The following is a 114,416-nucleotide window of genomic DNA, read 5'->3' on the forward strand; positions in this document are numbered from 1 at the left end:
GAGACGTTTCCCATGTTGTAAGTGAAATAATCTGCTAATTGAACAAGTACATTTTCATCCATAGTAAGGAATTATTAAGGAATAACAATCGGAAAAGTTACCTGAAAGTTAGTTTTGACTTATTTAAATTGTACTACAATGTTTTCACTAGACAATAGACCAAAAATTGTGTTTTTGCAGTGTATATAGACAGCATAAAAACTAATAAAATGAGTAAAATGTCAAAGTTCAAATGAGACAACAGGGGAGGCTAGAAGTCATACCCTTTTTTTTCCCCTTCTTTATACTTAATACGAGCACCTGAACTGAAGAAATAAGAACAATTTATTAAAAATAAACCATGTGGAACTGCAAAAATCTGGATTTTTCTGGTAAAAGAACAAAGATTGTTTCTGCTCTGTGTGGCTGACGACACACAGCAGAAACAACCTGCTACGTTTATTCATAAAGGCTATGTTAGATTACATCACATGTAACTTTATGATGAAATAAGGTGATATTATTTGAACCCGACCCTTGAAAAATGCTAATTCTGCTTAGGAATTAGCATTTTCTTGGTGCGACGTTGTTTCTCAGGATTTCTTTGTTATTTTCCAGACAGATTCAGGCTGCAGATTGGATTATTTCTCCTAATCAAACTGAACTGGAAAGTAAAATGGATAAAATAGTATTCTACAGGTGCAGAAAAAAGAACCGATTGTATAAAGAATCACATTTCCTAGATCTGGGAATTCTGAGTCGATTCAAATCACTCAAAAATTGATTTTAAAATAAGTTTATAATGTATTACGTGTAAACTTGTCCACTTTATGTATTTTAAATACTTCTTTGATAGGTTCTTATTTAAGAAAATGCTAGGCAGCCAAGCTCACCTAAGAATGGTGATTTAAATTGCAAACTTTGCGTGGAACCTTAAAGAATTGTTTTAAATGTTCTTTTTGTTTGCATTTTTTTCCTCTAATCATGTAATTTAATCTCTAGGCCATTTGAATCATTTCTGAATCTAACCGTGACCAAAAGTCAAATTTTGAATCAAATTGCTAGATGCTGAAAGATTTGCATCTCTAATTATGAGTTCAAAACTGGTAAGGGTGTTGAGTGTAAAATTGTTAAACACTGTCAAGGAACAGCTCCTGATTTTATCGAGAATCATGAAGAAGATACAGCAGAAATTCCTACAAGCTCTGAATATTCACTAAAAAACCCCATACCGTCTCATGACCAGGTGTGTGCGAGTCTCTGGATGCCATTAGGAAATGAAATGAGCTCCTATTCTTTCTTAAATTTTGCCTTTGAATAATCTTTAAATCAGTCTCTTTCAATTAATTCAACGCAGGAGGAAACCTGAGCTGGAAAATGACTCCGCTCCTTGTGAAACCCTGAAACAAAAGCAGTCTTCCTGCTGAGCTGAGATGATTATCAGGCTGACACACTTTGGGCCACCTGCCAGCACTGCACTGTAAAAAATTATACAAGAGCCCAAGGAAGCATTCAGGCACGTCTCCCTCCATACATGTGCATCCCTGCGCATTTAAGCTGCCCGGGTTTGTCATCCTAACACCCCCCACCCCTGACTGGCATTTTCAAGTGGTTGCAGATGAAACATGGCCCCCCTCCTACAATGCTAATGAATAGGCCTCTGATTGCAGGATTACAGCGTCGGCTGTCTAATGAGCAGATACGCTACAGAGCCCCTCGTCTCCACGTATTCACATTTTCTCCTTGAAACTGATGAGCTCTTCCCCGCACAACAGTCAACAAAACCTCTGTGGAAGATTGCAGCATGAGCCATCTTCATCATCAGCCTCCTCCTCCTTCTCATGCAAGTTTATTTCAGATGCTCTGGGTATATTCTAATTTTTCAGCTTTTTTTGTCTTGAATATATTATTTAACTGAACTGAAGATGCCTTGCAAAGCGTCTGAAGGGATGATGAGGGTGATAATGACTCAATTTAAACGATTAAATAATAGAAGCGGGAAGATAAAATGTCAATGAAGACTGAAAGCTTTAAAAGAACAAAAGGAACAATAAGGCAGATCATGGACTGTGACTTTTCTTATGAGGCAAAACCATAAAATATATAATTCTGCAAAACTTTTGTGCTGTTTTTCTGAACTTAAAATCCAGAGTTGAAACATAAAGACACACATTATATGTTGTTGACTGACATTCAAATCTCCATTTACTTGGTTTGCTAATCACATAAATCATAATATTTTTTGCTAGCCTGGTAAAAATCAGCCCCTTGTTCTACGCTTTTCTTCGTACAGAGAGAGTCGGCTATTGAGAAACAATTTCTTGTTGTAAGCGTCAGCTTTGTTGGAAGTTTTAAATTTTACACGACGCTAAAGCTAGTTAGCTAACGCTAGCGTTTGTCCATGACGTATGTAATGCGTCAATTCGACGCTATGAAGCTTAACGGCGAACAGAGAAGTGTTGAACCGAATGAGGCGGCTATTATATCGATATTTAGAAGCATGGCCAACAGTTATTACTGGATGGTTTTGTTCACTTCATCCGCTGCCATCGCTAAAACTACAAACTGACTACAATAATAAAATGGCGCAGAAAATCGACTTCATCGTTCGCTGATTGGCCCGAGGGAGGAAACCCCAGATGGGGCTATGGCTGTGAAGCCAGGCTAGTTTTTAGCATGGGTTTTTAGTATTACTGTCCAAAGTTTCACCTTGGTTTTTAGCACAGGCGGTTTATTGTTCATATCTTTGACTGTGTTGTTAAAACGCTAAATAACATCGAGCAGAAGGCCATTTAGGATTCAGTCAAGTGCTGAACTTAAAATATTCATGTATTGTTGAGTTGTAATGCTGTAGTAGATGACACCATGTTTGGTGACAATGAACTGGGATCACTGCAAATACACAAAATATTCCCAAATATGTTTGGTTTAGTTTCTAGTGCAAACATCTTTGCACAGTTGAAGTAAGACAAAATTAACTTGCAAGTAACTTTTCAGTGAGACATATTTAAACAATTATTGACTTGTTTTAAGTCAATAATTTCTCAATATCAATGAAAATAGTCTCACTGGCAGATTATTTAACTTAAAATAAAACATTGTTCCCATTTTTTCATGTAAAATAATGTCTGGCAGAACAAATACAAGTAAAAAACATAACTTATATCTCACGTAATTATCTGAAGAGAAAAAAGAAAACATTTTGCTGTAGCTATTATACCAAAAGTTGCTAACATTATCAGTTCTTCTTTACTATTTACCTTTAATCTTTATTACTTATTTTTTCTTATATTAAACTCTCATGATTAAACAATAGTAGATCAACCACTGAAAATGTAATCTGCAAAATACACACTGTTTAAATATAAATGTAAAAGGAGAGACACTAAACAAGCCATTCGCAAATAATAGCAGAGTAAATAAAATACTTTAAGACACTTGGGTTGTTGTTTGGCTTCTGCTTTGTGGAATATGTTCATTTTATTCTATTAAGCTTCCAAACTAAGAGTAAGAGCATCATGATGTGATGAAATTTGTCACCCAAACTTGCAAAACAGTGTATAAATCAACATTTTAGCACAAGTTTACATAAGCTAAATCTACTTTTTGGCTTTGTGTGTGTTTTTAAGTAGATATTACCCAGACATAGTATTTAACTTTATCCTAAGGCTCTGTGCAACCAAATTCAGTATCATGTTTCCAAGCAAAGCCACGACAAACCCAAATGAATGTATTTGCTCCTGAAATATGCACCAGTGTATGGTGTACTTTAGAAAATTTGGAGAAATAAACATAAATGACCTGTTTCATGGCTAAACAATTACTCTTACAGTAGCACTGAAAATAAAAGTTGACAAAAAGCGAAGAAAAAAGCTTTCATCCAGGCTCACAGCCAGCTGTGCACTATGTGAAAATAAACACTGGAGTCCGCTGCAGTTTCCCAGGATGCGTGTTTCTGAAAGGACAGCATTGGATTTGAAACGCTACAGCACTTCTGTTTGGTTTATAAGGAGCTGTGGTAAAATCTAAATCACTCTCCTAAACCAGGCTGGAGATACAGTAAACCTGAAAACCAAGATTCCTGGGAATTACTGAAACGTTTTGCAGAAATACGTATATGTTACTGTTGGGCTCTTTTTGTTAATTAAGTCACTTTCTGAAACACCAAATTGGAATTAAACAAAAAAACTCGCAAAGTTTATCTAAAACATGCAACTGAATTATGAGAGAAGTGTCCTGACTTCAGCACGTAAAGATTTAACAATATTGTCTTTTGCACAAAAATATGAGTTTTTTGATAACAGACATGATTTACTTTTCATCCAAGGAATAAATGAGAATGAAAAGATTAAAAATGGTTGCATATTTTTATAGTTGTTGTTTTTTCAAGATTTTTTCAATTACATCAAATTGAATGAGAACTTCAAGATAATATTGTATCTTATTAAATGTAAAGTATTTTTCATGCTAATTACTAATTTATTACATAGGAAAAAGAATTGACAAAAACCAAAGCAAAGGTTGAAATTTGAAAGTTGAAACCATATTTTTTACATATATTTATAAAGTAGATGTGTATTACGTTTTCCAACCACAAGAGGGCGGTGTTTCTAAGATTTGCGGCTAAAAAGTTGTACCAACAGTTTCGTTTTCATAGTCTAATGATGATTCATCAAAGATTAAAGGACCAGATGATGACCTGCTAACTTTGCTTAAACTCCTTATAATTACCTTCAGCTGGAATATTTGATGAACTCTTCACGTTTATTGACACTCCGGCTAAAAATGCGTACTTTTGGAACATCTCAGCAATAATGCTGTTAATTACAATCAATACTACAATTGTTTACAAAAATGCAAACAGCATTATATATATAATTTGTGCCTTATTTATTTATGTTGAACAAACTGTCTCGGAAGTTTTACTTTGAAATCAATGGGATGTAAATATGGCGAAGGCCACACGGTGGCGCAGTGGTTAACCATACCGGTTGCAGCAAGAAGGTCCTGTCACCCAATGACAGCTGGAAATCCTGCAAGTATAAGTGAGTATATATGGACAAACATCAATTTTCTTATAAACTCTTTAAAACGAGACAAAGTAAAATATTATTAAAAAATATAATATTTATTGTGACATGGTTTAAAACAAAAAGGAAGAAATCTGTGAAGTTAGCCGTTTAAGAGGGTGTTTTGATCATTTCTTTGAGGTTTATTTATTTTCGTTTTGCCATATTCTTAGTTTCTAATTATAGCCATTGAGGTGTTTCTGCATATGTCCATTCCTTAGCATTAAGTTTAATCGTTTAATCTTATGTTCTGATTTAGCATTTGTGTTTTGATCTCTTAGCATTCCTCCCTTCTCTTTCATTCAGCTCCACTGTAATTGTTTTCCTGTTTGCTCTCTGATGCAGCTGTTCCTCGTTTCTCCAATTATCTGGTTGCCTTGTCATTTCCACATCTCTCCCAGTATATAAGCTCAGATTGTTCTTTGCTACATTCTTTAACATGTTTTCCATGCATTTTTTAATTGTTGTCAAGTTTTTGTTTCCATAAAAACACTGTTTTGCCGAAAACATGACAAAGAACTGCAGAAAAAAGAGGCATTTGTGCTACACAGTAAGTCTAGTCACACTTTCTACAGATAAACAGGCCCAGCTCTGCTCTAGACTCTAGAAATTAAACATTTTATATAACTGTATGTGCTTAAATATTATTTTATCAATCAAAAGAGCAGTTTTACCTGTATTCTGCCAAAGTAGATCAAGGTAAAAATATGTTTAATATTATTTAATTTCAAGAAGTTCTTCTCATTAACTGTTGTTCATATTTTAACAGTTTGTTTTTGGGAAGTTTTATTAATATATTCTATCCTTTAAAGACATTCTTGATCTTGATGTGGTCCAAATTGAAAATGAGTTTGACATCCCTGATTTGGAAACAAAACAGCAACATCTCCGAGAAACTTTTACCAAACAGGAAGTTTCACATATTAGACGTAAAAACACACAAAAAAAATCCCCAAAAGACACCATGATTGCTCTCGGAGCGTTCTGTCTCCTAGGACATGATCGGGTTTCAGGTGGAGAACAAAAACTTCTGAATAATTTTTAAAGTCGTCTTTAGTCGCCATCTTTCCGTTTAACCTCTTTTAAAACACATTCCACTTTCAGCTATGGAGGATTTTGTTCCAATCCGTCTCTCGCTGAAATATTTGTTGTGAAAATGTTGACACAAACTCTCCCACCGGGTCGTAACGTGAAACTGCTGCTGTTTGTGCCCTGCTGCTGGAGCCAAATCGTGTTTCTCTGGTTCTTCTTTTGTTCTCTGGGTATCAGGCAGAGTTTCAGTTTGAGCTCAAATCCTTCCAGGTTGATTCATTTGTAACTGTTATTAAGTAATGAATAATTAAATGTCTGTGACATTACAGATAAAAATCTGCATCCACTCATCATTTGCATGAATGTCATGTTATTTCAGCCATTTTTTTCCCCAGGATATAATAATTATACAGTATGCAACTTCAATCATTTTTAAAAGCAAGAAATAAATGCACAAGTTTTAATTTATGGTGAATTTTTCTCTACTTCACTCTTAAATGTCTGTAGATCTGTCTCAATCATAGGTTTCGCAACCTGCCAAATTCTGGCTATATGTTTAATATTTAACCTTTTTTTTCTATGAAAAACAGCAGATCTCACATTATTCCGACTTTATTCTCATAATATTATGAATTTATATTGGTAATACTACAACTTCTTGTAATATGACTTTGTTTTTGCACTCGTTTATTTTTGTTATATTATGACTTGTTATTTTTTTTTTTTTTACTTTATTCTCATACAAATTTATTTTGGCAATATTATGACTGTTGTTTTATCTTGTAATTTTTTTGGTGTTATTCTTTTTAGTATGACCATGATACTCCATTATACTTTTGCAACAAGATCTAAAATAATCATTCAGATTTACACTCTAAGTGGGGTAACATCTATTTATTTAATTTATAAACAAATAAATGGCAGTAGAATCTTTCTGATGTTTTTACAGAAATTTCTAGGGAAAAAAAGAATATAAAGTTCAAAACCGATTCTGTTTAAAAACTTGAATTGCATAGAAAATACTTGTTCAAAGACTTTGTACAACCAATAATTGATTAATTAATGTTGTAAAAGTTGAACAAAACATTAGAAACCAGCAGATTAATGTAAAGATAAGAATTTAAATGAAATAATCTATGAGTGAAAACTTTCCACCTAAAATTTAATCCTCATTTCCAGAGTTTTCAGAGAAGTACGTCGAGTTATTTGGCTTATAAAACCCAGCAGAGTTTTTTATTTTGGCTCATTTCTTGCTGTCCTCAATCTGCTCCACCTCACTGGACTCGTCGACCACTTTTCCGTTGATCATCGTCTGCGTGACGACTTTTACGATCTTCCTGGTCCGAACCTCGGGGTCTTCTGCAACAGATGAACAAATATCTGATACCAGCTGGACCGGTGCCGACACAGTGAGAAAATACAGCCTGGTGAGTTTTTATTGAGGTGAAGCTGGACTGAAATCTAATGACTGGATGATCTGGGTCAACGCGACTCCAACAGGGAGAGATTTCTTTTCTTTTCTTTTCTTTTGTGTGGATCAAGTTAACAGAAAAAAAATCCATAAAGGATCAAATGCTTTTCTTATCTTGCTGGAATTTCCGAAGATAATGTGAAAAAGATACAGATTAGATCAAAAAAAAAAAAAGTTTGCGAAATATAATAGTCTAAACTTACTTTTAAGAGGCGGAGGCATTTCTTTTACCCTGTAATAAAAAGTTATAGCATTAATGAAACAAACACAAACTTCAAAAATACCACAAAGTCCACTTTAAGTCATGTTTGTCACTGGTTTCTCAATGATGTTTTATGACTTTATTTTTATGTTTTATGATGTAAAACACTTTGAAATGCCTTGTTGCTGAAATATACTGGACAAGTAAACATTTTTTTGTCTCTACGATTTAGGATATTAATATTAATCTATGAGAAGCTCCTTTTTCATTTATCTTCAGATCTGTGCTTGATAAATAAAAAAAGTAATTAGTTTAATCTTGGAGGTTTTTTCACAACCACTGTGCAAAAGCAGAATATTTTCACAAATAAAGAACCATTCTAATCTATTATATTCTATTAATTTACTTATTCTATTTTATTGTGGAGAAGCTGCATTCAATTTCTATGCACCACAAATCTATAACAATCTTCTAGAAAACTGCAAAAATGCTGAAACAGAGTTCCTTTAAATCAAGGCTAAAAACCCACCTTTGATTTATAACTAGATCATGGATTAATATATTTGACATATATTTGCTTAATGTGACTTTTCACAAAATCTAATTATTGCTTGTTTAATAATTGGTTACTGTATGATGTTTTATGGTGTAAAGCATTAGTAAAGGATTGTTGCTACTGTAAACTTTCATTATTTCTTAGTTAAATTAAAATGCAATCATTTATAGTAACTTTATAGGACTAAGACAGCATTTTAAATTTGGCTAAATTTGAGCTTAAAGTTGCTTTAAAGGTTAATTTAAAGGATTACTCCCAGCAATCAAAGGTCTGTTGTTTTAAACAAACTGACATGCAGTTGAATGTAAAGAGTTTTAAAGAACATTTTAGTAGGAATGTCTTGATGAGGCCATTTTAAACAATCTGTATAATAATCCTAAATGTAGTTCCTAACATCAGTTGTTTTTTCTGTGAGGACATGTTTTCTCCAACAATCTCAAAGTTTCCACTCTTTACAATGATGCTTACAGTAAAAAAGAGACAGTATTGGATGCTGCAGTTTCTGTCACGTGACCTGATTTGACAAGTTTATAAACCAAGAGAATACATTTTTATTTTAGTTTTTTCCCACTCGCATTAAAATATCCTACTAAACAACTTTTGTTCATGGATGGACACTTTCAAAAATAATTTTTTTTAATTAATATGTCATCAAAAATTGGCTGTTTTATTTTGTTGATTCTTATACTTTCACAGAAGAGAAGCATCAAGCTTTTATATAAATAAAATGTTTATTTTATTCTTATAAAACATAAAACGACACAAACATAATGATTTCTGTCGTAATTCTATGCAGAAAAACGAATCAATTTTTAAAGTTTTAAAAACATTCCTTCTTAATAATTTTGCCCAAAGTTATGAAGAGCTCTGGTCAGTATCTGGGACAGAAAAATCCTAATCTAAGCGATTACTTTTTATTAGATTTTTTTTCCCAGTTCCCCTCCCGTATTTACATTTCCTCTCCTTCCAGCAGCCGCCTGTAGGTGGCGATCTCCATCTCCAGGTTTTGCTTGATGCGCAGAAGCTGCTCGTAGTCGGTTTTGTTGCGCTGCATGTCCAAACGCAGCTGGGACAGCTCGTCCTCCAGCTGCGTCAGGGTAGCCTGCAGGCGGTCCATCTCCATGGAGTATTTGTGTCCGGTCTCTCCCAGGTTTCCCTCCAACACGCTGACCTGGTGACACAAAATATTATTAAGGGAGTGAAGTTTATCAAAAATGGTTTATTTATTCTTCAAATTATTATTATTTTTTTCCGTCAAAGTTATTTTCTCCTGATTTTTGTAGCTATATCGCGTCACTCGACGGTCGGTGGTTACCATAGCAACCAGTAACGGGTTTCGTCTCAGCATTTTTATGGATGTTAAGTTTGTCAGAATCTGCTTATTTATTCTTCAAATAAATTTTGTTTAGTTAAAAAGTTAAAATTTTATCCTAATTTTCATAGCTATATAAGTTATGCTGCTCTTGGCCATTGCTGGTTACCATAGCAACCACTAACCGTCAGCTCCTCTCCTCTTGTTGTTTGTAACGTGGTATGTGTTGGGATCAGCTCTATGTATTCTTTACAAGTAATACTTAAGATATAACTATATTAATACAGGGTCTTATGTGTAATTTTGCCATGTTTTGTTTAAGTTTTTAACTGTTATAACTAGTGTGCATTTTAGTTGTGTTTAATTTACGATTGTTAACTATTGTCAACTGTTCACTGGGAACCATTGCTAAGTAGTTTGTTGCATTTTTATTTAAGGGCAGAAGCTGCTGGACTGACATTAACTACCAACTCGATTTGTTTTTTTGTTTTTGATGCAAATTAATTTTTCAGTTACCAGTTGTGTCATTTTCTTTGATTGATATATTTGTGATTTTATTTCCAATGCTAAAAATATACATTCATTACTATTTATATGAGATAAGCTATGTGCAGAGCCAACCCAAGGCATATGAGAGTTAAGTAACTGCTATAGGCCCCCCACACCACCAGGGGTCTCCCAGGAGCACCATAAATACCATTAAATAATACAAACTAAAAGTTAATACACATGGAAAAATAACTATAAAAATAATATAGAAATTACATCATGCTGATGGCTGCTACCTCTGAAATATAAGATGTCAAACTTATTTACTGTAAATTAAGTGTTTATCAGCTCATGTTACTTTCCATCAGTTGAAATAATATGGCACACTTAAATGCCACTGAATCTTTATATACTGCAAATGAAGCGGGCTGCTCATGTAGCAACATGAAAAGTGAGACAAAAGGTCAGAATAAAAGGTTGAAACTTTGGAATCATCATAAACCAAATTATTGACAATGAGGTCGCCCCTTTCACCCTTCCATTCAGTCACCCTTCTTAGCCCGACACGTGAGGGTCTGTCACCATGATGGTGTCAACCTACTGCCGTCATGCTGCGCAAACATTAAAGAGCTTTATGTGCCTCTCCAGCAGATGTCAATGTCCTGACATGCTGATTGATCACAGTAGTTTAGTGAATCCGCTCCACACTTTGTGTATCTATACATTAATAGCACTTTATACACAACGAACAAGCAGCTGTTTTCCACTGAGTGTCCCGACACGTCTGCACCTCCAAAGACGAGGTGAGGATGAGGAGAAGCAGGTGGGCTAATGAGAGATAATCTTTTTAAAATATTTTATTTAAAAAAAAAACACTATTATTGTGATGAGTACTTTGTTTTTGCAATAAGAAGTATTGCACTCCTTCATAATAAATTGGCAAATACACCCTGATCTATTTTGTGCAATAAAAAAATTAATTTGTTCATTAATTATAAATGGTGTGTCAAAGAGACATGTACATTTTAACAAACACAGATCCACATTCTTCTGGACTAGAGTCTTTTTTGTGTAACTACACAGTATTTATGTTGAAATTTTTCCCTTAATGTACAGTATTTTTAGTCTTTATTCTGTTATATATATATATATATATATATATATATATATATATATATATATATATATATATATATATATATATATATATATATATATATATATATATATATATATATATATATATATATATATTCTGTATTTGTGTGACTATTTGCTTAAATTGCATGTAACTTTGACATTGTTGCACAAAATATTCTCCAATAGTGTATATTTCAGTTCTATTCTTTTGGAAAAAATTGTATATATTTACCTTTAAAGAGCCTCAGTGAAAAAGTGTTTACACATTCTTAACTCTTTGGTGCAGAAACTGGCTGAAAAATCAATATATTAACTTTGTGTTTTTGATGTAAATTTGTGCTAAATTCCACCAACTTGATTACTTTCGTCTTATAAGGATAAATACGGTGAACCTGAGTCTGTTGTGAAGTCAAATCATTGTTCCTGCAACGAACAAGGAAACGTTACAACTTCTCATCATATAAGCGTTTCATATCAGTCTATCGATCGTTTTTTTAAATTAATTTTTTGTTTTAAATATCTGAAATACTGCCAAACTGGTGACATGACTTTTATCCACAGTATTCATTCCATTACTTTTTGTGGCTTTGTAGCAAAACCTTAAATGTACTCAACAGATTGTTGCTACGTAACCAAATAGAATGTGTTGTTGCTAGGTAACTAAAGAGTGAGTGGGTTAGTTGATTGACCAATCTTTAATATTCTATTGAATATTAAATATTCTATCAGCCGTATTATCTATTGATATTGACTACATGTTTAACGTGATGTATATTTTTATTGATTTATTGTCCAGTCCTAGGTGACACATAGTCACACCACTCATAAACTCTGGATTACCTGTTTGCGTAGATTGTCCAGCTCCACCTCCAGAGCTTGCAGGAAGCGCCTTCTCTCGCTGAGCTCTCCCTGGGCGCAGCGGAGCGCCTCGTTGCTTTCTTTCACCTCACACTGAACGGCCTCCAACTGTGGAAACGCATCAGTAAAACAGGTCATTGCTTACAGAACAATCGCAGAAGAAACGAGCTCGATTTTCACCAACCTTCTTGAGGTACCAGGCTTCAGCATCCTCCTTGTTCTTGCGCGCGATGCCCTCATACTGGACCCTCAGCTCAGCCATGATGGCCCCCAGGTCGGGCCCCTGAGCTGCCTCCACCTCCACGCTCACCTGCTCCGTGGCCAGGCGGGCCTTCAGGGTGCTCATCTCCTGCAATATGTGGAGTTGGTATTAATGTTGCGTTCTAGCTACCTGGGAAATGGGAACTCGGAGCTGGGTTTGACGCCAGACTCATGTTAAAGCTGAAGTATGTAACTTTTATAAAAAATATGATTTTACATATTTATTAAAACTGTCATCATGTTGTGTTAATGTTATGAGATAGATAATCTGCGAAAAGATGAATCTCCTCCCTGAGTTACTATTGCCGCCTGAAGAAATGCACCAAAAACAACCAATCAGAGCCAGGAGGAAAGTCTTACCCTGTCAATCAACCTCGTGAATGTGCTGCTAAATGTGCTAATGGTGGAGAAACAACTTCCTGTTACAGGAAGTTGTTTCTTGTAACAACTTACTGTTATAGGAAGTTGTTTCTGACATATAAAATAACTTCATATGTCAGGATATGCCGGCGTTTATGCCATCATTGGTAGTTATGCTAATTAGAATTAGCATTTACAACAGGTTGTGCTCATGGGAAATGCTTTATCGTAGCAGTGAGTGGGGGTTGAGTGGGAGTGGCGTGCACTCCAGCATGATTGGCAGTGCTAAGACCCTCCTCCTCGTGCTGATTAGTTGTTTCTACTTGGCACTGGGAGCACTGCCCCTCTAACAGCGTTCTAGTTAAGTTGGAATTTCAACTTAGCGATGCCAATGAACATCGCCTGCTACCTCTGACAAACTATCCAAAAACAGAACTTTTAATTTGTTCAGTTTAGAGTTGCAGGTGCTACATATAACATTGATTTAAGACGTACTTTTACATATCTGGCTATGTTTCCACTACATCTTACTACTGTTGATGTGAGGAGCGGCCATATTGAAACGCAACCTAATAATTGTAAACTGGGGTAATCGGAGTTGCTCCCAGTTTCCCAGTGGGAAATTCGATTGAGAAGTCAGAATTTCCCAGTTCTGACAACAACTGCAACGCGGCATAGTTCTTCAGCGCTGTTTTCCAACTGCACATATAGACTTTGAATGTATTTATGAATACATGGCAAAGATTTAAACAATGGAGCCTTGATTTCACACAAAGACAGATAATAACCGAGACTTGAAGCTGCACACTCTCTCAGCTGAAGAATCGGTTATGTTTATCAGATTTCCTGTACATCTTTAGAATATAAACATCAAATTATGAGAAAAGGAAGAAGAAAAATAAGAAAAACTCAAATACTATTAGAGTTGTGTCTGAACAATGATGACAAAGTGTTTATCTAGGCAATTTGCAACAGAATGGCTGTGAAGACAAACAAATGGGTGATATATGTAGTTTGGAAGATATTTATCTGTCTTCTTTTTGTAGATCTGGAGTGTTCATGTATTAAATTGAGCCCAAAATGATTCAAACTTGTTTTTGTATTTTTTTAAAGGACATTTTCTCTGTTTTTATTCATGTTTCGTCAATTACTTTCCATTTGAAGGTATTTTGTTCGAGAATAAGCTGGATAAAATTCACAGAAATCTGGTTTTAGTACATTTGAATGTGTTGTTGCTGTGGTTTCTCAGTTTTGTTTTTTCTTTCTGCAGGTGTACAGACTCCTGGTGTTCAGTTGTGTTCTCTTTATGCTTCTTTCCACTCCTTTCACCTTCTTCCCCATGGTTCCCCACCTTTCTTTTACCTGTGTCCATTACTTTTGACATAAACCTAAAGCAAAATTTCTAATAAAAAAAAAGTTTCATTCACACATCTAATGCAACAATGGCAAAAGCCATAATGCTCCATGTGGAAAAGTAAATCTGTTGGGCCTCAGAAACACTTCTGCCAGACATGTAAAAAAAAAAGAAGAAAACCTTGTTTAAATTAGTGTTTTTGATGGGTCATACACCTGTTCCCAATCTCTGTCCCTGCTTTTCTTTGTCAGCCAATAAAAAGAAGAGGAAAAAAAAGGCGGAGACCTAACCTGTGTTGGACTCCTTTAAAAGAGAATCAAAGTGATCAAAAATTAACATCAGTTCAGATCCCAAAGAAAAACAATAAAGTAATGTTAGGCAGGATTCTTCCCATCAATGTGGATACTTTAAAGTGGATGATAATTGTTTTTTTATCTTTGTGGTGCACTGTGTAAGCTGTAAAACAAAACTTAATTAAGTCTGAGGTGACATCCTGGTCACCACGCCTGTCTATCTAAACACTAGTTTGATGATGAAGGGAGTGTCTGTGTTCATACTGTGTGATTATTATGTCCCAGTTTCATACCAGCTTGAGATCAGAGGTGCAAAAACATTTTGTCCAGCTCAGGAGGTCAAATGTGTCTCATTTAGTTTTTATCCCAAAAATATCAGAGTCAAATTTCAATGGTAATGGTAACCGAGTTTCCATTAGCCATAAAATAAAATAGCGCCACTTGGAATTAAAAAAATCAATTTTTTAATTCCAAAATAAATTTTTGGAATTAAAAAAATAAAACGGAAACATGCCAATTTCGAAAAGGCTACGTTTTTCGATCATCCATCCATCCATCCATCCATTTTCTTACACCCTTGTCCCTCAGTGGGGTGGGGAGGGTTGCTGGTGCCGATCTCCAGCTAGCGTACCGGGCGAGAGGCAGGGTACACCCTGGACAGGTCGCCAGTCTGTCGCAGGGCAACACAGAGACACACAGGACAAACAACCATGCACACACACACACACACACACACACACACACACACACACACACACACACACACACACACACACACACACACACACACACACACACACACACCTAGGGGCAATTTGGAAAGGCCAATTAACCTGATAGTCATGTTTTTGGACTGTGGGAGGAAACCGGAGTTCCCGGAGAAAACCCACGCATGCACCCACGCATTTCGATCAACCGTTTTTGCGCAACATTTTGATACGACTTGTATTTTGCAAAAACTGCTATTGAAACACCTTCTTGCGTCACAAAAGTCACGCGATCAACCGCCGGATATTTTTACCGGTGAAAGCCACGAAGAAGAAGACGACAGGAAGTAGTAAGAGGACGAAGGTTTGTTTATGTTTTTACGGACAATGTACAGCTGGAGCCACCAGAGCTGTCACAGCGTCACAGATTATGAGAAGTCGTGTATTTTAACGTGTTAAATCCATAGCTCTTCCGTAAAAATCACAGATTACAATTTCCCCTAAGCACTGCTTGCCGTTGACATCTGATGGTTGATGGATGAGAGCTAGCGTCATGATGTTTACATCTGTCGCCGCCATGTTTTCCATTTGATTTCTTATTTAATGAAAACACTGGACCTGCAAAATACATACAAATACTTGCACGTTTGTAATGGAAACGCAGCTAGTGAAACATTGTTTAAAATCACTGCTTGTGAACAACTTTGCTGTCTGTTTTTCTGTGGGAAAATCACTCTGCTCTGCTCAGACCACCGATTCTTTCTCACCTCGTCGTGATTCTTCTTGAGGTAGTACATCTCCTCCTTCAGGCTGTCCAGGTCTCCTCTCAGAGTGGCGATGATCTGGTCATGGTCTGACTTTGCTCTCTTTAGAGCCTGACAGTCCCTCTCCACGGACTGGCACAGGGAGGCCTCTGCTTCCCATCTGCAGAAAAAAGAAAGAGATAGGAAATAAATATTTGCAGAAAAAAATAAAATGTCATGGGAACTTAGAGGAATTGGGCTGAAATGACCAGAAGCTAGGACTGGACAATAAATCAATAACAATATATGAATGGATAGATAATATATCAAAAGAATATTCAATATAATGTTTGCTAAACTCCAATCCAGAACCGCATAGTATTCTGGGAGATGTACACAGAGGAAAGACTTTAGCCACTCAACATTTCACAGACAGCTAAGCAAAGTTGGTGGTATCAACTAACTCGCTCTCTCTTTGGTTACCTAGCAACAGCCTTTTGAGTAACTTGTGGTTGCCTTGCAATGGCCTGTTGAGTAACTGACCCAGCAGCGGCTTAATATTTCACCACCATGTCTCAAAATTGCTTAAAAATAAACAACAGCGGCATGTAGTGAAAACTGAATAAAACGGGAAGGGTTATGCCATCAGCTTGGTGGTATTTTATATATTTAAAACAAAAAGCTATTCGATAATTAGTGATATCGACTGATATGAAATGCTTATATCGTGATACGTTTTTCATGCTAACAGAAGCCATGTAATAAGCATGAAACCAAGCAGCATACCGTCGGTACATCATGAAAACCAAGTGTGTGCTTTTCGACTCTACACTCTGTCAGCTCCAGTCTCTTCAGAGATGGATGGGATCTCTCTGACCTGCATAATCTATCACTACCAGCTCCAACTGGACTGGACTGGTGACTGGTGTTTCTTGGTTGTTCAGTACCTGAGCTCCGTGAGAAGGGAACTCTTATTTCACAGTCTGACAGGTCATTTATTCTCATGCTTTGTTGTCTGGCACTCCTATGTGAACACTCACAGGAAGGCAGAAGAGAAAAAATAACCTCTGCATGACACTCACTTCACCCTGAAATCATCAGCTGCCAGCTTGGCGTTGTCAATCTCCAGCATGATGCGGGCGTTCTCCAGCGTCCTTTTTCTCATCTGTAGAGGAAAACGTGTGATTGAGAAAGGCGCATGCAAAAACACAAAATATTACAAAGTATTGGTGGTCTAGTTTCCAGTGCAAATATCTTAGTGCACTTAAGCATGTTGAGCAGCTAGTACATGTGATTGATTGACAGCATTAAGACCCTCCTCTTAGCTCTGATTGGTTGTTTTTGATCGGGAGCAGAGCATTTTTTTCTTACGGCAATAGAAGCTCAAGGAGGAGGTCAATATTTACACAGATTATCTGTCTCATACAGTCACAACATGGTGACAGTTTTAACAAATATGTGAAAACATTTTGACTAAAAGATTCTCCAACTTTAAAACAATCTCTTGTCTTGCAGGAAGGTTACTTGTAAATTAGTTTTACAAGATATTCGCACTAGAAACTAGACCAAAAGTACTTGGTAATATTTTGTGTTTTTGCAGTAACCATGGACAGTATTTTGAGGAGTCACTAACCTCCTGCCCGATGGCATGTGCCTGAGCCATCATGCCCTCAATGTCGTGGCCTTTTGGCGTTCTCTCCATCATGAGGTGCTTGATCTTTGCCTCCAGCTCGGCATTGGACCGCTCCAGTGACCGTACCTTGTCCAGGTAGTTGGCCAGCCTGTCATTCAGGCCCTGCATGGTCTCCTTATCGCTGGCCCCAAGGCCGTTTAGGGACAGGCTGGAGCCCAGCATGTTGAGGCCGTTTCCCATGGACACGGAGCGGGACAGGGACAGCATGCTGACGTTGGACAGAGAGGAGACGGGGGGCTTGGAGCGCAGGCTGCGCCCGCTGTCTCTCACCGTGATGCTGGAGAAGGAGGGTTGATGCACTGCGAGGCTGCGCACTGACAGGGTGGAGGCCATTGTGGTTTCTAAAGAACGTTTAGATAAGAGTGAGCTTTTCCCTTAAAACAGGGGTGTTGTGGCAAAATGTGTTGATAAAACTCTTTAGCAAACTTAAAATATTAATTAATACCTGTTTGTATTTGATGAACATCATTTCACAATAATGTAATTTTGCAATATGCAGATAAAAACAGCTTTGATTTGATGGAGTAAATAATATTTAAGGACAAAACTGTTATCTCGGAAGTTATATTCATGTAAGGGCCACAGAAAAAGTTATTGAGGGCACATATTATGCAAATTAACATTTTGCACATTTTTTTATGCTTCCCTTTGGATTTCTACCACTTCTACAAACGGCCCAAGCACTTAAAAATACAAACCACTCAGACTTTCTGTTATTAATGTCTGGAAAATGAGTCCTTTCAAAAACCTCCTGATTGTTAAGTCACGTTTCAATGGCGCTGCGCCGTTAGCAACCCCAGAGAAGTCCAGCCCATCGCCTAGCAACCCCAGTAAAGCCCAGCCCATTGCTTGAAACATAACTGACTTTTTCATATGATCACCTTCTTAAAATATTGGGCCAAGTCATGTTTTGCCTAAAGTGATTTAACAAAGATAAATAACTAAAATAAGCTTCAAAAAGTTGATTTAGACAGCAAAAAAAAAAAAACACTTTTGGCAAAAAAAAAAAAGATGTAGGCCATTATTTTAGCAAACTAATGCTTTACATGTCTCCTCTTTTAAAAATAGAAAGAGAAAAAGCTATTGGAGAGTGATTCTTTCTTCAGAAAAGTTTCCAGTTTTTGTGTTGCTGTTTGAAGGAGAAACAGTACTTACATGTGCTTCAGAGCGTCAGTGAGTCTTTCCTTGCTCTGCTCGACCGGCTTGCTGCTTCTCGGAGGTGAAAGGGACTCTGTTGCTGCAGCAGCTAAACACAGGTGAGTTCTGTGACCGTATTTAGAGAGGAGGCGCCGCCGGGGAATCCAGCCCCTCTGCAAACAAGAAAAGGGATGCAACATGACACTGAGCAGAATACCTGAAGGCAGGCATTAGTTCAGCAAACATGACCTTTAAAGCTTAATTTAAGGAAGGAAAGGTGTATGGTTACCTTTAAACACACCTTAAAGATGGTTAAAACTGTTATTTTGCAGGAAAATAGTTTTACTAAGTATTTTTGGTTCAGTTCCTAGTGCAACTATCTTAGTAAACTTGAAATAGACAAAACTGACTTACAACTTTTCAGCAAGATATGAAAATTTTAATTAAGTCAATAAATTGCTTAAGAATGAAAAAGTGTCAGTTCCACTAGCAGATTATTTCACTTATATTTTTGAAAAAGGGATCTAATAACTAAACAGTATTTTATGTTATAGTTTCTGCTGTCGCACTTGATTTTCCCCTTTGCAGGACAATAAAGGTTGTTTCTATTCTGTTGAGTTCTATGAAAATTTGTCTTGTTATAGGTGAAATAATCTGGGACTTGTACGTTTTTATCAGTATTAAGGGCATGCTTCCTATGTCCTTCTGAAAAGGTATTTGTATTTTGACCAAAAAAACACTTGGTAAGATTTTGTGCTTTAATAGTGAGATAAATTCAGTAAAGCAACAGTATCCTTGTTCGTTTTGGCAGCACACAAACTAGTTTTCAGGGCAATATTTGGTCTCACATCTCCAAACAATGACAAGGTCTTCCTCAGAGCCCAGTGTGGTTTGCACGCACCAGACCCAGGTGTGCTGAGGGAGGATACAATGGCTGCTGGTGAGATGTGAGAAGCTGAAGAGCAACTCAGATGACTGGAGGGGAGAACAATGCAAGGATGGAGTGAAAAGAAAGTAAAAACCCCTGAGAAATGTACAGAGAAATGCAGGGCGGAGGCAGACCTGGCTGAACTGGAAACCTCTCAAACGTAATGCAGGTCAGCTATCTCTGCACCTTCACAATACGTAATCTCCTTTTTTCTGTATGTACTATAAACATGTATCACTTTTAATTGCCCTGAGGATTATTCTCCAGGATATATCAGATCACTTCATGATACTGACTGTTAGATTTAACTCCACCAAGCTCCACCCAACACAACTCTATTGTGAACGAACAGATTCTTTCTTTGTCCAGCACTCAAACGTGCTTTTGTCCTGGTTCTGATGTGATGATGAGACACATTTGTCACTTCAGGGAGAGGAGGAAGTTAGAAAATCACCAAAGCCCAATGTTAATTGGGGGTACACTGAAAAAAAAAAAAAAAATCTAACCAAATAGTTTTGGTCTAGTTTTTCATGCAAACATCTTAGTATACTAGAAACAAGACTAAACTAATTCACAAGTAACTTTAGCAAGAAATAAATCTTGCTGTGAAGTAATCTGCCAGTGGAATAAGACAGTTGGAATGTTTTGTTTCGCTGGCAAATTATTTCACCTATAACTAGAACTTAGTCATCAATATTAATCAATTATTGAGTAAAAACAAGCTGCTATTTATTGCTGAAAAGTTACTTGTACCTTAGTTTTGTCTTATTTTAAGTTTACTAAGATGTTTGCACAAGAAACTAGATCAAAAATACTTAGTAAGATTTTGTGTTTTTGCAGTGAAATATCTGTCTAAATATCTCAAATGGTATTTATATAAAAAGGGTTGCAGTACACAGCAAAATACAAACTATTACTATGTATTATTGTCAAGTTCCTAGTGCAGATATCATAGTACAGTTCAAATAAGACAAAACTAACATGTAGGTAACTTTTCAGCAAGAAATAGGAGCTTAAGTCAATCACTGGTTAATGTGGATGAAAAAGTTGTAGTTATAGGTTAAATAATTTGCCAGTGGAACAAAACATTTCAACTTATATTATGGGAAAACTATCTTAGTCTACTGGTAGAATATTTTATAGCAAGATGTATTTCTTGCTGAAAAGTTAAAGATGAAACTAACTTACAAGCAAATTTTCAACAAGATATACGAGTTTGATTTATGCCAATAATTCCTATATATTGACATACAAGTGTTAGTTTTATTGGCAGATTATTTCACTCATAACCCTAGATAAATGTCTTGTCATAAGTGAAATAATAATAATAAGAAAACCACTCAGTGTAGGGTGGAAGATCTGCAATCAGGATGTCTTCTTGAATCATGTTTGTATTTTGACTTTAGGATTAAGAAGAACTAGTAAAGTAAAAAAAAATAACAACATTAAAAGTTGGGTTAGGCTATAAGAACTGAAAATGTTTCCTTTTTGCGTGTTGAAACTTTACAGATGAATTTAAGATTACCTTCAATAGATTGTGTTCTTTCATTCAAACTAATTTTACTTAAAAATAAGTTACTTTTAAGACATTAATACATGCAGTGAGATTCTTGCCATATTTCATTATATTGTGTTTTGTGGATCTTCTATGAGAAAAGTAATGATGACGGAAAATGGTTGGACTCGCCCCTGCACTCAGTAGAGCATCGCTTTGGTGTGAATTCATCTGCAGGTCGTCACGTCAGTGTGAAAACACATTTACTCAGAGGATCAGGTCTCAAATCATGCACAAACCCCCGGCTTGTTAAACACAGCATTTTTCTCACCTTCATGAAAGACATGTAAAAACTAATCATAGATGAAGCCGTCCAATTAGGTCATAAGCAAAATTTTACAACTTTAGAGCGTTGAGCTTGAATGTTTGGTGAAAGGAAGAAAAACGCTTCACATTCACACATGAATTTAAATTAATTAGAAAGAAGTAACTCAAAACTTCTTAGATGTGAGACATGTTTTTATTCATTTGTGGTCTAATAGGCTCAATGTGCTGCTTTTTCTTGATTTTGTAGTAAATAGTGACATCTAGTGATATTAAATGAAATAGGTTTCTCCTGTCAAAGCTGAATCAAGTCAAATCTTTGGGTATGCTTTTCAAAATTAAAGTTGGATTAGTTTTTTTTTAGATACAAGATATGTCATTTATATATTTTTAGTAAATCCTTAGACTTTCTGATTATTTTCAATGTTTTGTTTTACAATTTTAAATGTAGATTGTGTAACAATATATTTTTTACAAAAAGCAACAATCATTCCAGCTGTACTGATTTTTCAGTTTTAAGGTGAGTTTGTCTTTAAGGTGAGTTTAGTATTGAAACATAACATAGGTGCACTATACGGAGCCCTCCAGGGGACATGAGGATTTTTTTTTTCTTTTGCGTTACCTCGCAATACTTTCGCAAAAGTTTTGCGAGGGGAAGCAAAAGAAAAAAAGATTCCCCATGTCCCCTGGAGGGCTCCGTAGTTGTGCCTTTCTATACTAAAGAAAAATATATAAAACGTCAGATATTTCACAACGAGATATTAACATTCATGGAAACACCTTACATAACATTGTAGTAAAGCAGAAAGTACGGCGGCCACCATAAGAAAGGCTTACAGTATCAATTATGCCGCATGAACTGATCAGTAGATTATTGCGAGCGAACGCAAATCTTTTGCGAGGGAACGCATAAGTATTGCGAGGAAACGCAAAAGAAGAAAATTCCCCATGTCCCCTGGTGGGCTCCGTAGCACTAGAGGGGACGCAGTAATGCCAGAATTAATAAATAATAAAGACTTTGTGGTATTCTCATTTAGTGACTCATTTAGTGACGTAATTACATCACTAATTAATTATGTCACTAAATGTGACGTAATTAATTAGTGATGTAATTAAGTTTGTGTCCAAACTTTTGGTCTGTTCTCTATCTATCATATATATATATATATATATATATATATATATATATATATATATATATATATATATATATATATATATATATATATATATATATACCTCCAACGAATAAGGCAAGTCCTGAGAAGCCAGCTCAATGGCAAGAACAAGATCCGTGCAATAAACAGCTATGCCTTACCAGTAATCAGATACCCTGCCGGAATAATTAGCTGGCCAATGGAAGAGATGAAGGCCACGGATGTTAAGACTAGGAAGCTACTAACCATGCATGGAGGGTTCCACCCCAAATCCAGCACCCTGAGACTGTACACGAGCCGTAAGGAAGGAGGCAGAGGACTAGTGAGTGTGAGAGCCACTGTCCAGGATGAAACATCCAAGATCCATAAATACATCAAGGACAAAGCGTCAACAGACGATGTGCTCAGCGAATGTCTCAGGCAATGGGGAACAGAAGACAAGGTGCTGGAAGTACCATCATGGGAGGACAAGCCCCTACATGGGATGTACCACCGACAAATAACTGAAGTGGCTGATGTCAGGAAAACCTACCAATGGCTGGAGAAAGCTGGACTCAAGGACAGCACAGAGGCTCTCATCCTGGCCGCCCAGGAACAGGCCCTAAACACCAGAGCAATAGAGGCTCAGATCTACCACACCAGAGAAGACCCAAGGTGTAGGTTGTGCAAGGAGGCCCCTGAGACAGTCCAGCACATAATAGCAGGGTGCAAGATGCTGGCAGGGAAAGCGTACATGGAACGACATAACCAAGTGGCGGGCATAGTGTACAGGAACATCTGTGCAGAATATGGACTGGAAGCCCCGAGATCAAAGTGGGGAACACCCCCAAAAGTGGTGGAGAATGACCGAGCTAAGATCCTGTGGGACTTCCAGATCCAGACAGACAAGATGGTAATGGCGAACCAACCGGACATTGTGGTGGTGGATAAAGAACAGAGGAAAGCCGTTGTGGTGGATGTAGCAATACCAAGTGACTACAACATCAGGAAAAAGGAACATGAGAAATTGGAGAAATACCAGGGCCTCAGGGAGGAACTGGAAAAGACCTGGAAGGTGAAGACCACAGTGGTGCCTGTGGTCATCGGGGCCCTCGGGGCAGTCACCCCCAAACTGGAGCAGTGGCTTAAACAGATCCCAGGAACAACATCAGACATCTCAGTCCAGAAATGTGCAGTTCTAGGCACAGCCAAGATACTGCGCAGAACCCTCAAGCTCCCAGGCCTCTGGTAGAGGACCCGAGCTCAGAGGATGAAACAGACCACCCGCGGAGGGTGAGAAGGGAATTTTTTTTTTTTTTTTTTATATATACTGAGACTGTACACGAGCCGTAAGGAAGGAGGCAGAGGACTAGTGAGTGTGAGAGCCACTGTCCAGGATGAAACATCCAAGATCCATAAATACATCAAGGACAAAGCCTCAACGGACGATGTGCTCAGCGAATGTCTCAGGCAATGGGGAACAGAAGACAAGGTGCTGGAAGTACCATCATGGGAGGACAAGCCCCTACATGGGATGTACCACCGACAAATAACTGAAGTGGCTGATGTCAGGAAAACCTACCAATGGCTGGAGAAAGCTGGACTCAAGGACAGCACAGAGGCTCTCATCCTGGCCGCCCAGGAACAGGCCCTAAACACCAGAGCAATAGAGGCTCAGATCTACCACACCAGACAAGACCCAAGGTGTAGGTTGTGCAAGGAGGCCCCTGAGACAGTCCAGCACATAATAGCAGGGTGCAAGATGCTGGCAGGGAAATCGTACATGGAACGACATAACCAAGTGGCAGGCATAGTGTACAGGAACATCTGTGCAGAATATGGACTGGAAGCCCCGAGATCAAAGTGGGGAACACCCCCAAAAGTGGTGGAGAATGACCGAGCTAAGATCCTGTGGGACTTCCAGATCCAGACAGACAAGATGGTAATGGCGAACCAACCGGACATTGTGGTGGTGGATAAAGAACAGAGGAAAGCCGTTGTGGTGGATGTAGCAATACCAAGTGATTACAACATCAGGGAAAAGGAGCATGAGAAATTGGAGAAGTACCAGGGCCTCAGGGAGGAACTGGAAAAGACCTGGAAGGTGAAGACCACAGTGGTGCCTGTGGTCATCGGGGCCCTCGGGGCAGTCACCCCCAAACTGGAGCAGTGGCTACAACAGATCCCAGGAACAACATCAGACATCTCAGTCCAGAAATGTGCAGTTCTAGGCACAGCCAAGATACTGCGCAGAACCCTCAAGCTCCCAGGCCTCTGGTAGAGGACCCGAGCTCAGAGGATGAAACAGACCACCCGAGGAGGGTGAGAAGGGAATTTTTTATATATATATATATATATATATATATATATATATATATATATATATATATGTGTGTGTATCAATCTGTCTCTCTCTCTATAAATATATATAAATCTACATATAGATATCTTTAGATATCAACATATCGATATCAATATCTCTCTCTATTTAGGTATTTATCTATCTCTATATATATCTATCTATCTGTCTCTCTCTATAAATATAGAGTACAGACCAAAAGTTTGGACACACCTTTTCATTCAAAGAGTTTTCTTCATTTTCATGACTATGAAAATTGTAGATTCACACTGAAGGCATCAAAACTATAAATTAACACATGAGGAATTATATACTTAACAAAAATGTGTGAAGCAACTGGAAATATGTCTTATATTCTAGGTTCTTCAAAGTAGCCACCTTTTGCTTTGATTACGGCTTTGCATACTCTTGGCATTCTCTTGATGAGCTTCAAGAGGTAGTCATCTTAAATGGTATTCCAACAGTCTTGAAGGAGTTCTCAGAGATGCTTAGAACCTGTTGGCCCTTTTGCCTCTGCGGTTCAGCTCACCCCAAACCACTTCGATTGGGTGCAGGTCCGGTGACTGTGGAGGCCAGGTCATCCGGCGCAGCACCCCATCACTCTCCTTCTTGGTCAAATAGCCCTTACACAGCCTGGAGGGAGGTGTGTTTGGGGTCATTGTCCTGTTGAAAAATAAATGATGGTCCAATTAAACTTAAACCGGATGGAATCGCATGCCGCTGCAAGATGCTGTGGTAGCCATGCTGGTTCAGTATGCCTTCAATTTTGAATAAATCCCGACAGTGTCACCAGTAAAGCACCCCACACCATCACACCTCCTCCTCCATGCTTCATGGTGGGAACCAGGCATGTAGAGTCCATCCGTTCACCTTTTCTGCGTCGCACAAAGACACTGTGGTTGGAACCAAAGATCAAAAATTTGGACTCATCAGACCAAAACACAGATTTCCACTGGTCTAATTTCCATTCCTTGTGTTCTTTAGCCCAAACAAGCCTCTTCTGCTTGTTGCCTGTCCTTAGCAGTGGTTTCCTAGCAGCTATTCTACCATAAAGGTCTGATTCACACAGTCTCCTCTTAACAGTTGTTGCAGAGATTTGTCTGCTGCTAGAACTCTGTGTGGCATTGACCTGATCTCTAATCTGAGCTGCTGTTAACCTGCGATTTCTGAGGCTGGTGACTCAGATGAACTTATCTTCCGCAGCAGAGGTGACTCTTGGTCTTCCTTTCCTGGGGCTGTCCTCATGTGAGCCAGTTTCTTTGTAGCGCTTGATGGTTTTTGCGACTGCACTTGGTGACACTTTCAAAGTTTTCCCAATTTTTTGGACTGACTGACCTTCATTTCTTAAAGTAATCATGGCCACTCATTTTTCTTTACTTAGCTGCTTTTGTCTTGCCATAATACAAATTCTAACCCTATTCAGTAGGACTATCAGCTGTGTGTCCACCTGACTTCTGCACAATACAACTGATGGTCCCAACCCCATTTATAAGGCAAGAAATCCCACTTATTAACCTGACAGGACACACCTGTGAAGTGAAAACCATTTCAAGTGACTACCTCTTGAAACTTGAACAGAGTGTGTGCAAAGCAGTAATCACAGCAAAAGGTTGCTACTTTGAAGAAACTAGAATATAAGGCATATTTTCAGTTGTTTTACACTTTTTTGTTTAGAATATATTTCCACATGTGTTATTTCATAGTTTTGATGCCTTCCACGTGAACCTACAATGTCAATAGTCATGAAAATAAAGGAAGCTTATTGAATGAGTAGGTGTGTCCAAACTTTTGGTCGGTTCTCTATCTATCTATCTATCTATCTATCTATCTATCTGTCTATCTGTCTGTCTGTCTGTCTGTCTGTCTGTCTGTCTGTCTGTCTGTCTGTAGTACAGACCAAGAATTAAAATTAGAATTAAAGTCAGAATTTTGACTTTATTCTCAGAATTCTGACTTTAATCTCAGAATTCTGAGATTAAAGTCAGAATTCTGAGATTAAAGTCAGAACCGTTTAATTTTTTTTTCTAGTGGCTCTAATCCTCTTCCATAAACATATCCTTTTTTTACAAGTTATTTTAAAATCTTACGTTACTTTATTTTTGTTCTATCTGATATACAATTTTTTTTTCGAAGCCCCCAGACCAGTGGTTCTTAACCTTTTTTGAGGTACCGAACCCAACAAATTCATATGTGCATTCACTGAACCCTTCTGTAGTGATAAAATTATTTTTTTCCAAATTCAAGACATATGGGAAGATTACTAAGTCTTCTTAAAAGGTAGAGTCTCTGAGAACAGTTCTTCAAAATATAGACAGTGTTTTCAGCAACGTTGAGCTGACTGTCCAGGAACAACCCTTTGGTCGCATTTACATTTTGCCACAGTCTCAACAGGTTGGCCATCGAGAAAAACTGGAACCACTTTAAGGTCTTGTGTAGGTCAATTAATTATCTCTACATTCTTAAGAGAATGAAAAATTAATAATAAGACTTAGCGGTATTCTGATTTAGTAATGTAATTATATTAATTGTGTTACCACCCCCACGCCACTAGAGTCAGTAGCAAGCCCGAAAAGATGCAACTATAGAGCAGATTTAGAAGCACACCGAAAGCTACAGAATTTGGTAAAAACTGTGAGCTTTGCTGAAGTAATTAAAGACACAAGTTCAAATCCATGCTGACAGTGGAACTCCTTCAATCAGTGCTCCTCTGCAGCACTAAAACGTGATCCTCTGCAGCAAGTGATGGCAAGAACCACTGCCCTAGACCCTAGTAATTACGGCACTTTTACTTTAGATATTAAGAGCGCATCACTCCATCAAACCTCAATAGACGATCTTTGTCACTACTGGCACGACGACACCGTTTCCGCCCCAAATGAAAACACCGATAACCTACCCAATTAAGACATGTAGGTTTGATGCTGTGTAACAAATTATTATTATTATAAAAGTTTATTTCTATTATTTTTTTTACGTATTTCTATTATTATAAGTTTAAAATTAAGGAGTAGAAAATAACTTTTCAGCTAGCTATTGCTAGCTTAAAAACTAGCTAGCTAAATAGGCTAAAATATATTAGCATTTAACAGTTTAATTTTAATTATTGGGCATACTTAAATAGAGTGAAAACACAATCAAATATATAGCTGTAAGGTGGGAGAAATTGAGTTTTTGTCCTTTTAAAATAGATTTATTTTTTTACATTTTAAAGGTGTAATAAAAACGCCTCAAATGAACTCTTCTCCGCTGTCCGATTTAAAGCTCTTGACTATGTGTTTGAGGTGAGTCTTTACCTTTAAGGTGAGTTTATGTCTTTGTGGTGAGGTTTGGCGTCTGCTTTAACTTGACAGTATCTCAAAATTAAACCTTAGTGTTTTTTTAATCTTCTTTTTTAGGCTAGCACCACTCTGAAGATTTCCATGAACTTACTGTCGCTGCCAGCGCCCTATCTACCTGGTACCAGTGACCTTTACCCCCACAGTGGCAGGTTACCTGATGACACCTATAGGAAGCCATGGATCCGAGGTAAACAAAACACAAAGATACATTTAAACAGCTATCAATTCATTTATGTGGAGCTGCAGATATTGGGAATAAATTGTGAACGTTAGCTGGAGCAACGTTAGCTGGCACCAGCAACCCTCCCGACCCCATTAGGGACAAGGGTGTAAAGAAAATGGATGGATGAGTGTGTGTATATATATATATATATATATATATATATATATATATATATATATATATATATATATATAATTCCCTTCTCACCCTCCGTGGGTGGTCTATTTCATCCACTGAGCTTGGGGCTTGAGGGTCCTCCAGTATCTTGGCTGTGCCTAGTACTGCACATTTCAGGACTGAGATTTCTGATGTTGTTCCTGGGATCTGTTTTAGCCACTGCTCCAGTTTGGGGGTGACTGCCCCGAGGGCCCCGATGACCACAGGCGCCACTGTGGTCTTCACCTTCTAGGCCAGGGGTCACCAACTCCAGTCCTCAAGGGCTACCATCCTGCAACTTTTAGATTCACCTCTGCTCTAAAATGTGTGAATTTCTTCACCAGCATTCATTCCTCTCTGCATTAGGCTGGAAATGAGCAGTTTATTTGATCCAGGTGTGTTTGAGCAGAGACACATCTAAAAGTTGCAGGACGGTAGCCCTCGAGGACTGGAGTTGGTGACCCCTTTTCCAGTTCCTCTCTGAGGCCCTGGTATTTCTCCAGTTTCTCGTGCTTCTTTATCCTGATGTTGTAATCACTTGGTATTGCTACACTTGGCAATATACCAAGTATATATATATATATATATATATATATATATATATATATATTTTTTTATTTTTTTTTTTAATAATTGTCCAAAATACTGCAGTTTATCATAATCCAAGTGTTAAGACTTTGGGGAATAATGTAGCAATAATATGTAAACAGTTGATTTTCTTTATATTTTGCTTTATTTGGTTGCAGTTTATCAGGCTTTTAAAAAAATGCATTAGTTTATCTACCCTGTAGAAGCACCAAATGCAATCTTTAAGCAACCCATTATTACCAGTTTTCTAGTGTTTTCTTTTTGCTTGTTTCAAATTTTAGACCAAACAAACACTTTCCTGGCACAAAATACATATTTTATTGGGTGGGACTCTCACAAAGTTACATATAAAAGGTAAATAACTGATAAGTTGTAAATCCGTAAGTGAGAGGCCAAAATGCAACAAAAATGTTGTGTTTTATTGCCCTGGCATTGCCACATAAACAGGACCTTGGATGGGAAATTTCTCCTTCAACCTATTCCTGTTAAAACTATGTTTCAGGACTTGTTTATTGCATCGAAAAATCCCTGTAAAACTTTTTAGATAATCAATTTTTGGTTCCACAAGAGATGTTTTTTTTATTAGATTTTTTGGTCATATCTGTAGAAGTCCTAAAGGGGGCGCTGTTGATGCGTCATAAATTTCAGGATGAGTTCAAATATTCAAGTAGTTTGATCTATTGCCAGTATTTACCTTTTTTACGTTCTTCGATGTGCAAACTTTGCATATTTTTTAAACTTGTTTTAAGCATGTTTTTTGTAATATTATATGCACTAAGAAAATGTTTTCTTTGGGTTTATAATCAGAACATGGACTCAAATGGAAACAAAAGAAATAATTGCTCGGTGCAAAGCCAGATCTTGAATCTCTGCTGGAAAGAAATAAACGTAAAAGCAAATTTTATAAATACTAGTAAATTTACAGAGCTATGTTTCTCCATTTGTCCATCTTTGCATTTTTTAATAACCCTAACTGTGATTGAAAGATAAATTACACAGATTACTGTATTTATTCAGCTACTCCCTGCTTTTATTTACAGGAAAGGTGATTTCTTCCTGCAAACTCTTTGTCGGTGGCTCAGTTCTTGATGACCTTGGACAGAAAAATCAACCTGTTAATTCATTGGAAAGGTCTCACAGCACTAAAATGCAACAAATTAAACTTTTTAAATGTATTTTGTAAACATCTGTGTAAAAATTTCAGATTTATTGTGGAAAAGGATGTGGAGATAGTTCCCAGCTCTAATCCCGACTCCTTTGATGAGGATCAGTTTGTTTTCCTCCTAAATAAGCAGATTGATTCATGTCAGGAAACGTTTTCTAAATGCAGACCTGACCAGACGAGTCCAGACACTAAGAGCAAAGGTAACTCATTACATTTGTGCTTCCCTCAAATACCTTTTAAGACGAGGAATGTTCTGTCCTGGATTTACTTCGTAGAAGTGAGTAAACCTGCTTACATCTATAGATCTCTTTCTCTCTGAGGACTTCATTGCTCCAGATCTGCTGGCAGAGTTAAAAAGACATTTACCGTCTTTGAAAGCCAAAATGTCCAGGCTGAAGACACTTCCTGTGTCCGACCCGCTGCTGAACTCAACAGGAATCAGCATCTCTGAGGACGGCATGTTCAGGTGCTCTTCTGATCCAGAATTATTTCTGCTGCCTCCAGAGCTTCTTGTTACTAGGATTACGTTTCATCCCAGCTGCTTCAGACGATGCGAGTCCTACCAGAAACCTGCAGACGCCAACGCCATCAGTGATGTCACACGTGGAGATTTTCAGGATCAGTTTCTTAAACTTCCTCTCTTGCGGAAAGAGGTACAGGACTCTGCATTTAGTGTGTAAACATGTTAATACATGGCCTACTTATTGTTGTTTTATTGCATAACATAGTAATAAAAACATTTTATAAGTGTCAGATTGTTTGGTTATGTATATATTTTATTATCTTCTCTGCAGTCTCTGCTGTTACCGCCTGTAGTCGACAGTTTCCGGCTTAAAACACAAAACTTCACGGCTTTTTCTGGTGTCGGTGGTTGTGTGAACATTTCTCCAGAACCAGTAGACGAGGAATGTTCTGTCCTGGATTTACTTCGTAGAAGTGAGTAACAGATATTTTCCAGGGTGCTTAAAATCCTTGAATTTTATTAAGATGTTTTTAAAGGTTTGTAAAGTGCTTGGTATTCAAAACACTCAGTTTGGGAATAAAGCTCAATCTAATGTTTGATTAAAAGCCTAAATGTGGGAAATGTTATTTACAGTTGAAATTATATATTTTCATACATTACACTTTTTTTTCCCCACAGTGTGAAGTTAAATCAGATTAAACGTTTCTTGTTTTATGTTAGTTAGAATTACCAAAATTCTTTCTATTTGACAAAAGCCAGAAAACTTTGAGATTTTTCTATGCAACTCTCTTTATTATGTTTAAGCATTTGACTTGAACAGGAAGGCTGATGTGTTTGGATTGTTTCAATGCAATTAATATTTATTATTAATTTTTTCTTTATTTCTTATCTGTGAATTTGAAATACAGATTGTTTTTTATTTTATAAGTGAAACAACGTTGTTGAAATTTAGGATTCTTTTTGTTGAATTAGTGTTTTGTTCTCAGACCCATCAGGTCTTTAGAGTGAGTGAGAGAGAGACGTTTCAAAATATATAATTTTATTATATATTATTATACTCTATATAGAGAATACTACAGCAAGACATTATTAATTACAGTAAAAAATAACATAATTGTAAATTTAAGCTGTCCTTTTTTTAGTTAATTTGTATTGTTTTTATATCTAAAGTGCTGGAAACGTTTGAAAACTTACCTTAAAAATGCCTGAAAAATGTTTGCATTTTACTGTGTAAAAGTGTATGAAGCCTAATTTTTACATTAAGTGAAAATATAAAGCAGGAATTTAATTATAATTTTCTCTTTTTTCCTGTAGCTTCTCTTTCAAAGGCTCCAGTGGAAATTTCTCAGTTTGATTTTCAACAAAAACAAATAAAAGAAAAGACACAGAGTGGAAAACTAATTGAATCGGGACGCTTAGGTAAATGCACACAAAACATCTCTGCGGTCTGGAGTCCAAGCTGCGATTTGGCCCAAACGTTTTGTTTTTTTAAGGGAGCGCTGCATCTCCAGCTGGAACAGAGCTGGACTTTATTCTGAGCCCGATTCCTAAGAAGAACCGAACCCACATCCGTCTGTCCACATCTCATCTCCAGGAAGAAAAACTTTCCCCTTTCACACCCACGTGAGAAAATATTTCAGCTTCATGTTCAAACTTTAGGTTCTCCAAAAGAAAAGAAAATTTTATTATCAGCATTTCATACAAGACAATAATATTCATAATAAAAACGACCGACTACGTGATCAAAACCAGAAATCTCAAACCAGCGTCAGATCAACTCAAATTTCAGCCGACTTTTTATTACAGAAACAAACACTTGACTCTGTAGCATTCTTTATGTTAATGCATTTAAAAAAAAATAACAATCTTGATTGTTTTTCAGATCTTTGCTCTCAACAAGAACCAAAAGTGAGATGAAGAAAACGGTCTGGAGCTCAGAGAAGCATCTGATCTCTGTTGTTCGCTTCCTGTTGTCAGGTAAAAACTTTATCAGATGTTAGAAACTTTCACTGCAAAACAAGGACAGATAACTTTAATGCTACATTTTTTATTTTAAAACGCTACAAAAAACACAATACAGCAAAAAGTGTTTTCATTATAAGATATACTATATCTGGATGATTTTATTTGTTTTTTATAGCCCTTTGGAGAAATTTAAAATTTTTCTTGCCATATTAATTTCACTGCAAAAATTTCACTTGTTAAAATAAGTTATAAAAAAGTAGAAAACATAATATTTTTCCTAAAATATTTTTGCAGCCATCTGCAAATGGAGCTAATACTTTTTAACAATATTCAAGAATTATTATGATTATTTAAATTAATTCACCAACATAACATTACAGACTACCAAACAAAGGTATTGATCTACAAAAGAGCAAAAAATCAATTATATTGCAGTACAGACGTTATAACCGCTTCTGAACTGCAGGAACCTTTATTGGACTAAAATTGTTGCTGATATTCTTTCAAATAATCAATTTAGCACAGATTGTAGCAACTCTAAACTTTCAAAACATCATATTTATTTAAAATTCTCACACTTACTAATTTACATTTGATTAATTTAACTTTGTTAGAATCCATTTACGTGTTTTTTTTTTTGTTTATCCTGTTTTAGTCAAGTAATGATTTGGTTTTATTCACCTGTCATCACAAAATATTTTATTGTGTCCTGATATTTAAAACCATTGTTTATTATTATCTGTCAAAATGTTGGACTTTTATTGTACAATAAAAGTGAGTGCAGTACTCTTTGTGCACCACAAGGGGTCGGTATTTTCCTGAGGAAAAGGTTTATGTACTTTGTTTATTTTACTTTGTTAATCTGTAGTGAGTAGATATTTCTTAGTCTAATATTAGTTATTTAATAATAAATTATTGATTACAGTAATGATTGGCTTTCATCAATATTTCTCCTTTAGTTTAAGTTTTGATTAACCTTGTTTTGATTTTAAGTAAATTATAATCCAGGGAAATAACAATAAATCTCAACTTTCTTCTTTCTATATGTAAGAGATTTATTTTATTTATTTTTATAGATTAAATTACTGATTAATTCATCAATATCATCCATATTAAATATATCTTCTCAATCCCCAAATGATTTCTCAAATCTTCATTTTCTCACAGAGCCTGCTTTACATGAACCAGCCTCAGGGTTTCATCCTCTGCATGAAGCGTTGGGAGTTATTAAACTAGAAAAGCAACATTTCAACTGTGCTGTTGACAAACTGGAACTACGTCTGGAGACAGGAAAACCAGAGATAATTCTGGGTAAAAACCTCGAGTTGATTGAAATGATGACGACTGAAGTTCCTACAAACGGACAGAACGAGAAGGAAGACTTCAACAGAACGACACCTGAACATGAGGAGGGTGAGGATCTGTATAAAGATATTTTATGACAGTCCCTTACAGTATTTTTGTTCTATAAATAAATATTTGATTTATTTTATAATATGTAAATATAAGCCAATAAGCAGAAATATACATTATTTTTGCATGTTTTTGTACTCCCATTTGGGTCTAAGCAACTTCTGTAAACAATCCAAACGCTTAAAAATTCTTCCGCAATAAATTACATTTCTTTTGGTGTCTGGAAAATGAGCCATTTCATAAACCTTTCAAATGTAACAAATCAGCAGAGCCCAGCTGTGGTTACCTAGCAACCCAAGCAGAGCTCCAGCACATTTGGTCAGCTGTTTTTACGACTTCATGCTGTATAATGGCTGCTGGAAAAGAGAAGTAATTTGTTGTTGACTTATCCTCTGGAAACCATGTGCTGCATTCTTGTTGGTTGTACAGAAGGCTCTACTTTTGCTTTTCAAAGATGTATGTTTGTATAATTCTGCATCTGTTTACAGCCATTTTCATTTGCAAGTGTAAACGTTGAGGGAGTGGCCAGCATCAGATTATTAGGATTTACAGGGACAAGAAGATAAAATCTCTTTATCTAACAATGATTTTGTGCAAAAAATATGATGATGTTTTGTACAGCCCATAGATCTGTCCCAACCTTTCTATCTGTTTTAACTATGATCAATACAAATATATAAACATACATGCACTTTTTTGCAGCCATTCTGTTACTTCAAAGAAATGTCATTACTTTGCGCATCGGTTGCATCTCTTTTAGGGGTGGGCATTTATAATATCGCATATAATAAGCGATATTTATCTTATCGCTTATTATTACATATATATATATATATATATATATATATATATATATATATATATATATATATATATATATATATGCAAACAACAAGTACAGGGAAAAAAAACAAAGCTAACCTGTTCAAGGGGAAGCATAATAGGTAATATTAATATTTAATATTTTGTGTTTTTTTTGTTTTTAGTTGAATTTCTCCGTGTGGATTCTCCAAACAACGCCGATCTCCTAAAAAAAAGTCCTGTTGGTTCATTCCGGTTCTTGTCCTCGAAACACATTGTCGGTCCAAACAGTCGGGAACGAAGCACCACCAGCACCGGTCCAGAGAAGACACGTTCAGAACCCACTGCCGGTTCTCCTGCACTCGTCAACATCAGCAGTGGCGTAGCTGATTGGTTTAGTAGCTCCGGCGGTTCTGGGTGCTCTCCGCCCTTCAGATTAAACATCGGAGATAATCAGAAGAGTTTGATCTTCACGAAACATCGGCCCGAGAAGAACCTGGACCCTCTGTCCGACTTCATGATGCTGAGGTCACAGCAGCTGGTTGCACCTGGTGCAGCTACAAGCATCTCTGCAGGTACAGCCACACAGTCATCAGCTCCTTTTCTCTAAAAAAAACCTGTGGTTTACGGCTTATTTAACATTTTCCTCCTCAACAGTTAATGGAGCAGAGCTTTTCTTACTTTAGATATTAATAATGTTTTAATAAAAACAAAAAGGCTGAAAAGCTTCTGTAAACACTGACAATAATCTAAAATTGTAGCCGACTCTGTAAGGAGAAAGTCGCCACTAAAACTTCAGCGTAGTGACAGATATTAGAAATGTGTTTCTAATGTTTCCACATTCAACAACAATTCAAAGTCTTAGGTTTTACCAAACACTTTAAAACAATTAAATTAGTAAATTTTTTCTCTTGTGTTGCCTTGGTTAATTTTAAATAAAAAGGTTTGATTTTCTGTCAGTTATCAAATGATCCGATTTGAATTAGATTGATGCGTTGATGCTTTATGAACCTTCGACAGAAAGTAATTTAAAAAAATTCAAATTCAGAAATACTTTAGTGATCCCAAAGGGAAACTAAATGTAATTATAACTCATATTAAATAAAATCTTTAGAGTTAGTGATGGTTGTTGGCAGGAAAGATCTCCTATAGTGGTGATAAAAAGTTTACGTGGGCGCTAGTTGGTTTAGATTTTAGTACTTCAATAATTTATTTGAACTTTTCTTTTTCAGGATGATACGATTTGACAAACAGTTTCAGTAAAGATGCATCGATATAAATCTGCACCAATTTCCTTAATTTTGTGAGATCGGCCAATACTCACATGTGGAGCTGATCTCATCTACTTCGACAAAGGTCTAAAATTCAACCACTGTCCTTTTTTGCTAAAAAAACAATTGGTGCACAAAATACTAAATATGAAAAGAAGAGTGGTCAGATGTGCAGTAAGAATTACACCAGCAGCTTGTTGGTGACTACAGAAGCGCAGTTTACTAAAGTATTATTATTCATATTTTAGCCTGTATGTGTAATTATGATCACGTGTGGATTAGAGAAAATCCATCCATATTTGTGCCATAAGTTCTTCTTTCTAAAGTTAATTGAAGAACAGAATCTCAGTTTCTTTTTATGTTAAGTTTCTCTCTGTGATTTCTTTCCATCGTGTTCGTAGAACCAGAAGAAGAAGAGGCGAACCATCAGATGCCAGAGCAGCATCACCATCAACCAGAAGAGAAGAAGACGACTGACAGGAAGCCAGCGTACGTGAGCCTCGCTGTGATGGGAGACGCAGTCAGAGAGCAGAACCCAGCGGCTGTGGGGGCAGGTCGGATCGACGGTCGGATCGACGGTCGGATCGACGGTCGGATCGACGGTCGTCCTGTCGGCGACTCAGACCTCAAACTTCACAGCCGAGACATTCAGGTTCAGCCAACAGGTGAACGTTTGGATCAAATGCTTCCTGTCAGAGAAATGATTAATGAGATTAAAAGTGATGAATCGATTATTCAGATGATTGTCAATTAATTTAGTAATCGATTAATTGTTAAATGGAGAATAGAGACTGAAAAACGGCCATTTGCTTAAAGAACAAAATACTCAGAGCAGTAATTAATCCAAAATGTATACATTTTAACATAAAAGATCTTTGTAAATATGTTGACCTAAAAAATAATCACACGATCAGCCGGTATTGATAAGCCGAGCAGAAAGCACAAAATATTTTTCTTACATGCAGATTCATCCTTTGCTATAAATGATAAAGTGTAAACCAAATAAATGCTTTTTTGTTGCATTTTAGGCAATAAGACATATTTCTTTAAAAAAATTAATTTGTTTCTCAGCATTTTTTAAAAAGAATTTCTGATAAATACAAAAGTGGCAGAATGTGACAATATTTTAGTCCATTAATCGTCAGAATGACGATAATTGTTAGTATTTTTACTAATGAATCCACTGCTGTCTGTTGAACAGTGTTTGTAGAAAATGTCTGAAATGTTCCTAAAAGTCGCTGCTGCCCTGCAGAGAGTCAGCGGCGATCTTTCTGTGAGCTGCTGGCCGTCGCTCTGCCTTGTCTGAGTTCAGCCAGGCAGCTGGGGCTCCACTTCCCATCGTGGGGAGACTTCAGCTGCTTGTCCCCAGACCAGACGCACTTCCTGCTCAAACAGCAGGACCGGGCCCTCAGCAGGACCCCGGCAGGGAGCGCCGAGCTGCTCAGAGGTACGACCGCTCTTCACTTATCTGACATTTTATTATGTTTTTTAAATTAGATATTCACTCTTGTGTCCTTATTGCTGCAGATCAGGAGCAGCTTTTTAACCTGGCTGCTCTCATCCATGTGTTGGTGACGTTCAAAGAGCTGCTGCTGAAGTGTGACCTGAGCATCGCTGTGGGTCAGTGTGAACTGAAATCTCCTGTCTGAAATGATTAGTTGGATTTATCCTGATTAATTGATTATTGAAATAATCGTCACTTAATTTACATCACAGCAGAGTCGTTTCAGGTTCAGCCAAAAGGTGAACATTTCAAATTTAAAAATACTTTATTGATCCCAAAGGAAAATTAAATGTTGTTGTAACTCATTACTTCAAATTCTTCAGTTATTGTAGATGGTGATTTCCTATAGCAGTCTGTGTTACAGTCAATCTGAAGAAGCCTCTGACTGAAGATACTACGTTTTCAGTTTATTTATTGATCATACTTTACCTTTTCTAAAGATTTAGACAAAATGTTTCCTGAGATGTAAGCTAATATTAATAAATGTATTAGTTTTCTAGACCAAGTATTTGTGATTTATTTAAATAATCAACTAATTTAGTTAAGACTGAAAAAGGTCATTTACTGAAAGCACAACACACTCAAAGCAGTAATTATTCCAAAACTGTACTATATATATATATATATATATATATATATATATATATATATATATATATATATATATATATATATATATATATATATAAGAACAGAGGAAAGCCGTTGTGGTGGATGTAGCAATACCAAGTGACTACAACATCAGAAAAAAGGAGCATGAGAAACTGGAGAAGTACCAGGGCCTCAGGGAGGAACTGGAAAAGACCTGGAAGGTGAAGACCACAGTGGTGCCTGTGGTCATCGGGGCCCTCGGGGCAGTCACCCCCAAACTGGAGCAGTGGCTCAAACAGATCCCAGGAACAACATCAGACATCTCAGTCCAGAAATGTGCAGTTCTAGGCACAGCCAAGATACTGCGCAGAACCCTCAAGCTCCCAGGCCTCTGGTAGAGGACCCGAGCTCAGAGGATGAAACAGACCACCCGCGGAGGGTGAGAAGGGAATTTTTTTTTTTTTTCACATGGTAGAAATAAACCTATATGTCCTTTCCAAAACTCCTTAAGAGAAAGTTTTAGCTTCACCTGGCTCAGATTCTGTGAAAAAAAAAAAAAATTAAGCAGCTTTTGCTACATAAACATGTTGACGTTAGAAGTATTTCGTTTTAGCTGCAAATGAAAACCCTAAAGGAATAAATGTTATTGTATTTAAAAGAAGATTAGATTATCAGCTTTTTGCATGTTTTAATCTAATTCTAATATTGCATAAAATGACGTAAGTGGTTAAATAAAATAAATCTGCTGAATTTTTTTATTCTTTTAATTGGTTAATAAATTAACCATCAGAATAATTATTTACTAAAATAATCATTAGTTGCAGTCCTAGTTCTTGAATTAAGTTAATCACAGGTAAAAGTATTGAAAACCTATTAAAATGTTGTGGAAACCAGGCATACGCGCGCACACACCCACACGCACACAGAGGGTTAAATAATGAAATATGTTATGACAAAACCAAACCCTACCAAGTTTTGTAATAAAGTGAAGGAAGTGAAACAGTCATCTGATATTTTGTGACTCTTCAGAGTACCTGACCAAAGCAGCTCAGACGTGTGAGGATCACCGCCTGATGCAGCTGAGGAAGAGGCTGCAGATCATCCTCTTCCTCAGTCGCAGGAAGGAAGAACCCGACTTCAAACTGCTGGAGCTGCAGCAGCTTCTGGCTGAATGGCTGCAAACGAGAAAAGGAAGCAACTCTACAGAGAAAGTCAGTTTTCTCAAAAGATTTTGTTGCATGCAACTTGCATATTTAAATAGTTGCTAAAGTATTTGTAACCTTTTAACTTTTGGTTACATTGTAGTCTCAGAAATTCATGTATTTTAATAGGATTCAATTTAATACATCAAAGCAAAAGTAGTTCATAATGTTAAAGTGTGTTTTATTTTTTTTAAACCATGCATTTGTCATTGGCCCTGTCTACTCTGATGCCAGTTGGAGACATAATTTTGAGAGTCAAAGTCATAATTTTGAATTTTGAAGTCATAATTTTGAGATACAGAGTGAAATTTTTTACTTTAAGAGTCATAATTTTGAGATAGAAAGTAGTCATTTCAAATTACAAAGTCATGACTTTAAAATGAATAATTATTAGATCGGGGCTTCCACTGGTGCTTTGAAAAGCAGCATGAAGTTGAAATTGGGACTTTGACTCTCATAATTGAGTCTTTTATTTTATACTCAGGACTTCCTGTTTTGTTTTAATTTTTTTCCTTCATGGCGTAAATTAGCTCCCATTATTTGCAAATAAGTTTTATATTATCTAGTAGTACATTTAGTGTAACAGTAATTTTATTGTACTCTATAAATCTGTGCAGAAGAAAAAGGAAATAAAAGTAATTTTGTTTTTCATTTCACAAATATAAACTACTGTTTGTTGGTTTATCACATAAAATCTAAACAGAATAATTTTTGGTTTGTAGCTAAAATGTGACAAAATGTGTGGGGTTTAAATACTTCTGCAAGGCAGAGTAATAAATCAGTTTCTGTGTTTCTTTAGATTCTCGTTATTCTCTCTGTGGAATCTCATGAAACCAGTTCAAAGGTCATCAGCAGCTTGAGCAAAGTAACCGGTGAGCAGGTTTCAGATTTAATTAGCAGAAATTTTAATTTCCTGTTGCTGTATTTACAGAAAATAAATGAACCTGGAATCATTTTCAGACGTTTGTGTCGTTTTGCTGCAGGAGCTGCAGTGAGTTCAGTTTGTCCCGATGAGGAGAAGAAGAAACTAAACGGCGCCTCTGTGGTCAGCAGGTCCTGAAAGCATTAAATTCAATCAATGTTTTCATCCAAACTGAGAATAATTATAAAATGCATGCTCTATTAAGTTAAATTACTATTTAACTTAATAAATAGTAATATGTTTATATCTATTTAAACATAGATATCTCAAGTTTAAATAGATAAGCTTGAGATATCTATGTTTAAATAGATATAAACATACATGATGTATGTTTATACCTCATAATAAACAAACTCTTTATTATGAAAAAGAGTTTGTCATTATTTTTTACATTCCAGCAAAACTGTAGACTTCGTCCTTCATTTACCTTTTTTTGATATTGAAACAAACAACAAGCAGGCTGGATGGGAACCTATCGGCTAGCAATTAATCAATTTAATCTATTAATCAATTAATTGAATTTTTGGTCATTTTTTCCCCAGTGCGCTCCTTGGATTTCCATAGTGATGTCATCAGAACAGCTGCCATTTTGTTTTATTTAGGTTTATTCTGTGAATATTTTGAGTATATTCTTATAGTTAAACAGAAATAAATAAAAAAAAAGATTAAAATCGGATTTGGTATGAGATTTTATTTTTAAACCGTATCGCCTGGCCCTTCTCTTGGTTTATTATTTTACTTTAAAATAAAGGCAGAAAATAGGCCTGGCTCCTGTAAGTAGCTTTACTTTGTTTCTTTCTTCCTGTCCTGTTTTCCCAGAGTGTGCTGCAGCGACTGTGTTTTGGTGTTTGAGCAGAATATCGGACCCGACTTTCCCTGGAGCTGCTTCTCAGTTCTGGTGGAGTTCGACCATCCGGGTCCGTCCCGCTGGTCCCAGATTTGCAGCGATCGAAGCATCAGCCGCCTCTCCTTCACCACCAGCCTGTCCGACTCCGGTTTGATTCCTGCTCGCATCCAGATCCCTCCCCCCATGTCTCTGCTGGAGGGCAAAAAGCTGCTGGCAGACGATGGCTAGCATTGGTTTTAGCTGATAAGTTGTCAACATAATGCGCTAAATCTTAAACGTACCCGTTACGTTTGTTGTTGTTTGTAAAAAAAAATGGACACCGTGCTTTGCTACTCTATGACAACTAGATAAAGTCAGGAAAAAGTTTTAGTGAAGAAAAAATAGCGAGGGCAAGAAGTAGTTGACTCAGACAACCGTAACATGTAGATGTGCTGTGGAAAAATGTGTTTCAGTTCAGCTACCTACATCTCCAGGTTTCATTTAGCTAACTGGACTGTTCTACCGCAGCAGCATGTAAAAATAGTCCATTTCCCCTCCAGCATTGTGCGCATATGGAACAATAACATGCAGGGGATCTAAATGGTTGTGTTAATTTATTTTTCTAAATGTCTGTTTCTTTCCTTAAAGACGCAGAGAAAATCTGTTGGCGTCTGGAGGAAAACGTCCCGTTTGTGTTGCTGGTGACCGAGGGGCTTCTGAATTATCCTCTGCTGCTGCAGACTCTTGAGTCAAGGTGAGACTTTCAAACATCCATTACGTCTTGGCACTTATCGTATCGGTTATCATTTATCGTGATAAATTTCTTGTCATGAGAATTTTGATTTATCGATGTCACAATAAATTTCAATTATTGGTGTTTAAAAAAACAAAAACTGTCAGGATTGTTATTTTTGTAATTTTCTCCACTGTTCATCTCTGAGTGCATCAATAAAATATGAAAATATGATTAAATGAAGTATGGAGTTTACTGGGGCTATGACTAAACATATAGTTATCTATTATCACAATTGCACCCAGCACCAACATCCCCTAGGCTTCAAAATAAAAGCTCAGATTCTTTTCACAATAGGTCCTATTTACGATTTTAATCAATTTACAACAGAAAATATTGTAAAAAAAAAACAACAAAAAAAAAAGTTTATTCTAGTCATCCTGTCTGTGAGGTGTTTCAGGGCCATGCAATGACCATTTTTGTTTCATTACAAAAATATAGTCATAATATTAGCAAAGAAATGCAATTTTACCAGAAAAATATCTTAAAATGTTGGCTTTAAACTTTATCTTGGAGCTTTGGGGTTCTGAGTGTCTGTCTGTGTTGCAGCTTCGGTGTAACTGTGATGGAGAGGAGCCACAGTCCGACTTTGCAGAAACTCGGAGGAATCCATAACTACGCCTTGATCACCATAGACGAAAGCACGGCTATCGTCATTCAGGTATCCGGACACATCAGACTTCTGGCGTTTCCAGTCTCTATGCAGGATCTGATCCTCCTCAACATTAAATACTAATTCGGATAAATATTTGATTGTTTGCAAACCATCTTCAGTCTGAACGGTTGTCTTTTATTCAACTTTTATGTTACTGGTGTTAGATGTGTCATAATTCTGGACGTAAACAATGGCTGAAAATTATAATTATGAACTAATGACAGAAGTCTGTGTCACTGAAGAGCAACGCATCAGTCAGACCAACTCCAGACTCTTTCCTCACCTCCAAACAGTGATAAGTGGAAGTGGAGGAGAAGTCTGTATGAAATAAACATATAAAGCTAAACATATAAAGCTTCCTGTTTTAAAGGAAGGGAATGTAGTGACTTTTGTTGTTGTGTCTGTCACTGACACAGACAGTTTTCCACCTTAAGTGACATCATTGTTGATGACTGACTGATCTAATCTCTGCTGTTTGGTGTGTTTGCGTGTGTAGGAGCAGGATGAACTGGGTCAAGACCGAGCCAGTGAGAGGCTGGTGATGAGGCTGAGCGCTCTCTCTCTGCAGTACAGCTGCTGCTGGCTCATCCTGCACTGCCCTGGCAGCCGAGGCGGAGGGTCAGAGTTCACTAAAACTTCATTACGCTGATCAACCCACTGACTAACAAGTCCTTCCTTCCTATTAGCAGACCTTCTTGTAGCTTGGTAAACTCAATTTGATCAATAACTGGGTTTTTTGGTAGATTTTCATACTTCGGCTGGTTTTTCACTCATCATTGCTTCACTTTCTGACAATCTCAGAGAAATATTTTTGTCATTTAAGTCATTAAACTCTAAACTTTAAATTAATTATTCATAAAAAGGCTCCTAAACTCGAAGGATTAACTAATATGGAGACGATGTGTTAGGGCTGAACAATAAATCAGTAACAATAGGTAATATGTTTGATACAATATTCAGCAGTCAACTAACTCGCTGTTTCTCTGGTTACCTAGCAACGCATTCTCTGGTTACCTAGCAACAGCCTTTTGAGTAATTTGTGCAGTGGCAGTTTGAGTTCCTCCTCTGTGCCTCATAACTGCTTAAAATAAAACAACGGTGTGGGTGTGGAGTGAAAACTGTGGATAAAACAGGAATTTGGCAGCATTTCAGATATTTGAGACAAAAAAACTAATCAATAATTATCAATATCGACTGATATGAACCTCATCCACATCATCCTGCTCTACAGCTCATTATCTAAACTTGTTTAATAATAAATTAAAAAATAAGGGGTAAACCTCTAAATAAATGAGGAGTATTTTAAAACCAACTAAGTTTTACTTTAAAGTTTGTGTGTAATTGCAGGTTTTCAAGAGAAACCTTCAACAACTTGGTGTTGGTTTATTCGTCTCTGGTTTTGTTCGGCATGAAGTCCGAGGAGCTGGATGTGAAGGTAGAAACAAACGTTTTTTAGGTTTTCTGCCTGGAGTGGTTCACAACAATAAAAAAAACTAAAATATGTTAAAGTTTTAATGAACAGTCATATTTAATAAACTAGGATCTGTGTTTTAGGTTCTTTAAGCAGGTATTTTGCAGCAAAAACAACATTTTACCAACTGGTTTTGGTCTAGTTTCTATTTTAAATGTCTTAGTAGACTTAAAATCAGACAAAACTAACTTACAAGTAATTTTTCAAGAAGAAATATTTAAGCCATAACTTGTGAGAAAAAAATGTCTTTCCCATAAAATGTTTTATTCTAATATTATTTCATTTATAACTATTACATATTTATCAATATTAAGCAATAATTGACTTAAAACAAGCTCCTATATTTTGCTGAAAAGTTACTTGTTAGTTTTGTCTTATTTCAAGTTTACCAAGATATTTGCACTAGAAACTCTTCCAAAAATACATAGTTTTAATTAAGCTACATTTCTATTTTAATAAGGTTTATTTTGGTCTGATTGGATGTAGTATTTTAATCTAAACTATGTGTTTTTATCAACTGTGAATAAAAAATCATCATAATTAACAACTTAACCTAAATTGTGGGTTTCAGTTACTGAAATAAATGAATCTTTCAGTAATATTCTAACTTACTGAGTATGACTTTATGTCTTAGTGACCCATCCATCCATCCATCCATTTTCTTTACACCCTTGTCCCTTAATGGGGTCAGGAGGGGTGCTGGTGCCCATCTCCAGCTAACGTTCCGGGTGAGAGGCGGGGTCTGCCAGTCCAACTGGACAGGTTGCCATGCAGAAAGACCGGGGCCGGGAATTGAACCCAGAACCTTCTTGCTGCAAGGCAACAGCTCTACCAACTGCGCCACTGTGCAGCCCCTTAGTGACTCACAATTATATTAATAACAAGCAAATTGTTCAGGTATAGAAAGTGTTATTATTGTGTGCAGTATTTAATGAAATATGACTATCAGTTAGTTCTCTCCACTGGTTTTCAGGTGCTGATTGTGTCAGAAGTGTTGGAAATGGCCGAGTTTATCAATCAGATCTGCTTCAGCTCCCTGATGTCCAAATATGGAGATCCTGTGAGCTACCTGGACAGAGACTGGCTGACGGTCAGCCCCTCTCAGGTGACACTAAAGTTTTATGTTTAAATGTGTCTCTGCTCCTCTCCTGTAGTAATTAAGGACATAAATTATTTAATTTTGGTTTTATCTTGACAAATGCTTTAAATATTTCTATGATGTTTAATTGGAATTGTTTCCCACGACAAAGTATTAGAGACAGAAAAATAAATAAAATAGTGATAAAAAAGTTGTACAACAGTAAGTCGAAATAATGCAAGAAAAGTCATAATATTACCAGAATAAAGTCAAAATAACACAAGAATTTTTTTTATAACAAAGTAATTTGATGAGTATAAGGCCATAATAGTCTGAGATTAAAATGGAATAATATGAGAAAAACATTCATATTACCAATATACAATCATAATAATGAGAATAAAGTTGTACAAAAAACAGAGTCAGAATTTTATGAGAATAAAGTCGTAATAATACTAGAACAAAAATCATATCAGAATACGGTCATAAAAATACAAAAATAAAGTTGTACAACAAAAAGTCATAACTTCATGAAAATAAAGTCAAAAATAATGCAAGAATAAACTCAGAATATTACCAGAATAAAGTTATAATATTAATAGAATGAAGTAGTAATTTTATAAAATCTAATTGTAATAGCTTAATAAATTAAAATGAGGAATAACATCTTGGCATCGGTTTCATAAACACATCAGCATCAAATTATTTTATTTCTCATCATGTCAGATCTAGATCAACATATCGAAGCTGTACTCTCATTAAAACAACTTTTTTTCTAGTAATTTAAAACTTTCTTCTGGTATACATGTGTCTTTATGCTGATAATAGTATTACTTTAATCATTTCCAACAAAGAAAATCTCAGTCTGGCTCTAACACTCCATCGTAGTTTCCTATAAAGTTCACTCACCAAAAAGCTTTAAACGTTTTTGAATTTTCACATTTCAGCTTTATAAGTGTCTTTGGACAATTGAAGTCAAATGTTCAAGGATTCAAACTTGAGAGAAAAATGAGTTTTATTCTAATAAATAATTTAATTTTCCTACTGCGTGATAATAGTTGTTCAACAAACGGTCTGTAAGTTTAGTTAAATGTAAAGATGTTGCGTGTCGTTTCATTCAGGAGGAGGCGTGTCTGTCCCAGTTCCCGTCTGTCAGTCCTCTGGTCGCTCAGCTCATGCTGAGCAGAGCTCCCTCCCTGCAGTGGCTCCTGGGGGCCGACTTGCCGCAGCTCTCACAGTTACTTCCTGAAGTCCCACAGAAAGTCCTTAAGGTGATGCCGCCACTATTAAAGGGGTAGTAACATGCAAAACCGACTTAGGAACCTTTCCCTTACAAATTCCCCACTCAGCTCCTTCAGACTAGTCAGCAGCAATTAGCAAACACCTAACTAGTGGAACTGCACATCAGCCGAGCTCATTGTAGGAGCTACTTCTCAGAGCAACGACAGTCAAAACGTTAAAGGGTTAAATAAAGGAGACATATTGTGATTCAGAAAGACTAAAGGTTTCTTAAAGAGACAGAGACACAATTTCAAGGCGTTAGTTTACAAAGTCAAACTTCTTAAGTCATATTTGATATGAACAAGTGAAGGTAACAATTACTTGATTGTGCGGTAAATTGGTGCTATGCTGCACAAAACAAAGATTAGTGGAACAAAAAAAAAGTACTCTCCTTATAAGAGGCGAATCCATCACAGTGAATCAGAAATGTGTCTTTAAGCAGAGATTCACAAACGTTTCCATGCTACCACAACCAGCAGTAGCTTCTGACTGAGAGGCTCCATTTGGAAACCCAAACAATGCTACAAAATGTTAAAAATACTTTAAAATACTGTTGTGAGTTTATAATTCAGTGAACAGCTTGGCACCAAAATACATCAAAGATCTGCTGTTGTTGTATCAACCTTCCAGACCCCTCAGGTCTTCTGGTTCTGGTTCTGGTCTGCATCCCCAGAACCAAATGAGGAGAAGCAGCATTCAGCTTCTATGCACCCCAAATCTGGAACAAACTTCCAGAAAAATGTAGAACAGCAGAAACACTGACTTCCTTTAAATCTCGACTAAAAACCCACCTGTTCTTTGAAACGTAATCAATTATGAATTTAACGATGGCACTTGACTTAATGTAATGTTTTGGTTGTTGATTCTATGATGCATGACTTTGTTTTTATTACGTAAAGCACTTTGAAATGCTTCCCTGCTGAAATGTGCTATCCAAATGAAATGTGACTGACTGACTGACTGATTGATTGATTGATTGATTGATTGATTGATTGATTGATTGATTGATTGATTGATTGACTGTCTAATAATTTTTACATCTGTGTAGCATGAATGCTGCCTCATATCTTCTGATTTTAATTCTCCATGATGTCGTTTTCTCTTTGGAAGCTTTTCGATTTTGCGGTTGCTATGCTAGCTTCAGAAAGATGAGCATAGCATTTAACATTTCAAGAAATTATTTTAACATATTTTGCAATAATGATTGAAAAACAGATTAGATGTTATAATAAAAAAGGCACAGATTTAAATCACTGCATGAGTGATTAATTTCACCTCGCTTCTTCCTGTTTGTAGCTGTTCAGTGACATCACTTCCTTGTACTTGAGCAACTCAGAGCCAGCAACCCCTCAGATTAATAAGACAAACCAACAACCCTTCAGAACCGCTCAGACCTTCGGCGCCGAGTCCGAGTTCATGAACCTTTTGCATCCAGAGCCTAACACCAGCTTCCTATGTGGAGCTACTAACCCAGCGGACCTGTTCCCCAACCAGAACCCAGATTCTTCAAACTTCAGACTGGACCTGAATGGTTCCTTTGGGAGTCCCATTAAGGACTGGACCGGTGCAGATCCCTGGAAGGAGGAGGAGATGCTTTCTGTGTGGAGAGGCAGAGCTGGAGCGGCAGGGAGAGTCGTGGAACGGGCCGGTGATCTGTGGGCGCCAAGAGATTCCCCAGACATTTCGTACCTTCAGACAGCAAACAGCCCGGTTCTACTGGACTCTCGGTTCAGTTCCAGTCACACTTCCTGCAGTGACCTCCAGCATCCCCAGAGCGCTCACTTCATGTTCAGTCAGAGCCCTCCTACGGCGGCCATCTTGGATCAAAGCCATCACAGTTTGACCAGCAGCAGTTCTTCTTTTGGACCCAAGTTCTGGAGCGGTGAGGAGAGGAAGAGGAGCGGAGGCGCAGCTGGTCTGGTTGGATCAGGTCAGAGCAGCTCACTTCTTGCCTTTCCTAGAAACAAGCAAAACTTTGTTGATATTTCGATAATTAATTGATTTCTTAATTGCATCGTTTCCATTAAATAAGAAACATTTAAATAAGTTTGGGCTAGAGTTGGGCAATTATTGCGTAGTTTATCATTTATCGCGATAAATTTCTTACCATAAGAGTTTTGATTTATCGCTGCTACGATAAATTTCAATTAATGATGTTTAAATTCGCATGAAACTGTCCCTGTCTTTGGGATTGTTAATTTTACTATTTTTTCCACGGTTTTTTCATTATGAGTATCAATAAATGTTAAAATACGATTACAGTGATCCCTTGTTTTTCACATAGGTTCCGAAAATAACCCGCGATAAGTGAAATCCGCGAAGTAGTTACCTTTACTTTTTACAATATTTATACAGTACAATTAAATACTCTACATTGAAACCAAAGAACAAAACATGTGTTCAGGTCAGCGGATGTGCGTGTGCATCAATCGGGCCTTAATGTGATCCGGAGTCGTGTCATTAAAGCATCTCCTCCAACCTGCCCCGCGAGATTCACAGCTGTACCTACGGCAGAGCGATGGATCTCGTCAAGCGAGTCTCCGGTCGGGTTTTGCGCTGATTCTGGCCAGTTTTTTCCAGCAGGCATTCAAAGTTTTGGTTTTCATCTCCTGAATGGCCAATCTGTATTACTTATATTTAAATACCGTAACGTTATTGGCACACAGGTAGAGAAGGAGCTCGGAGGCTGTTTAGCCAATCAGGACGCAGAACACAATGCACTGTGACAAAAACTGCACAAAAAAATCCGCGAAGAAGCGAGACCGCGAAAGGTGAAGCGTGTTATAGCGAAGGATCACAGTACTGTGAGCAGCTTAGTGGTACAAACCACACTTTTATGTGACTGGTGTCCAAAAGAATATTACCATTTTTTCTGATTGATGTCACCAAAAATCACCTAAAAGTAAATGTAATGAATAATTTTTATTGACACTTTTATCATCTTCACAATGGTACTATAAAATATTGCAATAAAACTTTGAGTTCACGCGATAAGACATTAACAAACATGCAGCGCCACCATCCTCCCACTACTTTCTGTCGTCCTCGTCTTTGTGGTTTGCACCATTGGTTGTTGATCATGTGACTCGTGTAATTTGGGAAACATGTTTCCACTGCAGTTTTGCCAAAAACACAAATTTCAATACAAAAAAATATAAAAGAAAACACCACCAAATCTTTTTTTTTTTAAATTGACATGTCTCCATTAAGCAAATTGATTTGAAGATGTCAATTTGTGCTGTCATATGGTCAATGTAAACGCATTGATGTTTTTCTAAAAATGTATTTTTTTCTTATCTGAGTGGTTTTGTTTTGCAGTGCTGACGCCGCTGAAGAGGGGAAGGCTGAGCTATGAGAGAGTTCCTGGCAGAAAGGACGGACAGACGAGGCTTAAACTGTTTTAATCTTTTAAAAATAAGATTTTCATTTTATCGTAGATGTAAATGTTTCCAACATTCTTGTTCCATATTTAAGAGTTTTACCAGTTCCACTTCAAAAGGTAATAATATGAATTAAAATGTAATGAAATTGAGTAAATTCAGTAGCTGTGATGAGAACATGTCACTCATATGATTGTAATTTAATGATTTTCACAGAAAAGATTTAATAAAATGAGGTCACCTTGGTTTTCTGTAACTCGTTAATCTGGGAGAAATTATGAATGGATTAAATCACATTCTTTACTTCCTATTGGGAACAGATGGGTAGTAACTAATTTACTGAGATTTACTTCTAGTATTTGTACTAGTTAAAGTTTTATATTGAAAGAAACAGATTTGGAAAAAAAATGCCTGATTGTTATTTTATAATTGTATTATTTATATACCATTTACTGACATAAGGAGGTTCAATTAATAAATATTAAATATTAAATGTAGGATTAACTGTGATGAATCAATTGCTGAAATAATCGGCAACCAATTTGGTAATTGATTAATAGTTAACTCGAGTATACAGATTCTAAAATAGGCCATTTGCTGAAAATAAAAAACATTCAAAGCACATAAAAATAAATATATTTTCATTTAAGGTTTAAAAAACAAACTGTAAATAATTTCTGCCAGACCTCCTCCACCTGGTTCAGTCTGTTAAAAAATAAATCGCCTATTATGTAGTTTTTGTTGTCTAATTATTAGTTGGCTTATAGTCAACTGATCGGCTCTACGTTGTATTGATGAGTGAAGCAGAAAGTGCTGAGCTTTTAAAATGTTAGGAGGATTTCTTTGGCTCATTTTACAAATGATCAAGTTTCACTAAAGGAATGCTGTTACTGCATTGTGTGCATTAAAATGTTTTCTTTTGGAAAAAAGTTATCAGCACTTTAAATGAATTTTTAAGATTGTATAAAAAAGGCTCAAATGAAAAATCGGCAGAATTTTCCCATTTTTAATGCGACTATTGAATTGATTACTGAAACAGTGGTTAGCTGCAGCCTTAATTAAATGGTTAAAGTAAAAGTTGCAGTTGGTTGTTCATTTTTTGAGCGCACTCAGTGGCAGAGGAAGCAGTGATTTATGGGTGGAGGGCTGGGATTGAGGGTCTTTCCCATCTCCACTGATAAAGTCTCTCATTTTAGCAGCTCCATTGGTGGGGATTCTTTTTTATATATAATTTAGTGAAGCAATCCCCTTATCGTGGTCTCTCAGCGTGTGAAGAGAGTGCTTATCTGCACGAGCCAGCAGACTGAAGCCAGTTCCCCCAGGAATGATCCCCAGACAAAGAGCCCTGGGGACTCCCGGCCTCCGGCCAGCCACCGCCGAGCCGCCATCAATAACCCGCCGCCGTCTTTTCTGCGCCTCGGCCCGGCCTTCCGAGCGGCGGCCGGACAAAGAGAGAGGAATGGCTCGTTTTATTACTTGCTCAGGAACAAAAGCAGCTGGTCGGGTGGTCAACGGAGTCTCTCTTTGAGGGTGAGGTAAACAGCGGCCTAATGGTGCGGTAATGGTTCCTGAACATATTTGAGCGCTGGAGTGAATGGGCCAGCAGAGATAATGTGGGAATTAACAGGCTGTTTAAACCCGACCGGGTCCGACTCTGGATTCAGCTGGAAAGGTCACACCGCCGTTATCTCTCATCACAGACGGCAATTAAACCGTCACCTGTGTGTTTTCAAGTCTTCGAGGAATACGACCTCCGGGTCGGATTACAGATCAGAACCAAACGAAAGTCAAAGAAACCTATAAATATGAAGGTACTGGTACTCTGCCCTGCTCTCTTATATAGAAGAGCAGGGCAGAGTACCCAAAAATTATAATCAACTAGTATTCAAACGTATTTTTACTCAAGTAAAAGTACAAAAGTATTTGTTAAAAAGTCTACTCAAATCCTGAGTAACTGATCAAATTAGAAATCATTTAAAATTTAAAAGTTACATTCTTAGATGGAATAAAACAAAAAGTGGAAATTTTAGTATTTTAAGGACCAAAATGACAATAATTCATAAAATTGTGAAAAAAATAAAATCAGGCACATTTTTCCAAATCCGTTTCTTTTTATTTAAAAAAAACGTAATAAAATCTGCCGGTGTGTGTTTTTGTCTGGTGAATTTTTGATTAAAACATGTTTGTTTTTCATTCAGTGTGTAGAAAATCCAGAAATTTTTACTCAAGTAAGAGAAGCAATACTTCATAATAATTACTCAAAAGTAAAAAGTACAGTCTAGTAAAAATACTCCTAAAAGTAAACTTTTTCCATAGTTACTCGGGTAAATCTAACTAAGTAAATGTAACTATTTACTAACTTTGATTATAAAAGGCTAATAAATAGTTCAAATACGTTAATTCATCTAAAAGTAGGCTACTTTATAAATTACTAATAACTTTTTATTATACATTAATTAAGGGTGAAAAGGAGACTATGGCTGCGTTCAGACTGCAGGTCTGAATGTTCAATTCTCTTTTTTTGTCGTGGTCGTTCAAACTTCTAAATATAAGCGACTTGAACATGGTCTCCAGCGTGAACAACCTAAAAGTGTCTCGCAATGCGCAGTAGAAGGCGCAATAACGTCACACATAAAGAGGGCTATAAACAAGTAGAAGAAGAAGTGCTCAGTGTTCGGCAAGTTAACATGGATGCTAACGGTGGAGCATAGCTTACGATTTTGAAGTTGTTGTCCGACCGGAGCCAGCACTTTAACAACTTAATCCTCATTCTAGTCCGCTATGGTTGTTGTTTTTCTTTTCCCGCTGTGAGTATCAAGACGCAGAATCGTGACGTTTGTCAAGTGTCAATGACGTTCAGGTCGGATGAATGCGACCTGAACGTTAAGTCACATTTGAATCGGATACGTTTCGGATATCCAAGCAGCCTGAGTCGCATTAAAGGGTCCGATCTGTGTTGTTCAGACTGTCATGACCTGTATTAATATGACCTTAACACCAGTCTCTGGTTACCTAGCAACAACCTGTTGAGTAGCAGCAGCAGTTTAAGGTTTTGCCACTGTGCCTCATAACTTCTGAAAGGTAAAAAATAAAAAAATAGCGTGGAGTGAAAACTTCGGATAAAGCAGTAAAGTTCACGCCAACAGTTTGGCAGTATTTCAGATATTTAAAACAAAAATCAATAATTATCGACTGATATGAAGCACTTATATTGTGATGAGTTTTTCAGCTTCACCACCATGTTGTGTTGCTCTGTCACATAAAAAAATCCTGACACACATTGGAGATTGTGGATGAAACCTGACAAAATGTGAAAAAGATTAAGCCAGTGTCGCAGGGTTTCGTGGTGCAAACTGTTACAAATGACAATGTAAATAACCAAGATGGCGTGCCTTTAAAGGGTTTTGGTTGGGGCATTGCATCACCAAACTGAACCACCTGACTCCACTCTGCAGACCTGAGTGGAGGCGGACGGCGGCCTGCAGGTGCAGCCTCTCGGACGTGCAGCAGCACCCATGAATGGGCGATTCAGAGCAAACGGCCCCCATCGGGGGCCGTTCTCCAGGCCCTCGGCTAATCCCGCTGCCTAATCGGATTATGTAAATTCCTACTCCACACACACGGTTTTCTGGAAGGCTGCGTCTTTGAAACAACACTTGAAGGGTGTAAAAAGAAACAGTGACAATTGGTTAAACTGGACTTGTTATTTTATCTGAACGGGGGTTGAAGGAAAAAAAAAAAGAAGTGCGGAGTGGCGGCTGAGATGGGAGTCAGACTCTGGCCTCCATGTTTCCTCTAATTTATGTGTGGCCCCTTGGAATCGCTCAACAAGATTACCGGAGTCATAACAAAACACATATTGTTCGACTGTCAATCTGCATGTGGTGTTTTTACCTTTTGTGGGCCAATCAGGCTGAGTTTAAAGGCAGAGCTGCAGGTTTTCCTCCTGGTGGGCCGTCCACGCCTAATGTCAGAGGAGCAGAAAGGAATCAGTGTCCAGAACAGTAAGAGAACGATCCGAACGTCTCAGTTTCCCCTCAATAGGAGTTTATGACCTTCAGTGGGATCATTCAGGGATTAAATGACACAAACAATCACCTTAAAGGTGGCCTACTTTCAGTCATTTTAAAAGTTGAACACAAAAACCTGATAAAATCATTTAGAAACCATCTAAAGTCACGACCTCCGTGGAGCAACATCAATAATTCACATCAATTTATTCACAATAACAATAAAGGAGGTGGAGGTGGGGACTGAGCAGTGACCACAATGAAGCTCCACCACGACACACGTCACACAATGGGGCCGCCCGGCTATAAAAGGTGGGACGGAGGCAGGCGCGCCGCGTCTCACCCGGCTCCTCTTCCTCCCTCTCGCTCCACCGGATCCAGTGAGGATGAGGAGGCTCTGCTGAAGGACTGCCAGACGCCGATGACCTGCGGACGAAAGCTCTGCCTTCTGAGATTTCTGCACATTTCTACACAAACAGGTCAGGAATTTAATATTTTTAATGTTTGCTTTGGTTATAGATGTCATTTGTAAGAAGTAGTGGGAGGAAATTGTATTTTTCTTTTTTTTTTGAAAATTCGCCATTTTCTGCAAGAAAACCTGCTGAAAATGAAAAATTAAACATTTCTCACTAAATGATCATGAATAAATAAAAAAACTTAGGCTATAAAAGCTTACACACAGATCAGGGCTGAACACTGAGCAAAGATGCTATTTTCAAAGATAAAAATATAAAATATGCATCTTTTTAAATTGTGTTAATAATTATAGCTAAGATTGAATTTAAAATCTGTCTATATTATTAGATTAACTTGGTTACTTATGTCAGTGTCTTGTAAAGTGCATTTTTTCAGACCTATACACTTACATAATTTCAATTAAACATTTATAATGAGCTGAATTTAAATTACATTGAAAGTGTTTATATAAATTTAGAGGAAATTTCATATAAAGGCGCTTTATATAAAAACTGGACTCATATTTTAAAAACTCCTTCAGATTAAAAATCTATTTTAACAAGCGAGTTGTGACAGCAGAACAGATACCAGAAGTCACTTAAACACCGTCACTCATCAACAACAAGACTGTCTTTAAAATTAAAAACTCAGGTCGTAAATCAGCTATAAAGCAGCACACACTGTTTCTACAACATTTCCTAAAATGGCTTTAGAAGAATAAAATAATCCTTCAACTGAAGTTCGTTCTTAAGATGATTCAATGCTGCAAAATCTAATTTTTACCAACAGAAACCAAACGTATAAACAGAAAACAGTCACATTCCAGTCTGATACTAAATGTAACTAAAGACACTGCAAAGCTGCAAAAACAAAAAATCTTTTTAATCTAGTTTCTACAAATATCAAAGTAACTATTCAGCAAGTTACAGTGGCTTGTTTTAAGTAAGTTATTACTTAATATTGATTTAAAAAATTACTAGTTTTACTGTTTGATTATTTCACTCATAATACATTTTCCCCTGCTATAAGTGAAATAAGTGGAACTTTTTATTATTATTAAGGAGTCATTTATTTAAAACAAGCTCATATATCTTACTGAAAAGTCGTCAGTTAATTTTGTCTTATTTCAAGTTAGTCAAGATATTTGTTCTAAAAACTAGACCAAATACAGCTCTGGAAAAAATTAAGAGACCATTAAAATGATCAGTTTCTCTGGTTTTACGTTTTTTAGGTTTATGTTTGAGTAAAATGAACTTTGTTCTTTTATTCTTTGAACTACTGACGTCTCAACATTTTTTTATTTGCAGAAAATGAGAAATGTTCAAAATAAAAAAAGGTGCAGCGCTTTCAGATCTCAAAGAATTACAAAGAAAACAAGTTTATATCAATTTAGAAACAACAATAATAATGTTTTAACTCAGGAAGAGTTCAGAAATCAATATTTGGTGGAATAACCAGGAGGTTTTCAGTTCAGTGCAGTGGGCTCCTAATTTTTTCCAGAGCTGTATATTTGGCAAGAATTATCTTTACAAAAAGCATAAATATTGAATTAATCCCCACTATAATCTAAAACAGATGAATAAACTGTGTTAAAAAGCTTCATTCGATCCCGTTTACCTTCCAGCATCATGACCAGGAAGGTGTTCACCAACACCAGGGAGCGCTGGCGCCAGCACAACGTCAACACAGCCTTCGCTGAGCTCCGCAAGCTCATCCCCACCCATCCTCCGGAGAAGAAGCTGAGCAAGAACGAGATCCTGCGCCTGGCCATGCGCTACATCAACTTCCTGGTGCAGCTGCTGGAGAGCCAGAGCGGCCAGCCGGCCGGCCACTCCTCCACCGCCCTGCTCAGCTTCCTGAGGGGCAACATGGAGCGGCTGCACTCGCCTCCCCGAACCTGGACCGCCACCAGCGACACCGAGGCGCCGTCGCCCGGATCCAGGAGCGACAGCTCCGAGGCCTGGTAGACCAGAAGAACATGGAGGACTTTTCAAACTGATTTTTCTTTTTTTTTTTACAGGGGAATAAAAACTCGTTGTGTTGTGGAAGACGAGACGCGTCCCTCCTGCGACACTGATTATTTATAAAGTATAATTTCCAGGAGCAATTTATACGTTTTCTGCATGGAAGTGTCCCAACGTTCCCTTCGTGTCTCCATGTTTGCATCCCTTGTTGCTGGAACTGATTTAAGTTTGCAGGAATTTCTCATTTTCCAATGAGGAAAATGGAGGATTATGGATTTTCTTATTCTGACTAAGATTAAATGAGCAACAGATGAAGGCTGAGTTACGTCTCTAGACTGCAAACAAGCACTTTTTGTTTTGTTTTTTTCTTTTAAAATACCACAACTCAATCAACAACAGAGTACTAGGGTCATGCTAAGAAAATAAAAAATAATAAAATCACAAGAATAAAGTCAAAATAATACAAGAATAAAGTCACAATTATATGAGAATAGTCAATATTTTGAGAATAAAGTCAAAATATTGAGAATAAATTCGAAATAATATGAGAATAAAGTCATAGTATTTCCAGAATAAAGCAATAATATGACTTTATTCTGGTAATTTACAACTTTATTCTCATGCAACTTTGTTTGAGAATAAACATTTTTATTCTCGTATTTTAATATGACTTTATTCTCTGAATTTTATTTGATCATTTCTTAGTCCTAATACCTAATCTGACCTTTTGTTATTCTTCAAGTTTCTGAGGCTTCATAGAAACCAGATTTCTTGTTTTTCTTCCTCTTTCTCAAAACTCAGCAGCTGATTTCTAATGTTTGGATGAAACTGACAATCTGCTTTCAGTCATTGTTCACAAATATCCGATTTCAAAGGAATTTTTGCATTTTTAAATTTATTTTTTGTAAATAAATGAAATGTGATATGACGGCCAAAGATACTGAACTGATTGTCAACTGTGAGGAGTGTGTAAATTATCAATCTTATATGTCTTTGCTAATTTATTTTTGCTTTATTTGTGGACACATAGTATCTTATTTATTTTAATTATTTATTCAATAAAGGATTTGTTAATTATTTGGGTGTTTTCTTTATGCATTTTGTGAAATATTTACACAGAAACACTGACAGAAGTACTGACCCAGTTCTCAGTGCATTCAACACTTTAGGCTATAAATTTCCAGATATTTTCTTACATTTCTAAATAACATTCTAGGAATTTGAGTTCAAAGTTTTAGCCTCGAAGGTCAATTAAAAATAAGGTTAAATTATCTGAAGGTCCCACAATTATGAAAGAAAACAATAAGAAATGGCTTCTGATGCTTAGCTCTGAGTCATTTCACTGTCAATCTGAAATACACTCCTAATCTAAATGTCATTTTTATTTTTTTGTAAGTCCTGGCAGCTATTATATTATTTAAACATTCATCCTACTTCAATAAAGTTGTAGAAAATCTAATACTTTTCCTTACTTGTTTATTTTAAGTAACTATCCAGAAATAAAGAAACTAAGAAGGTAATACCCAGAATCTTCAAAAAGCAAAACCACTTGAATTTCAGGATGACAGCCATTTTTCAAGATGGCCGCCATTTTGACCGCCTATATGGTCACACTGTGATAACTGAAGCAAAGACGAAAAGCTGCTGCTTTGTGTCATCAAAGCTCAGAGGTTTGTTCCTCTGCAGTCATGTGGACACAAGGCTGACCTTTGCCCTTTGTCCGCTGACCAGAGGCCTGACAGAGGACCGGCTCGATGCGTCCGCTTAACTTGTAACCCCTGAGGTCAGAGTTCGCTCCGAAGTCAAACGCTGTCCAGTTGGTCGTTGTGTGGACGGCGATGCTGGAGGGATGACGTCATAAACGCCGAGAACGAAAGAAGGAATCCCTGGAAGAAAAACAGAAACTGACGTGAAAATGAAAACAAAAGTAATTTAAACAGGAAACCAGCTGCAAATATTAATACAGAAATGTAGAGATAAAACAATAAAGCTGAAAGAATAAGACAACACAGACGGACGGATGGATGTTGACTGGTTGGATGTGGATGGATGGATAGGTATTTAATTTACAGGACAGAAACTAAATTAAAAATAGCTATTGTTTTTCCAAACTTATTCAAATAAAATCCAGGTTTTTCCATGTTTTTCCAGGCTGCCTTTACAGAAAAGTGAAAATTTTCCATAATGAAACCTGAGAATGAACGACTGCTACCACAGACATCTGTGGTTTTCTGAGTTCCTGTCTTGTTTACGGCTGAGCTGACGACAGCAGTCGATTCATTTCAGCCGCCTGGTGAACATTTAGTTGCTTAAACGTCTATTGTGGCCGATCCTCAGACCAAACATGGCGGCTAACTGAGCTGAAGAGTAAACACTGATCTGACTAAACGAAGCCGAGCGCAGCTGGACTCAACGACTGTAGGGATGACAGCTGACCCTTTGTAACACTGCAAAAACACAAAATATTACCAAGTATTTATGGTAAAATAAGTAAAAATATCTAAGTGCGCTTGACATTAGACAAAACTAAATTACAAGTAACTTTTCAGCAAGATATTGAAGCTTGTTTTAAGTGAGTCATTCCTTAATACTGATGGAAAACTACTAGTTTGACTTATTTCACTCTAAAAAGTGAAAACTTAAACATACTGCCATTTCAGCAATATTATAGATTTATTGAACAAGATTCTATTTCTTGTTGAAAAGTTACTTGTAATTTTGTTTAGTCTTATTTAAGCCATTTTCACTAGAAATTAAACTTAAAAATACTTGGTAAGATTTAGCATTTTTACAGTGTAATCCTGAAATGAAATCATGTAACAAAGCTCATGATGAGTCTGAGTTATGATTTCACAGTACATTGAGTCATTTCATAGTAAAGTTTTTTTTAAATGAAGGAACTGGTTTATATCACCACTTCTTGGTAATGTGACACATTAAATCCGTACTTCTGCGTACACTGCAAAAACACAAAATATTACCAAGTATTATTGGTCAAGTTTCTAGTGCAAATATTTTGTTACACTAGAAATAAAACTAAACTAACTTACAAGTAACTTTTCAGCAATATATAAGAGTTTTAAGTCAATAATTCCTTAATATTGATAAAGGACTGGTTGTGTTGGTAGATTATTTTAATATTAAGATGGTAAAAATGTTTGGTTATAAGTGAAATAATCTGCCAGTGGAAATAGTCATTTTTCATCGTTAAGAAATAATTGACCTAAAACGAGATCCTGTTTATTGCTGAAAAGTTGCTTGCAAGTAAGTTTTGTCTTACTTCTAGTGAATATTTTCACTATAAATACTTGGTAGGATTTTGTGTTTTTGTAGTGATAAGCTTTGCGGTTTCTTTGAAAACTGGAATATTAGGTAGAAATGCTGTCATGGTAACACTTTATTTACAGATTCCTCCCAATCATGTCTGAACATTACGGTTTTTCTGCAGTTAGGAAAAACCCGATGTGTAAAAAAAAAAAAAAAACACAACAACAAATCTGCATGCCTCTCAGTCCCTCCGCATCTTCCTGATTGACTATTCCTACGCGAGCACGCGGGTAATCGTCTATTGAGAGCACATTTCCTTATCAGCGTCTGGCACGCTGTCTGAATCCGTTATCACAATGGAGCAGATCGGCGCAGGCAGCCCCACGCTCTCCCGGCTCCATAAAGAGAGCGTTTCTGGAGCTGGGCGCCAGCCGATAGGCCCTGAGCTCTTTATCCCCTTAAAGCCAATTCACCCTTTGCATGTTTAAATATCTCAGCTCAACCCCTGCCCTTCCTCTCCCATCTCAGCACTCGAGCCGCCCTCCTCCTCCTCCTCCTCCCAGTCTCAGCGGGTCCGAGGCTGAGCTGTGGCTGTAATCGACCTGCAACGTGGGAGCGGAAGATGCAGGTGCAAGGGCTGCGTGTCCGCTGCCAGAGGAGGGGAGTTCTCCATTGTTGGGCTGGACAGCACCCTCTCTCCTCTGGAGCACCCTGTGAAGGAAGCAGGGGGCGCACAGAGACAATCACGCACCCTAATCTGATTATGCAAATGTCTACTTCAAAAGGCAACACTCTGTAACCCTCAGCAAGTGGTGCAGAGGAGGCAGAGGAAGCAGCAGGAATGTGAGCAAATGCACGGTAAATTCCTATGAAAATTAAATTAAAATAAATCAGAAAACAACGATTTTTGCTGTTTCCATCTCAGGTTGCTGTGTCCCACCAGGGGGAGGTGTAGGAATGAAGACATTCGCGGTGTGAATGGATGCTGACTCGCTCAACAGGGATTGAATCCAGTATTCAAACAGCCATTGTTTTTCCAGCCGCCCCCGAATCTAGCGTCAAAAGGGAATCTACAATGTTAATGAGGGGGACGAAGTGCACAGCTTTTAGGGGTTTTTCACACCTGATAGATTTGGTTCGATTGGGGACCAAAGTTGTAACATTTTCTTGACATTTTCAGCTGCTGCAGTTAATTCATACCAAAACCTGTTCCCCCCCTCGCCTGTAGGGGCGCTGCACCAAGAACCACTAAAAGAAACGACACAAAAGCCTAAAAAAAAAAAAACCAAAAAACGAGCGCAACGTCCTTCTTGACAAAATGTAGAAAAAAATGGAGCAGCGTCAGATTTTAGTGGCGGTAGGATTTAAATTTCGTCTTTGGTAAAAAATAACGAGCCATTTCTCACACTAGCACAAGATCCTTGTGAGTTTGTTTTTGTTGTATTTACTCAGAATGCTCTGCGCTAAAGTTTGCTTCCTGCTTTTGGAGCGGTCTCCAGTCTGCTTGATGTTCACATCTGCATTCAAACCAAGAATAATGGTGTTTCCACACCTGATAGTTCTGTAGACTCGGTTCGATTGGGGACCAAAAAAAGAAAAGAACATGTAGCAAAATGTGGTGATTCAAAGTGGTGCCTTGGTGGAGCTGAATGTAAATGTACACTACATTTTTCTAATTTTGATTATGAATTTTCTTCCACTTCATTCATGTAAAATACTCACACAATACATTTGTGGTCATAGTGCAAGAAAATGTAAACATATATAATTTTAAAGTGAAACTAAATCAATAAAAGTTGGAGAAAATGTGCAAAGTCAAATGTATTTTTTTTATTTCCGTTTTATTTTTCTTCTAAAGTGTTTTAATGCATGACATAAATAAATGTTGATCGATCGATTGAACAACAATTGCCAGAGTACCTTGAAAATGATGTTTATACCTTTCTGAAACAATAATAGCTAGACTGGCAGCTCTAAAGCTGCATTCAAGCTGGTTTATTCTGATGAGAATAAAACCACAGCTGGGCTAAATGCATCAAAAATGTTCTGAATCACTGTGACGATCATTAAGGGGAATGCTTACACATTTACCAACAACTTCCTCGTATGACACAACATTGTTTAACACTTGATGTTTCACATGATCACGGTTAAATAAGCAGAAAGAATCTGCCCACAGCAGAAGTTCAGAGTCTTTTCTTTTCAGCTGGATTTCTTCTTTTTCAAGAGGAATTGTCTCTTTCCCAACATATTTTAAACCACCATGAAGCTGCATATCACCTTTTTTGTCCTGCTGCTTCTTTCTGCAGCCAATGGAGGGAAGATTTTGGTATGGCACACAGATGGAAGCCACTGGATCAACATGAAACCGGTACTGGAAACACTGGTGGACAGAGGACACCAGGTGACAGTCCTGGTCCCGAGCACGTCGATGTTCATGAACAGCAGCGAACCGTCTCGTTTCCGCTATGAACCGTTTAACGTCTCCGTCTCAATGGAGTTCAAAAAGAAGTTTATTGAGGAGTTCCTCCTCTTTTCCATCTATGAGGTCAATCACATGAGCTACTTACAGATTTACAACAAATTCATTGGTTTTATAAGGACCAACATGGATTATTTCCTTAAATTCTTGCATCGAGTGGTGAAATCAGAAACCATCATGAAGAAGCTGAAGAAGGGAAACTACGATGTGTTATTTGCTGATCCGATCTACCCTGGCAGTGACCTGGCAGCGGACATGTTGGGAATCCCCCTGGTCTTTTCTTTACGTTTTTCCTTGGCTCATAACTGGGAGAGGATGTGTGGGCAGCTACCTGCTCCTCCCTCCTTCGTCCCTGGAATCATGAGCAAACTCACAGACAAGATGGACTTCTCAGAGAGACTGTGGAACGTCCTCTTCTATGCTCTGCAGGACGTCGTAATGCGAAACTTAATGTGGAGAGAACTGGATAAATATTACTCTGAAGTCAAAGGTGAGAAAAGAGAAAAATCACCATATAATTAACCAAATATTCTAAAATATATTTTAGAAATCGATTGTTCAGACAATCGATTGATCGGATAAAAAAAATTGCCACATTGCGGAGATTAACTATTCAACCACTTAACGATTTTAAGTACAATATTAGAGGTGCAAATAATTAAATTCCTTTTTAAATAGCAAAATAAACACTTTATAGCCAAAGTGCAAAAACATAGCTTTTCTTTAGAGTGTGTTTGATATTTTATATATTGATTGATTTTTACTTTAATTAATGATTGCATAGAAATAGATGCTCACAGAATATTTTATATATATACGTAATTTGAAATGGGTGAAGCTAAAACTGTCACTTCAGGACTTTTGGGTAAAACATATTTACAAAGGATTTATTATTTTTTTATTTTAAAAGGTATATATTTATTGTATGGTTTTGTATTAAAAACTGCTCTGAGTGTGTTGTTCTTCAGTAAATCGCCTTTATTAAGTCTGCATACTCCAGTTAGCAATTTACTAGTGATACTAAATTAGTTGACGATTATCTCAATAACTGATTAATCGGGATTAATTGTATCAGCCCTATCTAAAATCTAAAATCTGTTTTTTTTTGGGAGGGATGGAAACTCTTTAAATTAGTTTGTGATTTTATACACAGCAACCTTTTCTGTTTAATAACATGCTGTTTGTATCAGGAACACCCACCAGTGCCTGTGAGTTGATGGGAAAGGCGGATATCTGGTTGATGAGAACCTACTGGGATTTTGATTTTCCTCGTCCACTCCTCCCCAACTTTAAGTTTGTTGGAGGGATCCACTGCAAACCAGCTAAACCTTTACCAGAGGTAGAATAAATAATGACACCAAATTAGTGCTGATGTAAACAAAATAAATGAGATGTTGAAATAAATGACTGTTTTACAGGAAATGGAAAAGTTTGTCCAGAGCTCTGGAGACGCTGGTATCGTTGTCTTCTCTTTGGGATCGATGGTCAAGAACCTGACCACAGAAAAGGCGAACATGATCGCATCGGCGCTCGCTCAGCTTCCACAAAAAGTAAAAAAAAAAAACCATTACTGCTCTGATTAACTTCTGCAGTTAGAATCATCAATTTAGACATTTTATTACGTCATCTTCATCCCAAACTAACTCTGGACTCCCACATAAATCCTTGTTAGTCTTACACTAACACTTTATGACTAAATTTTCACTTTCGGTTCTCAAAGTCAGTTTAGTAGTCATTTCCTGTATAAAACTGAGAATTAAAGGAGAGCAAGAGTTTTACACTGCAAAAACACAAAATCTTACCAAGTATTTTTAATCTAGTGTACTAAGTGTATAATATTAATTGAAATAATTTGCTAAAGGTATAAGTGCTTTTTTTTTTTTTTTACATGTATCAAAACATCATACTTCTTGCTGAAGTTATTTGTAAGTTAGTTTTGCCTTATTACTCTAAAAAATATTTAAAGAGCCATTTATTTAGTCATGCACTGGTTTGAAGGTAACAGATTTACTAATTTATGTTCTTATTTTCTCTTATATTTTCTCTACATTTTGATCTTGTACAGCGTTTTGTGACCGTCTGTGAAAAGTGATTTCTAAATAAATTCATTGATTAAGTTGTTTTAACTGGTTGATTTCTCAGCTCAGTTTGGTTAAAAACATGTTTTCTTAAACGGTTGCAGGTGCTGTGGAGATACAGCGGAGAAAAACCCAAAGGATTGGGCTCCAACACCAGAATTTATGACTGGATCCCACAAAATGACCTGCTGGGTGAGAAATTTTAATAATCCAACCTAGAGGCCTCTCTACAAAAGTATTTTATCGCAATATTTTGTGGTACTATTGTGATAACAATGAAAATTATGAATAAAAGCCGTTTGTTACCTAGTTTTAGGTAGCTATATAGCAAGCCTTCATTGCGACACAAACTCAGATATTTATTGATGGTCTCATGGAACAAACTGTAAAAATGACATTTCTGATGATACTGTCAGTTTTTTAAAACATTTTTTGTCCACCCCACGTATTGAGGTCATGTATTGTGCTGAAAACAAAACATGACGTAAAAAAGCCCTAAGTCTCAAACTAAAGAGTGTCGACTGTACAGCACTCACTTTATTGTTTAACTTCATAATTCAGCTGTTCCAACATGTAAATATGAGAACAAAGTTATTAAAATGATCTATTTATTAAACTTTTCCTTCATCAACAAATATTTAATAATGTTGGTTTGTACCAGGCCATCCTAAAACCAAAGCTTTCATCACTCACGGTGGGACAAACGGGATCTATGAGGCCATCTACCACGGCGTTCCCATGGTGGGAATCCCCATGTTCGGGGACCAGCCAGACAACATGGTGCACATGGAGGCCAAAGGAGCTGCAGTTACTGCTAAACTGAAATTTATGACAAATGAGAGCCTGAGAGACGCTGTAAACACCGTCATCAATGACAAATCGTAAGTACTACATTATCTTTGGGAAGTGTTTGTCAGAGGAGGGGCTGTAAGGGAAAGCTGGATAAAAAAAAAAAATTCAATTCCATAAAAATGTTAATCTTAAATGCATCCGTTATTTAAAACGTAATATACACTAATTGATTAAATGTTATTCCTGATGCTCATTTTCTGACTGGCTGCCAGTCGAATTCATGAAGCTGCTTTGCTCCTCAAGCCAACATTTCTATCAAGAAATGGTGGCTGCTGGACCAAAATAATCGTCCAGCAGCCCACAAGAAAAGCCAAAAGAACTGTGGAAGTAAAATAAAATTTGATGTGATTAATCTGAAATATCACATAATTTCTTATAATGAAAAGAGGGGATTATCTGGTAATAAAATCTTACGCCAGACTAAAATCAGACTGTATGAAGCAGCATTTATGCTAAATGAGTGTAATAATTATTGAATAGTGAATAATAAAAAAAAACATTCTAAACATAGATGTTCATATAAGTGTGTGTGTGCGTGCGCGTGTGTTTTTTTTTAAAATTATTATTATTGTCTGTGAGTTTGCAAAGAAAGTCCCTGACCAGTGTTGATGCTGTTTTGGGAAAAGTTTGTGAACCCCTGGTTTAGGGTATTGACAATGTTGTAGAAAGACTAAACGCCACTAGATGGCACTGTTTCTTTAACAAATGTCTCCAGCTGTGAGAGTTGAGTTAAACAGGTTCCAGTTTCTGGTTTAATGTTTTATACAGGAGGAAAATTTTAATGTAGCTATCCAGAATTTGTTCCCCTCATTTTGCCCAAAATTCACCCGCAGCTACAAAGAAAACGTGATGCGACTGTCCAGAATCCACCATGACAGACCCATGAGTCCTCGGGACGAGGCCGTCTTCTGGATCGAGTTCACCATGAGGAACAAAGGAGCCAAACACTTGAGGGTCCAGGCCCACAAACTCACCTGGTACCAGTACCACAGCCTGGACGTCCTGGCCTTCCTCCTTATTATAGATTTGCTCCTCATCTTCATCCTCTTCAAGAGCTGCAGCTTCTGTTTCAAGAGATGCTGCAGCAGAAAAAAGACAAAGAGAAAAGCAGAGTAACATCTTTTTTCTTTTGACCAACAGTATAATGTTCATAAAATACTATTTTTTGTTACGGGCTTTTAATGTAGGTTGTAAATCACTTCTACTATTCTTGTAATACAGTATTCCTTATGCCTCTGCAATGTAAATGCATATTGAGATGAGAATAAGCTTAAAATGTGTTGGATAAATGGTAATTTTAAGTTGCATTACAACTATTCATAGATTCAAACTGATTTGTGACTAAAACAAGTTGCTTAAATTCATCTACATGTTTGACAAGTTAGAAAAATTAACCCCATTAGTCAAAAACAATCGAACACAAAACAATCATTCTCTCAAAACTACAAATGTAACTTTTTATTTCAGCTATTTTATGTAAAATTTTATAACTTGAATTTCAGTTTATGCCAGAATGAATGTGCCATGTTAAATTTTAACAGCAATATGGAGGGTGGGGTGGAACAAAGATCATTTGACCTTAATAAAACAGCTTCACATTACAGCCATTGGTGTTTCTTTGTCATTGTTTTGAAATACTAAGCTGTTCTTCTATGTCTTTAAAAGTAAGACTAAAAATACTCACCTATCATTTGGCTATTTATTGGTCTTTATTTCAGAAATTTTTGAAGGGGACAAATAACAGATTCTTTTTTCATATTCTCAACAGTTTTTATCAGGCGAGTCTGTTATCTTACATTATTCCGTACAAAGAGCAGCAAGTCAGAGTTCATTTGGTTAATCAGTATCTTTAAGGTGCAGATGTTAAAAACACAACAGCTGGTTTATCACACAGCCACCATGGAGCTGCGTCTGTCTGTCTGCATCCTGCTGCTGTTTTGTGCTGCAGAAAACTCAAATGGAGGGAAGATTTTGGTGTGGTACAGTGACGCCAGTCACTGGATCAACATGAAGCCCCTACTGGAGACACTGGTGGACAGAGGACACCAGGTGACGGTCCTGGTCCCGAGCACATCGCTGTTCATGAACAGCAGCGAACCGTCTCGCTTCCAGTATGAACCTTTTGACGTCGACGTCTCATTTGAAGAGTTAGAAAAGATTATTGAAACTATTATTCACTTCTTCATGTATGAAATGGATTTTATGAATCCCTTTGAAATTTACATAAAATTTTATAATTTAATGAAGAACAATAAGAACATTACTTTTAAGTTTTTGGATGGCGTTGTGAAATCAGAACCCATCATGAGGAAGCTGAAGGAGGGAAACTACGACTTGTTATTTGCTGATCCGATCTACGGCGGAGGCGACCTGACTGCAGACATTTTGGGAATTCCTCTGGTCCTTTCTTTGTGTTTTTCCTTAGCAAACAACTGGGAGAGGATGTGTGGTCAGCTTCCTGCTCCACCATCCTTCGTCCCCGGTGCTGCTAGCAAACTTACAGACAAGATGGACTTCTCAGAGAGACTGTACAATGTCCTCTTCTACACTTTGCAGGACGTCATGATGGAACAAATTCTGTGGAAAGAAATGGACAAATATTACTCTGAAATCAAAGGTAAGCAACTCATTAGTAATTTCAGAGTATTCAAATTAGAAATACAAAGTTTTTCAATATAGACTTGTAAACATTATTTCCAATCAATTAACTAATCATGTCCTCTCAGACATTCTTTTAGTGTTGTAGTTTAGCCGCCATCCTAAAGAGGGCGCCGCTGGTCATCCAGCCTATTGATACAGAATTAAAAATGGCGGCATTGTCCCAGAACGGTAAAGGGGAACGGTACAAAAACAGGCTTGCAAATGTATATTATGTGGTTCTGTTTTGAAATATAAAGATTTAACAAGCTTCTTAAGTTTTATCTTTAGTAGCGCTCAGTCAGCCGTGCTGCGTGGCGGAGCAGCGGGTAGTGAAAACAAGATGCGAGGACATAACCCGAAAATTTATAACGTGATGTTAAAAGATTTGATGCTAAAAAAGCTGATGGTCGTTAGTTAATGCGCTTCATGGAGCGAAGTTTTAATATTCCTTCAAGAGTAAGACATGTTTTTGTTGATGGGGATTTAAGTATTTCCAGGGCTTAAAGTAAAAAAAAATCCTGAGCCTGAAACTTATAGTGATGATAGAAATTAACTATACTGTTGCTATTGCCACAGTTTAATGAAAAGTGTCTTTGAATAGTGCAAACAATTGCTTCTAACAATACAATTAACAAGCTAAACACTCAAACATAAATAAGACTTCAGTACATTTCAACTCAAAACAAAATGTAAAATGTCTGTGCCCTAAAGGTTTGCCTTACAGACAAAAATCCCTGAACATTAAATAAGAGTCCTTTCAGTCAATGTTTTTGCAAGTAATTTAGAACATGCAACATTACCAACGATCAGTGTTTCCCAACCTTTTTCGGCCCAGCGCCCCCCCAGCCTTTATCCAGGTCCCTCACCGCCCCCCACCAAAGAATTTGTAGGCTACTTTGCACTGACTATTATTTTATCATTAATATTACTATCACTATTGTAGATGTTTTGATTTTTATGCTTGGTTCTGTATTTATCATCAAGATAATTTCCCAGAAAATAAAAAAAGTCATGGGAATAGAAATTATTTTCCACAGGCGTCTACGAAAAATGCAATAAACATTCAAGTTAAAATTGGTAGGCCTAGCAGCAGCCAATCAGAGTGGAAAAAATATTCATGTTCTTTGCCATTTTCTGGTTGTTAAATATTCCACAAAATGACCAGATGAAAGATGTTCAACATGCCAGTTTAAACTTTGATCTACTTGCAAAACGACTGAGCTCTGCAACATTAAAACATGGATAGAACTGTAACTACATTAATCATAGCTCTTCTTCTCTTCAGTGTTTGTCAGTTTCTGGTGGTGCAGCTCTGTGCTGCCTTCAGGAGAATGGGACATCAGAGTATCATCCATAAAACTTCCCCCGCATGCCATTTATTGTGCAAACCAGAGCTTTCAGTGGAAAAACAAAAGTTCCAGATCCTTTTAATGCCATGCAAATATGAGACAGAAACATGGATTATATCTTTATATAGACCTGTCTATTGGTTTATAGATTAATAGTTTTACTGGAAAAGAAATTACAAAGAACAAATCTGGTTCTTAATCAAATCCTAATGAGTCAAATTGAAAGTGTCATGAAGTCACTGAACACCACCATGACATCAACACTGACATGGAAAATAATATTGAAGAAATAAATATATCAAATCTAGTTAAAAACATAAATAAGTGCTAAGTTATTTACTGTTATGGTCTGTAAGATATATTTATTATCAGTATTAGATATGGTCTCAACAAACCAATATTATTTTACCTTTTATCCGGAAATAGTGTCTGTTTATTCTTGCCTACAGTCCTCTGTATTAATTTTTGCTCGAAAGGTCTTGCCATACCAGTTTATTCCTCTGCATTTACTTTGGTTTCTTAGTTTATTCTTGCATTTTGTTCTTCATTCATTTCCATTTAGTTTCCTTTTATTAGTTTTATCCTCTCTTGGTTTATTGCTATGTCCACTTTAGTTTCTTTCCTGTTGCTGCATTTATCATTTATTGACCACCAGCCATCTTCACTCATCACCTGCTGCGCCGCCTAATCATCATGTGTTTCACATCATGTGTTGATTTTTCACTGTTCAGCGTCGGATTCTCTGTTTTTATGCCATAATTCACATCTAGTTCGTCACTCCGTTTTATGTCCCGCTTCTCCTGTTTCAGAGTTTTGTGCAATGTGCGCCTCGGTTTTTTTTTTTTTTTTTACCCATAAGGTGCAGGGCGTTCGGGAAGCGTATCGATGGGGAAAAGGCAGACTGACATAAACCTTTTAAAACAACGGAAACAATTTCTGCATTCTGATTATTGAAATTTAAAAGTGCTGTGGTACCGTTGTTCCATTACACCCGTTTCATACCGGACCACTTACAGTTCCGGTGTTAACGCTATAAAATGAACGCTACAAAATACAGTTTTAGCAAGTTGCTCAAAGTCTAAACTGGTATTGTTGTGATTGTAAGGTGCAAGGGCGTAGGAACGAGCCTGTCATTGGGGGGGACGCATATCGGAAACCTGACAGATCAGTAAATACCTTGAGCAGAAATGTCAAACAATTATGACATCAACACATCAGTAATGCGTTACTCTAATCTGACCCTTGCTTCAGTAACAAGTATTCTAACATGTTATTATTTACAATCCAATAATCAGATTAAAGACAGTTATGCATAGTATAATGACCGTCATTCCAGGATGAACACTCAGTTTAGAATTTGCCTCACAACTAGCAAGCTAAATACTCTGGTAGCACAGACAGGCTAACAGATTCTGAAATATCTTATTGGTCAAAAGACATTTGATTATTGGTCAAAATGCATCGATATAAATTGACTGGTAATTGAACTGGTTCTACTTCTTTCTAAAACCAAAGTAGAAAACAGCTCATAAAATAGAACTCGGCAGTTTTAAACTCAATACAGCAGTTTGACCAACAAAACTAAAATCTAAAAAACAAGTTTTGTTCTTCTTGAACAACTCTACATCAGTGCAACAGTTTGATCTACAAAATAAATAAAAATTATACTTTTCACGTCTAACAGACCTTTAGCTCCTCACTGTTAACTCAGTCTCACTTTCCAGCTCTGCATTCAGTAACTTACCAAACATGAGCCATAAAAACACTGAGGCAAAAAACCTAAATGTTTTTTTCCTGTCATTTTCAGCCGCAAACATTTAACTGAAATATCTACAGATATGCGTTTCTGTCTCTGCCTTCCTCTGACTCTCTGCAGCCTGATGTTCCTGCATGGATTCATGGATTTACAACAGACACTACAGTGATGTACAGTGTCAGAATGTGAACTAAATATAAAAAGTATGTTTTTATCATACAGAATGAGAATTTAAACAACTTAATTTTCAGATGTATACATTATTATACATCAACTCTATTTACTATGTAGCAATAATTTTCACTAATTTATTTTAAAACCTCTCCTCAAGCACTTTTCTTATCATTTCCTAACCATTAACCTTATAGTGTGGAAATAATGAAAAAAATATTGAAACGTTGAAAGAAATCAACCTGACATCGGTCTTCATCTGTTCTCCTTTCTGGTTTTATTGAAATTAATATAATTTTTATATCTTCACACTCTGAAACTCCACCTGACTCTCCTATGTCTTCCCTGACCTGCTCCTCTCATAATAAAATAGTTTAGTTTATTTAAAAATTAAAAACAGTTAATACATATTTCAATAAACTAAATGAAGACCTCGTCAGAGCTTCTTCACCTTTCTTCATCATTCTAGCACTGCTGTTCTCCTAAATATCTAAATAATATAATATAAATACATGTTAAGTGGTCAGTATGATCAGGTTTTGCTCACTTTAAATAATAAAAAGGCTCATTTCGCTGCTGTTTCAGTCTCATTCTAAATCATTGTGACTAGACTAGCTAACTTTTAAACAGCAGTAAAATTTTGAACATGTGACAATCCCAGAATTAAAACCGCTTACCCAAAAAGATTTAGTTCTATATATAAAAGTAAACTGACAACAAGATGTTATAAACGAGCGATATTCATGGCAACATTCCTGACAGTTTACCTCATTCAAACGGAGTTTCTCTAACTCCGTCTGCTGCTGCCTTTACTCTGAGCCGTTCAGAGGGGGGAGGGGAGGGGGAGGAAGCGCTCTGCTGAATGCGATGTTGTGCGCCTTCAAAATAAAAGCATGCGAGTGGAAGATTTAAAAATTCTTCGCAACTGCGGTGAAATTATTGGAGGGGACGAATGTGACTGTCTCCAATATTGGGGGGGACATGTCCCCCCCGCTTCCTACGCCTATGGTAAGGTGTTAAGTTTACCTTCGACCAAACGCCCCCCAAAAGAATCCCAGCGCCCCCTGTTGTAAAACTTTCCGCCAGCTTCCCGCTTGTCCTCTTTCCTCTAGCCATGCCCAGCGCCTCTTGTTCTTAATTCCTTTCTCAAGTAAACGTGTTTCTTTACCGGGTGAGACAAACTCCATCTTCTTTCATATCACATTTGATTTAACCGCTGAACCGAACGCATGCGCTTCTTTTCTACAAACCGGTTTACAGTCATTGGTCAAGAACAAGGGAGCTAGAATTCTGATTGGCAGAAGACATCTTTGTAGACGGAGCTCTTTAAGCCCGGAGACTACAGTTTGGTTGAGGCGGACCGTTTGATCAAAACCCGGAAATCCGGCCCCCGGCCGGAGCTCTTTAAGCCCTGTATTTCGCATATTTTCATATTTTATTTTTCTATTTGAGGTTCCTATTTTATTATATCTTATAAATATCTAAGTTTAATAACGTGAGAACATCGCAATGTTCTGTTTACTAATTTAGATAATTAGTAACGAATTTTACTAAGACTTAATAATTTTTTATTAAAGTCATCTTATTTTTTAAAAATGTAACCCTTTATGTCATGAAAACCGCCCTCTTAATGCAAACTCAGGTTTTAAAGGAAACGACTGCTTACTAATAAGATCAATCAACTTTAGATTAACTCATTAATCAATACTATGCAACTCTATTTAATTTTGTATAAAACAGCATAGAAACTTTAAAACCTTTGCTTTTTGTTGTGTCCGCTGTAACAGGAACACCCACCAGTGCCTGTGAGTTGATGGGAAAGGCGGATATCTGGTTGATGAGAACCTACTGGGATTTTGATTTTCCTCGTCCACTTCTCCCCAACTTTAAATTTGTTGGAGGGATCCACTGCAGACCAGCTAAACCTTTACCAGAGGTGTGGTTATAATCCACCATTTCAAAAGTTGTCTCAAGTTTTTAAATAAATAATCACAAACAAAATACAGGATAAAAGTCAACTAACTGCCCTAAAGACTGAAAATATTACTATTTTGCAGGAAATGGAAGCGTTTGTCCAGAGCTCTGGAGATGCTGGGATTGTTGTCTTCTCTTTAGGATCGATGATAAAGAACGTATCCACAGAAAAGGCGAACATGATCGCCTCAGCACTCGCTCAGCTTCCACAAAAGGTCAAGAAAATGCAGATAAGATTATCTGTTTAAATCAATGTAGAGTTTCTTTATCCAACTTCCAAATGTAGATGTAATCCCAAACAACAAGATGTCTGACTTACACATACTTTGTTTTAAAAACAAAATACATCAAAACTTGATTAAAAACAAAAACTTGTTTTGACCATTTTTAGGTGCTGTGGAGATACAGTGGCCAGAAACCCGAGACTCTGGGTTCCAACACCAGAATATACAACTGGATCCCACAGAACGACTTGCTGGGTGGGTATATAATAGCATCCATCACATTTTAGCATCACTGGTGCTAAAATGTACATCAATGAGATGAACAGAAACACCACTCTGCAACGACAATTATGGCACTGCTAAAAATGTTTCCAAATGTTTCCCTTGAAAATTGTTATTTGGCCTTAGCTTCTGATTGCTATACAAATGGATCTTAGCTTAGTTTGGTTTTCAAAGATTCATTATTTTGATCCAAAGAAGTAGCTCAGAAGAAATGTAAGAATCTGTAGTTATGGTGTTATTAAAAAATGTTTCATGTAACCTTAAATAGCAGCTAGTTTGATTTTATCCATAATTTTCATAAAAATTAAATATGAATGTTTGATAACGTTGTTTCCAGGTCATCCTAAAACCAAAGCTTTCATCACTCACGGCGGTGCAAACGGAGTTTTTGAGGCCATCTACCACGGCGTTCCCATGGTGGGAATCCCCATGTTCGCTGAACAGCCAGACAACATGGTGCATATGGAGGCCAAAGGAGCTGCAGTTACTGTTAAACTGAACTTTATGACAACTGAGAGCCTCAGAGATGCTGTAAACATGGTCATCAACGACAAATCGTAAGTTGTTTTGTTTTCTTACGTGCTATTTACAATTTTTAAACAAAAAAACTATTGGTTTGATCATCATTCTTGATGAGTAGAAGAGGGAATGTTGAATGTTGTGTTATGGTGTAAAGCAGTTAGATCTATCTTATGCAGCAGAGGTCTGTGGGCCATTTGTGACTCTTGGAATAATTATGTGCAGTTCATTATCAAAACTTCGTCATGATACAAATTTAGCCTTACAGGTCAGACAGAGTATGAGGATGAAAACTTTTTTGGGTAACAATTTATTTGAGACATAAATTTGTTATAAAAGTATTACTGATTAAACTTTAGCTTTAATAACATAAAGCTACATAATTTTTAAAGTTTAATCAATAATACTTTTATAACAAATTTATGTCAGATCATGATTTCTTGGTTAATGTGAAGTTGTCATAACAAAGACTTTGTGAATAATGTCAACTTTGTATTAAAAATGACATTTACAGAATGACACATTATGACATCAGTCATAAATATTCATGACAGGTGTTGTGTCATGTTTATGACGGTGTCATGACAGTCTTATTCACAACCCATCAAATAAAGTGTTACCCTTTTTTGTTTTAATTTTGGTGCAAAATGTGCACTAACCTGAGAATTTTATACCTTATGCCCAACATAAAATATTTGGTTTATAGTTAATAGTATCACAAACATCAAGCATAATTTACACAAATGCAAACTTGGAAACAACTATTCATTAAACATAGTAAAATATTGTAACCAATGTCTTTTTAACTCATCCATCCGCAGCTACAAAGAAAACGTGATGCGACTGTCCAGAATCCACCATGACAGACCCATGAGTCCTCGGGACGAGGCCGTCTTCTGGATCGAGTTCACCATGAGGAACAAAGGAGCCAAACACTTGAGGGTTCAGGCCCACGAACTCACCTGGTACCAGTACCACAGCCTGGACGTCCTGGCCTTCCTCCTTATTATAGATCTGCTCCTCATCTACATCCTCTTCAAGAGCTGCAGCTTCTGTTTCAAGAGATGCTGCAGCAGAAAAAAGACAAAGAGAAAAGCAGAGTAAAAAAAAGATTAATCCCTTTTGTACAATAAAATCTAAAAAGAATAAAAAGACGTTTTCTTGTGTTGTTCATAGCAATGTCTCATTTCTTTAAGTATATATACTTAAAATTATGAATTATTAATAAAAAAGTATTTCCTGGAAGGTTTATTCCAAGATTTGATCTGAACTGCCTTGATATCACCGGTGTCCTCATAAAAGCTTTCCAAGAGTGACAGTAAAGGAGTTAAACAGCTTCACATTACAACCACCGGTGTGTTTCCTTCATCATTGTTTCATCTTTTTCAGTAACTCTCTTCTCTGCTGGTGAATCTTGGGTTTCTGCCTCCTCTGGCTCTAATCTGAAACAGTCAAACAGAGTAAACACTTCTGACTGGAGGGCAGGACTGAGGATGAAAACATTATTCATTGAACACCCTGAAACACTACAGACTCCATCAAAAGGGATTAAATCAATATTCAAATGTCTTATTGTTTCTTTAGACCCAGTTTCAGTAAAGTAATCTGCATGGGTCATGAAGGGGACAAAGTGCCCACATTTGAGGATTTCTAAGACTTTAGGTGCTGAAACAATCAGAAGTGACATTTTCCTAGAAACACTGATTCCCAAAAACTCCTGAATATTCACAAACCAACTCTCCACCGACTGTCTAAACAAAATCACGATAAACTGACACAAGTAAGGTGAGTTCCTTGCTCAGGTTGGACTCTGCCAATCAAAGTAGTTCAAGTATCTTGTTTCTTGATAACAACTAAGCCAAAAAGTTACGTTCTCATTTCACTGGTCCATGTGGTTTCCAAGTCTAATAACTGATCTTCAGATATGGATTGTGGCCAAAAGAATGAGCTCCCAGTCGATGAATAAAAGTGTTTTCTCTATACGATGGCTGGACTCAACCTCAGCAATGAGGTTAGAAACTTGTTTTAGTAAAGCTATAAGTAGAGATGCTGCTTTTCATATTCTTCTTCTGTTTTGTTTGCTTTTGTTTTAAATTTACTTAGTTTGTGCATAACTCGTTTATTCTTTTATTACATCAATAAATTCAAACTACTGCTACTCATCATCCAAAGAGGGAACTGAGGAAGTTCAAACATTTGCTTTGAGAATCATAAACTAATGAGGACACATGACCAAAAGAAAAATCAACCACTATAAGATAATTTACTGTTGATAGTGGAAGCGGAAGCGAAAAATTTGACGGGTAATCTTCCTTGGTCAATTTCAGAAAATAGTTTCTTTTTAACACTTTTTCACAACCTGATAAAAGGTATTCACTCTCCTGCTGTAGACAGACAGATTTATGCTTGAGCTTATTGCATTTCACTGTCCTGGACCTCAGAGAGGGATCAGGAACCAGGAGCTTTCACATACAGATAAGGGCAGAACTCCCTCCTGGGTTCAAAGGTACATTTTTGTCAACAGTCTAACTGAAGACTGTTAGACTGGTGACAATATAAAAGGTAGCGACTCTTCATCTAGTTAGAACAAACACTGAGCGCTGGTAGGTATTCTCGCATGGATCAATAAAGAGCTGGTTGAGTGAAAATCACTGATCTCTGCTTGGTAACAAAGAGCGACAGGAGTTTCTTCACAGAAATGTGGATTAAGAAACATTTGCTACCTCGAAAGTCTCAGCTAGACTGAATATCAGTCAAGTAAAATTTGCCTCTGACCTTCACTGGATGATTTTCAAATATTATTCAAAGTTAAAAATAGAAAACACTCACCTACTCACTATGCTTTGCATTAGCCTTTATTTCACAACAGTTTTCAATGGGTGAACCTATTATCTTGCATTATTCTGTACAAAGAGCAGAAAGTCAGAGTTCATTTAGTTAATCAGTATCTTTAAGGTACAGCTGTTAAAAAGACCACAGCTGGTTCATCTATACAGGCACACATTCACCATGGAGCTGCGTCTCTCCGTCTGCGTCCTGCTCCTGCTTTGTGCAACCAGAAGCTCAAATGGAGGGAAGATTTTGGTGTGGTACAGTGAGGCCAGCCACTGGCTCAACATGAAGCCCGTACTGGAAACACTGGTGGACAGAGGACACCAGGTGACGGTCCTGGTCCCGAGCACATCGCTGTTCATGAACAGCAGCGAATCGTCTTGCTTCCAGTATGAACCTTTTGACGTCGACATCTCAGTAAAAGATTTAGAAAAGATTTTTGAAGACATTATCCACTTCTCTATGTATGAGATGGATTTTATGAGCCCCTACGAGATTTACACACATTTTTTAGATTTAATAAGGAAAAACATGAAGTTTTCTCTTAAATTCCTGGATGGAATTGTGAAATCAGAAACCATCATGAAGAAACTGAAGGAGGGAAACTACGACCTGCTATTTGCTGACGCAATCTACACCGGAAGTGACCTGGCTGCCGATATTTTAGGCATCCCTCTCGTCCTTTCTTTGCGCTTTACCGTGGCTCATAATGCTGAGAGGATGTGTGGTCAACTTCCTGCTCCACCGTCCTTCGTCCCCGCTGCTATGAGCAAACTCACAGACAAGATGGACTTCTCAGAGAGACTGTACAACGTCCTCTTCTATGCTCTGCAGGACATTGTAATAAACCAGTTCATGTTGAAAGATATTGACAAATATTACTCTGAAGTCAAAGGTAAGGGTCCCATTAGTACTTTTGAATATTCAACTTTTTCAAAAATTATCATGAAAGCTTTAAAAAAATTTTCACCACCACAAAATTTTTCCAGACTGTTCACTTTTTAAAATGAATATGAAAACTTAAAAAATCTTTGCTTTTTGTTGTGTCCGCTGTATCAGGAACACCCACCAGTGCCTGTGAGTTGATGGGTAATGCGGATATCTGGTTGATGAGAACTTACTGGGATTTTGATTTTCCTCGTCCACTCCTCCCCAACTTTAAATTTGTTGGAGGGATCCATTGCAAACCAGCTAAACCTTTACCAAAGGTGGGGTTATAATTCATCAATTCAAAAGTTACTTAAAGACCTGAACTATACAAATAACCAGCCAACAGAATATGGAATTTAAAACCAATTAAATGGTTCAATGACTGAAAATATTACTTTTTTTGCAGGAAATGGAAAAGTTTGTCCAGAGCTCTGGAGATGCTGGGATTGTTGTCTTCTCTTTAGGATCGATGATCAAGAACGTATCCACAGAAAAGGCGAATATGATCGCTGCAGCGCTCGCTCAGCTTCCACAAAAGGTCAAGAAAATCCATGTGGCAATCAAACACTGCTCAGGGTCAGGGGAGGTAACACAAAGTGTCAAGGTGGTAAAAAAGGATTTAAAATGTTTCTTACAAGAAACATTGATAACAGGAGGTACAGCTCAAACCAATAAACAATCAAAACCAAACAAAGATTAGGTAAGCTGGGTAAAATATACCTACTGAAAATAAAACATTCAATATTTCTAAACTACCACAAATCAAACCAAACAAAACACGGGGGAGAAGCACCACCCAACCTGCAACTAATGCTGGTTTCAAACTGCAGAAATGTCTGATAATCTAACAGGTTGTTCAAGCTTTAACATAATGGTTCAAAGTCTAAATGATCTTCAAAAAGCAATGATGGAAGTAACAAAGGGTTACCTGTACAGTCAGTCCAAATTCGCCCAATGAATAAAGAGCATTTTAAAGGTGCAGCTGATCCATTAAGCTTTCACAGGAGGTGCAGGGCAAAGGTTCCCAATGATCTGGGTGTGTTGCCACAGTTCAATCTGTATTTCCTACAAAGTAAACTTTTGAACATGAAGATTATCCCAAAAAACAGGATTTGTATGACTTACTAAATGTAAGACTAAAGCTTTGTTTTAAAATCATTTTACACGATTCTGACTATTTTTAGGTGCTGTGGAGATACAGTGGACAGAAACCCCAGACTCTGGGTTCCAACACCAGAATATACGACTGGATCCCACAAAACGACCTGCTGGGTGGGTCAATAAGAGAGTCCATCACATTTTTACATAATTAGAGTTAAAATAAATAATGATCAATGAGATACACAGAAATGCCCCATTGCAACATTTGTTAACATTGCTAACTTTTTTCAAAATTTATTTTTTATAAAAATCCATTATTTTGATCCATAGAAGTATCTCAGAAGAAATTTAAATATGTGTACTTATGCATTAAAAAAACTACTTCATGTAACCCTAACTGGCTTAGTTTGATTTCATCTACCATAATTTTCATAAAAATTAACTGATAATGTTTGATTATCTTGGTTTGTACCAGGTCATCCTAAAACCAAAGCTTTCATCACTCACGGAGGGACAAACGGGATCTATGAGGCCATCTACCACGCCGTTCCCATGGTGGGAATCCCCATGTTTGCTGACCAGCCAGACAACATGGTGCACATGGAGGCCAAAGGAGCTGCAGCTAGTGTTAAATTTAACTTTATGACAACTGAGAGCCTCAGAGAAGCCGTAAACAAGGTGATCAACGACAAATCGTAAGTTCTTTCCTTATACCTATGATATTTATGGTAACAAAACATGAATTTTTTTCTTTCAGTTTTGGGACAAGATGTTCATTGACTTGAGACCTTTAAAAAATGATACAAAAAAAATTTGTGGAAAGAAAAACCTAAGGTAAATAATAAAGTACACGGCTAAGTTATTTATTTTCCCTCCTCATCCACAGCTACAAAGAAAATGCGATGCAACTGTCCAGAATCCACCATGACAGACCCATGAGTCCTCGGGACGAGGCCGTCTTCTGGATCGAGTTCACCATGAGAAACAAAGGAGCCAAACACCTGAGGGTTCAGGCCCACGAACTCACCTGGTACCAGTACCACAGCCTGGACGTCCTGGCCTTCCTCCTTATTATAGATCTGCTCCTCATCTTCATCCTCTTCAAGAGCTGCAGCTTCTGTTTCAAGAGATGCTGTGGGAGAAAACAGCCAAAAAGAAAAGTTGAATGAAAAAACTGAAGTGAGATTTACTGTTCAGGTGCTTTTCTAACAAAGTATTTTGAGGTGTTCATGGAATTGCAGCTTTGGAATTTACACATATTAAATATTAAAACATCAGGATTGAGGACATAAAAATAAATATTCTCATTAATTTTTTGGTACTTTTGTGTTATTCTCAGTAAATTCTGACCAACTCAAGTATGATACTGTAACCACCATGTTTCACTGTGATGCAACTGCCCTCAACCTAGAATACCTCTTGATAGCAAACAGGGTTAGATTTTGGGTGTTTTCACACTCGACAGTCCGGTAGATTTGGTTTGATTGGGAACCAAAACTGCAACATTTGTTGCATTTCCAGCTGGTGCAGTTAACTTTCACACTGCACTGTGTTAAACAAAACAAACATTTAAAAATAAAACCTGTTCCCTGCCCTCGCCTGTGGTGGCGCTGCATCCAAGAAATACTAAAGGAAATGACATGAGAACCTCAGAAGAAGACTCAGAGTGCCACTTCCTTCTTCACAAGAGGTAAACAAATGTGGAATGATGTGACAGTTTAGTGGTTGTAGGATTTTGCTTTTATTGTTGGTAGAAGACCACAAGCCATTTCTCCCTCTAGTGATTTGGTTTGGTTGTTTCTACCCAGAATGCCTTCTGCTGTAGTGCACTTCCTGCTTTTAGAGCGGTCTCTGGTCCACTTGTGTCCACATATGTATTGGAACTGAGCCAGAGTTCATTTCAAGTGAACTAATTTTTCTTTTTTGGTCCAAATAAGAGACTTTCTTGGCAAATGAACTGGAGTTTGATTAAAGCGGATTAAACGGGTGTGAATAGCAGGACTGACTATAGAAAACCGGTGAGAGAGCTTTTAATCCCTCAATTCTCTGCATTAACACAATTTCAGTTTCAACAGGAAGAGTTTCACCGCATGAATGTGACACCAGGTTAATAAAACCTGCATTCTAAAACACACTCGCCCTCTTTTTTCCCTAGTTGGTTGTGAGAACGGCCTTGAGGAGACGAGTGCGAAACTGAAACCATCTTCCCTTTTGAAGTTTCAAACGTGATGATTCAGCTGAACAAAAACAACCACATTTAAAGTTTATGATATCACTAATCAATATTTAAAGCCATCATGAGAAAATCTAAAAGATTTTTACTTTATAAATAATCAAAATTAGTACAGAGAAAACTTTGACAAATAATGACAGGCATTCTGACAAAACTCTTCCTGTGCATGAAAAGTGTGGTAGTTGTAAAAAACATTCAAACTACATAAGTTACAGGACGCCACCTGCATGGAAACAGAGTGTATTACAACTAGATCTAAAAGGCCCAACAAGGACATTTTGTTTTTCCAGTTGAAAGGTGAAATTTGTAGTTTTCATGTGCATTGTATTGTTATAAAGTATTATCTAGAAAGACTCAAGTCTCAAAGAGAAACAAGGTAGACAAATAAGATTTACTCTAGTTTCCACCACCACACCTTAAGGTTTGGCAATCATCCAAAGCTGACGTAATGCAAAGATTGAACTTTCTCCTCACTAAACGTCAGCAAAAAACACACCTCTTTTCCTGGAATTAGAGGTGTGTCTACAGTTACCACTGCAGCTGTTACTTTTTCTCTTACTAACAGCTCTCCAGGGCTCAGCCTGCTATCTGGCATTACCCAGTATAAAGAGCAGCGAGTTTGAGTTCGTTGAATCAGTATCTTTAAGGTGTAGCTCATAAAAAGACTGGTTTATCTACAGACACAAGAGCCACCATGGAGCTGCGTCTCTCCGTCTGCGTCCTGCTGCTACTTTGTGCTGTAAAAAGCTCAAATGGAGGGAAGATTTTGGTGTGGTACACTGAGGCCAGCCACTGGATCAACATGAAGCCGGTACTGGAGACACTGGTGGACAGAGGACACCAGGTGACAGTCCTGATCCCAAGTGCGTCAATGTTCATGAACAGCAGCGAACCGTCTCGCTTCCAGTACGAACCTTTTGACGTCGACATCTCAGTAAAAGATTTAGAAAGGCTTTTTCAAGATGTTCTTCACTTCTCCTTGTATGAGATGGATTTCATGAACCCCTACGAGATTTCTGTAAAGTTTTTTGATTTAATGAAGAATAACATGAAAATTTCTGTAAAGTTTTTGGACGGCGTTGTGAAATCAAAACCCATCATGAAGAAGCTGAAGGAGGGAAACTACGACCTGCTATTTGCTGATCCGATCTACCCTGGCTATGACCTGATTGCAGATATTTTGGGCCTTCCTCTTGTTCTTTCTTTGCGCTTCTCCATTGCTCATAATCTTGAAAGGATGTGTGGTCAGCTACCTGCTCCTCCTTCCTTTGTCCCCGCTGTTATGAGCAAACTCACAGACAAGATGGACTTCTCAGAGAGACTCTCCAATGTCCTCTTCTACACTTCGCAGGATTTTTTAATAAGGCAGTTCATGTGGAAACCGATTGACGAATATTACTCTGAAATCAAAGGTAAGCAATAAAAGGTCAAAGTTAGTCTTCAAAGTTTCCAAAATTAACATGAAAACTTTCAAATATTTTGCTTTTTGTTACTGTAACAGGAACACCCACTAGTGCCTGTGAGTTGGTGGGAAAGGCGGATATCTGGCTGCTGAGAACCTACTGGGATTTTGATTTTCCTCGTCCACTCCTCCCCAACTTTAAATTTGTTGGAGGGATCCACTGCAAACCAGCTAAACCTTTACCAGAGGTGTGGTTATAATCCACCATTTCAAAAGTTGCTTAAAGACCTGAACTAAACAAATAACCAGCCAACAGAATACAGAATTTAAAAGCAACTAAATGGTTCAATGACTGAAAATATTACTTTTTTTGCAGGAAATTGAAAAGTTTGTCCAGAGCTCTGGAGATGCTGGGATTGTTGTCTTCTCTTTAGGATCGATGGTCAAGAATGTATCCACAGAAAAGGCGAATATGATCGCCGCAGCGCTCGCTCAGCTTCCACAAAAGGTCAAGAAAATCCAGAAAAAAGATTGTGTTTAAAGCCTTGTAGAGTTTATCTAACCAACTTTCAACCATGTATGCTACTCGAAACATTAAGATTTGTAATGACTCACTCGTTCTGTTTTAAAAACATGAACAACACGTCAAATCACACGACTGAACAACAATTTTTTGACCATTTTTAGGTGCTGTGGAGATACAGTGGACAGAAACCCCAGACTCTGGGTTCCAACACCAGAATATACGACTGGATACCACAAAACGACCTGCTGGGTGGGTTAATAATAGCATCCATCACATTTTACCATCATTTATGTTAAAATAAATGCTACATGAGATGTACAGAAACACCGCACTGCATTGACCATTGTGACACCTCTGACTTTATTCTTGTTCAAATTGTTCAACTGAGAATTTAACACAAATGAATATCTGCATAGTTTGATGGATAAGACTCATTACTTTGATGCATGTAGCTAACAAGAAATGTAAATAAATGTAGTTAAGCAGTTATTTAAAAAAAATTATATAAGCCTAGCTATCACTTAGTTTGACTTGATCCACCATAATTTTGATGAAAATTACTTATGAATGTTTGATTATCTTGGTTTGTACCAGGTCATGCTAAAACCAAAGCTTTCATCACTCATGGAGGGACAAACGGGATCTATGAGGCCATCTACCACGGCGTTCCCATGGTGGGAATCCCCATGTTTGGGGACCAGCCAGACAACATGGTGCACATGGAGGCCAAAGGAGCTGCAGTTAGTGTTAAATTTAACTTTATGACAAATGAGAGCCTGAGAGACGCTGTAAACACGGTGATCAACGACAAATCGTAAGTAGTTTTGTTTTTTAAGTGTCAATTACAATTTTTTATATACATTTTCAGTATATCAAATCAAACGTACATCAACACACAACAGTAAGAGGAAGTATATCATAAGTCAATACAAAGTTTTGAATCCTGAACTCAATTTTTAAAGGAAATTCGACCAAAAGAGTTTCATGTACTCAGTCCGTTTAGTCCAGATTTTGAAGGGCAACTTTTCAATGACATATATGTTGTGTATTACGTTGAATAAATTAATAGTAGGAGAATCCAATTTAAATCATTTTGTAGAGATACCTTTCTTATTTGCAAAAGCAACATATTCAATATTTTTTGAGTCTGAGTGGGCAAACGCACTCAAACATTATGAGTTATGGTGGAAAGCAGTTAGACCACGGGTGGGCAACTCCAGGCCTTAAGGGCCGGTCTCCTGCAACTTTTAGATGTATCTTTACTTCAACACACCTGAGTCAAATAATGAGGTCGTTAGCAGGACTCTGGAGAACTTGGCTGAACTGAGGATCTGATTCAGCTGTTGGACTCAAGTGTGTTGGACCAGGGAGACATCTAAGAGTTGCAGGACACTGGCCCTTCAGGACCAGGATTGCCCACATCTGAGTTAGATCCATCACAATAAGGGTCTGGACAAGATGTTCTCTAACTTGAGACCTTTGAAAAAAGAATCCAAATAAAAATCTTGGAAAGAAAAACCCCATGGTAAACCATAAAGTACCATAAAGTGGTAAACAGCTAAGTTATTTATTTTCCCTCCTCATCCACAGATACAAAGAAAATGTGATGAGACTGTCCAAAATCCACCATGACAGACCCATGAGTCCTCGGGACGAGGCCGTCTTCTGGATCGAGTTCACCATGAGAAACAAAGGAGCCAAACACCTGAGGGTTCAGGCCCACGAACTCACCTGGTACCAGTACCACAGCCTGGACGTCCTGGCCTTCTTCCTTATTATAGATCTGCTCCTCATCTTCATCCTCTTCAAGAGCTGCAGCTTCTGTTTCAAGAGATGCTGCAGCAGAAAAAAGACAAAGAGAAAAGCAGAGTAACAGACGGAAGTGAGATCTACTGTTCAGGTGCTTTTCACACAGAATAAGAATCTGTTTTGTGGTTTTAAAACGTATAAATTTAAACAAAGCAAAAAAATCAGGACTGAAGAGAAATTAGTGTTGAACTCATTATTTTTTAGTAGTTTTTGTATTTTGCTCCTTATTCCATTTCTCAAATTCTGAGCAACTTTCCAGGTCCTGCTAAACAAAGAAATTACCAAACTATGACACTGCCACTACCGTGCTTCAACATGGCACCAGTGTGAAAAAGCTAGAATGCCTCTGACAGAAAACTGATTTATGGACTTTCTTCTCTTAAGAGCCAGCGCTTAAAACTTGAACCATTTTCCCAATCACATTTTCACTCTGTCATACTAAATCATGTATTAAATGCTACTTTTCTTTATTAATTCATGTACACAATGGTATTACTATTCTTTGTAAACTGAACCAACGTTTTTAGTGTGCTTTGCTTTTGTTCTGTAGTGTACCACAAGGCAAAGCTTCAACAAAGCTGTAAAAACGGCTACATTTATTGACATTTGATACACTTCTATTAATCAGACCAACATTTTTATGCTCATTTTCATTGCTTTTCTAGCTCAGAAAAATTAATCACATAATTCCAATCAGTCGTAAAAATATTGTGTAAACTCTCCACAATTTGTTTGTGGTCATTATTTTGTTTTCATGTTTTAATGTTAGATTATAGAGAGATGTCACGTTGGACTGAACAGCCGATCAGAGGTGGACTTGGGAGTAAAACTGGAGATGTAAAAGTTTTTGGTAATGCAGGGGTAAAGCACAACCCAAACATGGAGGCCTTAGTCCTCGACGCGGCCGCCACAGGTTCCATTCGCGGACTGATGACCTTTGCACTCGTCTTCCCCCTCTCTCATTACTCACTTTCCTGTCTAACCACTTTCAAATAAAAGCCGCTAAAGTCAATAAAACATAAAAAAAAAACTGGCTTCCTGTTAATCACAATGGTCTGTGGTGACAATTTTTTATTACAGGGTAATATAGTTTGACTTTATTAGTCTGATAGTTATGTTTTTGCTTTCCCAGCAAGTAATCCATCAGAGCAAACTCACTGAAGGGGTTTCACTGCACAAAGACTTTTCCTAACAGACACAATCTTCACTTTAAAGGGAGCAATTAAATCAATGATGCCTGAAATTTTAAAATGGAAGTTCATCCACTGGGTTACAGCATAGAAACGAGGTGGGAGAGTAGATTTCATTAGAAGTTTGAGCTATGTTGTCTGAAAAAGAACGTTTTGTTGTATCTGTTTTGCTAGATGAGTAAACAGAGACTGTACTTTAAAATACCACAGAAATTATTAGGATACTGGAAATATTTACACCCTTACTGATAATCAGGTCCAAAGTTTTCCTCAATTTTGTGTTGCCTGTTTAACATGTTGAGTCAAACCAAAGTTTTGAAGTGCATCAGCCAGCTTTTTTGCCCCTCTGTCTTGTGGGTTGTCACCATGGTTGTTGAAACCTCCCACAATTATTAACCAGTTATAGTCAACGCCTATAACAGGTAGGAGTTCACTTAAGTCCTTGAAAAATTTGACACACAGCTCACTTATGGAATTTTACCTCGATTCTCAAAAATTCCAGAGTAAATTTTGCCTAGGACAATCCTTTTACAGTTAAGTGATTTGTTAAATATTAGACCACAAAATAAGTTTGTGGTATAATGCATACGTTTTTGGGTGAAGGTGCACTGCAAAGCATTTGTGCTTGGGGCAGCCAAAGGGTTAGCAAAGACACGGGGTGTATCTACATTAAGACATGAAGTTATCTTTGCAGTTGTTACCTTTTGCCTTACTAAGAGCTTTCCAGGAAATCTATTAAAGAGGTAAATGGACGGCTGCTATCTTGCATCATTAGGTACAAAGAGAAATAAGTCAGAGTTCATTTAGTTAATCAGTATCTTTAAGGTGCAGCTCATAAAAGCACAACAGCTGGTCTATGTACAGACACAGAGCCACCATGGAGCTGCGTCTCTCCGTCTGCGTCCTGCTGCTGCTTTGTGCTGCAAAAAGCTCAAATGGAGGGAAGATTTTGGTGTGGTACACTGAGGCCAGCCACTGGATCAACATGAAGCCGGTACTGGAGACACTGGTGGACAGAGGACACCAGGTGACGGTCCTGGTCCCGAGTGCGTCAATGTTCATGAACAGCAGCGAACCGTCTCGCTTCCAGTACGAACCTTTTGACGTCGACGTCTCAGTAAAAGACATACAAAAGAGTTTTGATGATCTGATTCACTTCTCCATTTATGAGATGGATTTTATGAACCCCTTTCAGATTTACATGAAAGCTATAGATTTAACAAAGAACAACATGAACATTTCTTTAAAGTTTTTGGATGGAGTGGTGAAATCAGAACCCATCATGAAGAAGCTGAAGGAGGGAAACTACGATGTGATATTTGCTGATCCGATCTACCCTGGCTACGACCTGACGGCAGACATTCTGGGAATTCCTCTTGTTGTTTCTTTGAGGTTTTCCTTGGCTCATCACTGGGAGAGGATGTGTGGTCAGCTTCCTGCACCACCGTCCTTCGTCCCCGCTGCTATGAGCAAACACAGACAAGATGGACTTCTCAGAGAGACTGTACAACGTCCTCTTCTACGCTCTGCAGGATGTCGTAATAAACCAGTTCATGTTGAAAGATATTGACAAATATTACTCTGAAGTCAAAGGTAAGGGTCCCATTAGTAGTTTTGAATATTCAACTTTTTCAAAAATTATCATGAAAGCTTTAAAATTTGTTACTTATTGTTATGTGTCCACTATAATAGGAACACCCGTTACCTACTGTAAGATGCTGCGTAACGTGGATATCTGGTTGATGAGAACCTTCTGGGATTTTGATTTTCCTCGTCCACTCCTCCCCAACTTTAAATTTGTTGGAGGGATCCACTGCAAACCAGCTAAACCTTTACCAAAGGTGGGGTTATAATACATCAATTCAAATAATCAGCAAACATTATTCAGAATTTAAAACCAACTTACTGGCTCAGTGACGGAAAATATTACTATTTTGCAGGAAATGGAAAAGTTTGTCCAGAGCTCTGGAGATGCTGGTATCGAGGTCTTCTCGTTAGGATCGATAGTCAAGAACGTATCCACAGAGAAAACAAACATGATCGCCTCAGCGCTCGCTCAGCTTCCACAAAAGGTCAAGAAAATCCAGATAAATGATCATGTGTTGAAGACTTGTAGAGTTTATTTAGCCAACTCTGAAGTCAGGGGTTTTCAAAGTGATGGAGAGTTGATGTTCCATTCATACGTTTCACTGATGTCATGGGGTTTACCTGCTTTAGCTATGCGTAGCATCACATGATGCTTCAGCTGCCTTGTCATTTACAGGGTTAAAAGTATGACCTGCTTTCTGCTGTGACTGCACTTCATTTAGCGTCCTGTCAAAAAGTTCCCAGCGTTTGGCAGACCACACTGTCAGTGGAGCATCTTCAGATCCAACCCAAACCTAAACAATCAAGTTCATAATTCCTTTTATTTTTCTTAGCCCAGACTCTTTCTCCTTTCTGATTGCAGCTTTAGGTCCTAAAGATCTATACATTTTGTCTCTTCAAAGCATAGGCTTAGTGAAGTTGGCTAAATGATTGCAGTTACTTGTTCTGGTTTATTGTTTCCCCTCAAACGGCTCCGGCTGAAGAGCTCTGGCGCCCCCCAGAGGCAGCATGCCCCACTTCTAAAAGCTCTGATGTAAGTTATCCCAGACATTTGCTGACATCAAAAGTCAGGGAAGGGAAGTCTGGGTCAGCAGCAAGTGGCACAAAGGCTGCAGAGCAATGTGTAGCCAGTACACAGTGAATCACAGAGGGGAGATGGCAGCTACCATGTTGACCCGACCATGGGTCAATGTGGTACTCTGAGATGCATTTCCAACAAATACAGTGTCTTGAGTACTCAAAGACAGGAAATGAAACCTGCAAAAATTAAAATGGAGATAAAAATCACCTTTTAAAAAAACAGAAAAATATTGTATCAACATAATTAAAAATGTTATTCATAAAAGAAAATGGTATCTTAAATTAAAATAACCAAACAGACAAAAGCATTACGTCTTCTCACATGATTAACATTTTGGCAGTTATGAACAAGTTATGGACATTTTGGCAGTTAATGTTAATGTATGCTCAGAGGCAGAAACTACATTATTCCTGGCAGACCTGCAAACTGTACCCTCTACTGATAAAAAGTTGCATGTACACAATATAAAAGAAATAAAAGAGCTAAGAAATAAAAGAGCTAAGAATACTTTGCAATTCTGACCAAAATTTGTGATAGTTTAAAAAAACTTTTCCTATAGCCGTTGCTCAACCCACTACAAAGAAACCTGTTTTGATCTTTTTTAGGTCCTGTGGCGATACAGTGGCCAGAAACCCCAGACTCTGGGTTCAAACACCAGATTATATGACTGGATCCCACAGAACGACCTGCTGGGTGGGTAAACAATAGCATCCATAACACTGTACAATAATTTCTGCTAAAATAAAAATAAATGAGACAAACCACACTGCAAGTCCAGTTGTGACACTGCTAACTTGATTAATTTCCAAATGATCCAACTGAAAACATTTTTCCATACTATTATGAATTATTGAATAGGCCTGTCACAATAAACAATAAATCAATTAATCGCACGATAAATTAAACCTATCGACCTCATTTTAATTATCGTCTTTATCGTCTCTTCCTGCCTTTTTTCTTTCTGTTGATGACACTGAATGAAAAAAGGCTGAAAAAAGCTCTCCACTGACCCTCCTTTCCTCATTTCCTTAGTGTAATGTCCAGCGCACACTACACGAGTTGTCGGCCGACTGTCGGCCCATTTTCAAAACCTGAGAGACACATTAGCCGACAGAAATCCTAGGTATAACGGTCGGGAACTATTGCATTAGGTAGTCTGATGTGCTCATCTTTGTTTAAATCTAGTGATTACTGAAGCGCAATATAGTATACAGACTTCATAATCTGCACTCTTTTGGTTGAATGCAGTATTTATTTTCACTTTGGCTTTATGTTGTTTAGTTTTTATTCAAGTACGTTTTTTGTTAATGGAGACTGAGAGTCCTTTTTACTTTTGGCTGTTTTCTTTAGTTTATCAGTTCCGGTGTTATGTGTTCTTTTGAAAATAAATGTATCTATCTACGACAGGAAATAGCATGCATTATTAGTCATTTCCATTAAATCAGTGTCAAAAGCTCTTGAAACAATATTATTGTTTATCGCAATAATTTTTTAGACAATCGCTCAACAAAACTTATCGTGACAGGCCTATTATTGAATATTCATTATTTTGATGAATAGAAGTACATCAGAAAAAATGTAAATGTGTGTAGTTACTCTGTTATTTATAAAAATCTGTTTTATATAACCCTAACTTGGTTTGTGTTTGATTTGATACAGCAGCGTTTCCAAGATCATTAATAATGAATGTTTGATAACGTTGTTTTCAGGTCATCCTAAAACCAAAGTTTTCATCACTCATGGTGGAGCAAACGGGATCTATGAGGCCATCTACCACGGCGTTCCCATGGTGGGAATCCCCATGTTTGCTGACCAGCCAGACAACATGGTACACATGGAGGCCAAAGGAGCTGCAGCTAGTGTTAAATTTAACTTTATGACAACCGAGAGCCTCAGAGATGCCCTGAACATGGTCATCAACAACAAATCGTAAGTCATTTTCTTTTCTTATGTGGCAACTATCATATTTATGGTAACAAAACAGGCTTTATTTATCCTTATTGGGTAGAACGACCATGGAGTCATGATATAGAGCACCATCAAAATTCAACACTTTGGCCTTCTGATTCAGGAGGTAGAGATGTCACACATCTCTACCTCCTAAATCAGAAGGCCAAAGTTTACAATCCAAAATCAAGTAAATAATCAAGTAAAGGGGCGCCATCACCAATAAATGCTTTTCAGGATTTAGGTTTGATACATTATTAAACTTCTGCTTTTCCCTTTTGAATTGGTTTGTTGAAATGTAGGACAGAATTTGGACAAAATTGTAACAAATGTTTTGTAGACATCTTCGTGTCGATAAAATACTTTTAATATATTAACATGATGAACAGACAATAGAAAAACAAATTAGTGAAGAAAATCTTTTTTGAGGTAGATGTGAGACACTAATATATAAAATAAAATACAATTTCAAGAGGGAAACCAAAATTTCCCTCTTGATAAGATCGATAAGATCAATACTGACTTGCTATTGATCTTATCGATATTTTTGATCAATCAGTCCACCTCCATCAGGCAGATAATTCAGATAAACATGTATTATTTTGAGGCAAGATTTTCACTAATCTGATATTTTTGATAAAGAAGAAAAATTTATTAATGAAAAAACTGAAGATAAAATAAACCACAAAAACCAGGCATCATTTACACAAATGCAAACTTGGAAGCAACCATTCATTAAACTTAGTAAAATATCCCAAGCTCTTTCATTTTTTTTTCTCGTCATTCATTAACAGCTACAAAGAAAATGCGATGCGACTGTCCAAAATCCACCATGACAGACCCATGAGTCCTCGGGATGAGGCCGTCTTCTGGATCGAGTTCACCATGAGGAACAAAGGAGCCAAACACCTGAGGGTCCAGGCCCACGAACTCACCTGGTACCAGTACCTCAGCCTGGACGTCCTAGCCTTTCTCCTTATTATAGATCTGCTCCTCATCTTCATCCTCTTCAAGAGCTGCAGCTTCTGTTTCAAGAGATGCTGCAGCAGAAAAAAGACAAAGAGAAAAGCAGAATGAAAAACTCAAGTGAGTTTTCCTGTTCTGGTGTTTTCCAAACTGAATATGAATTTATGTTAGGTGTTGTAATACTTTTCTGTTTCAGAGCTTAAACATTTTTAATTACAAAAAAGTGTATATTAGATGTCAGATCCTGACTTATTTTCCTACACGTGTTTAAGTTTGTAGTTTTTTTTTTGTACTTCAGTGTACTCTGATCTGATAATTAAAGAATGATACATATCAAATGTTCACAGAGCAGGGTTTCCCCAGTGTATTACAGGCCTGGCGGCCCGCCATGCTTTACTAGCGCCACTGCCAGGCTAAGCCTTTCTTGTTAATTTTTTTTTTAGAAAAATAAAATAAAATTTAAAAAACGCCTTTTTTAAATCCGGATTGCAAGTGTTTCTGTTGCTCCGAGCGTTTCACTATCAGAGCAGATTTATTCCTAAAAGATATGTTTATAGACGTTTGTGCATTTAAAGCTGGACCAATCACACCGCTGGCCTCTGCGCGTTGCCTCGCGCTGCAGCAGCTGGATGTCTAAAGTTAACCTCAACGCGGATCCCACGCTCCTCCTTTCACTCAAACTGGACACAGGCTGACCGCTATGGATATTTACATCAACTCCCTGTGAGGAATTATGATTAGTTATGAGGAGTTATTGATTAAGGTAAGAGTTCAAACCCACCGCGTTAGCGCTGGTTGCGCAGCTCTACGTGAACCGCAGGAATAACTTGTAGTCGCGCTTTCAGAGGAGCTTTGAGGTGAGAATGATGTATATTTGTGAACAAAACATTATGCGGCGTTTGCATCTCAACACGCTGTCCAGCGTTTGGCCCTGTCTTCCCTGTAAAGTTTAGGTCTGTGTTCCCGGTTGGTCGGTGCGTTAGTGGTTAACGACCCAGCGCTAATCACTCATTGTGCAGGTTTAACCCGGTGAGGAGCTTTCGCTCTCCTCGCAGTCACGCATCACGCTGATTTTATATTATTTTATTATTATTACTAGCATTATTTTTCCGGTTACACTAAGCACCAAACCATATCAAATGTTTTGTCCACATATAGTCAGACAGTTAATGCGTGGTGCGGCCACCGGAGATCTGAAAAAGTCGTCCAGAAACTCGACCAACCAAAATAGTTTCTGTGTCCCCTTGTTAAAAACTCAACAAACACGAAATGAAAGAGCTACTGAAGTTACATTATCAGCATTGAATTAAATCTCCCATTTGCTGCGCATCTCTGCGCAGTGCAGCGGATTACCACATCATGCAGGGCCGGTCCAAGGCTGCATGAGGCCTGGAGCAGAATATGACTTAGGGGCCCCTTTTGTTGCTAAAAACATCAGCACCTCTAACAGCTTCTGTGTTAGATTTAGTGAAATCTAGGACAGGGGGAGTAGTTTAACTGGAAAACCTAAAAAGCAATAAATTATAACTACAGTTTACTAATTTGTATTTGTGAACAAACGGAGCTGAAACTCAAAGATTAAACTCACAGCATCAGATTGTAACTGTGGTAACAAACCAATCTGACTATGAATATTGTTCTTTGAACTTCTACAAAGTAAACTTGCCAGCTCCTTAAAATCTTACATATAAATGTTAAATAATTTAAAGGCTTTTAATTTATATATACTGAAACCTTTATGTCAAATTTAGCAGCAATGATAATCTCAATAAACAAATGCTACATTTATATATCTGTGGTCTATGTAAAATATTAGGATTTATGGGGCCCCTGAAGCTCTGGGGACCCTGATGGAGCTGTTGACTTAATTTGGATTTAACAGAAGTGGACATAATTGATATTTATTTTAATTGTATTTTTTGATTAGTTGTTCTTAAGGCTAGTTGTGGGTTTATATAGCAGTTCACTGACGATGTTTTCCCATCGTGATTTTATTGTCTACTTAACATCTTTTAATACAAAAACACGGTGGACCGCCTCGGCGCCCTGACCACCAGGCTTAGCAAGTTTTCTGGGGGAAACCCTGCAGAGGATCACTTTTTTCAATTACATTTCTATAAAAAGGGGTATTATTAAAAATTGACTTTAAACTTAACACCATGGTATGTCATTTCCTCATCAAAAACATACCTGGAGTTACCTTGACTCTTTTATGCATGTCTTGAATCTCCAGTGGCAGTCATTAGTCTCCTCATACAATTTGGTATTTACCCAAAGCTCCTAACTGGAGCTTTGGGTAAATACCGAATACCAATACTAATAAACGCATTAACTGAATCGCATGTACAAGTAATCGAAGTAAAATAGCTCTTTGACGTTCACTTTGGGCTGAGTGAACGTCGCTCCTTCACCCTGACGTTCCTTCCCTCGGTCGGGGGAGGGGGGGGGCGCCGATCTATGTTTTTGCATCCACCTGAATAATGTGTAGTTGCGCCACTGCATATTGGGACCAGCCGTTGGCAGGATTTATTCTTATGCGCGTCTGCCTGCTGTTGATTAATACCTCTGGACACTGTGCGCCCTCCAGTGGCGTCTCTGTGTAACGAACCCAAATTGTAGCAAAACTGTAAAACTGAAGCTGTATTTGTACTTTTCAGACACTGGAGAAATAATCGAATGAAATAATAAGATTATCCGTTTTATTTAGTTTTGTTTTAACCATCACATGAACTGCACATGTGTAGATATATACACTGTACATCTACACTGGCTTTTTCTTATTGACTGAATTTTACCCTTTACACAGACAATAAAAAGAGACATGGGAAATAAAACGTTTAAACCCCCCCCCCAAAAAAAAACAAAAACACTGGCTTTATTATTTTTCATCTCCCTCATACTGTATGTATTTAAATGTCTTATGTGACTGAAATAATCACACTGCTTATATCACAACTTAGAGAGCAGAAACTGAGAAGAAGTATCAGGGCCTGTTAGAAAATAGGTTTATTTTTCCCTTTTTGTTTAGGAATTGCAACAAAATCAGACAAATGTTGAAATATGATCTCAAGAACACAAGACAATGGGGAGATGTTACTCCTGGAGGAAAAGATGAAGAAGACAGGAAGTGGTAGGACGATGACTATGACAGCAGCTTAATTAGTGGATTTGTAGTAATAGGTAGTTAGAAGGTGCTGTAGGTCCTCCTTGAGGTGCAAATGCAATGATGTGGCTTTCATTAAATTAACAAGGCATTAGTTTGCATATAATAACTATATTGACATGCAGGGGCAGGGCTGCACAGTGGCGCAGTTGGTAGAGCTGTTGCCTTGCAGCAAGAAGGTTCTGGGTTCGATTCCCGGCCCCAGTCTTTGTGCATGGAGTTTGCATGTTCTCCCTGTGCATGCGTGGGTTTTCTCCGGGTCCTCCAGTTTCTTCCCGCAGTTCAAAAACATGACTGTCAGGTTAATTGGCCTCTCCAAATTGCCCCTAGGTGTGAATGTGTGTGGTTGTTTGTCCTGTGAGTCTCTGTGTTGCCCTGCGACAGATTGACCACCTGTCCAGGGTGACCCCGCCTCTCGCCCGAAACTACAAACATTATATGTTACATTACAAATCCAACAGATGTATAGTTTTTATAGAGAAAGTTTGTGATTTTAAGACATAGTGACATAGCTGGAGATAGGCACCAGCACCCCTCCTGACCTCACTAAGGGTCAAGGGTGCAAGAAAATGGATGGATGGATGGACATGCAGGGGCGGATCTACTGGGGTGGCAGTTGCCACCCCAAATGAGAGCCTTGCCACCCCTGTTGCCACCTCAGCTGGTGACTATGAATTCAGTAAGTAGTTATGGGAAATCGGACATGAATCTCTTTTTTCCGACAACATTGAATGCAACACCATTGAATGTAACCTGAGACCTACTGCTGAGTAGCGGGAAGTGCGAGAGAAGGGCAGAGCGCGAGGCAGCAGATATGGATGGATATGTAGCCGGGGATTGTAGCCAGGGCATATTGTCCCCCCGAATGTGTGCTGCTGCTCCTTCTTCCTCTTGTCCATATATGGAAGACGCGGTGACAGAGCGTAGCTGGCTTGTTGAGGGAGACAGGTAATCGGCATTTACATTTAAAAGCCGGTATATCGCTGAGGAGATCAGATGCAGGCTGATGACTCGTACAGAGGTATGTTTAACATTGATCGTGAAGTGAGTTTAGAATTTATGTCTGATTCCTCCACTGATTATTGTTGGAAACAAACCTTAGTGACGTCAAGAGTGCAGTTTACTGGTTTTACTTTAGAGAAGGTAAGGGCCGTTTCTTATGATTATCTGGCTGCTTAATGTTCTTGTTTAACTTGATTTCTTTTGTGTGTGGGTTGGCCTGCTACTGTTTCAGTTTTTGATTTGTTTCAATTTCATTTTTTTTTTTTTTTTTTAGTTTACTTTTAGATGGTTATTGTTAAGAACTTCTCGTTTTGGTTTTGTTTGGGGAAAGGGAGTTTCTATTGTAGCCCGCTGGCTTGTTTTAAACTGGGACCTGTGCTGTCCTTGGGTCCTAGGCTGTTTTATTTAGATTGAGATCAGTGGAAGGGGAGTTTTTCTTTTCTTTGCTGTTTTCACCAGGGGTTTTTGCGTGAGTGTGCTTTTGTTGGGGAACACTTAGGTGCATTTAGTTGCATTTCTGTTTTCTTATTATTCCTCCCCCAAACAGTCTATTTTTATCTAATTGGGTTTTAATTATTTTTCAGCTTTAAGGATCCCAGGGCCAGCATAGACTCCCACTTTTAGAGAGGTCACTTGGTAGAATAAAATAAATTGTGACTATTTTTGCTCATAAATTTGTGAATTCAATAAACTGTTTGTAATCTGCAGCAGTGCCTCTGTCCATTTTTACGAACTCATCTGTGTGATTTGGTAAAAAGAGGATCTAGAGCTGTACCCAAGGTCACAGATATAAATTACTGAACATTACTTGACTTATCGTGCGACACATATGCGCCCATTGCTGTCCATTGAGTCAACATTATGGGTGGTCAGGAAAACACCACAGTCACGCAAAGAATCTGAAAAATGGACGCAATATTTAGCGGTTAATTCAACCCTATGAATTGGATAACAAGGGCTTCAGATTTAACAGGTGGGGGAAAAGTTTTAACTTACAGAAAACATTGAACAAGTGAGCAGTGGGTCAGTTATACTAGCCTAACTGTTTTAGCCTTCTATTGACTTTGATAACCTTAACATGTGCTGCGCAGTTCGGTGTGTTTTGTTTCCGTTGGCACTAAAACAGTTCAGCCCGCACACCACGTCATCAGTAGAGCAGCTGTTTAAATGAGCTGATCAACCGCCGCTGTACTCAGGCGAAAACTTATTAATAATGACAATATAGTCATCAAGCCTGACCAGCATAATGTAACAGACCCAATGTTATGTTTTGGTGTTTTTGCTACTTTTTTGTGTGGGAAATGTTTATTTTTTGGTGTTGATTCCCCTGATCGGTAATCTCTGCTCTGCTTGTTGAGCTGTTGTCTGTCGGTTGCCATGGCAATGGGTCCGCGTAAAGATGACACGGCGAGAAAAGGCAGAATATAAGTGGTGTTTGGTTCTTCACCTGTTTATCAGCTTTATTGTACCGTTTATTGTGGCACACTGTCTGCAGCCGCTGCAATTCCTAAAAGTTAAACAAGCGACAAAAACTGAACTAATCATCAAACTACGGCTCCTACAGCATATTTAAAATAAAACGATTGACCAATATAAGAAATGTGCCCCTTCTTGCATCTTCACAGAACTACCAAACAAAATTGTTTATATATTTGTATATCACGGAGAATTTATCAAACATCAGTTTTCTCCTCTTTATTTTAAGTCGTATTTAATAGATATAGCTACATGATAACAAATGATGGCACTACGAATATTTTTGTGACAGATTTCTGCTCGTCCTGCATTGGGATAAAATGGTTTTCTAGAAATAACTCAATGAATCGCATAGTGACTAATAGGTGTGTCCAATCCAGTAATGCATATCAATAAGCAGGAGTATGAAAGACAAAAATAATTAACTATACTATATTAAGAAATTGTATTTAAACCTCAGTGCTACATGAAGCTCATTTTGAAACAATGAAAGTTAAAAATATTTTGCAACAAGTAAATTAAGTCCAGTGTTAGGTCTGTGTAAGCTAAACGTAAGAATGAGACGTTTTATATATATATATATATATATATATATATATACTGGCATATGCTGCCACCCCGGGAAAAAATCCCTGCCCCCCTCCTTACCACCCCATAAATATTTTTCTAGATCCGCCCCTGTTGACATGTCAAAGTTAGCATGAAATATTTACTCTAAGAATGGGTGATAACAGTTCATCATGGTAAAATAAAGGAATCCAGATTAATAAATGTTTAATACCAAACTGTGCATTACAGTATATTAATTAAATTCCAAACACCAATGTGAATCAAATTATTCTGTTTGAACTTTCTCTGCTGAGGATCAGCCCAGGAAATCTATTAGAGGTAAATGGACGGCTGCTATCTTGCATCATTAGGTACAAAGAGAAATAAGTCAGAGTTCATTTAGTTAATCAGTATCTTTAAGGTGCAGCTCATAAAAGCACAACAGCTGGTTTTCTACAGACACAGAGCCACCATGGAGCTGCGTCTGTCTGTCTGCATCCTGCTGCTGCTTTGTGCTGCAGAAAACTCAAATGGAGGGAAGATTTTGGTGTGGTACACTGAGGCCAGCCATTGGATCAACATGAAGCCGGTTCTGGAAACACTGGTGGACAGAGGACACCAGGTGACGGTCCTAGTCCCGAGTGCGTCGATGTTCATGAACAGCAGCGAACCGTCTCGCTTCCAGTACGAACCTTTTAACATCTCCGTCTCCCTGAAGGATATAGAAAGGTTTCTTAAGGAGTTTCTTCACTTCGGCATTTACGAGATGGATTTTATGGGCTACTTTCAGATTTACGTTAGATTTATAGAACTGATAAAGAACAACATGAAGGTTTCTTTCAGTATGTTGGATGGAGTTGTGAAATCAGAAACAATAATGAAGAAGCTGAAGGAGGGAAACTACGACGTGCTTTTTTCTGATCCCATCTACCCTGGCAGTGACCTGACTGCGGACATTTTGGGGATCCCTCTCATCTACTCATTGCGTTTTTCCTTGGCTCACAACTGGGAGAGGATGTGTGGTCAGCTTCCTGCTCCACCGTCCTTTGTCCCGGGTGCTATGAGCAAACTCACAGACAAGATGGACTTCTCAGAGAGACTGTGGAACGTCCTCTTCTATGCTCTGCAGGACGTCGTAATAGACCAGTTCATGTGGAAAGATCTTGACAAATACTACTCTGAAGTCAAAGGTAAGCAAATTATAAAGAGAAACAAACTATATGTATTATGTCAAATAAAGCTTAAAAGTCTTCAGCGTAATTTAAGATTAACATGTCCATGTCTTACTCATCCATTGCAAAACAGGAACACCCACCAGTGCTTGTGAGATGATGGGTAATGCTGACTTTTGGTTGATGAGAACCTACTGGGATTTTGATTTTCCTCGTCCACTCCTCCCCAACTTCAAATTCATTGGAGGGATCCACTGCAAACCAGCTAAACCTTTACCAAAGGTGGGGTTATAATCCACCAATTTAAACCCAATTACTTCACAACAATATTCCTGATGTAAAATAGGTTTATCTACCCACACAAGTCTGAGTAAGGGTCAACTAAATGGTTCACGAAGTGTTTATAACTATTTTGCAGGAAATGGAAAAGTTCGTCAAGAGCTCTGGAGACGCTGGTATTGTTGTGTTTTCTTTAGGATCGATGGTCAAGAACCTGACCACAGAGAAAGCAAACATGATCGCCTCAGCGCTCGCTCAGCTTCCACAAAAGGTCAAGAATAGATCATTTAAACTTCAACTTCCAAGCAGCTAAATTCAGCTTAATGAGTATAACCCAAGTTGTTTTTCTACCCATCTGTGGCGTTTGAAATGAATATGTGCATGGGGTCAATTCAAATATAAATGGATAAATATGACTATGGTATAAAGCACATTGATACACCACAGTGATTAGCGTAGTGCTATATAAATTCTGAATATCATTTTATCATATTCTTATAAAAAATACAAAGTTTGACTGTCTGATTTTCTCAAGTTGTTCTAAAAAATTAAGTTACAAATTATTTTAAATATTTATAGGTGCTCTGGAGATACAGCGGAGAAAAACCTCAAACTCTTGGTTCTAATACAAGAGTTTATGACTGGATTCCCCAGAATAACCTACTGGGTGAGTAAACGCAAGCATAATTTCTTAAACGGCTATTTAAAAAAGCATAACGTAAAACTTGCACAGTTAGACAACAAACATATTATGAATTGGAGTAGTTGTAGCTCTCTTCACGACATAAGATACAGGTCGAGTCTTTGAATAGTGCGTTTTGTCTTAATTGTCATCATGTCATAATATCATGATCCTATGTTATGTAAAATAGAGCATAAGGCAAGTACATATAGCATAAAAAGAAGAATGCCAAGAATGGAGCCCAGTGGCACCCCACAAAAAAGTTGATGAAAAGACAAAACTAAAAGAAAACGTATTTCACTCCCACCAGTTCAGGACAGAACCTTGTAATAATACGTCTATTGTCTGATGATCCAGGTGAGATCAATTATTTTTTGATGAATTGAATCAAAGGCTGGAGCCAACTCAAAAAGCATAAAAGAAACCACCATATCACCACAGTCTTTGATCAGTAGAATGTCAATAAAAATTAAAAGGGCTGATTTTGTGATTTGGCAGAAGGAAAAAGCCCTTTCTGAAAAACCTCAATACAATTGTTTCTATTTACAAAACCCTTTAGTTGCTTAAAAACCAGCCTTTTCTAAGGTTTAAGACAAAAATAAAAGCCTAGATATAAATCTAAAATTAGACAATTATAATCCATGTCAGATTTTCTGTTTGCTCACATTTATGTCAATGCAAAAAGACGCTGATGAAAAAAAGCCATGACTTGCTTTTATTTAGAGCTGCCGCCTATGCAGTCTACATCATTATAACACCATGAAAAATAAACACATATTTAATAACGTTGTTTCTACCAGGTCATCCTAAAACCAAAGCTTTCGTCACTCATGGTGGGACAAACGGGATCTATGAGGCCATCTACCACGGCGTTCCCATGGTGGGAATCCCCATGTTTGGGGACCAGCCAGACAACATGGTGCACATGGAGGCCAAAGGAGCTGCAGTTACTGTTAAACTGAACTTTATGACTATTGAGAGCCTGAGAGACGCTGTAAACACCGTCATCAATGACAAATCGTAAGTACTTCATCTTATTTTTTACTATTTTGATGATTTTTAGAATAATCATTTTCTCGCATTCCTGGAAAGGCAACTTTTCAATGTATTATGATGAATAAATTAATAGTAAGAGAATCCAATTTAAATCATTTTGTAGAGATAGCTTCCTTATTTGCAACAAGAAACATATTCAATATTTTTTGAGTCTGAGTGGGCAAATGCACTCAAACATTACGAGTTATGGTGGAAAGCAATTGGATCCATCACAATAGGGGTCTGGACAAGATGTTCTCTAACTTGAGACCTTTGAAATAAGAATGCAAATAAAAATCTTGGAAAGAAAAACCCCTACTTTATGGTAAACCATAAAGTACCATAAAGTGATAAACAGCCAAGTTATTTATTTCCCCTTCTCATCCACAGCTACAAGGAAAACATGATGCGACTGTCCAGAATCCACCATGACAGACCCATGAGTCCTCGGGACGAGGCCGTCTTCTGGATCGAGTTCACCATGAGGAACAAAGGAGCCAAACACCTGAGGGTTCAGGCCCACGAACTCACCTGGTACCAGTACCACAGCCTGGACGTCCTGGCCTTCTTCCTTATTATAGATCTGCTCCTCATCTTCATCCTCTTCAAGAGCTGCAGCTTCTGTTTCAAGAGATGCTGCAGCAGAAAAAAGACAAAGAGAAAAGCAGAGTAACAGACGGAAGTGAGATCTACTGTTCAGGTGCTTTTCACACAGAATAAGAATCTGTTTTGTGGTTTTAAAACGTATAAATTTAAACAAAGCAAAAAAATCAGGACTGAAGAGAAATTAGTGTTGAACTCATTATTTTTTAGTAGTTTTTGTATTTTGCTCCTTATTCCATTTCTCAAATTCTGAGCAACTTTCCAGGTCCTGTTAAACAAAGAAATTACCAAACTATGACACTGCCACTACCGTGCTTCAATGTGGCACCAGTGTGAAAAAGCTAGAACGCCTCTAACAGAGAACTGATTTATGGACTTTCTTCTCTTAAGAGCCAGCGCTTAAAACTTGAACCATTTTCCCAATCACATTTTCACTCTGTCATACTAAATCATGTATTAAATGCTACTTTTCTTTATTAATTCGTGTACACAATGGTATTACTATTCTTTGTAAACTGAACCAACGTTTTTAGTGTGCTTTGCTTTTGTTCTGTAGTGTACCACAAGGCAAAGCTTCAGCAAAGCTGTAAAAACGGCTACATTTATTGACATTTGATACACTTCTATTAATCAGACCAACATTTTTATGCTCATTTTCATTGCTTTTCTAGCTCAGAAAGATTAATCACATAATTCCAATCAGTCGTAAAAATATTGTGTAAACTCTCCACAATTTGTTTGTGGTAATTATTTTGTTTTCATGTTTTAATGTTAGATTATAGAGAGATGTCACGTTGGACTGAACAGCCGATCAGAGGTGGACTTAGGAGTAAAACTGGAGATGTAAAAGTTTTTGGTAATGCAGGGGTAAAGCACAACCCAAACATGGAGGCCTTAGTCCTCGACGCGGCCGCAACAGGTTCCATTCGCAGACTGATGACCTTTGCACTCGTCTTCCCCCTCTCTCATTACTCACTTTCCTGTCTAACCACTTTCAAATAAAAGCCGCTAAAGTCAATAAAACATAAAAAAAAAAACTGGCTTCCTTTTAATTGCAATGGTCTGTGGTGACAATTTTTTATTATAGCATAACAAAGTTTGACTTTATTAGTCTGATAGTTATATTTTGCTTTCCCAGCGAGTAATCCATCAGAGCAAACTCACTGAAGGGGTTTCACTGGAGAAATGGCCTTCAGTAAAGCAAAAATCCACACAGTTGCATCATTTTCAGTATCAGTATTGATTTTTTCACCTTTTCTGTCCCTAAAAATTGATGCGGTCAGCCTGCTATTTATTTTTAAAGGTAAAGATAATTTTATAGCACATTTTCAGCAACAAGGCAATTCAAAGTGCTTTACATGAGTTGAAAGGAAATACCTGTTCAGGAGTAACTTTTGTAAACTCTCAAATCCTGCTCATGGTATAAATAAACCTGACTGAGGGATTTTCAAATAACAGTGTCAATGGATTTTTGTCCCACAACAGCTTAGACCCGATTAAACATCCCAAGTTTGACAGGTGGAGTTGTGTGTTGGCGTTGCAGTCTCTCACTAGATCTCATAATAAACATAAAGTCAAGTTTTACACCATTTACATTCGACAAAGGTGTCTTTCATTTCCCGCTCCACAAAGACTTTTCCTAACAGACACGATCTTCACTTTAAAGGGAGCAATTAAATCAATGATGCCTGAAATTTTAAAATGGAAGTTCATCCACTGGGTTACAGCATAGAAACGAGGTGGGAGAGTAGATTTCATTAGAAGTTTGAGCTATGTTGTCTGAAAAAGAAAGTTTTGTTGTATCTGTTTTGCTAGATGAGTAAACAGAGACTGTACTTTAAAATACCACAGAAATTATTAGGATACTGGAAATATTTACACCCTTACTGATAATCAGGTCCAGAGTTTTCCTCAATTTTGTGTTGCCTGTTTAACATGTTGAGTCAAACCAAAGTTTTGAAGTGCATCAGCCAGCTTTTTTGCCCCTCTGTCTTGTGGGTTGTCACCATGGTTGTTGAAGCCTCCCACAATTATTAACCAGTTATAGTCAACGCCTATAACAGGTAGGAGTTCACTTAAGTCCTTAAAAAATTTGACACACAGCTTTATGGAATTTTACCTCGATTCTCAAAAATTCCAGAGTAAATTTTGCCTAGGACAATCCTTTTACAGTTAAGTGAGTCGTTAAATATTACACCACAAAATAAGTTTGTGGTATAATGCATACATTTTTGGGTGAAGGTCCACTGCAAAGCATTTGTGCTTGGGGCAGCCAAAGGGTTAGCAAAGGCACTGGGCGTATCTACATTAAGACATGAAGTTATCTTTGCAGTTGTTACCTTTTGCCTTACTAAGAGCTTTCCAGGGGTAAACTGTTATCATGCATTATCCTGTATAAAGAGCAGAAATTCAAAGTTCATTTAGTTAATCAGTATCTTCAAGGTAGACCTGTTAAAAAGGCCACAGCTGGTCTATCTACAGACACAGAGCCACCATGGAGCTGCGTTTCTCCGTCTGCGTACTGCTGCTGCTTTGTGCTGCAAAAAGCTCAAATGGAGGGAAGATTTTGGTGTGGTACACTGAGGCCAGCCACTGGATCAACATGAAGCCGGTACTGGAGACACTGGTGGACAGAGGACACCAGGTGACGGTCCTGGTCCCGAGTGCGTCGATGTTCATGAACAGCAGCGAACCGTCTCGTTTCCAGTACGAACCTTTTGACGTCGACGTCTCAGTAAAAGACATACAAAAGAGTCTTGATGATCTGATTCACTTCTCCATTTATGAGATGGATTTTATGAACCACTTTCAGATTTACATGAAAGCTATAGATTTAACAAAGAACAACATGAACATTCATTTAAAGGTTTTGGATGGCGTGGTGAAATCAGAACCCATCATGAAGAAGCTGAAGGAGGGAAACTACGATGTGATATTTGCTGATCCGATCTACCCTGGCTACGACCTGACGGCAGACATTCTGGGAATTCCTCTTGTTGTTTCTTTGCGGTTTTCCTTGGCTCATCACTGGGAGAGGATGTGTGGTCAGCTTCCTGCACCACCGTCCTTCGTCCCCGCTGCTATGAGCAAACTCACAGACAAGATGGACTTCTCAGAGAGACTGTACAACGTCCTCTATTACGCTCTGCAGGACTTCGCAATAAACCAGTTCATGTTGAAAGATATTGACAAATATTACTCTGAAGTCAAAGGTAAGGGTCCCATTAGTAGTTTTGAGTATTCAACTTTTTCAAAAATTATCATGAAAGCTTTAAAATATTTTGCTTGTTATGTGTCCACTATAATAGGAACACCCGTTGCCTACTGTAAGATGCTGCGTAACGTGGATATCTGGTTGATGAGAACCTTCTGGGATTTTGATTTTCCTCGTCCACTCCTCCCCAACTTTAAATTTGTTGGAGGGATCCACTGCAAACCAGCTAAACCTTTACCAAAGGTGGGGTTATAATACATCAATTCAAATAATCAGCAAACATTATTCAGAATTTAAAAGCAACTGTCAATGAGGGAAATATTACTATTTTACAGGAAATGGAAAAGTTTGTCCAGAGCTCTGGAGATGCTGGTATCGTGGTCTTCTCGTTAGGATCGATGGTCAAGAACGTATCCACAGAGAAAGCAAACATGATCGCCTCAGCGCTCGCTCAGCTTCCACAAAAGGTCAAGAAAATCCAGATAAATGATCATGTGTTGAAGGCTTGTAGAGTTTATTTAGCCAACTCTGAAGTCAGGGGTTTTCAAAGTGATGGAGAGTTGATGTTCCATTCATACGTTTCACTGATGTCATGGGGTTTACCTGCTTTAGCTATGCGTAGCATCTCATGATGCTTCAGCTGCCTTGTCATTTACAGTGTTAAAAGTATGACCTGCTTTCTGCTGTGACTGCACTTCATTTAGCGTCCTGTCAAAAAGTTCCCAGCGTTTGGCAGACCACACTGTCAGTGGAGCATCTTCAGATCCAACCCAAACCTAAACAATCAAGTTCATACTTCCTTTTATTTTGCTTAGCCCAGACTCTTTCTCCTTCCTGATTGCAGCTTTAGGTCCTAAAGATCTATACATTTTGTCTCTTCAAAGCATAGGCTTAGTGAAGTTGGCTAAATGATTGCAGTTACTTGTTCTGGTTCATTGTTTCCCCTCAAATGGCTCCGGCTGAAGAGCTCTGGCGCCCCCCAGAGGCAGCATGCCCCACTTCTAAAAGCTCTGATGTAAGTTATCCCAGACATTTGCTGGCATCAAAAGTCAGGGAAGGGAAGTCTGGGTCAGCAGCAAGTGGCACAAAGGCTGCAGAGCAATGTGTAGCCAGTACACAGTGAATCACAGAGGGGAGATGGCAGCTACCATGTTGACCCGACCATGGGTCAATGTGGTACTCTGAGATGCATTTCCAACAAATACAGTGTCTTGAGTACTCAAAGACAGGAAATGAAACCTGCAAAAATTTAAATGGAGATAAAAATCACCTTTTAAAAAAGAACAGAAAAATATTGTATCAACATAATTAAAAATGTTATTCATAAAAGAAAATGGTATCTTAAATTAAAATAACCAAACAGACAAAAGCATTACGTCTTCTCACATGATTAACATTTTGGCAGTTATGAACAAGTTATGGACATTTTGGCAGTTAATGTTAATGTATGCTCAGAGGCAGAAACTACATTATTCCTGGCAGACCTGCAAACTGTACCCTCTACTGATAAAAAGTTGCATGTACACAATATAAAAGAAATAAAAGAGCTAAGAAATAAAAGAGCTAAGAATACTTTGCAATTCTGACCAAAATTTGTGATAGTTTAAAAAAACTTTTCCTGTAGCCGTTGCTCAACCCACTACAAAGAAACCTGTTTTGATCTTTTTTAGGTCCTGTGGCGATACAGTGGCCAGAAACCCCAGACTCTGGGTTCAAACACCAGATTATATGACTGGATCCCACAGAACGACCTCCTGGGTGGGTAAATAATAGCATCCATAACATTGTACAATAATTTCTGCTAAAATAAAAATAAATGAGACAAACCACACTGCAAGTCCAGTTGTGACACTGCTAACTTGATTAATTTCCAAATGGTCCAACTGAAAACATTTTTCCATACGATTATGAAATATTGAATATTCATTATTTTGATGAATAGAAGTACATCAGAAAAAATGTAAATGTGTGTAGTTACTCTGTTATTTATAAAAATCTGTTTTATATAACCCTAACTTGGTTTGTGTTTGATTTGATACAGCAGCGTTTTCAAGATCATTAATAATGAATGTTTGATAACGTCGTTTTCAGGTCATCCTAAAACCAAAGTTTTCATCACTCATGGTGGAGCAAACGGGATCTATGAGGCCATCTACCACGGCGTTCCCATGGTGGGAATCCCCATGTTCGCTGAACAGCCAGACAACATGGTACACATGGAGGCCAAAGGAGCTGCAGTTAGTGTTAAATTCAACTTTATGACAACTGAGAGCCTCAGAGATGCCCTGAACATGGTCATCAACAACAAATCGTAAGTCATTTTCATTCCTTATGTGGCAACTATCATATTTATGGTAACAAAACAGGCTTTATTTATCCTTATTGGGTAGAACGACCATGGAGTCATGATGTAGAGCACCATCAAAATTCAACATTTTGGCCTTCTGATTCAGGACGTAGAGATGTGTGACTGCATATTTTACAATCCAAAATCAAGTAAATAATCAAGTAAAGGGGCACCATCACCAATAAATGCTTTTCAGGATTTAGGTTTGATACATTATTAAACTTCTGCTTTTCCCTTTTGAATTGGTTTGTTGAAATGTAGGACAGAATTTGGACAAAATTGTAACAAATGTTTTGTAGACATCTTCGTGTCGATAAAATACTTTTAATATATTGACATGATGAGCAGACAATAGAAAAACTAATCTTTTTTGAGGTAGATGTGAGACACTAATATATAAAATAAAATACAATTTCAAGAGGGAACCCAAAATTAAAGTATAGATCCTATACTGATCAATAGTGACTTGGTATTGATCTTATCGATATTTTTGATCAATCAGTCCACCTCCATCAGTCAGATAATTCAGATAAACACTTATAATTTTGAGGCAAAATTTTCACTAATTTGATATTTTTGATAAAAGAAAAATGTATTAATGAAAAAACTGAAGATAAAATAACCCACAAACACAAGTTTGTGGGTTATTTTGGTAAATAAACCACAAAAACCAGGCATCATTTACACAAATGCAAACTTGGAAGCAACCATTCATTAAACTTAGTAAAATATCCCAAGCTCTTTCATTTTTTTTTCTCGTCATCCATCAACAGCTACAAAGAAAATGCAATGCGACTGTCCAAAATCCACCATGACAGACCCATGAGTCCTCGGGATGAGGCCGTCTTCTGGATCGAGTTCACCATGAGGAACAAAGGAGCCAAACACCTGAGGGTCCAGGCCCACGAACTCACCTGGTACCAGTACCACAGCCTGGACGTCCTAGCCTTCCTCCTTATTATAGATCTTCTCCTCATCTTCATCCTCTTCAAGAGCTGCAGCTTCTGTTTCAAGAGATGCTGCAGCAGAAAACAGCCAAAAAGAAAAGCTGAATGAAAAATTGAAGTGAGAGTGGTGTTTGTAGCACTTTTCTGTTTAAGAGCTTTAATTACCAAAAAATGTTTACATGTCTGATCATGACTAATGTTTACATTTTCTGATACATATTCATTTGAAATATCAAACATCTTTAAAGCCAAAAAACATTTCATCTCAACATGACCAGGCCACCATTAGTAAGCAGCTAGTTGGTGATTTTTAAAAGAAGATTTTTGTTCGCTTCAATTAATGTGTTTAAAAGCTTTTTTATTGGACTGTAATGCACTCCAAGTTAAAATTGATCATTACAAAGTGCTACATAAATTTAACAGAGAGTCAGTTTTATCAAATACATTTTTATAAACAGGAGGTGTTATGCTGTACATCATATTATAATACCATTCTCTCATCAAAACATTCCTGCAGTGTTGCTCTGATTCTTTTATTATCATTTGAAAAATCGTTACTCTCCCGTGGAACCTCCTGCGCAACCAACAAGTACACAGAAAGTGGTTTCTGAATAGTAAATCAAGAAGAAAACACTCGTCTTTTCAAGCAGCCACTGAAAAGCGAAAAGAGCGGTGAAACTAGCTGACCAAATGCAGAGTTCCACTTGCGTTGCTAGGTGACGCACTGGGTTAGCTGAGGTTGCTAGGTAACGATTCAATACCCACAGAATGTGACTTATCAGGAGATTTTTGAAGAGACAGAGGTCGAATTCAAGGTGTTGGAAACAGAAACACCAAAATCAAATTTCAGTTAGGATAAACATAAGCTAAAAACATAGCATAAAATAGCCACTTGATTGTGCTATAAAATGACACTATGTCCCTGGAAAATTCATTAATAATATCTTGGATTATCACTTAAAAAAAAAATTCAACATTGGCATCAGATATAAAACAAAAGCACAACGGGGATTGTATATTTTTACAACTAACTCGAGGGCAAATGTACATGCACATGAACTTGTGAGTAAAAAATTACCTTTAAAAATGCGATAACAGTTGGAAGCAGATCAGTGACAAGTTGTATCTGGTAACCTTTAAAATCCCTGAGTAATCAGACAAAAAGATGGATGAAGAAAAACTAAATACTGAATAATCAAGCTGAACTATTCTGATTGTCCAAGCTAATTATTTACTGATTTGCAATGAATTTTCTCTGATCTGCCCTTTTTGCACTTTTGCAGCTATAACCCTTTACCTCTTCAATCATTTTCCTGGGGTGAGCCTGTTATCTTGCATCATTCGGTACAAAGAGGAGCAAGTCAGAGACCATGTGGTTAATAAGTATCTGCACAAACCACCTGCTAAAAAAAACCACAGCTGGTCTATCGATTGTCACATGCACCATGGAGCTGCGTCTCTCCGTCTACGTCCTGCTGCTGCTTTGTGCTGCAAAAAGCTCAAATGGTGGGAAGATTTTGGTGTGGTACACTGAGGCCAGCCACTGGATCAACATGAAGCCGGTACTGGAGACACTGGTGGACAGAGGACACCAGGTAACAGTCCTAGTGCCAAGCACATCACTGTCCATGAACAGCAGTGAACCGTCTCGCTTCCAGTATGAACCTTTTGATGTCGACGTCTCCCTGGATGTTATAGAAAGGTTTGTTGAGGATTTCTTACATTTCAACATGTATGAGATGGACTTCATGAACCCTGTTCAGATTTACATTAAATTTATACAATTAATGAAGCGGTACATGATGATAACTTTAAAGTTTTTGGATGGAGTGGTGAAATCGGAAACCATCATGAAGAAGCTGAGGGAGGGAAATTACGACCTGCTTTTTGCGGATCCAATCTTAATCGGCAGCGACCTGACTGCGGACATTTTGGGCATTCCTCTCGTCTTTTCTTTACGTTTCTCAATAGCTAATAACTGGGAGAGGCTGTGCGGTCAGCTATCTGCTCCACCTTCCTTTGTCCCTGGTTCATTAAGCAAACTAACGGACAAGATGGACTTCTCAGGGAGACTGTGGAACGTTATCTTCTATGCGTTGCAAGAGTTAATCCTGGAACACGTTATGCGGAAAGAGGCTGACAGATATTACTCTGAAATCAGAGGTAAGTAATCTAGAATTATCACAAAAAGACAAAGACGTGGATGTTATTTTGTCAAAATAGGTGTCATAACCCTTCCATTGTCTACTATAACAGGAACACCCACCAGTGCCTGTAAAATGATGGGTAATGCTGATATCTGGTTGATGAGAACCTACTGGGACTTTAATTTTCCTCGCCCACTCCTCCCCAACTTCAAATTTGTTGGAGGGATCCACTGCAAACCAGCTAAACCTTTGTCAAAGGTGCAGTTATAATCCACCAATTTAATTAAACACACTTAAATCTTGATGTAAACAAAGCCACATCACTAACACAATTCTGACTGAAGCCAACTAACTGGTTTCCTGAAGCTGAAAATGTAACTATTTTACAGAAAATGGAAAAGTTTGTCCAGAGCTCTGGAGATGCTGGGGTCGTTGTCTTCTCTTTAGGATCGATGGTAAAGAACCTGACCACAGAGAAAGCAAACATGATCGCCTCAGCGCTCGCTCAGATTCCACAGAAGGTCAGTAGGATCCCCAAATGTCAACTGTAATCAGGATTTTTCACTACAATATGTACAACTTCTCTTGCTTGGTCATCATAAACAACCACTGAGTAGCACAGACTTTGTCCACTATAGATAAATTTTCCCAAACTGAGAATAGCGTTGAACCCAGATATTTTAATAGCCAATATAAAAAATATAATATAAAAGCCTTTTTTTCCCTCACTCTGACATTGAATCAGTATTAACTTTTGATATTTTGTTAATCAATTAGGATTCCTAAAATTATTTCTGTTTCCTAAATGCTTACACCTCTTCCCAGTGCTGTTATTAGTGTCTGTGCAAATGCACCACTCCTTACCAGAAACAACCAGTCAGAGCCAGGATGGTCTTAGCACTGTCAATCAACCTCATGTATGTGCTGCTCAATGTTGTAATGGCAGAGAAACAACTCACTATTCCAGAAAATCTGTTTATCCACCATCATCGGTGGCCATGCTAACTAGCTTTAGCATTCATGGCTGACTCTGCTAACAGAGAGCAATTGGGAGGGTGTGAGTCACGTATACATGAGGGTGAGTGGCAGAGCTAAAGTCCTCCTCCTGGCTCTGATTGGTTTTGGCCGTACTGTGTATTTTCTAGTTAGCACCGGGAGAAGACAGAGGATCTTGATTTTTCCACATATTATTTGTCTCATACTATGATGTCATTACATAGCAGCAGTTTTAACAAATGTGTGAAAAAACTTTTTTATAAAAGTTAAATGCCCCAGCATTGAAGTTCAGAAGAGTGAATGTAACTCCCTAGAATTTGGTAAAATTATTTCTATACTGCATGGCATGGGTCAAACCTTTTGGATATTACTTCAGACTTCTAGAAATAGTTTGCTAGACATTTGGCCCATTCCTCCAGACAGAACTGGTGTAATGGAGTCGGGTCTAAATGGAGATCGGGGCTTTGTGATGGCCACGCTAAAGCACTGACTCTGTTAGCCACACTGAAATGCTCTCCGTCTTCAGGTGTTGTGGAGATACAGTGGGAAAATACCAGACACTCTGGGTTCCAACACTAAACTTTATGACTGGATGCCTCAAAATGACCTGCTTGGTGAGTAAAACTAACAGCTTGAAGCAAAAGTACGGTTCACCAAAACATAATGTCTACTAGTAAATTTACAGTGAAATCACAATGTCACGCAAGGAAACAATGAAAATCAATGACAGTAAAGGATGAGCAAAAACATAAAGCGATAAAAAACTGCTATGAACAGGATGTGCAACTGGAAATGTGACAAACGAGTCTGGACAGACTTTCTAGCACAACACTGATAAGAAAACTGCAGCAATATGTGATTTTTATCTGGAGCGCCTTCGCGTATCAAAAAGCCTTTGCGTCTGAACTGTTGCACAGAAATGAACAATAAATGTGTAATAACTGGCTCCTGTCAGGTCATCCTAAAACCAGAGCTTTCATCACTCACGGCGGCGCAAACGGAGTTTTTGAGGCCATCTACCATGGCGTTCCCATGGTGGGAATCCCCACGTTCGCTGACCAGCCAGACAACATGGTGCACATGGAGGCCAAAGGAGCTGCAGTTGTTGTTGACTTGAACTTCATGACAACTGAAGTCCTCAAAGATGCAATCAACACCGTCATCAATGACAAATCGTAAGTTACCTTATGCTATTGTTCTCCACTGTTGAAGGTACCAATAAATATTAATTTGTTTGAAAATATGAAACAAATCACACTTATTGTTATATTAGTGTATTACAAATGGGAATGTTTTTCAAGACCAATATTTGTGATTGTTATCATAACTACACAGTTACCTAAAAAATAAATCTAAGTAATTTATAGAAAATATAGAATCAAAACAGTACAACTGTGAAATTATGCTGTACATTTTATACCAGGGGCTGCACAGTGGCACAGTTGGTAGAGCTGTTGCCTTGCACCAAGAAGGTTCTGGGTTTGATTCCCGGTCCCGGTCTTTCTGCATGGAGTTTGCATGTTCTCCCTGTGCATGTGTGGGTTTTCTCCGGGTACTCCGGTTTCCTACCACAGTCCAAAAACATGACTGTTAGGTTAATTGGTCTGTCTAAATTGCCCCTAGGTGTTAGTGTGTGTGTGTGTGTGCATGGTTGTTTGTCCTGTGTGTCTGTGTTGCCCTGCGACAGACTGGCGACCTGTCCAGGGTGACCCCGCCTCTCGCCTGAAACGTTAGCTGGAGATAGGCACCAACACCCCCCCCGAACCCACTAAGGGACAAAGGTGTAAAGAAAATGGATGGATGGATGGATTTTATACCAGCTGCTAATTCTCTGGAGGGCCATGCTTTCAAATTACGGCTTCAAGTGGAAGTAAAAAGTGTGTCATAAAAGAGAGGGCACAGTAAAAACAGCTGTTTTTAAAGGACTGCGATGCAAAGACCATTATATACATGTTTAAAAAGTGATGGTTAACATTTTTTCCTCATCCATCCACAGATACAAAGAAAATGCAATGCGACTGTCCAAAATCCACCATGACAGACCCATGAGTCCTCGGGACGAGGCCGTCTTCTGGATCGAGTTCACCATCAGGAACAAAGGAGCCAAACACCTGAGGGTCCAGGCCCACAAACTCACCTGGTACCAGTACCACAGCCTGGACATCCTAGCTTTCCTCCTTATTATAGATCTGCTCCTCATTTTCATCCTCTTCAAGAGCTGCAGCTTCTGTTTCAAGAGATGCGGGAGAAAAAAGACAAAGAGAAAAGCAGAATAAAAAAACTGAAGTGAAAAACTCTGATGCCTAAGCAAAGGAACATTTCATAAGATAAAATTGTACCAATGTGTGTTGCATTCTTTAAATTGTCTTTAAAATAAGCATATATTTGTGTGGTTTTGTCTCATTTCTTTCCATGGTTTTAATTGAAACGTCTCTACCAAACCTTTTACAACTATCACGAACAGTCAGAGAAAACTTGGTACGCAATGTCTTGAAACAAATATTAGATTAACATATGATTAGCACTTTTATAACATAAAAGTGCTAAACAACAGTTTGTTCATGGAAGAGGCATTATTAGGCGCATTATTAGGCAATCAAATTTTGAATTCAAATTCATGTTTGAAATAAAAACATGAAATTAAAAAAATTGTGTATTATGTGTGTTGAATGCATTGTAATGAGGTTTTACATTTAGTAGTAGAAAATTTTATTAAAAAAATAAAAACACAAAGATTCAAATAAGTCTTAAGGTATGCCACTTTACATTATTTAATGACACATTCAATGGTATGTTGTTTTTAATTTCATTGTAGTGACCATTTGTCTCTAAACTTAAATTCAAAAATCAAAAAACTCAAAAGTCGAAGGTGATCTAAAGAAAAGGTGAATCAAACTCAAATAATCACCTGATGCACCGTGGATTCTGGTTTACGCCGCAAAAAAGGATCAAAGGTCAAAATATAGTTCTTTGGTTTTATTTGCAGATCAGGCAAAAGGTTACAGGCTTCTGCTCCTATTCCTGCCCCTGCTCTCTGACTGACAATAGAAACCGATATGACTTATTGGCTGATTCTGTAGGCTGGTAAAAAACCTTATGACCACCCACGTGCATAATATGCTACCTAAGACCCACCTATTTATACCGTGAAATACCCACATCCCAACCTGAAATTAATTAACTAATTAAGTG

At 37.6% G+C, this 114,416-nt stretch overlaps 8 protein-coding genes, 2 long non-coding RNA genes and 1 pseudogene across 19 annotated transcripts; 8 read left to right on the top strand and 3 right to left on the bottom strand.

The window, feature by feature from the left end:
* Nucleotides 1–6,959: 6,959 nt before the first annotated feature.
* On the bottom strand, nt 6,960–18,799 carry krt1-c5 (keratin, type 1, gene c5). Its single transcript, XM_008417991.2, has 9 exons — nt 18,675–18,799; nt 17,460–17,860; nt 16,909–16,991; nt 15,851–16,007; nt 12,293–12,457; nt 12,091–12,216; nt 9,263–9,480; nt 7,755–7,783; nt 6,960–7,439 (listed from the first exon to the last, which is right to left on the bottom strand). The coding sequence occupies exons 2-9, from the start codon at nt 17,850–17,852 to the stop codon at nt 7,324–7,326; spliced, it is 1,287 nt and encodes a 428-aa protein (XP_008416213.2). The 5' UTR covers nt 17,853–17,860; nt 18,675–18,799; the 3' UTR covers nt 6,960–7,323.
* An 8,903-nt stretch (nt 18,800–27,702) lies between these two features.
* shoc1 (shortage in chiasmata 1) lies at nt 27,703–50,229 on the top strand. 2 transcript variants are annotated; one of them, XM_008417984.2, is made up of 28 exons: nt 27,703–27,807; nt 28,110–28,179; nt 28,294–28,423; nt 30,244–30,334; nt 30,408–30,568; nt 30,672–30,834; nt 30,907–31,021; nt 31,163–31,304; nt 32,146–32,250; nt 32,325–32,454; nt 32,714–32,808; nt 33,964–34,209; nt 35,196–35,585; nt 36,683–36,946; nt 37,534–37,728; nt 37,809–37,901; nt 39,406–39,587; nt 40,378–40,450; nt 40,562–40,631; nt 41,320–41,495; nt 41,975–42,080; nt 42,669–42,780; nt 43,271–43,392; nt 44,122–44,209; nt 45,219–45,350; nt 46,445–46,594; nt 47,901–48,534; nt 49,923–50,229. In XM_008417984.2, coding segments are annotated over exons 1-28 (4,323 nt in total). In that variant the 5' UTR covers nt 27,703–27,805; the 3' UTR covers nt 50,009–50,229. The 2 variants fall into 2 exon arrangements, with proteins under 2 accessions (XP_008416206.2, XP_008416210.2); XM_008417988.2 differs by lacking the exon at nt 28,110–28,179 and having other exon boundaries at nt 27,704–27,807.
* Nucleotides 48,437–54,463, bottom strand: LOC145552846 (uncharacterized). Its single transcript, XR_014088967.1, has 3 exons — nt 54,338–54,463; nt 53,879–53,948; nt 48,437–48,561 (listed from the first exon to the last, which is right to left on the bottom strand). It is a non-coding gene; the product is annotated as an uncharacterized LOC145552846 (long non-coding RNA).
* On the top strand, nt 54,375–57,491 carry tal2 (T-cell acute lymphocytic leukemia 2). The gene is made up of 2 exons (XM_008417982.3): nt 54,375–54,473; nt 56,075–57,491. Exon 2 carries the CDS (start codon nt 56,079–56,081, stop codon nt 56,415–56,417), a length of 339 nt encoding a protein of 112 aa, XP_008416204.1. The 5' UTR covers nt 54,375–54,473; nt 56,075–56,078; the 3' UTR covers nt 56,418–57,491.
* Nucleotides 57,492–61,702: 4,211 nt separating this feature from the next.
* Nucleotides 61,703–66,306, top strand: LOC103469917 (UDP-glucuronosyltransferase 2A2-like). Its single transcript, XM_008417981.2, has 6 exons — nt 61,703–62,653; nt 63,354–63,502; nt 63,582–63,713; nt 64,346–64,433; nt 64,903–65,122; nt 65,927–66,306. The coding sequence occupies exons 1-6, from the start codon at nt 61,945–61,947 to the stop codon at nt 66,207–66,209; spliced, it is 1,581 nt and encodes a 526-aa protein (XP_008416203.1). The 5' UTR covers nt 61,703–61,944; the 3' UTR covers nt 66,210–66,306.
* LOC103469918 (uncharacterized) lies at nt 62,346–75,072 on the bottom strand. Of its 2 annotated transcripts, none has more exons than XR_014088970.1 (4): nt 74,971–75,072; nt 67,595–67,670; nt 66,068–66,172; nt 62,346–62,515 (listed from the first exon to the last, which is right to left on the bottom strand). It is a non-coding gene; the product is annotated as an uncharacterized LOC103469918 (long non-coding RNA). The 2 variants fall into 2 exon arrangements; XR_014088969.1 differs by lacking the exon at nt 74,971–75,072 and adding an exon at nt 71,777–72,780.
* LOC103469916 (UDP-glucuronosyltransferase 2A2-like) lies at nt 66,428–75,181 on the top strand. The gene is made up of 6 exons (XM_008417980.3): nt 66,428–67,710; nt 72,797–72,945; nt 73,067–73,198; nt 73,375–73,462; nt 73,827–74,046; nt 74,830–75,181. The coding sequence occupies exons 1-6, from the start codon at nt 66,954–66,956 to the stop codon at nt 75,110–75,112; spliced, it is 1,629 nt and encodes a 542-aa protein (XP_008416202.1). The 5' UTR covers nt 66,428–66,953; the 3' UTR covers nt 75,113–75,181.
* Nucleotides 75,182–76,940: 1,759 nt separating this feature from the next.
* Nucleotides 76,941–85,886, top strand: LOC103469915 (UDP-glucuronosyltransferase 2A2-like). 5 transcript variants are annotated; one of them, XM_081610853.1, is made up of 7 exons: nt 77,003–77,728; nt 81,868–82,516; nt 82,606–82,754; nt 82,883–83,014; nt 83,194–83,281; nt 83,627–83,846; nt 84,623–85,315. In XM_081610853.1, the coding sequence occupies exons 1-7, from the start codon at nt 77,018–77,020 to the stop codon at nt 84,903–84,905; spliced, it is 2,232 nt and encodes a 743-aa protein (XP_081466979.1). In that variant the 5' UTR covers nt 77,003–77,017; the 3' UTR covers nt 84,906–85,315. The 5 variants fall into 5 exon arrangements, with proteins under 5 accessions (XP_008416201.2, XP_081466979.1, XP_081466976.1 ...); XM_081610850.1 differs by lacking the exon at nt 77,003–77,728 and adding an exon at nt 80,504–80,561 and having other exon boundaries at nt 81,785–82,516; XM_081610851.1 differs by lacking the exon at nt 77,003–77,728 and adding an exon at nt 80,568–80,889 and having other exon boundaries at nt 81,785–82,516.
* A 59-nt stretch (nt 85,887–85,945) lies between these two features.
* LOC103461132 (UDP-glucuronosyltransferase 2C1-like) lies at nt 85,946–92,074 on the top strand (annotated as a pseudogene). The gene is made up of 6 exons (XR_014088966.1): nt 85,946–87,624; nt 87,724–87,872; nt 87,972–88,103; nt 89,305–89,392; nt 90,409–90,628; nt 91,441–92,074. The product of XR_014088966.1 is annotated as a UDP-glucuronosyltransferase 2C1-like (transcript).
* A 3,452-nt stretch (nt 92,075–95,526) lies between these two features.
* LOC145552845 (UDP-glucuronosyltransferase 2A2-like) lies at nt 95,527–109,160 on the top strand. 3 transcript variants are annotated; one of them, XM_081610856.1, is made up of 8 exons: nt 95,527–98,985; nt 103,863–103,871; nt 104,158–104,785; nt 104,882–105,030; nt 105,123–105,254; nt 106,458–106,545; nt 106,879–107,098; nt 107,908–109,160. In XM_081610856.1, exons 1-8 carry the CDS (start codon nt 98,275–98,277, stop codon nt 108,188–108,190), a joined length of 2,220 nt encoding a protein of 739 aa, XP_081466982.1. In that variant the 5' UTR covers nt 95,527–98,274; the 3' UTR covers nt 108,191–109,160. The 3 variants fall into 3 exon arrangements, with proteins under 3 accessions (XP_081466982.1, XP_081466981.1, XP_081466980.1); XM_081610855.1 differs by lacking the exons at nt 104,158–104,785; nt 104,882–105,030; nt 105,123–105,254; ... (1 more) ...; nt 106,879–107,098; nt 107,908–109,160 and adding exons at nt 99,108–99,256; nt 99,393–99,524; nt 99,833–99,920; nt 100,736–100,955; nt 101,361–101,670 and having other exon boundaries at nt 95,527–98,992; nt 102,349–104,064; XM_081610854.1 differs by lacking the exons at nt 103,863–103,871; nt 104,158–104,785; nt 104,882–105,030; ... (2 more) ...; nt 106,879–107,098; nt 107,908–109,160 and adding exons at nt 99,108–99,256; nt 99,393–99,524; nt 99,833–99,920; nt 100,736–100,955; nt 101,361–102,053 and having other exon boundaries at nt 95,527–98,992.
* Nucleotides 109,161–109,301: 141 nt separating this feature from the next.
* LOC145552844 (UDP-glucuronosyltransferase 2A2-like) lies at nt 109,302–113,902 on the top strand. The gene is made up of 6 exons (XM_081610849.1): nt 109,302–110,244; nt 110,338–110,486; nt 110,618–110,749; nt 111,751–111,838; nt 112,180–112,399; nt 113,221–113,902. Exons 1-6 carry the CDS (start codon nt 109,452–109,454, stop codon nt 113,498–113,500), a joined length of 1,662 nt encoding a protein of 553 aa, XP_081466975.1. The 5' UTR covers nt 109,302–109,451; the 3' UTR covers nt 113,501–113,902.
* Nucleotides 113,903–114,416: the final 514 nt, after the last annotated feature.

The sequence above is a fragment of the Poecilia reticulata genome, chromosome 9, assembly GCF_904066995.2.
Source record: "Poecilia reticulata chromosome 9, P_reticulata-male-v2, whole genome shotgun sequence".
NCBI classification, from domain to species: Eukaryota; Metazoa; Chordata; class Actinopteri; order Cyprinodontiformes; family Poeciliidae; genus Poecilia; species Poecilia reticulata.

What these genes read in the sequence shown, in the direction of transcription:
- krt1-c5 (XM_008417991.2), bottom strand. Translation starts at nt 17,852, where the DNA reads ATGGCCTCCACCCTGTCAGTGCGCAGCCTCGCAGTGCATCAACCCTCC. An exon ending in GCTGATGATTTCAGGGTGAA is followed by an intron (nt 16,008 to 16,908) that starts GTGAGTGTCATG and finishes TTTTTTCTGCAG; the next exon opens with ATGGGAAGCAGAGGCCTCCC. An exon ending in CTGCTGGAAGGAGAGGAAAT is followed by an intron (nt 7,784 to 9,262) that starts GTAAATACGGGA and finishes TTTTTATTACAG; the next exon opens with GGTAAAAGAAATGCCTCCGC.
- shoc1 (XM_008417984.2), top strand. An exon ending in TGTTCGCTTCCTGTTGTCAG is followed by an intron (nt 32,809 to 33,963) that starts GTAAAAACTTTA and finishes ATTTTCTCACAG; the next exon opens with AGCCTGCTTTACATGAACCA. An exon ending in AGCTACAAGCATCTCTGCAG is followed by an intron (nt 35,586 to 36,682) that starts GTACAGCCACAC and finishes TCGTGTTCGTAG; the next exon opens with AACCAGAAGAAGAAGAGGCG.
- tal2 (XM_008417982.3), top strand. Translation starts at nt 56,079, where the DNA reads ATGACCAGGAAGGTGTTCACCAACACCAGGGAGCGCTGGCGCCAGCAC.
- LOC103469917 (XM_008417981.2), top strand. Translation starts at nt 61,945, where the DNA reads ATGAAGCTGCATATCACCTTTTTTGTCCTGCTGCTTCTTTCTGCAGCC. An exon ending in CCCACAAAATGACCTGCTGG is followed by an intron (nt 64,434 to 64,902) that starts GTGAGAAATTTT and finishes GGTTTGTACCAG; the next exon opens with GCCATCCTAAAACCAAAGCT. An exon ending in ACCGTCATCAATGACAAATC is followed by an intron (nt 65,123 to 65,926) that starts GTAAGTACTACA and finishes ATTCACCCGCAG; the next exon opens with CTACAAAGAAAACGTGATGC.
- LOC103469916 (XM_008417980.3), top strand. Translation starts at nt 66,954, where the DNA reads ATGTTAAAAACACAACAGCTGGTTTATCACACAGCCACCATGGAGCTG. An exon ending in CAGCTAAACCTTTACCAGAG is followed by an intron (nt 72,946 to 73,066) that starts GTGTGGTTATAA and finishes ACTATTTTGCAG; the next exon opens with GAAATGGAAGCGTTTGTCCA. An exon ending in ATGGTCATCAACGACAAATC is followed by an intron (nt 74,047 to 74,829) that starts GTAAGTTGTTTT and finishes ATCCATCCGCAG; the next exon opens with CTACAAAGAAAACGTGATGC.
- LOC103469915 (XM_081610853.1), top strand. Translation starts at nt 77,018, where the DNA reads ATGGAGCTGCGTCTCTCCGTCTGCGTCCTGCTCCTGCTTTGTGCAACC. An exon ending in ACCACAAAACGACCTGCTGG is followed by an intron (nt 83,282 to 83,626) that starts GTGGGTTAATAA and finishes GGTTTGTACCAG; the next exon opens with GTCATGCTAAAACCAAAGCT. An exon ending in ACGGTGATCAACGACAAATC is followed by an intron (nt 83,847 to 84,622) that starts GTAAGTAGTTTT and finishes CCTCATCCACAG; the next exon opens with ATACAAAGAAAATGTGATGA.
- LOC145552845 (XM_081610856.1), top strand. Translation starts at nt 98,275, where the DNA reads ATGGAGCTGCGTCTGTCTGTCTGCATCCTGCTGCTGCTTTGTGCTGCA. An exon ending in ATATTACTCTGAAGTCAAAG is followed by an intron (nt 104,786 to 104,881) that starts GTAAGGGTCCCA and finishes CCACTATAATAG; the next exon opens with GAACACCCGTTGCCTACTGT. An exon ending in CCCACAGAACGACCTCCTGG is followed by an intron (nt 106,546 to 106,878) that starts GTGGGTAAATAA and finishes CGTCGTTTTCAG; the next exon opens with GTCATCCTAAAACCAAAGTT.
- LOC145552844 (XM_081610849.1), top strand. Translation starts at nt 109,452, where the DNA reads ATGTGGTTAATAAGTATCTGCACAAACCACCTGCTAAAAAAAACCACA. An exon ending in CAGCTAAACCTTTGTCAAAG is followed by an intron (nt 110,487 to 110,617) that starts GTGCAGTTATAA and finishes ACTATTTTACAG; the next exon opens with AAAATGGAAAAGTTTGTCCA. An exon ending in TCGCTCAGATTCCACAGAAG is followed by an intron (nt 110,750 to 111,750) that starts GTCAGTAGGATC and finishes CTCCGTCTTCAG; the next exon opens with GTGTTGTGGAGATACAGTGG.